This window comes from Dreissena polymorpha, chromosome 6, assembly GCF_020536995.1.
Source record: "Dreissena polymorpha isolate Duluth1 chromosome 6, UMN_Dpol_1.0, whole genome shotgun sequence".
Lineage (NCBI taxonomy): Eukaryota > Metazoa > Mollusca > Bivalvia > Myida > Dreissenidae > Dreissena > Dreissena polymorpha.
This window is the reverse complement of record NC_068360.1, coordinates 79,222,970-79,367,148: the sequence shown is the minus strand read 5'-3', so window position 1 is coordinate 79,367,148 and position 144,179 is coordinate 79,222,970. Positions and strand designations below refer to the sequence as shown.

Sequence of the window (144,179 nt, the reverse complement as noted above, 5' to 3'; positions counted from 1 at the left end):
ATAGTCCCTTCACGAGCACAAAGTTTATTGCATGGCGAAGTTAAATCTACTCACCACTTACATGACGTTAAGTAGTAGATAGGTTTGAGTAACTGGATTTATTTAGTAGCAGTAGATTTTGCCCAAGGGTTATAATAAGTATCAAGAGGTTTCAATGCGTAAATTTGTTAATTTGTCATACTTTACGTATGGTTGAATTGAAAACGCTTTGTGCGTATTTTTAAAGAGAAAACTCTCTTTATAAATACCGGAAAATAATTACTGTTTTTTTTCTAAAAATTGATAATGTTAAAATGTACATATACGATTTAAACTGCATTATGTAGTTTAATGCGTGTATGTGCGACTGGCGTCTTACCGGTAAATGCACGTGCGCGCGATATCGTAGCGCAAGAAGAACGCTATTTCGGCAGTGTGGTAAACACGCGATAGTAAACCAGTTGCGGGTTCGAATCGAAATAAAATCGAACTTAGTAAACACCTGGTACAAAATAAAAGAGCTTTGATTAGATATTTGTGATAGTCAGGCTGTTGGCTTAAAATAAGCCAAAAGGGAGGTAATACAGGTGTGTTGAGATAACTGTTTCGGTACGTTTATTGGAAAAAAAGGAAAACGGCGATGTGGGCATTAAAACCGTCCACCGGAATCATCTGCTGCCGTGTTCCTTCTTACCGATACAGGAAGTACAGCGTGTTTCGTCACCTGAAGTTTCCGACGAGTCCTCCACGGACGTGGATGAACGCACAGGGAAGACGAGTTCCGACAGCAATCAGTCGGAAGATGAAACAGATACACGACGCTCCAAACGGAAGAAAATACCACGGCGCCGCAGCCAACGTCAGACCCGTCGGCCGGCGTGGTTTACATCCGGGGAGTATAAATTGTGATAGGTGTTGTTATGTATTTGCAATAATGATTAAGTACAGTGACAGCATAAATTTAACATGTGTGGATTTGTATTGGAAAGATACACAGCTGTTAACATTCACGATTGAGTATTTAAATACAAATTAGTGTATTATGTTTTTATTTGTCAAATTGTCATTGTTTTCAAATTGAAAATAAACAGTTGCAAACGAAAACGTTAATATTGTGGTTGTCATTATTTTTTTAACAACGATGCTTTCATAAATATTTTGATCACGAGATAAATCAAACCTCGCTTTACAAGCGATGTTTGAATTTTAATAATGTCGAGGACGACATTTTCTTAGAGAGGGGAAATGTGTTGTAGACGTATTTCATTGTTGTAAATATATTTAGTTCATAAATATATTTATTCTGAATGATATTGAAGTAAATTATTTTTTAAAGGAAACATTGCTCTGATTGTTCAATGGTTGGACAGAGTAGATTTTAACTTTAAACAGAATTAGTAGCGTTCTTTTGTAGTAGTTGATTAGTTTTCAGTATGTAGAGACTGGGTAGAAAGGTGAACTGTTTTTACTAACATTTTAATACGTTAATTGGCTTGTCAAGCATGAGTTTATTCACTCAACCACATCCGTGTGCATGAATGACTATTTCGAATGTCATTCTTTGCATATCATTCATGCTGTCAACCTGTATGTTTATGATATTAAATCATAAATATAATATATTTAGGTAAATATGCATTTTATACATCTTTTATATTCATGTCGGTCGGTTGTATTATTGTAATTATTTTGTTTTAATAGTTGTATTTGTGTATTAATTCAGTTGGTATCTTACCGTCGGAACACATCATTTTATATATAATTGAAATGTATACTTATTATAAGAATGTCATTCTTTGCATATCATTCATGCTGTCAACCTGTATGTTTATGATATTAAATCATAAATATAATATATTTAGAAACCCAAACGTGTTGTTCGAAGAAAGAACCCTAAACGCCCATACGGCAACATAAGTAAACATCGTGTGATTAATAAGACCCCAAAAAAGATATGTAAAAAGTAGTATATCGGATTGCCGATACGATATTATATCACAGTAACGTGTATAAGAAATTTCTTGTATACATTACATCCTCGTTATTACATCCTCGTTAAATGATATAAAAAGACCACTGCGACAGCTTGTTCATGTATTTTTATAATGTAATCTAAATTTAAGACAAAAAATGTTGGACGGCTTCCAATAATACACATCAGTCGTGTTCTGAGAAAACTGGGCTTAATGCATGTGCGTTAGGTGTCCTCCCAGATTAGCCTGTACAGTCCGCACAGGCTAATCAGGGACGACACTTTCCGCTGAAAGTAGATTTTCGGTAAAAAGGGACTTCCTCTAAACGAAAAATACCATTAAAGCGGGAAGTGTCGTCCCTGATTAGCCTGTGCGGACTGCACAGGCTAATCTGGGATGACAATATTCGCACATGCATTAAGCCCAGTTTTCTCAGAACGACGCTCATATACAGCAGTATAAGACTAGTTTTAACTGACCGATATGTCTCACTGACCGATATGTCTCACTGACCGATATCTCTCATTGCTGATTGGCTATTTTGACATCCGTATACATAGAAACTGTTGGCAAAATAACCTAAAAATGATATTAGTATCGACTTGAAGGGACTAATTTGAGCATTTTGAGTTTGTAATCAGACCCCTTGAATTAAAAGATTGAAAAATTCAAATTAGATTACTCCTGTATAATACAAAATAAAGGAATTGTAAAAATAGAATAGCCCCCCGCCTACTTAATCAGAAGGCCTTGCGGTCATGGCGGTAAGACAATCTCGACACTTAACAAGCTAACACCAACGTGGCTTCTTTAACGCGATATTCCGGATGATTTTATGAAAATTAAATTTCCCTCTACACACGGTTAAAGGGCTTTGTGTCATTTATTAATTATGCCAAAGCAAAGTTTTTTTTAATTAACATTAGCCTTTATAACGGGTATTTCGGTAAGTCAAACACGCTCCTAGACGCTTCTACGGGTACCGAAATAACCGATGTATAGCAAATCGTATTATAACATCGATTTCGTTTAGATATACACACGTAAACGCTTTTCGCCGCCGTTATTACATATACCCATATATAATAAAAAATACAATACAATAAACGACAATTTAAATAAGTTCTTACCTTAGTGTTGTTGCCTTTCGCGTAATTGTTAGTAAGGCAATGCTTGGATACGCTATGTTTTGTACCTCAAGAAAAATAATGTCAAAATATAACGTTTCTATGGTTATGACATCTGACAATACACCGTGTATTGGTATACTTGCCATTAACAGAATCACGCTGGGTATGCGGATACTTTGATAACAGATGGCACTTCGATACCAGATAACAACAAAAGCCACGCGCGAGAGGTAAGTTCCTCATGTTTTTTTTTTAAGTTGTATCATAAAGATTAGTTTTTTACACAAGGCGGATGGTCGAGTTTATAACTGGTGTATCCTTTTTTATATTGGAAAGAAAAAAAATCACGGAAGAATGGTGGATTTTTCTCCCAAAAGTAGAAAATTCGGTTTAAAAACAGCATGAACTGGATGAACAGTAAACATTTCAACAAAATAAAACTACTTAGAAATATTTCAAGAAATTGTTTGATATTCCAGCATGTAGGGTAAGTAGAGGGAAAACTAGGCTTCTGGGACAGAACCGTTTCCCATCCGTTTCCCATCCGTTTCCCATCCGTGTCCCAGGAAATTCTATATATAAATGTATAATATCTTTTTCAAGATATTATATATCCCCCAGGAAATTCTATATATATATAAATGTATAATATCTTTTTCAAGATATTACATATTTCCGAAAAGTCAAGCTCGGGGCGGCATCCCATTCGCAAACGCGGCGGCTCGAGGACTTTTGACCACTACCATTATTCGTGATTTTTACAAAAAAAAAAAAAATGAAAAATGACTTAAGTATTTTTTTTACTATATAAAATGGATGACCAAACGGTACAAGAATTGATTCAACGGCGTATTCAGCAAATTGAAAATCCACCACCACCAAATGAGCATTTAAATAAAGTTTTACAAAAATTTCAACATGATCAAAAAAGAATGAATACTCGAAAAGCTATACGTTTAAAATCTAAGAAAAACAGTTGTCTCTATAAAAATCATCCTGTACTTGATTTTAAAAAGGATTAAGGTCCATTTCCAAACCCTCACTTGGGTATGAAAATGACTATTATAAATCTATTAGGCTTTTATTGTCAACCCATGAATTAAACGATTCGGGATATCCAAGCCACTTGACTAACGACTTGTCCCCGCGTTTTTGAATAACTTTTTCAATTCTATATACTTTTTGACTTGTTTTTTGTAGTTCTTGTTCATAAAACGTACCCTGTATTTCCTCATCATTATAATCAGTGATTTTATACGTTGGCGGATCTGTATATTGAACTTGTGACACTGTAAACACCTCCTCAGTCCATCTCGGTGTATATCCTTTTTCAAATATTCCCTTTTTCTTATTTATTCTTACCTTATCGCCGACTTCAAATATTGGCTTACCGTACTTGTGTGGGTGTTTGGAGTAAATATTATTTTGACGTGTTTTCTTGAGGTACATAACATAGCGTATCCAAGCATTGTCTTACTAACAATTACGCGAAAGGCAACAACACTAAGGTAAGAACTTATTTAAATTGTCGTTTATTGTATTGTATTTTTTATTATATATGGGTATATGTAATAACGGCGGCGAAAAGCGTTTACGTGTGTATATCTAAACGAAATCGATGTTATAATACGATTTGCTATACATCGGTTATTTCGGTACCCGTAGAAGCGTCTAGGAGCGTGTTTGACTTACCGAAATACCCGTTATAAAGGCTAATGTTAATTAAAAAAAACTTTGCTTTGGCATAATTAATAAATGACACAAAGCCCTTTAACCGTGTGTAGAGGGAAATTTAATTTTCATAAAATCATCCGGAATATCGCGTTAAAGAAGCCACGTTGGTGTTAGCTTGTTAAGTGTCGAGATTGTCTTACCGCCATGACCGCAAGGCCTTCTGATTAAGTAGGCGGGGGGCTATTCTATTTTTACAATTCCTTTATTTTGTATTATACAGGAGTAATCTAATTTGAATTTTTCAATCTTTTAATTCAAGGGGTCTGATTACAAACTCAAAATGCTCAAATTAGTCCCTTCAAGTCGATACTAATATCATTTTTAGGTTATTTTGCCAACAGTTTCTATGTATACGGATGTCAAAATAGCCAATCAGCAATGAGAGATATCGGTCAGTGAGACATATCGGTCAGTGAGACATATCGGTCAGTTAAAACTAGTCTTATACTGCTGTATATGAGCGTCGTTCTGAGAAAACTGGGCTTAATGCATGTGCGAATATTGTCATCCCAGATTAGCCTGTGCAGTCCGCACAGGCTAATCAGGGACGACACTTCCCGCTTTAATGGTATTTTTCGTTTAGAGGAAGTCCCTTTTTACCGAAAATCTACTTTCAGCGGAAAGTGTCGTCCCTGATTAGCCTGTGCGGACTGTACAGGCTAATCTGGGAGGACACCTAACGCACATGCATTAAGCCCAGTTTTCTCAGAACACGACTGATGTGTATTATTGGAAGCCGTCCAACATTTTTTGTCTTAAATTTAGATTACATTATAAAAATACATGAACAAGCTGTCGCAGTGGTCTTTTTATATCATTTAACGAGGATGTAATAACGAGGATGTAATGTATACAAGAAATTTCTTATACACGTTACTGTGATATAATATCGTATCGGCAATCCGATATACTACTTTTTACATATCCTTTTTGGGGTCTTATTAATCACACGATGTTTACTTATGACATGACTATGTCTTGCAGTACTGCGCGCACTTTTGTCAAGGATACTTGTTTTTCGCATTTGTCAATTATAGAGGCGTGAGTACTTATGTGATTGGCACCTTAAATGGGTTTACGCATTGATATCGGGAAAATAAGGTGTCCTCACATTTAAACTCGAATCAGTTTATAAAACTTGTAGAAAATATATTGAACAAAAATGACTTTTCGTGTGAATACTAACTGTTATCAACGAAAAAATACATTATGTACACTTTCAGTCAGTAGAATATAACGGTGTTGTAAATTCTTTTGCAACCAACGAAAAATGATCGCATACAGTGCTTATACAGTGCTTATACAGTGCTTATACAGTACGCGTAAAAAGGATACTCGTTGATATTTGTACATCCATAAGAAAAAACATCACCGTCGTTTAATTACCCATTTAAAAACTCATTTCGATTATGAACGTTAAATGAATTTCCCATCGCTGTAAAGCAATATGAAAACTCTCAAATCAATGTAAAAAATCTAATAACGTTCGCAATATCGTCGTTTACTAGCCTATTAACAACTCTTTCAAGTTATGATGCAAGGTTACTATTTCATGGTGATGTCATTTATGGTTATATTGTTTCACATATTTATGTATATTCGGTTCGGTTTTCTGTAGAAATGTTGCATCTCTCATTGAGCAACTTAAGTTAAGATTTCACTGGTCGTGAATAGCAATCCCGGAATAAAAACACACCATAAACTAGCCACGAATTGTTTGATAATTCCATGTATTTTAATGGGTACTATGACATCAGATCTTCTAGATTACTAGCAGGATCTTCCGGGTCTGATTACAACATATTCTTCATAGTACTTTCAGTCATTTGTGTTAAGTCGTTGAGGTGTATTTTAGATTAATACTTCAAGCTCATATTTCCATAATATTTTCCTTGAAGTATACAATAACACGTGCATCTTTTTTAAATTTTTAACCCATTTATGCCTAGTGGACTCTCCCATCCTTCAAATTGGATCAATTTATTTCCAAAATTAGGGATTGATAGTATATTTATTTCTATATGTAGAATATTTCTTACAAAAATTCCAATAAGCAAACAGCGCTGACCCTGATGAGACGCCGCATCGGCGTCTCATCTGGGTCTACGCTGTTTGCCAAGGCCTTTTTTCTAGACGCTAGGCATACATGGGTTAAGGGATGTTTCACAGTTTTGCAAAATAAACATTGTCAAAGATAAAAAAAGAAGCATTCAAATAAGCAAAATACCAAGTGACTTAGAAAAATGTTAAAACTTATTTTTCTTGTATTGATAACCATCAATTAAGATAATACAATGTATACAGCGTTTGTAACCCTTTTTATTGACAAATAAGCAAAAACGTGTATTACATTACGCTTCAACTGTGTTTCATATTCAAATGTATGAGCGATGTGGTGGTATTGCGTTACGTTTTGCTTGTGGGGGGCACGGAGTCGATCCCTGTGGTAGTCACATTTTTAGTTGATCTATTTTCTATTTTTCCTATAATCATATTGAAACAATTCCAAATATCACAGGTCTAATAATAAAATAATTAAATGATTTCTTTTTCAAAAACACTAAAATGTATACACGTTCCTCTGGTTGTGTTTAGATATCATTATTACGGAACAATGAATAAATTACGCACAATTTCCATTTTTTGCTGCAAAGTATCTCTAACTCGCCATTGGTTGCCTTAAAATTTTCCTTTTTTCCTTTCCTGTATCAATTCCTGTTTATATAATTCAAGTAGTACAATTCTGGAGTTATTATTTGTGTAATTTAAAATCAATATAGCCCATTCATGCGAGAATAAACGATATACAGGTTTAAGAAACAAAGTATGTTATTCAAACATTCAACCTGATGTACTCGCTACTTGATTCTTAATGAAATTATCTCAGTATTGTATACTTATTGATTCAAACATCGTTTTTCAAGTATTTGGTTTCAAACACGGCACGTCTAGCATTTCACTGCGTGCAATTATGAAAAGGATGTGCGTTATTAGACGTGTGTTTCATCCACATCCCGATACTATGTAAAACAATGCGCACGTGGTACATGATACCTGCCGTATATATAAGACCATGTTACCTAATAAAGCGCATTGGCTCGGCTGTCAGTTTTTACAATTGAACGCACGTTATACAACGTAGGAAGTAACATGATTTCAGATGTTAATTTCAAAACTTTTAGATACTGCGGAATAGCTGAAATGTAGTTTTCCAATTTGCCATTTCTTCATTTTTTTTAAATACGCAAAAATCTTGTTTTTACTTTTGACAAACTGAATTTTGTTACAGTGCAATAACCGCACTGATCACATCGAATAACGCTGGAAAGAAAAGACGTTAACGCTTACGCTGAGGAATATAGTGGCTGACGTAATGGGCGTTGAACAGTCGCACGAGACCCACCCGTCCTATACAAAGGACTATCTGGATGGATGCAGGTGCGTGATAGATTTCATTTGTAAAATATATTTATATTTAGCTTATAAACAACAATTTGGAGTTACAAGGGTGTGATGTTTCCTCTTTTAAGCTTTCCTTCATTTCTATGTCAAAATAATTTGACAAGTATTTCTTAACTTTGTTGGACCTATTTACAAATGTATAGTTGAGTTGAACATTGCACGGAAGGCAGGCACTTTCCTCCTATGAGATGGTTCTTGAATCACACCATTAAAATATGGTCGACATGGATAGTTTATTCAGTTCATTGTAGACATTGTGTCGTAGCCTGAATGAACACTAAAAATATATAGGTCAGTAATTTATATCCTAAGGGTCTAGGCACTGTATGGTAAGTTGGGTAACCTCAAGCGAACATTTTGTTCCGGCTTATGCATACTGACGGAAATTATTTCCCGCATTGGAGGTCATGTGACTATTAAATGGGCGCCTTCCACAGTTTCCCTTTTTTAATTATGTCTGGGTATTTTCGCTTGCGTACACAAATTTGGGTTTTAATTTGACCTAAGCGTCCACATTGATACGATATGTAGGTACGTGGTAATTACCTATCTACAACACGATCATCATTATTTCCAATTGCCAATATATTGCCAGAGGCCCTGATATAAATAAATTGACACTGATAGATTTCACTCGATTGACATGTATGTGTATTTAATAATAATATATTTAAATGTGGAGTGTGTATTTTTATCAAAGAGTTTGTGTCCTTATGCCATATTTATATCACAACGGTCTTAATTTATATTCGAAGTATCGAACGAAACCTCATTGTTTACATGCAGACAAAGAATGACATTTGAGGAAAAAATGACAATAACTGAATACGTGGTTTTTATTACAATTAGCGACACATGCTTGTTATTACAATTAGAACTATAACTTTCAGTTTGGAAATATTTCGGCTGTTTATTGGCAATAATAGCAACGTGCAAAATGTTAAACATTATATAAAAATATATAGCTACTGCTCATGTATTCGCTTAGAAGTAGACTTTAAACATTTGCTTAGGAGTACATTACCTTCACAACGATTTTTCTAGGTATCACAAACTTTTTTTTATCAGTTCAATCTTTTACTATTTATCATTATTAATAGTTATTAAAATACAAAGTATGTTTTATGTATATCAACCATATCAGCCGCAGTTAACCCCTTAGATAAGAATACTGCATTAATTTATATAATTATCAGTTAAAAGCAGAACCTCGGGAAATATTGTCAGGTGGAAATAATTATTAACATCGAGATCTGAGCACAAGATATGTAATTCTATCGTTAAAGATTACTTTAAAGGGATATGTTCACGGTGTCGAGCACACTCAGTTCGATACAACTGTCACATATAGCAGCTGTTCGCATGCGCTTGCGGGTGTCGATTCGCAGATGCTTGTAATATTCATCATGCACGGTTTAACCAATTTACGTCAGATATGTATTATCAGGTATGTGTATTATATAGCTTCAACTTCAATGTCACACTTAGCATTTAAAGGTACAATTTGAGAAGGATACAGCTTGTCCAATCGTTACTTATAATTTATTTTGCAATTAAAAGATCCTAAAATATTCATCATAAAGAGTCGGTGTGCTGCATATAAAGCCCGTGTCCTTGAATACAAGGCCATGATCACCCTTGTAGATCCACGGTCAAATGGGTATAAAACAAAGGACCGTATCTCTGGCTTAGAGGTCAAGGTCGGTCGCACAACGTTTTCGGACAGTTACATTGATCATTATTTCAATAATTAAAAAAACAACATGAATGCTTTTACAATGTGGAGACGTGTGTCTCATGAATCCGTGCGATTAAGACAAGTCTTTTATTCCGGATGCCCTTATTTAAATCTTTATTTCTTTTTTTTCAATTTACTGTTGTTGTTTTTTTAAAGCGGCATTTAACAGCACATACATGTGGACAAGTCTTTTTAGGAAATACTGTTGAGAATTGTCTCACACCTCACAAACTTGTAAAAGTTAAAGGCGAAGACATCATTGGTTAAACTGCCATTCGCATTATGAATTGTGAAACGTCCGTTGAGTTACACGTAATATTGTTGTAAAAAACTGCCAATGCAATTAGTCAACGAACTCTGCAAACTCTATAGAAAGTAAATATTAAATTAATGCGGTGGTACACATTATTCATACACAAACAAAGCGTTAGCAAACAATCCTGAGGCGAACGGTAAACCGGATGTTGACCCTAGCCTCTTTAACCTTTGTATTGATAATGCCCTTAACTACCTATCAAAATACAATCTCTTGCACGACGGTTACATTACATTCACTGCTAAAAAGAAACCCATCTCATACCATGATATCTTATATCAGTCATAATTCATTATTATAAAATTGATATGGTTTTCTTATGTTAAGAAACCAACATACATAAATACGTCGAAGCAATGCCTAACGTCACTCAATAAAAAATATGTACAATTGTTTACATTTGTGAAGTGCGTGGAATTATTCCATCTGTGTAAATGGGCAATAAAATAGTTCCAAAGAGTTGCATTAAAACTCACAAGTTATTGCACGATTTATCGTAATTTAAAAGTCATATTTCTTAATTTAATGCATGCGATCTTAATATCCACTCAAATATACATTGAATGCGTTTGTTCGGTTTTACCTATTTGGTAGACAAAATGGCATGCTGAGCCTTACGCAGAGGTGTTTGTGAGAGCAATGAACGACAACTGCGTGGAGATTGATCAAAATATGGTAAAAGGTCGATCACTGATTTATGAGTCGAGGTCGTTTTAAACCGAAAAGGCTATACAATGTAATATAATGATATAAGAGTTAAAATAACTCGACGATGTCATTTCCATTTTTGATAGAACACAACTTGAACAACGACTAAATATCACTTCATGTACCTCCGCTATCTCGAAAGTTTCAACTGTTTTTTTTTTATATTTTTTTATCACAACGCTCAAATGTGTCCCGCATATCTGTATGTCACTGGACCGTCCGTCTGTCTGTAAGATCACTGGGAACTTTGGTCAGACGAACGCCGTGTTTCATTCAGACTGACATATTCGCAGAACTAGCTTAAAGTACGTTAATAAACCGGAAAAATATGCAGCGTTTCATTAATATAAAATAGGTTTCAGAAGTTCTAAAAGGGTGGTGTAATGTATTTATTTACAACCGTCATGGTTTTGTGGATCATATGTCATTCTGGCTCACAATCAGACGACATATATACACGTATTTAGCCGATTATATAACTTTGCTTCGCCATAGTCCAAAAGTCGGTAGATTTTCTTTGATTATTCGCAATCTTTTCTGAAATAATCGTGAACGCGCATCTTTATTATCGTACAATATCACTTGAGGAAAGCTTAAAAATCCCTATTGACCATTCTTTATTTTATTAATTTGAGTTAATTTAGCAGATATGCTCGAATGTAACATAAAATGTCTCAAATAATTAATAGTCATTTTGGTTAATTTAATTGATATGATTGAAAACTCAATCTGGAAAACCTAACAAGTTTATGGTAGGCAATAACAATTAGAGTCGGTCGATGTAGTGGAGGCAAAAACTGTTCTACAACAAGACGCCACACGATTCATTTCCCAATATGTGGATATTTATGTGTTGCCTCCCTTTTCGACGCTAATCCGGAATTATTAGCTAACCTATCATTATTTAGTTTTTGAAACAAACTTGTTATGTCTTATTTGACTTATGGTTAAAATTAAGAGCTCACGGATAATGAACACAGCCGCGCGCGATTACATTCTTTGCGCGAGCAACATAACTTCCAGTTGTTGGAATTCGATGCGACATGCCCAGCAAACACCTTCCACTTTTATGACATTTTCAGTTTCTGGGAATTCTGAAATAAACATAAATGCTTTGTATGCGGAAAGTCCCCCCCCCCTCGGACAATACAATGATGATTGTACAGTCGGCTCCATGATAACAATATACGCCCGGGCATTAAGCTTCGGTTTCCGACGCCACGCCACACGTTTTTTTTTTGCATTTGCAGGTATTGGGCGGATTTCGAGAAGGAGTATTTCGCCAAGGGAACTTACCGCTACGCGTTCCGGGGAACAGTGCACGGGCATGGCCCACGTGACGGAAGTATCTGCGTTGCGAAGGTCTTAAAACGGAAGTACGCCAAATACTTCGACAGATGGCGTCCTGACTTCAACGCCAGCGTCAAGGCTCATTATTTCGCCACGATCTTCACGCGTAACGTGCTTCCACAACTACGAAAATTCGTTTCAACGACCGAAATTGAGTTCATCATTCCGTTGATCGCGAAAATGGATTCTATTTCTCATTTCAAAGTGCTCGGTTTGTTTTCCGTTAACGAGGACACTACGTACGTCACGCCGTACGAGTACGTCGCCATCGAGCCGTATCTGTACGGTCAGTTTGAGAAATTCAACTCCAACGGGGGCTTTGAGGACTTCAGTGCTTTTTGTACTTAACACGTTCAGTCACTGGACGTGGCAGGCGAGCGGACACAAGTTCCTCGTATGCGACCTCCAGGGAGTACAGAACGGCCGAAAGTACATTCTGACAGACCCTTGCATCCACTCTGTTGACGGGCGCTTCGGGATGACGGACCTCGGCGTGGTGGGGATGGAGAAGGTACTTTCGAATCATGTCTGTAACGCCATGTGCTATGCTCTGGCTCTGGAGAACCCCATGGCAGGGCTGCGCCTCGGCGCCCGGAAGTCCCAAGCCACCGCCTACGTGTTCGAGCTGTCGGAGAGTGACATCTACCGCGCTAACGAGGCTCGCACGCACTACTTCACACTAATTGAATCCGTTGTTCAATGACGACAAGAATAAGGAACGACGAATTAATAATATACGAAACTACTTTCGCCTAAACACAAAGTATTGTGTTTATTATCCTTCAGTTTGTGCAGACAGTCAATGTTTGTGATGTTGTTGTGCAATCTATAGGAATGCAAGAGGTGTGTGCAGGAATCAATTTTTTGAAAGTTTTAAGTTTAACTTGATGGAAGTATAGACAGGAAAAATCGATGGTCGTGTTCGTTTTTTTGGCATAATATTTCCAAAACGCACGCTGATTTTTCCACGTCAGGTGATAAATCCAAACCGCATAACGTTGGGCGGCTTTGTACTGCGAGCGAGTATTAATAACTCAGTGTTTATAATGACAGTATTTATAAAGGCAATTTGCTCTATTAAATGAGCGCTTGCAATCCGTCCTCAAGGCCCATTTTCTCATTTTCTTTGTCTGAACAAAACTTTTTCAGTGACTTGATGCTGAACCTTGAAGGCTGTGCTTTTTAAATTTATTCATTTGGGTTGAATTTTGTATTTCTCGGAATGCATGTTTGTTTATAGCGACCATTGCAATTCATTTCATATAATTTTAAGAAAGTGTATGACAATCTTATAATTATTTTAAAACATTATAGACAAGACAAGACCAGACACTTAATTGAGACTTGTACTTGTATTATAAAAGCAAATATTTGATAAATATTATTATGTCCATTTCAATAAAATGTGTGCTGATTTCAGGAACGTAGGTTGATGACAATACACGTTTATGTTCTACCCACAGTTCGTACAACCATGTCGTAATTACTGTAAAATCATTTGAGTCGCGTTCTGAGAAAACTGGACATAATACATGCGCGTAAAGTGTCGTCCCAGATTAGCCTGTGTAGTCCGCACAGGCTAATCAAGGAAGACACTTTCCGCCTAAATTGGATTTTGCTTAGAAGAGACTTCATTTAAACGAAAAATGTCATAAAAGCGGAAAGTGTAGTCCCTGATTAGCCTGTTCGGTCTGCACAGGCTAATCTGGGACGACACTTTTCGCACAAGCATTAACCCTAGTTTTCTCAGAACGCAGATCATTTGTATTCGTTGGCATGAACTTGTCTGAATTTTTTTTAACGACTTAATCGTGGGCAATGATTGGTTTCCGATTTGGAAAAAAAACGGAATTTGCGTCAATCATTTTTAAATGTGCTTGAAAAGTTGTCTTAAGTTCGTGGATTAACATATAAAATATAAAATAGACCACTGCTTATGTACTTAAAATATTTGTCACACTTCTTTTTTTTTAACGACCACATTTGACAAATAAAACAGTTGTGCTACATAATCACTATAATTATAATATGATTAAAAATAATAGAATATAAAAAAATGAGATTCGGTATCGCATCATGTTTTTTTTAAAATAGAAATTCTAATAAAATGCAACTTAGAGTAAAGTTTGATTCTTGAGCCAAGAATTTTTCAACGTTCAGGTGCACCTATTATATTTGTCGTTATCGGTGTTTTATTACAAAATGTTCCCCATACAAAAGTCGATAAAAAATACATATGATGTGTGCGGTTTTGTTATGTACTTAATGTGTTTTAATTGAAAAATGTGTGTTTTATGGAGGAGTGAGGAATATTTTAATATACATGCAATAGAAAATTTGAAGATGTATGTTATACTTGCCTGCGATAAATCTAATAATATGTAACGACTATGATTTTATTTATATGCTATTAAACGCAAGTATATGCTTTGAAGATTTTGTGTTGTTATTTTATAAATATTTGGTCGGGTTGGGCAGTAAAATGTTTTAAATATTTTTTTTCGTATTGGGCAGTAAAATATTTGTGTCTAAAATAACTGCATAGTTTCTACTACTACTACACAACTACTGCTACTACTACTTTAACTACTACGACTTCTACTACTACTACTACAAATACTACTACTACTACTACTAGTAGAAGTAGTAGTAAAAGTAGCAGTAGTAGAAGTAGCAGTAGTATTAGAAGTAGTAGAAGTAGTAGTAGTAGTAGTAGTAGTAATAGTAGTAGTAGTAGTAGTAGTAGTAGTAGTTGTAGTAGTAGTAGTAGAAGTAGTAGTAGTAGTAGTAGTAGTAGTAGTAGTAGTAGTAGTAGTAGTAGTAGTAGTAGTAGTAGTAGTAGAAGTAGTAGTAGTAGTAGTAGTAGTAGTAGAAGTAGTAGTAGTAGTAGTAGTAGTAGTAGTATTAGTAGTAGTAGTAGAAGTAGAATAGCAGCAGCAGGAAATTTTTTTAATTAACTTTGTTCAAAATGATAACACATTTTCTGTGCAATATTCATGCTCATGCGTCTGTAAAGCATTCTTTTACAGTAGTGGTGGCAGAAATGGCAGTAATAGTAGTAATAGTATTATTAGCAGCAGCAGCAGCAGCAGTAGTAGTAGTAAAAGTGGTGAGTGTAGAATTAGAAGTAGTAGTAGTAGTAGAAGTAGTAGTAGTAGTAGTAGTAGTAGTAGTAGTAGTAGTAGTAGTAGTAGTAGTAGTAGTAGCAGTAGTAGAAGTAGTAGTAGTAGTAGTAGTAGTAGTAGTAGTAGTAGTAGTAGTAGTAGTAGTAGTAGTAGTAGTAGTAGTAGTAGTAGTAGTAGTAGTAGTAGTAGTAGTAGTAGTAGTAGTAGTAGTAGTAGTAGTAGTAGTAGTAGTAGTAGTAGTAGTAGTAGTATTAGAAGTAGAAGTAGTAGTAGTAGTAGTAGTAGTAGTAGAAGTAGTAGTAGTAGTAGTAGTAGTAGTAGCAGTAGTAGTAGTAGTAGTAGTAGTAGTAGTAGTAGTAGTAGTAGTAGTAGTAGTAGTAGTAGTAGTAGTAGTTGTAGTAGTAGTAGAGTAGCAGCAGCAGCAGCAGCTGCAGCAGCAGCAGCAGCAGCAGCAGTCAGTAGTAGTAGTAGTAGTAGTAGTAGTAGTAGTAGTAGTAGTAGTAGTAGAAGTAGTAGTAGTAGTAGTAGTAGTAGTAGTAGTAGCAATAGTAGAAGTAGTAGAAGTACTAGTAGTTGTAGTAGTAGTAGTAGTAGTAATAGTAGTAGTAGTAGAAGTAGCCTGCTTTGACCAGATATATGTATATGCGTACAGAATATTTACACTTGTTACGCAAAATTTGTTTGGCTGACTAACTCGGGATCTCGAGATAACGACAATATTTGCTCTTTTTTAGAAAAAAGAGGATTGCTTTTTTCTATTTCGAGATCTAGAGATCCCGACTTAGCTATCTCGTAGCCACGAGATAGAAAAAAGAGGAGTGCTTTTTTGTCTATTTCGAGATCTCGAGATCCAGACTTAGCTAACTCGTGGCCACGAGAAAGAAAAAAGAGGAGTGAATGTCACCTTTATGCCACCGTAGGTTTGTTTTATCCCCCACACTGTATAAAACAATGCGAAATGTGGTACATGATACCTGTCGTGTATATAAAGTCTGTGACTTAATTAGCCGCGTTCTTAGAAAACTGGGCTTCAAGTGTCATTCCGGATTAGCCTGTGCAGTCCACAAAGGCTAATCAGGGACGACACTTTCAGCTTTTATGGTATTTTAAGTTTCAAGGAAGTCCCTCCTTACCGAAAATCAAGTTTAGGCGGAAAGTGTCGTCCCTGATAAGCCTGTTCGGACAGCACAGGCTAATCTGGGATGACACTTTACGCACATGCGTTAAGCCCAGTTTTCTCAGAACAAGGCTAAAATAAAGCGCATTTGCTCGGCTGTCAGTTTGCACAATTGACCGCATGTTATAGGAAGTTAAAACAAATGTCGATATAAATTGCAAAACTGTTCGATAGTGCGGGATCATTACAATTTAATTTGAATATTCAGCAATTAATTGTTCTTTTAATTAATAAAAAATCAAATAATTGTATTTATGTGCTATGACCGCATTGACCACACCAAAGAACGCTGAAAATTAAACAACTTACGTCACGGAACATTGTTGCTGACGTCATGGGCGTTGAAAAGTCGCACGAGATCCACCCATCCTATACAAAGGACTATCTGGATGGATGCAGGTGCATGCTATATTCTATTTGAAAATATATACATAATTGTTTATCAGCTAATAAGCAACAATTTGTAGTTAAAGTGTTTTGATTTTTCCTCTTTTTAGCTGATTTTCTTACTTTTTATGTCAAAATACTTTTACAAATAGATCTGATATTTGCTAGATCTTATATCTATGTGAAGAGTTAAGTTGAACTTTGTTAAAGGGATCTTTTCACGTTTTGGTAAATTGACAAAATTTAAAAAGTTGTTTCAGATTCGCAAATTTTCGTTTCAGTTATGATATTTGTGAGTAAACAGTAATACTGAACATTTATCATGGTCTAATATAGCGTTATAATTCATCTTTTGACCATTTAAAAACCTGAAAATTATAAAGCGTTGCAAAGCGAAACGATTGAATAATTTGGAGAGTTTTGTTGTTGTCGTTTAATTTTGTGAAACTACGAAGATTGCTTATATGAAGTATAAAATACGTCTTTTATTCATATCTGGCAGGATGGCCGAGCGGTCTGATTGGTTTTTACTCCAGGACTCCGGGTGTCACTGGTTCGAGCCATGCGGCGGGCTGCTTTTTTCCTTTCTAAATTTTATTCTAGATTTTTTACTGGAGCTTTTTAGATCCAATGTTTACATTTATCAATATAAAGCATTTAATGACAAACTTCAAAACATACTAAAATCTGTGAAAAGGCCCCTTTTAGGGGTGGGGGTGGGGTGGGGGTGGGGTGGGGGGGGTGGGGGTTGCGGCCTTTTCCTCTATTAATGTTTTTCTTGAATCACACCCCTGAATTATGGGGCTGGGAAATATAACAACGAGGGAGTTTTTTTATTAGGATAAAACGATGACCTTAATTATTTCGATTCTTACACGATATTACTGTGTTTGCGCGTGAAAGGAGAGGTATATATCATTGTGTAATGCTTAGAGTCAGGGATCCTTTTTGATTCTATAGTGGATTGTATAAGGAAAGTTATTGTGTGCGTCCAAAGTTAAAGAAATATCGACAAGTATTACAAAAACCCATACTTACAGAAATATCAGCAAGCATTACGATACCATATTATGGAAATGGTAAAGGTTTCTCATATCCGCTTTCAGTTACCGTTTTGAACAAGCTCTTTACTTTTTGTTCAGTGTAAACGTAACCTGCATTTAGTTGCAATTACGTGAAAATAACATGGACCATTTTTATATAAATATGTATAATCATATGAACCTGATTTAAATATATTTCGGATTTATATCCTGTTATTTTTTCATTTATCTATTAAATCAAGTTTGCATTCGCCTGATTATTGCAACAAACCCATTATGAGTTGAAGTGTCATATAAATTATATTAAACAGAAAAGACGGATGTCAATAAAGACTTAATTGAAAATGAAAAATGAGTCAGTCATATGTACCGTAATGCCCGTTCGTGTGTATCATCTCCATACCATTGCTTGTTTCAAGCCCTGTCTGATTTTCTCCATCAGAAAAAGCAACATAGTTTGAAATGTTGAGTTTATTCAGGCACACATTTCCTTTAATTGAAATAGCCTTTAAATAGAAAGTTTGAAGTCTCCAGATCAAACATTATTTTTGGTGCGTATTATTATTTTTTAATGTTGAGTTTGCGATTACTTTTTGTAAAATTCGATTAAATATAAAAAATAATTTAACATATGAAGAAAGACAGATTGAAAATTGAGTTTGAATTTTTCTGTAATTGGTATTTATTTTGTTTAGATGTAAGCGGAAATATTATTTTGTTGGCCACGGAATATGATGTTGTTTTTTGAACCGCCATTGTTTTATTGTTGTAAAAATATGAATTAAAAAGGCAGGAAGGTAGTTCTCCTTTTATATTGGTAGACATTGGATTTTCACATGTTTACAAAATTGTCACCATATTTCTTGACGTTTTTTTGTGCACAACTCTCGAACTCCATCACAAATAAGGTAGACCTGGATAATTTATTTAGTGAATTGTAAACATGAAGTTTCCGAATCGGAGTTATTACTCAAAATAAATTAGTAATTTATATCCTAAGGGTCTAGGCACTGTATATATAGGTCAGTAATTAATATCCTAAGGGTCTAGGCACTGTATATATAGGTCAGTAATTTATATCCTTATGGTCTAGGCACTGTATATATAGGTCAGTAATTAATATCCTAAGGGTCTAGGCACTGTAAATATAGGTCAGTAATTTATATCCTAAGGGTCTAGGCACTGTATATATATAGGTCAGTAATTAATATCCTAAGGGTCTAGGCACTGTATATATAGGTCAGTAATTAATATCCTAAGGGTCTATGCACTGTATATATAGGTCAGTTATTAATATCCTTAGGGTCTAGGCACTGTATATATATATATAGGTCAGTAATTAATATCCTAAGGGTCTAGGCACTGTATATATAGGTCAGTAGTTAATATCCTAAGGGTCTAGGCACTGTATATATAGGTCAGTAATTAATATCCTAAGGGTCTAGGTACTGTATGGTAAGTAGGCTAACCTCAAGCGAACATTTTTTACGTCTTATGAATAATGACGGAAACTACTTTCCAAATTAGGTCACGTGACTATTTAATGTGCACCTTACCACTCGCCATACACAGTGAAGTTTTAAATTGTTGTAAATTATGTTTTAGAAATTTCGTTCGCGTACACAATGTTCGGTTTTAATTTAACTCTAGCGTAATGACCAGGGGCGTAGCTAGCATTTTTTTAGCTGTAGGCCCGGAAAAATATACATAACAACGGGGGTGGGGGAGGGGGTTCCTCACACGTAATATTTGTTAATCCTATAACACCTGTTGTGAGATTCAAAGCATATCTAGACAAATAATAAAATAAGAAAATATAAGACTTTGGCCTGTTTTTATTTGATATTTTACTGTTTTATCTCATATTCAGAGAACTAAATGTTACTGTATTATCTTTATACCAGAGAACGAAATTTTAAAACAATATGTAACAGAGAACATTAAAAAGTGTAACACCCTTACTTATTCACAAGTTAAACCATGGGAATTCTTTACAATATACTGTCTGCATGTCTATAACGGCACCGTAACGTGTTGAGTGTAAAACTTACTTATAGTCGATCTTACACTAATGGAGTGTATCTAACAAGTGCATCAATTACATGAAATCAATCTTTCTACACTTAACCGAGGCAAATGTGTTGAAAGGGAGAGAAGTAAATCTACATATAGATCAATGTAATCTTTTAACAGCAAGTCAGGTAAAAAGAAACGAGCTAGAATCTATGCACATAGAAAGAAGTAGAGTTGATAATTGGAAGATATGTCCTTTGAACACGACCAGAATCCATTGTCTCAGGATTATGTCAATATGAAATGCACATTTTTAACACCTCACTAAACTTAGGGTCAACATTTTAATGCGTTTTTCGAAGTTGAAGCATTTTTATTTTTTTCATGTTTAAAGATATATTATAGGCCCAGGCCTTCTGTGCCTGATAGCAGCTACGCCCCTGATGATCCATTTTGATGCGATAGGTTGGCACGTATCTACAAAAGATCATCACGATTTCCTATTGCCAGTACCGGCATATCGCCAGAGGCTCTGATAGAAATTGACACTCACTAGGTTCACATTTATATGAATTAATTAATAATAGTAAATTTATATGTGAAGTGGTGTTGTTTTTTTCAAAAGACTGTGTGTCCTTATGCTCTATATTTAATTCATGATGGTCTTAATTAAGTATCGTAGATATGTACTGTACATTTCCAGAATACATTCGTATCTGTATATTTTTACATTTTATCTATATATAAGACAGTTATATCTTAATGTATTAATGTTTTATCTGTATATATTCAAATTATGTATTTATATATTGTGATTATGCATATATATAATGGTTACAGGCATTCATGCACAGTCAGATTGGCGTAATATCACAAGTTTTGGTATTATAAGACAGTCAAAGCGTTCCACATGTGTCTTATCCCGTTTTCTTACGATAATATTGTCAGATTTTTAACTTTGCAAGTAAACTGAACGCTAACGATTTGTGAACATTCATTTCCGTGACATACATCCACTGAGTAGATTACTAATAAATATGTTGTTGGTATCTAAAAGTTTTGTGCATCGTTAATTATCACAAGCATTTCATTAATCCCTTCTAAATCTATGATCTAAATCGTTAGTTCGCTCGTTATTTGCCATTTTTGCCGATAGTCACAATTTATTTTCTGTATAGTCCGCTATCTTGTTAAAATGATGTAAGTGACAGGTGCGCATATCAACGTAAAATCGTATATGTCCGCCTTATTCTCGATTCGCTTTTTGTTTAGGTTGAATACGTTACAGTAATTGTTTCAATAATGAATTATATTAAAGGGATCTTTTCACGCTTTGGTAAATTGACAAAATTGAAAAAAGTTGTTTCAGATTCGCAAATTTTCGTTTTAGTTATGATATTTGTGAGGAAACAGTAATACTGAACATTTACCATGGTCTAATATAGCCATTATATGCATCTTTTGACGATTTTAAAACCTAAAAAATATAAAGCGTTGCAACGCGAAACGATTGAATAATTTGGAGAGTTCTGTTTTTGTCGTTAAATTTTGTGAAACTACGAAGATTGCTTATATAAGGTATAAAATACGACAAATATGTGTACTTGGCGGAATAGCTCAGTAGGCTAAAGCGTTTTTACTTCAGGACTCTGGCAGGACTCCAGGGGTCACTGGTTCGAAACCTGCTCCGGGCAATGTTCTTTTCCTTTTTTTAATTTTATTCTTGATTTTTTACTGGAGCTTTAACGATCCAATGTTTACATTTATCAATATAAAGCATTTTAAGTTAAGAATAAGTTAAAAAATGCCAAAATCTGTGAAAAGGCCCCTTTAAAGACGATAACGATCAAGATACAACTTTTTTTTCAAAAATTTAATTACGCGTAAAAATAAATGTTTTGATGTTACTGCATGAAATGCACAAATTCCAAGAGGATAACATCGAAGTTTTCATCAAGTCTCCGGATTAACTGTCCACGATTTTATTGTGGAGGACTACACATTACGGGCCGATTAGTGTGCTTGTTACAACAAAACCAATGACATTATCGGTAGATATTGACACGGGGTTATTCACGCATGACTAATTCACAACCGCGGGAATCATCGCTGTATTAAAACAAGAAGCGAAACTTTAAATTGACATTCTGAGGCTAGTCTGGATTACCTGCCCCTGACACTTTGTGTTGGGTCAGGCCAATCTCCACGCAGAGTTGTCGTTCCTTGCACTCACATACAATTCAGCTTTGCTGGTTCCCGTCAAATCTCTGCCCGGAGGTTGGGGCAGGCACACGTGATTAATGACGGTAGCCAGTGTGTTCTGAGGCATTTTGAGTCATGCTTTGAAAGAGTTTGGAGGGCGGGTCTGTTGAAAAAGCTCAAGAAAACAACATTAGAGGAAGACTGTGGATTTTTTTTAAAGAGTTTGTAACAGATAGAAAATTTTACCTAAAAATCAATGATTTAAAATCACAAGTTATTACATCACAAATAGGCACCCCACAAGGTTCTGTTCTTAGTCCCACTCTCTGCAACCTATATACAAGTGACAGTATGACAAATGTGCTTTGCCAGCACATATAATTTGCAGACGATGCTTGTCTCTACAACAGTGATACATATATCAACAAGGTCATACAAACTACAAATACAGATTTGGAGAAAATCAACCAATGGTGCAAAAAATGGAACATGATCATAGCCCCAGATAAAACAACTGTTACATTCTTATTGGTAGGAAAGGAGCTTCGAGCCACATACAAACTTACTTTCAACTCAAATGAATTGACAATAGTAAAACAAACCAAAAACAAGGGACAAAATTATCACAAAACCAGGTTTTCATTGTGAAAAAAAAAATCTGATAAAGGGATACAACTCAAACTAAACTTTTGAAATGAACAAACAAAATGAACCTCTTTTGTAAGTTTGTTTCAAAATAAATATATTTTTAGTCGCGGCGACCTTGACATTGGAGATATTGACGTGATTCTTTCGTGCGACACACCGTCCCATGATGGTGAACAAATGTGCCAAATGATTTTAAAATCTCACAATGAATGACATAGTTATGGCCCGGAAAAGCTCATTCATGGCCATTTTTGACCTTTGAACTCAAAGTGTGACCTTGACATTTGAGATATTGACGTTATTCTTTCGCGCGACACACCGTCCTATGATGGTAATCAAATGTGCCAAATGATTTTACAATCTCACAATGAATGACATAGTTATGGCCCGAACAAGCTCATTTATGGCCATTTTTTTACAAAGGAGTGCAATGCTTAAAGCCAGTGTATGTTTAAGCAGTACTAGCACAGAAACATCGGAAATCCTAACTAACACCATTCCAATAAATAAACATTTAAAGTTAAGACAGGCAGAAGGGTTGGTTAGAGTTGCAGCAGAAAGAGAAAAGGACACTTTGAAACAAGATTTTAATATATGGCTTTCAAATCCAACACAATACAGTAACAAACCTACCCTTTATTCCATACTGATGAGCAGATTCACATAACACTAAGTAAATGTTCAATTCGAATGTATTGGAAAAGAGTTTGAAAACAAGAAAGAATACATGGGACTTTCGAAAACAAATGAAAAAGTGAACACTGAGGACTTCAAATTAAACGAAGATCATCAAATGGAAAATATAAATAAAATCTTAAATAGGTGCTCAAATAATGAAATCTCAACATTCACATATGGATCTACAATTGGCAATCCAGGACCGACAGGAGCTGGAGCAGTAATTTATTTAAATGGGTATATGTGTAGCCCAATACTTTTAAAGCAAGGTGTTTCAAAATGTTCTAACAACTAAACAGGTGAATTAGTTGGAATTAAAATAGGATTAAACATTTTGTATGAATTACAGGACATTACAAACAGGAAAAAACACATCTTCACAGATTGCCAAGCAGCAATAATTTATTACGGCTTTTTCATGTGAAATTTCAATAATAAACATTGAAATTATACCCAATATCAAGTTTAAACTAAAAACATTGAAGCACGAGGAAATACTGTTGAAATACACTGGCAGGCCATAACAATATTCAAGGCAATGAATTAGCAGATCAACAGGCTAAACTAGCAGCAACAGAAATTATGACTTCAAAAACAGACAATCAAAATTATGAAAAGAAAGATGCAAAAGAAGTAATAAATTTAATGAAAGCAAAATCAATACGAAAATGGGAATTCCAATATCTGAATTCAGAAAAATCTACAAAAATCCAAGAATACATTCAAAAGCCAGGATGCTGAGCTTGCGTTGGAGAAAAAAATAGAAAAATATTCAATGTAGTGAACCTTAGTGGACATACTCGCTTAAAGGCTCACTGGTCGAAAATAACAAACAATGATGATGTGGAGTGTGCAGTATGTCGGAAACAAGAAACTATAAAATACTTCATATTTGACTATTCAAAATACTCACAAGAAAGAACAAGGCTTCAACGCAGAACTGAAGAAATATTACATAGAAATAATATATTATGTACTGATATTGCACTGGCAACTTTAGTTGAAGAAATACCGGACATCACATTACATGCAAAAGAAGAACTGTTCAATTTATTTGGCAAATTTATCATGGAAACAAACATACTTTAGATATTAATTAAATACAAAAAGTACCATGCGAAAATGCAACAAAAGAAATTATTACCTGATGCCTTATATAAATGATAATTAATTATGTTTTGCTATTTCCTCGCAGAAAAAGAAATTTGCAATGTTTTAAATTGCTACCGGTGAATTTCGAACTGTTGACCGGTCAACAGTTTGAACTGTTGCCCGCTGGAATAATGACGTCATTTCGTCGAAAAAATGACGTCAGTTTACAGTTAAAAAGTCAAAATTATTTATTTTATCGATTACTGTTGTGTGTAAATAAAAATTTAGTTTGCTGTTACTTCTATGTTGGTAATTTGATCAGGTAATACAGCACTTATTTCATGGATGCTTGGTGAACAGTCAAAACTGTTGTCCCTCGGTATCAGGGCTGACATTTGGAACTGTTGCTCTCGGCCTATCGGCCTCGGGCAACAGTACCAAAGTCATCCCTGATACCTTGGGAAACAGTTTTGACTGTTCACCGCGCATCCATGAAATAAGTGTATAATAAAAGATGGAAACGACTAAAACAGTCGTCTCAGCACTTTGAGACCACAGGCGACAACGACGCAAAAATTAGATACAACAGTAACACCAGAAAGGACCACATTAGAGATTTAACTATTATTTCTAACACATTAGTTGACAAGATCAAAAATTGGAAAGTTCAAGAAGAGGTCTACCTTAACTCAGACCATAAACTTATAGTGTTTGAATTGGGGGAGAAGGAAAGCTGGGAAGCAGAGACAAGATGGGACCTTAAGAACACTGAATGGTTAAAATGGAAACATTGGAGCAATGAAAATATTCAACAGTGGATTGAAAAACACACAACAGAAAAAGATGTGAACATCATTTACAACTCTTTAGTGGAAACCATAACAAATGGTGCAGAAGAAATATTGAAAAAAAAATGATTTGCAAACATAGCAAAGGGTACTTGACAAAGGAACTGACACAGTTAAGAAAGAAATTCAAAAAGCGCAAAAGGAACTTTGAGAAAAGATCAGATCCCAGTAATCAAATGAAACTTAATCAATGTATAGAACAGTTTGTACAGACTGTTGAAAAATCGAGACAGATGTACTTTATCAAAAGAATTAGATCCAAAAAAGCCTAACAAATTTTGGTCTCTTATAAACAAAACAAGAAATAATTACAATAAACCAGTGATTCAACCAATACTAAGAAATGATAATTCTTTGGCAGTAGATGATGAAGATATCTACAAAGAGATGAAAATTCTCTATGGTCAAGAAAAGTTGGCAGTTATAGATCATTTACCAGAATGGTATGAAAAAGTGAAACAAGATGTCGTACAAATAGAAGAAACAGAAAGGCAAAAATTAACACAAACACCAACAGAAGTTGAGGAAAGTGATATAACAATAAAAGAAGTAGAAGAGGTAATCAAGGGTATGAATAAACTAAGTGCTCCAAGTCCAGAAGAACAAATTTTGGGTACAATGATAACTAAGGGAGGAGAACAGATGTGCTTGGGACTTCAGTTTCTATTTTAGAGATGTTGGGAACAAGGTAAACTGCCAGACGGTTTTAAATTAGACCCCAAAGTTATGCTGCCCAAACCAAACAAGGACAACTACAATGAAGCCAAATCATATAGACCTATTACCTTAGGTAGTGTGGTTGGAAAGCTCATGGAAAAAATCATCAAACTAAGGCTCACATGGAAGCTAGAATCTGAAAATGTGTTTTCAAATACTCAATATGCATACAGAACAAAAATAGGTCATGTACACAGGCAGTTCTCAAAATGGTGAACAACATACAAGAAAACATGGGAAAATCTTAAAATACCGTATTAGTGACAATGGATTATGAGTCATGCTTTGAAAGAGTTTGGAGGGAGGGTCTGTTGAAAAAAGTTGAAGAAAACAACATAAGAGGAAGACTGTGGATTTATTTAAAAGAGTTTATGTCAGATAGAAAATTTTACTTAAAGATCAATGATTTTAAATCACCAGTAATGACATCAAAAATAGGCATCCCACAAGGGTTTGTTCTTAGTCCCACTCTCTGCAACCTGTATACAAGCGACTGTATGACAAATGTGCTGTGCCAGCACATATAATGTGCAGACGATGCTTGTCTCTACAACAGCGATACAGACATCAACAAGGCCATACAATCTACAAATACAGAGTTGGAAAAAATTAACCAATGGTGCACAAAATGGAATATGAGCATAGCCCCAGAAAAAACAACAGTTTTATTGGTAGGAAAGGAGCTTCAATCAATGGACAAACCTAAGTTCAACTCAAATGAACTAAAAATAGTAAAAAACAAAAGAATTCTAGGAATTACATTGGATAGTTTACTAAACTTTGAAACCCATATTGAAGAAAAAACTACTTAAGGATTTAATGCCTTACACAGTTTGGATAAATTTGTAGACTACAACCATGGATGCTGTCAATCAACCTACATGAAGCTGTATAAATCCTTAGTTCTTCCATGGTTGGATTATGGTGCTTCAGTTTTAGCCACAGCTACAGACAAAGCAACACAACAATTTGGTACAGTACAAAGAAATGCAATGCTTAAAGCCAGTGGATGTATAAGTAGTACCAGCACAGAAACAATGGAGATACTTACTAATACCATTCCAATAAATATACATTTAAAGTTAAGACAGGCCGAAGAGATGGTCAGAATTGCAGCAAAAAGAGAAGAAAATGACACTCTGAAACAAGATTTTAATGAAGGCTTGCAAATCCAAAACAACACTGTAACAAACCTACCCTTTATTCCATACTAATGAGTAGATTCATAGAACACAAAGTAAAGGTGCAATTCGAATGTATTGAAAAAGAGTTTGAATACAAAAAAGAATACATGGGACTTTCAAGAACAAACCAAAAAGTGTACACTGAGAACTTCAAACTAAACAAAGATCATCAAATGGAAAATGTAAATGAAATCTTGAATAGGTGCTCAAATAATGAAATCTTAATATTCACGGATGGATCTACAATAGGAAATCCAGGACCGACAGGAGCCGGGGCAGTTATATATTTAAATGGGTATATGTGTAGCCCAATACTTTTAAAGCAAGGTGTTGCAAAAATATCAAACAACTACACGGGGGAATTAGTGGGAATTGAAATAGGATTAAACTTTGTGGATGATTTACAGGACATTACAAACAGGAAAATAATTATCTTCACAGATTGCCAGGCAGCAATAACAACGGCTTTTGCATGTGAAATTCCAACAAGAAACATTGAAATTATACTAAATATCAAACTAAAACTAAAAAACATTGAAGCACGAGGTAATACTGTTGAAGTACACTTGATACCAGGCCATAAAAATATTCAAGGCAATGAATTAGCAGATCAACAAGCTAAACTAGCAGCAACAGAAATTTTGACTTCAAAAACAGACAATCAGTGTTATGAAAAGAAAGATGCAAAAGAAGTAATAAATTTAATGAAAATAAAATCAATACAAAAATGGGAAGTTCAATATCTGAATTCAGAAAAAACAACAAAAATCCAAGAGTGCATCCCAAAGCCGGGTTCCAGAGCTTGCGTTGGAGAAAAAAATAGAAAAATATTCAATGTAGTGAACCAATTACTAAGTGGACATACTCGCTTAAAGGCTCACTGGTCCAAGATTACAAACAGCGAAGATGTGGAGTGTGAAGCATGTAGAACACCAGAAACTATAAAACACTCCATATTTGACTGTTCAAAATACTCACAAGAAAGATCAAGTCTTCAATACAGAACTGAAGAAATATTACATAGAAATAATATATCATGTTCTGATATTACACTGGCAACTTTAGTTGGAGAGATACCGGACATTACTTTACATGCAAAAGAAGAACTGTTCAATTCATTTGGCAAATTCATCATGGAAACAAACAGACTTTAGATGTAAATGACATAAAATGTAAAAAAGTATCAAGTGAAAATGCAACAAGAGAAATTTTTGTACATAGATGAAAACGACTTCAACAGTCGTCAAAGCACAACGAGACCATAGGCGACAACGACGCCATAATTAGATTCAACAACAACAACAACAGTGTTCTTTAAAATAGACAATTACTTTTTTTCGGAGCAAGAAGTTCACATTGTGATAATCAGTACGTTTTATTATAATTAATATATTGGCGATATTATTTTTTCTTGCTTTTTACTCATAAATTTAATGCATAGACAAATGAAATAAGGCTATATTTCGGATAGAACGGATTTCGGATATACTTTTATATGACACAATGTTTAAGCAAAGCCGGATTCAAGTTTTACATTATGTTTGACATTAATTTGTTAATGTGAGTATTTAAATAAACATTTTCATGTGTTAAAAATATGTTCACACTTCCGGGCTCTATATAGTTTAACATTTAGTTGTTAATGTATATGACAAAACATTTTCATGTGTTAAAAACTCGTCTTTCGCATGAGACGTTAAACCAATGTGCAGTGTACTAGGGGCTATACACCTGCACTAAAAGACCCAGGGTCACCTCTGCAATGGGGTGTCTCCTATCCCCCAGGGCCCTCACACTACTTTGGGGGAAGGGGTCCGCAGCCCTTAGGAGGGGGAATTTTCGCGGCGTGTCCCTTTTTGGGGGATTTTTTTCTAACTCTCTCATTATTTCATTTGTACATGTTTGCACTATATTCATTGCATTTTTCATAATTTAGTATGTTTTAAAAGATAAAATTGAAATAGAATTGAGATATAAAAATCATGAGACACATCTTTATATTAAAAAAAAAAAAATATATATATTTTTTTTTTTAGGGGGAATTTTTCCCCCAAAAAGGGGAAAAAAGTATACTTTTCAGGTGGGGGACTGCAGCCGAAATTCGGCGGCAGATTTGATAGATTGAGGGCCCTGTCCCCTGTAACCAACTTTCACGTCTTTCTTGTGGCGATGGCTATATGGGAGACACTCCCGGTGCACTCGATAAAAATAAAGACACACCGTAGATTGAGATGTATGATCTGTGTTATGTTTTTTTTTGTAGCCTGTAGTGGGTCAGAGGCTGTGTACATGACATGCATTGGTAGATAAAGGCAATGTGATATAAATCCATCACCTATACTTGTAAACATTTCAGAGAATGGATCATTCTTACATATAGCAAGGCAATAGACTGAGTAAGAGAAGTGAGAGGATGCCAATCATGTTCGGCTTAGACCACATGTATGTGAAGAGATGTGATACACTGTCATTCACACCAGCACACACTCCACCACAATCTCCAAAGACTCTGAGGAGAAAAAGAAGAAGCAGTCCGACTGGAAGTACACCTCATCAGCCATCAAAAATAGTAATTGCATTTGAAATAATTATTGCCTTTTCTGTACAGAGCAAAAAAACTGATTAAAATATCTTCATATTTCTACTTCTATAACAATTATATTCCTTTAGAGAAATCAAAACCTCTAGTCTACCCATTATACAGGGCCAGAAGCAGAATATCCTTTGGACAGAGGCTGAAAAAGAGTTCGTTAAACAGTATGTTGAACACAACCCGCAGGGGAGAGAAACCCTCAGAGAATATTGGGAGACATGTTCAAAGGCCATGAATAAACAATTTACGTCTTTAACACGCAATGGTACTTTTCTATTTCTCTAAAATATTCCTAGTAACAAAAATCTTAGATGATAATTTTACCGTATTTCCTTCATCACAAAGTCACACTTATAGAAAATTGTTATATTTATAGAAAATTGTCTATTCGTTCAAGTATTCTATACAATTCAAAAAGAATCACTCGCAATGCCAATCTTATATAAATTAATTTTAATGTAAATATCATATGTACCACTGCGATTCTCCAGTGGTAGAGCTTGGCTTAGAGCATATAAAGTAAAGATCCTGAAATCTCCTATCAAACCTCGATTGATTGGTCCAGAGTGAATGATATAGTTACAATAACATGTCTTGACAGAACATAAATTAGTAATCAAATTTATATTTCGAGGTTGTTTTCATCATTTATTGGTGTAAATTTAACATTGATATAATTTTGGACTTCTGGAATTAATATTGAAATAATTTTCACCAATAAGGTATATCATGCAAAGCACAAGCACGAAGGTTGCTTGTTACTCCACCAACACGTCATCCTACGAGTAATTCCTCCATGGTTAGTTTGGATGCCATGGATATAGCAGAGGGATTCCAGATACTGTCTGCAGATGTAAAGACACGGACCACTCGAGATGTGGAGACACAGACTACCTTGTCTCTCCCAGTCAAAAGTGAAAGGTATGACAATTATTTGTGAATCAAATTCAGTCAATTCAATCAACGGCAGTATATATTCACAGTATTAGATTCCTTTGCTGTGATATTTTGCAAGATAATTAAAGACTGCCTCTAAACTATGATTGTTATTGTTCCATTGTTGTTTTTTGCTTCCTAAACATTGCCATAATTTGTATGCTTTTTTTAAGGGGTGATGTTAAAGATGATGACTGGGTGTTTATGGAACCAACAAAAGAACTGAAGGTAATCTTTACAAAAAACAACAGTCCAATATGGGTGTTTATATATAAAGGCTTTAATGATGATGATTTCTTTACACCTTACGGTCATAAATAACCCACAAAAGTGCAAGCACTTATTTTCATTAGGTTCCTGTTAATACAAGATACAAGGGAGTCCGAGTGTTATAACTTAGTTCTTTTGAATAGACCACCTTGGTGGTTTTTTATTGTGCCCAGTGTATTGCACCAGAACACTGGAAACCGGTTTCTGAGTACACCAGTATTAAGATATCCAATTTTTCGAGAACTACACTTTTAATGCTGGGCGCCAGGCAAGGAAGCTTCGGGTAGCAGTTTTATACATCTTGTATGACACGGTCACTGATGCATGTGCTTCTCCTGGGGCTTGAACCAATGACCTTCACATGTCAAAGTGAATGCTCTACCACTGAGCTATTCCTATGAAGGCCTATGTAAAGAAAAGGCTGCTTTGCAGTTGCAAGAATTTCCTAAACTTATTTTATCAATAGACTGCATGATTAAAAAAAGTTGAGCTTAACCGAACCTCTCTTTACTTCAATTTTCATTAATATAGGTGACTCTTGTAAACTATTCTTGACCTACCTACTCAACATCATGAGCTAACATTCTTTTAAGTATTACTTTATGATTTGATTATATACCAATCAAAATCAGTTGTTTGTTAATACAGATTCTGTGTAGTAACACATCATCTCTACATTCTAGCCATTCAAATTCATCATCATGAAATATTTTGATTAGATTTTTATACTGCAGATTTAAACTTATGGTTAATGTATCTGTATGGCAATAGCAGAAATTGTCTTTACGACAGTTTTCACTAACTTTTGTTTAACCATTACAGCCTGATTCCAGTATTGGGGCACAGTGCCTTCATCAATCTGCATTGAAGCGGTTACGGCGTTATCCATGTATATCAGATGCAGAAAAGGCCAGCCTTATCGATGTTCTAAGTAAGCCTCTATATTCTAGCTTGAATTCACCTTAGAGGTAATTTGTAATCATTCAAACTATTTCCAACACTACACACATGTAGGTAATATTATTACAGTCATACCACGTAGCCAGTGTTCATGGATTTACAGTTACTAGCAACTATTCTCTTATTCTCTGAAAGCTCCTGACTGCCCTTCTATGAACCAGCATTGAGGGACAAATGAGTGGTACTCAAAACCAATGTAAAGAATTGATCATAACAGGAAGTTTTGCACTGATGGGGCTCTAACCAGTGGTCCTTAGATTTTTAACAGGAAAGCTCTACTGTAAACAGTGGATAGCGTGGGTAATATTCTCTAGATACTAATATAAACAGTAGATAGCATGGATTATTTATTACACACACTTATCATTGTGTCTTGACGGATAATATGAAATGTATTTGTAAAATTTGATTAATATTTGTAAACTTTTATTTAAATTTTGTTTTATAATACATTTTCAGGCATTGGTACACCTCGACAATTTGTAAGAGCTATCATGTCATCATCACTAGCAGAAGAAATGAAGGCCTTCTGGAAACTATCAGAGTAATGTCCTCCTTGGCTGGGCTAGCACACACAGATCAAATGAAGGCCTTCTGGAAACTATCAGAGTAATGTTCTCCTTGGCTGGGCTAGCACACACAGATGAAAAGTCTGTCATCAACAGGTTATCACTGATCCCCCAAAGGAGGGCATATAGTGATTGCACTGTTCGTCCGTCTGTCTTTCCGTCACACTTTGCATTGAGTTTTTGAGAATTTCTCATAACTTCTATGTCGCTTCAGATGTAACCTTCATATTTGGTATGCATGTGTATATGGACAAGGCCTTTCCATACACACAAAAATTTTGACCCCTGTGATCTTGACCTTAAACTTAGAGTCCTCGTTTAGGTTTCAAAATCTGCGTTTAGGTTTCGAAAAATGCTCATAACTTCTATCAAGCGTTTATAAGGGGCATAAGTCATCCTATGGTGACAGCTCTTGTTCTACATAAATCATAAGTGATTCGAAAAATGCAATAGACGGATCGTTACCTATAACTAAGACTTTACAAAAGCTTGAAGGTTTTTCGCTTACTCCAAACTCAGGGATCAAGCTAGACTCCAATTTTTGGGAGAAGTCACTTCTCCCTCAGCTCTGGAGAGGAAGAAGTGAGGCAGTTTTAGGGAGTAGTGGATCTTGTGCGATCACCAATGGACCATTGTGAACCATGACCCAGGGGTTTCACTAGCCCAAAAAAAGTTGTTGCCACTTTTTCGCAGTGTGAAAACTGTCTGTTATTCCAACCTTATTAATATGAACAATCATTTAGGACAATTATTAAAATAAACCTTACTAAATTACATTAATGTCATTGACTGTATTATCACTTGAAAAAGTATGGTAATACATAAAAAACTATAAGTTCTTTCATAAGTCATACCTTCATAAGTCTTAATAAGCTTTACTAGTATTTGTATTAAAATAACTTTTTTTCATCTTGATAAAAAGATTGGTTTTATTGATATCTCGGACGAGATCGAAAATGGTCCAGATCGGTGAAAAAACATGGCCACCAGTGGGCGGGTTTTTTTCTCTATATGTATATAGAAAACTCTAGAAGTCACATTTTTGGCCAAGTTTTCATGAATTTCGGAAAGAACATTTGTTTCCTTGATATGAGAGTTGAGTTTGAAAATGGTTCCAGTCAGTGGAATAACATGGCTGCCGGGGGGGTGCAGTTTTCTTATATTCATATAGTAAAAAAAGCTTGTAAACACTCTAGAAGTCACATTATTTGCCCAATCATCATGAAACTTAGTGAAAAGATTGGTTTTATATATATCTCAGATGAGTTTGCAAATGGTCCCGATCGGTAAAAAATCATGGCTGCCAGGGGGGTGGGGCAGTTTTCCTTATCTGAAAAGCGAGAAACCTTGTGATAGAACTCTATAGAAGTCACATTTTTTTGCCTAATCATCATGAAACTTAGTCAATACATTGGTTTTATTGATATCTTAGACAAGTTGGAAAATGGCTCAGGTCGATGAAACACACTGTTTAGCTCACCTGATTGCTCAGGTTAGGTTTTAGGATTGGTCTTTGTCCACCGTCCGTCCACATTTGGTTTGTAAACACTCTAGCATTCACATTTCTCAAGCATTCTTTATCAAAGTTGCTGAAAGATCTCAGTCAAGTTTGATAATGAGCAAAATCACATAATTAATGCCATAATTATTGCCGTTAGATTGTCCAAATGTTCATTATATTATACAAAATCCCTGTAAACACTCTAGAGGTCACAATTTTGTTTCAGATTTTATGAATCTTGGTCAAAATATTTATTTTTGTAAGCAAAGTTTGATGTTTGCAAAGGGAGGTCAACTCAAAATATAGGTCACCAGGTCAAATCTTACAAAAACAAAAACACTCCATACGCCAGAGTTTTGGTTCAATAATGATGAAACTTGACCAGGATGTTTGTCTGGACAAAATCTAGGTCAAGTTTGACGCTTGGTAAAGATTGAATGAACCGACTCCTCTCAGGTGAGCGAACTAAGGCCATTTTGGCCCTCTTGGCCCTCTTGTTCAAATATGCGATTGCAATCCGTCCTCATTGCCCTCTTTATGTCTGAACACAAGTTTGACTCAATGCCGAGCCTTAAAGGCTGCGCCTTTTATAATTCATCCATTGGGATTGAATCTCTAGTTTGAATGATTGTTTTGAGCGAGCATCGAAATCCATGTAATTAATTGTTGAATTATAATCGTATTATAAATTTAAAAAAACTCGTTGAAAATACTTGTTCACGCGTTTACGCACCACCAAGTTGTGATGACTGTAAAATCATATACATTCGTCTGCATGAAATTTCGTGTCATTTTTAAACGGCTTTTCGTGGACACGTAACTTAGTTGATTTCTGATTTTGGACAAAAATACGAATTTGCGTCGCTCATTTTACGATTTGTTCTTTTCGTGGATCAGTCAACCTGTGGAATAAAAAAATTACTGTCAAACGAATAATAATGATTTTACCGTATGAGGGCGGGCATTGCGCTTATCAATATGTACTAATGATATTTGTAAAACTTCTTTAGAAACTACATTTTGTAATATTTAAGTATAACGACCGCATCTGTAAAAAAGTTGTGCTACAGAACCACAAAATAATGTGATTAAAAATAATCGAATATCGATATACTTGTTCATATAACATGTACATTGCGCTAATGTAATTTTACTTTAAAGTTTACTTTGGTTCTTAAGCCAAGAATGGTCAACGTTTAGGTACACTGCCTATATTTGTCTGTATACGTGTTTCATAAAAATGTGTTTTTTTTCCTTGTACAAATGTGTTTCAATAATACACGTCGAGTGTGTGGTTTTAGAATGTGCTATTATTTTCCTTTATTTCATAATGTTTGTCTTATGTTATTTGACCATGAGAAATGAGACTTGTTGAAATGTAATAATAAATGCTGAACGGTAAATGCAAATATTTAATGTTTGAGTAATGGGTCGATCGCGATCTGCCGAAATCAATTCACATACTTATTGATTACGTGATTTTTATTAAATAGGACTAAAACCCGTCAAGCACCTCTCACCTGTATATTGCAATGTATTATGCATAAAGATGAATCTATTGGCCTTTGTAGGTTTATTCGATCGAAGAAATATTAAAAGTTAGATTTCACAAAAAGCACGAATACATAAACTATTTATAGAAGTAAATACAATCAAAGCGTGTCAAACCTAAACTTGTTTACTGCTCAGCCGTTGTGTCGGTTAATAGCTATTCATAGCTAATGTTTCTTTGTTACACATGTACCGACTTAAAATAAAATTTGATTTGATTTGATTTGATTTGTTTCAAACGTATATGTTTGTAAGGAAAATCACATTTGTGATATCAATTGAATCATACAGCGATTGAACGAGGATGCAATAAACATTTTTGAGGTAAGCATTGATTAAAAAGTTCTTCTATAATAAAGTTTGATAAGCAACGACGTATTTATTTTTAACAAATAATACGCCTTTTGAATGTCTCGTCAAATCGAAAGTAGGTTCAAGATTTTATAGTCGGTCTCAGTTATTCAGATATCATTTTATCAACTAAAATCAGTACTTGTAATGATGAAAATATAAATATCTTTGTCGCAAAGAAACTTAAAAGATTTTTGTAATTTAACTTAGATATTAAATTGGGAAATGAAAAATGGTAAATGAAAAAAGATTGACTTAAATTACTTTCTGGCCTATTTATTTCAGATTTAAGTGGGAACAAATTACTGTTTTGGTCGAAATAAAAAGTACTGTCAAATTTGGTAAAACTGTCGTTGTATGCAGCTGTGTAAGCAACATCTATAATCTTGTGTTAAGAAAACACATAAGAGATATTGATAAACTCCGAAGTTTGCAATTTAATTAATATAAAATACATACATATAATAAAAAAGCAACAATATTAATGGACAATTGAACCGTGTAGTTCCTGGTCAATGTTTCATTTTCCCTTGTTTTTGCGCTTATCGATCATCTTCGCCGCAATATAACACTAAATACAAAAAGAAAGATAATAATTTTGTAAAGAGATTTGGACGATTTGCATAATTGAACTTCCTTAACCCATTTATGCCTAGTGGACTCTCTCATCCTTCTAAATTGGATACATTTATTTCCAAAATAAGGGATGACTAGAATATTTATTTCTATATTTAGAATATTTCTTACAGAAATTCATTGAAGCAAACAGCGCAGACCCTGATGAGACGCCGCATTATGCGGCGTCTCATCTTGGTCTACGCTGTTTGCCAAGGCCTTTTCTAGACGCAAGGCATAAATGGGTTAATTGGGAAGTGGGAAGTAACTTGTGTAAAGTAAAAACAGTTATGGAAATGAAAGTTGTGCCTACCTAGCTACTATTTATTTTGATTTTAGTGGAAACAAAAACTATTAAAACAAATCGTGCACCTAGATTGTATAATATAATTTGTTTAATAACTCGACAACTATCTACTAGTATATGACATTATAATTGTTATATGTCTGGTCAAGTTTATTAATAGAGTATAGCTATGCTGAATCAAATCATAATTATAAAGATGTTGCTGTTGATATCGGAGGATAGTACCTTGAATAGTTACATTGACAGTGGCTTGATAAAAATGACTGTGGCTTTATTTTAGTGCATGTGGCTTGATACACGTGACTTTGGCTTGATACACGTGACTGGTTTGATACTGGGTTTTGATACAAGGGACTGTGGCTTGGTACACGTTACTGTGGCTTGATACACTTGACAGTAGCTTGATACAAACGACTGTGGCTTGATACACGTGAAAGTAGCTTGATACAAACGACTGTGGCTTGATACAAGTGACTGTGGCTTGATACACATGACTGTGACTTGATTCGAGTTACTGTGTCTTGGTACAAGTGACTGTGGCTTGATACACATGTCAATGGCTTGATACACGTAATTTTGACTTGATACAAGTAACTGTGACTTGAAACACATGACTTTGGCTTGATACAAGTGACTGTGGCTCGATACACGTGAATTTGGCTTTACACACGTGACTGTCTCGATACACGTGACTGTTGATTGAAACACATTAATGTGGCTTGGTACACGTGACTGTGGCTTGATTCAGGGGACTTTGGCTTTATACACATGCTCGTGGCTTGATACACGTTTCTGTTACTTGATATAAGTGACTGTGACTTGATACACGTGCATGTGACTTAAAAGAAGTAACTATGGCTTGATACACATGCCCGTGGCTTGATACATGGGACTATGGCTTGAAACAAGGGACTGAGGTTTGATACACGTGCCTGTGTCTCGATACACATGACTGTTGCTTGAAACACATTAATGTGGCTTGATACAAGTGACTGTGGCTAGATACGAAGGACTTTGGCTTGGTACACGTGACTGTGGATTGATACAAGGGACTTTGGCTTTATACACATGCCCTGTGCTTGATACACGTTACTGTTACTTGATATAAGTGACTCTGACTTGATACACGTGTCTGTGACTTGATACACGTGTCAGTGACTTGATATACATACCCATGGCTTGATACAAGTGACTGTGGCTTGAAACACATGTCCAAGGCTTAATACACGTACCGTAACTGTGGCTTGATACACAGGCCAGTGGCTTGATGCATGGGACTATGGCTTGAAACAAGGGACTGAGGATCGATACAAGTTATCGCGGCTTGATACACATGCCCATGGCTTGATACACGTGACTGTGGCTTGATACACGTGACTGTGGCTTGATTCACGTGACTGTACGGTTTTATAAGTACTTGCAAGGGCCACAGGCCACATAGCAATAAACATCGAATCTTGAATATTGACTGTGGCTTGATACAGTCAACTGAGACCTGATACGAGTCACTGTGGCTTGATACACGTCACTGTGGCTTGATACATTTTACTGTGGCTTGTAACATGTGACTTCCCCTTGACGGTTGCTGGCCTGCAGTTGTGCTAAATGAACCAAGTTTGTAGTATATACAGAATCATCAATACAGTCAAAACTGACATAACGGTCACTTAATATGTATGTATAATAATAATAATAATAATAATAATAATAATAATAATAAAATAAAAGCTTTATTTTTAGAAGGTTACACATAAAGACAATGACACATTTTACATATTATGCAGATGAATCAAAACTTTTGTACAATGTGGCCTTCTTAAAATAACATACACAAATAGGTCTATAACAAGTAAAACATTCAAAAAATATTTTCTTACATCAATACATAACACACATTTTGCCTTTTAGACAGACACACAGGAAATATCATTGGTTAGAAAAAACAACACATGACATATCATTGATTAGAAAATAAATGTGCTTTATAATGCCTTTTAAAAGCAGAGATAGAGTATGCCATTCTTATTCCAATTGGTATACTGTTCCAAATATCTATACTATGGAATGAAAAGGCTCGTTTCTTATAACCTGCATTTGCTTTGGTATTAACAATATCGTTATGGGTGGCAGATCTTAAGTTTTATTTGTGATTTCGAGAAAAAGTTATAATTTTATTTAAATATTCTGGAGTCTGATTGTAGACACATTTAAATATCAAGATTGTCGTTTGGTATTTACATTTATTATTAAACGAGAGCCAATTAAGCTGTAAAACAATTATTTGGATGGTGCTTTATTTGTTTTTTTGTAGAATGACTTTCGCTGCGCGTTTTTGTAAAATATTCACTTTTGTTAAATTGGTTTTATTAGCGTTGCCCCAGATCGTACAACAGGTTAGAATATATAAATTATGAAATAATTCCTTCATATCAAAAGTGAGATCAGTTGATATCTTTTTAGCAGAGTGAGTGTACTGCTTATGTTATAGCATGTTTTATCAATGTGTACTTTCCATTGCAGATGTTTGTCAATATAAAGTCCTAAAATGTTATAGCGAGTGACATTTTCAATAGCATAATTATCTATTTTCAGATCAAGGCTGATATTTTTAATTTTTTGCTTTGAGCCAATAAGCATGCATTTTCATTTATTAGGGTTTATCATCATGTTATTGAGGGAGCACCATTTTTGTAAGGAATAAAAAACACTTTGTAAGTTAGTCTGAATTTTTGAAGGATTGGCCCCTGTAGCATATAGTGTCGAGTCATCAGCATACAAGTCTATGTCTGATTGGTTTAGAAATAACCCAATATTATTTATATACATAAGAAACAAGTGAGGGCCCAAAATAGAACCTTGAGGGACACCACTCTTAATAGTTAAAAGGGTAGGGTAGAAAAACTAGTCCCTAGTTAAACGAATTGTTGTCTTTGACTCAGAAAAGAATGAAAAAGGGATCCGAAAAGTGATGGAGTTTTAGTTTGTACAACATAATTTCCTGATCTACTAAATCGAAAGCTTTTTTTAATGTCAATAAAAACAAAACCAATACAATTACTATTATCTTCATCTTTTAGCCACTAATCAATGAGTCGAATCAGTGCTGTTTCGGTAAGAATAATTTTCTCTAAACCCTGACTGGTGTTTAGTTGAAACACATTTGTTATACGAAAGAAGTCTTTTAATTCATTTGAAAGACGTCTTTCGAATATTATGGATATAGTTGGCAAAATTGAAATCGGACGATAGTTAGTACAGCCCTCTCCGTCTGAGCCTTTATATATTTGTAGAACATACGCTTATTTAAACAAATCGGGGAAAATTCCTGTACGAATACTATTAATACTATTATTAATTATCGAGGTAATTGGTACAACAATATGCTCTCCACAGTATTTTATAAAATATGGTTATACATTTGTTGTTGTGATGGTTTATTTCGTTTTTAATTCACTCGTGACTACATGTAGCTGCCCAGTGTGATTCTCGCACGAAACTTTTGGTTGCACATAGAGGGTGTGCTCGCACGCGTTGAGGAACCGGAGCGGGAGATGGGTTCTGAACAGTCGCATGAGACGCGCGCGTCCTTCACAAAGGACCACAAAGACGGATACAGGTATCGCGATAAACATATGCGTTTCAAAAATATATACTGGTAATATATACAATTATATTTTGAACCGTAAACTATTGTTTACAAGTATTGTAAATTTATGTTGGTATCATGTTGTTAAAATATCTCGAAATATTCAAATTAGACAAAATCGGTATCAGATTTAAAATATTCCAGTTTCCTAAAATAGGTATAACCAATCACGTGACTCTCATTCATATTCAGATACTGGGCGGATTTCGACAGCGAGCCGTTCGCCCGTGGCAGCTTCCGGTTGGCGTTCCGCGGCAACGTGCATGGGGAGGGCCCACGTGACGGCAGCTTTTGCGTCACCAAGGTGTTCATGAAGGGTACGGAATACACGACTTACTTCGCGGACTGGATCCCGGATTTTAAAGCGAGCGTTAAGGTATGGTTCTTTTTTATTTTATGCAACGAAGTGGGACAATAAAAGTATCAGGCAAATACAATTGGTTTGCCACTTTTTTTATTACATCATGTACTTCGCAAAATGGATGCCAGGCTTTGAAATGAGTACCTAAAAGCCACACACATTGAAATGAAATACACGGCATAGTAAATTTAAGTATAAATAAGAAAACATATTTTATCTACCGGTATGCCAATTAAAATATATCTGGTGGTTACAAGGTAGAAATCCGTCTCGGGTGCGCTTAAAAACTTAAAAATAATCGGATTTGTCAAAATGGACATATACGTCTAGAAATCCTACTTTCGGTTTTAAAAGCGGTACCGTTTGAAAATAATAAATTACTTGCTAACTAGGCTATAGATTTAATTTTATCTATCTCATTTAGAATATATCTGGTGGATACAAGGTAGAAATTCGTCTTTTTGCGTTGTAAAACTGAAAAATAATCGTGTTTGTCGAAATGGAGGTATAAGCATTGAAATCCTACTATCGGTTTTAAAATTAAAGAAAAAAAAACTTGCTAACTAGGCTATAGATTTAATAACAATTTTGCATACTTACTAGAGTTGCGACACCTTAAGGGTTTCGCGGGATGGAATGAGTGGAGAGTTCAAATCAAATTGAAAATCGATTATTTCAAAATAAAAAATTGGTACGAAAAAATATGTGGGCAGTGGGTACGAAAAAAAAAAATTTGGGTAAGAAAACAAATTTGAGTACGAAAAAAAAAGGGTACGAACAAAATAAAGGTACGAAAAACTATTTGGGTACGAAAAAAATGGGTACAAATAAAAAATTAGGTACGAACAAATTTGTGTACGAAAAAAATTTGAGTACGAACAAATGGGTACGAAAAAATTTGGGTACGAACAAATTTGTGTACGAAGAAATAATGGTTACGAACATAATATGGGCAGGAAAAAAAACTAATTTGGTTACGAAAACAAATTAGAGTACGAAAAAATAAAGAAACAAAAAAAATTAGGGTACGAAAACTATTTGGGTACGAAAAAAATGGGTATGAAAAAAAAATTGGGTACGAACAAATTTGGGTACGAATAAGATTGGTACGAAAAAATAAATGGGTACGAACAAATTTGGGTACGAAAAACATTTGGGTACGAAAAAAATGGGTACAAAAAAAAAAATTGCGTACGAAAACAATTGGGAACAAAAAACATTTGGGTACGAAAAAAATGGGTACGAAAAAAAAAATTGTTACGATTAAAATTTTGGTACGAACAAAAATTTAGGTACGAAAAAAATGGGTACGAAAAAAATTGGGCACGAAAAAAAAGGGGTACGAAAAAAATTGGGTACCAAAAAATTGGGTACGAAAATAATGGGTACGAATTTTTTTTTAGGTACGAACAAATTTGGGTACGAAAAACATTTGGGTACGACAAAAATAATTACGAAAATCGAAAAATTGGGGTATGAAAAATCTAATTTGAATTGTCTAGCCCGTGAATTGTCTCCTGGGGGTGAATTGTCTTGGGGTTGCTATTAAGGCTACATGTACTTCCGGCCAAGCCACGTGTTTATAGCGATTGCGCAATAAAAAACACCACTTTTTCCTGATTTAATCAAAAACTAGATTTTTCACAGTAATAACGAATACGCCAACAGGTAGATCGCGTTATATGTACAGTTAATGGAAAATTTCATAGGGCCATACATTGTAACTCTGTGAAAAATCATCTGACCAGAACCGGCTGATAATAAGCATGTCTCCTCTTGGTAGTGAAGCTTCCCATTAAGTTTAATTGAATTCCAGTCATTAGTTGCTGAGAAATAGCCCGGACAAAAATTGTGCACGGACGGACAGACGAAGCGGCGACTATATGCTCCCCCCTTAAAAAATTTGGGGAGAGCATAATAAAAAAGTTGTGGCAATTTAAAGGTGGTACGCAAACTTTAAAATAGATTTATCAATTATATGCTTATTCTTAGTGAAAAAAAGGCCATTATTGTTACAAAATGCTTGATACAGTTATCTGCTTTTGTTTATACATTGGGGTCATGTTGGTTAAGAAGCAAAATACATGTATGAAAGCAATATGTCAATGGACATAGGAAATATATTCGAGGTAGTACGCAAACATTCCAATGCGCGCACCTACGCCGGGGTGAGTAGGATAGGTCCACTATATATATTTCATATATAATAGTCGAGCTAAAAAGTAAATATACTATAAACAACAAGCTTACCTCAATCACAATTTTAATGCAATACAGTTAAACAACAAGGGACAAAATTGTCACAAAACCAGGTTTTCATTGTGAAAAAAAAATCTGATAAAGGGAGAAAACTCAAACTGAACTTTTGAAATGACCAAAAAACATTAACCCCCTTTGTAAGTTTTTTGTTTTTTTCTAAATCTATTTTTAGTCATGGCGACCTTGACATTGGAGATATTGACGTGATTCTTTCGTGGGACACACCGTCCCATGATGGTGAACAAATGTGCCAAATGATTTTAAAATCTCACAATGAATGACATAGTTATGGCCCGGACAAGCTCATTTATGGCCATTTTTGACCTTTGAACTCAAAGTGTGACCTTGACCTTGGAGATATCGACGTAATTATTTCGCGCGACACACCGTCCAATGATGGTGAACAAATGTGCCAAATGATTTTAAAATCTGACAATGAACGACATAGTTATGGCCCGGACAAGCTTATTCCGCCAGCCCGCCAGCCAGCCAGCCAGCCCGCCCGCATTCGCCAATCTAATAACCAGTTTTTTCCTTCGGAAAACCTGGTTAATAAAGTTACAATGATATGCCAGGGATTGAAACTAACTTTTTGCTATTGTGGGCAACCATCTTTAGTATTTTGGTTGCCCAGATAAAGAATAACGAGCCCAGAAATATGAACATGTGAATATTATTATACATTTTTTTAATAAAATAATAGATAATTATATACATTTGCTGACAATACACATGTTCAATGCATGATGTATTATTATGAGCCTGAATTGAGTCATGTCCTATTCCTAAATAATGAATGTTATTTAACTAGTATTGATCCATGGTGATCAATTGTTTTTCAATTTTTATTGCACTGAATTGTTTTAAGATTAAAAAAAAAGAAGTTTACCAACTTTTGAAATTGAGTTGCCCAGGCCAAAATCTACTTGCCCCGGGCTCACGGGAAACCACATATTTCCATCCCTGTATGCTCTTCATTTTCTGATCTTCCATCCCATTCTCAAAATTAATTTTAAAGCACAATATTTTTTAATAACATTTGTATGAATTACTAACCATTATCACCCAAAACACAATTTTACAACGCTGTAATCGTGTCGTAGAGATTTAGTTTACTATTATCAGTGTTCTCTTTAAATACCGTCAGCCAGCGATTCTGCCGGTTACATTTACTCTTACATTAACATGACGGCTTCTTTTCCCAAATATATCAAGTAAATGTCATAAATGCTTTTGTTTTACTGCATAGTTGCCGGCCATATAACTGGTACTCAATTTTCTGGAAAACACTGAATTATGCATGACAAACACACAATACTTAAAATCTTAGATTCGTTTTTAAAATAAATTGACACTTCCAGCTTGTCGCCATTAAAATCCAAAGATTCAAATAATTTTCCACGAGGTACGTCAACAATTGCGTAATCAAATGAATGAAAAATAAAAGTAAAGAAAGCCAGTGTTTACATAAATTCCAGGTTGATAAACACAACAAGGTAAATGTACCTTGTAGTCGGTGAGATATAATAATAATACAGTTAGTAAGGCTCGTACCCTGGGTACGGTAAATATACTAAAACGTACCCAGAAATTTTAACACTAAATCGGTTGTTGTCGGGTATTTTGTAAAAATTAATTATGTTTACATTTATGTCAATTTTCTGTTCAATGGCATTTATATTATCAAAACTCATTGTTAAAATCAATGATGTGATTTAATTTTAAATCTTAAATTGTTTAAAGTCGCGTCATTGTATGACGTCGTCAAGTATAATATTTTCCGCGACATCGCACGCTCACTTTTTACCGTCATAGATTTTTTTAAAGAAACATTATTTGGTTTGCAAGGTCCGTTAAATGGGGAACACCATATTCGGTATTTATATTATGTTTTAACAATTAATTCATGCTGTGTAATAAATATTGTATAAGATATTTCGATATTGATTGAAAATGTTTCAAATTGTTATTTATGAAACCTCTTATTCTAATGAGTGTATGCTATTATATTATACTTTGAAAAGCATATCTGTTGTACTATAATCTTATTATTCATTTTTTATTGTTAATTTCATTTATTGTAGAGAATCGTCAATGTTACATCTAGGCGCCAATGCTTGTCGTCAGTGTTAGTCGTAAATGCTTGTGATCATTGTCCTCAATGTTAGTCGTCAATCCTTATCGTCATTATACATGAAGGAAATAAAAGCAGAAACAGAGACATATTCTTGATTACTTGCTTATTCCTACGGCGTCCTCTCAACACTCAAACTAAAAAGCATGTTGATGCAGATTTTTTAAAAGAGAAGGTTGTTTAAGGTAAACAAAATTGTTTTACGTTATCGGTAGCATGTTTAACGACATCAGATTTTTGGCGGATATACAACTCGGATACAATCTAATATTTGCGGGTATGTTTAAGTTTATTTACCGTACCCGGGGAACATGTAAGTAAAGTTAAGAGTACCCAGGGTACATGTACCGGTAAGTAGTACCCGAGCCGAGAATGACCAATCGAGCCTTAGTTAGTGATTGATGGTGTATGGGATAACATGCACTGAGGGTGTATATTTTTCATGGACAAGTCAATTGAAGGTGTTAGAGATGCATTGATCCATAACATTAAAAAGGGTTATTAACCAAGGGCTTATTAAAATTAAAACGATGATATTACATTGTACCAGCTGTTTATTGTTGAGTACTGTAAGCTTGCAATATTTTAAATAATGTAAACAACTTACCTTGTATTAAGTTGGCACATTGTTGTCAGGTGTAGAAACTTTTTATACTTATTTCTGTTAAGTTGCACTGGCTGAACCAAAAGAATTATGTAGTCGTTTCTAAATAATCACGAAACAACCTACTAATGCATATATGCTTGCCAGTTGCTGAGTTTGTGCATTTCCATTCATTATACTATCGGCCTTGGCAAACAGCGTAGACTCAGATTAGACGCCGCATGATGTCTGCTATTTGGTACGCAGAAGATTTGCATATCCACGGGTGTTTTATGTCAAATGTTATGGTTTTTCAATAGATCGTATACTTATCTACAAAACAGCGAATTAGCGTTCACTTGACATCATTTTTAATTATGTTATTTTGTTAATACTTTCTCGCGTTCTCTTCGCCTTTGGTCGACGCCGTCTGCTATTTCGAACGATGAAGATTTCCATATCCACTGGTGTTTTTTTATGTCAAATGTTAGTGTTTTCCAATGGATCGTATACTTATCTACAAAACAGATAAGTAGCGTTCACTTTACATTGTTTGAGATGATTTTTTTTTGTAAATACTTTCAAAGCGTTCATTCTGACGAAGTCGACCATTTTGACGGGTGTGAAGAAATACCGAATTTCCCGTAATTACCAAAATCCCCAGAAATCCACGAGATCCCACGAAATCCCCATTAATATTGATTATTTATCGAAAAACTGCGTATTTTAATATAGACTGTTGCGAAATACACGGAAATCACTAATGAAACATTGTTTTTATCAAAGTTTGATTTCGGGGATTTCGGTAGGGAATTCGGTATATCCACACCGCATTTTGTAATTCCGGTTTTGTCAAACTTGCGAAACGTTTTCGTGATTTAATCAAAAACTATATTTTTCCCAGGTATAACGCCTACGCCAACAGGTAGATCGCATTCTTCTCCATATACATGTCAAATTTCAGCAAACGTGTTCGGCCAGTTTTCAAGCGCCTCAAATCGCGGCTATATGCACCAACTTAACGAAACTTAGCCCCCTTTATCATTCGTTCGATTGAACGTCATCAATGATGACGTCCAATACATCACTCATTCCATACAAATTGCATCTTTATGTACCAGAGTTGCGACACCTTAAGGGTTTCGCGGGATGGAATGAGTGGGGAGATCAAATCAAATTGAAAACCTATTATTTCGACCAAAAAATTGGGTACGAAAAACATTTGGGTACGAAAAAAATAAATGGGTAAGAATATACAAATGTGGGTACGAAAACGTTTGGATACGAAAAAAAATTGGGTACGAAAAAAATGGGAACCAAAAAATAATTGGGTATGAAAAAATTTGGGTACGAAAAATTTGGGTAGTAAAAAAATGGGAACGAAAAAAATTTGGGTACGAAAAAATTGGGTACGAAAAATTTTGGGTTAAAAAAAAAGAGTGGGTACGAAAAAGAGTGGGTACGAAAAAGTTTGGGTACAAAAAAAAGGGTATGAAAAAAAATTTGGGTACGAAAACATGTGGGTACGAAAAAAAATTGGGTACGAAAAAAATTTGGGTATGAAATAAATGGGTACGAAAAAAAAATTGGGTACGAACAAATTTGGGTACGAAAAAAATGGGTACGAAAAAAAAATTTGGTAGGAAAAAAATGGGTACAAAAAAAATTTGGGTACGAAAAACATTTGATTACGAAAAATATTTGGGTACGAAAAAAATGGGTACGAAAAAATATGTGGGTACAATGGGTTCATGTTAAGGTTTTAGCATGGCGGACGCCGGATGGCGAAAAGACACTTCATGACACAATGAGCTTGCTATGACAAAACCTCAGGTTTTGTTCGAAAACAGCCAAGCTCATATGCATAAATCAGTGAGTAATAGTACTTATACTCAATAAAAGCTAGGCACAGCGTATAAAATCAGAACCACTGGGCTGAATCTGCTGAAACTTGGTCGCATTATACATTATGGTCCAAACATGCTACAGAATGAGCGCTTCTGGACCTGACAGCGTAAAACATTAACCGATAATGGACAGCACAAAATGGGTTATTTTGTACAAAAAAAAAGTAAACTTCAAGTGGCATTTGATGACTTTTAGACATCAGAAAGTAACAAATGTTTAATATTCTGCACACTTCGACTTGTTTTTTGTTTTTTTTACAAATTTAGAAGCATTTATCCTTGGGGTGTATATAAACCCTGTTATTCAATGTCAAAAATAGCTAAGCAGCAATTCCCCTTTAACATTATTCCTTATATTTAATTGTATTGTTTAAAAAGATAACTGTGTATATTTAATCATAATGGCTCCGTATTTCACACTTGATAGGCCACTGCTGGGGCTTGAACCCAGAACTCATCTCACATTGTAAGATGCATTTTTCAATTAAACTACAATGACTGTATCGTGTGAAGTGGAGCCAACATACACCCACATAAGTGAAAAAATCATTACGTCGATATATTTGTCCTGGGCGTTTCCCGACATGTCGCATAACTGTTTACAACAAAAGATGTATACATAGATAAATATACATACATGTAAATGGGAAAAAATGAACCATCTATTTTTAATTTTTGCTTCATATATACACATTTCCTAGCCATGATTTATAATTATATCATGTTGAAATCATTTTTAGACAGAATATTACTGAAACTGCAATAAACAATAAGATGGATAGATATAATGTTTACTTTTATCTAGTACAATGAACAAATGTTCTTCCGATGCCATTTTCACTAAGGTATAGGTATTGAATCCTGTTATATATACGACTAAAAATGAACATCTAAACACCAGTATTTTACATGAAGAGTACTCACAAAACCACAACAATAATACTCAATGAATGGGCTGTCCGAAATCCGAAAAATATGTACACTACAATAACAAGAGGTTAATACAAAATATGCACGTTAACATTATTCAAGATATGAAAGCAATATATCAAGGGATATAGGAAATATTTGGGGTGGTACGCACACTTTAACAAAGAGTCAGTGTGCGAATTTCACATTTGAAACCACTAGCCCGTTCGGGCTACCAGATGGAATTTTTCACTAGCCCGAACCAAAGTTTACTAACCCGAACTGTTTATCACAAGTTTTTAAAATAAGTTTATATTTTTGCGGTTCTGGGTAGATTTTATTGCAGGTAGGGTGTAATTGATGAGGATTGCAACTAACAGTTGATCCCAATTAACTGGAAATGTTATTATAATATTTCATTTTCAATGACACAATACGATTATAATATTTATGTATGACGATATTCGTCAATCAATACCTTACATGCAGTCAAGATGCAAAGGTTTATATCCAGTCTGTAAATAATTTTAGATGTCAATTGTCCCAAATTTGAAATCCGAAACATTTAGCCGAAAGTCTTAGGCCGTATGATAAAGCGAATAGAGGGCAGTGTCTCCTCCCCCTAGCTTACTGTTTTTTTTTATAGTCTTTCTAGGTCCAATTCTGGTGAGTACAATGTGAAAAATTATCAACCAGACCATCCGTAACATCGCATGTGTATTCATCATTCTAGATATTTTTTTATCAAGAATGTCGAAAATAAATTAAAATCGACAGATAATACCGTATCCGGAAACAACTGTCCAAAAACAATCAATGTAAGTCCTTGCACGTGAAATAAAATATGCATAACGTTTGACTGCCAAAACTGAAAACCAGTAAAAAGTAACCAAGCAACTACGCTATCAATATATAATTTGGTTGACATATTCTATTAAAATATGATATTGCAATGCGTTAATTCGTCAATAGATCATTACAAATCCAAGATGGCGGACATTTAAAACATTTGTAGACTTGTATGGTTTTCTGAAAGTACAGCAAATTGAACAACCTGGGTAGATCCGCATTTTATTTGCACGGTATCAAAAAAAAATTGTCATTCAAACTCTCGTCATGTCAACATAATCGGAAGGGTGAGGAAACGCGATACGAAGCTAAATAAACCCTCTAAGGTATGGTTCAAACGATGGATGAAAATAATATTTTTGAGCATTTTTAATTTCAAAAGTTCGAAAAATCAATAGCCCAATCGGGCTAGTACCCATTGAAATTCAGTAGCCCGAAACAAGATCAACTAGCTCCGGGCTAGTGCGAATTTCGAACATTGTAGAGTTATCAATAATATGCATATTCTACATGGAAAAAGTGTCATAATTCTTATAAAATGCAAGTGATACAGTTGTCTGCTCTTGTATTTAGGTTGGGGTCATGTTGGTTAAGAAATATGCAAAATATGGAAGCAATATGTCAAGGGACATAGGAAATATTTGGGGTGGTACGCAAACTATAACATTTGCACGCTAACGCCAATGCCGGGGTGAGTAGGATAGCTCCACTTTATATATTTCATATATAATAGTCGAGCTAAAAAGTAAATATACTATATTATTAACAACAAGCTTACCTCAATCACAACTTTAATGCAATGCTTATAACAATAAAGTTACAATGATATTTCATTGATTAAAACTAACTTATTACTATTGGTTGCCTGCACTGGCAACCATCTTTAGTATTTTGGTTGCCCAGATAAAGAATAACGAGCCCAGAAATATGTACATGTGTATATTATACTTTCTTTTAATAAAATAATAGATAATTAAATAAATTTGCTGACATTGCACTACTCAATGTTTGATGTTTTATTATGAGCCTGAATTTAATTATTTCCTATTCCTAAATAATGAATGTTATTTAACTAGTATTGATCCATGGTGGTCAATTGTTATTCAATTTTTATTGCACTGAATTGTTTTAAGCTTTAAAAAAAAAACAAGTTGCCCGGCCGGACTATCAACTTTGGAAATTGAGTTGCCCAGGCCAAAACTACTTGTCCTGGGCTCACGGGAAACCACTAATTTTCATCCCTGTATACCCTTTCATTTTCTGTTCTTCCATCCTATTCTCAAAATGAATTTTAAACCACAATACTTTATAATAACATTTGTATTGAATGCTAACCATATTATGACCCAAAAAACAATTTTACAAACCCGTAATCCAGTCGCAGCGAGTTTTTTTTATTTAGTTTACCATTATCAGTGTTCTCTGTAAGACCGGCAGCGGGCCATTTCGCCGGTTACATTTACTCTAGACGCCAACTACTTTCCCCAAGTATATCAAGTAAAATGTCACAAATGCTTTAGTTTTACTGCATTGTTGCTGGCCATATAACTGGCTACTCAATTTTTTTTGGAAAACACTGAATTATGCATGACAAACACACAAAACTTAAAATCTTAGATTTGTTTTTAAAATAAATTGACACTTACAGCTTGTCGCCATTAAAATCCCAAGATTCAAATAATGTTCCACGAGATACGTCAACAATTGCTTAATCAAATGAATGAAAAATAAAAGTAAAGAAAGCCGGATTTTACATAAATTCCAGGTTGATAAACGCAACAAGGTAAAGGTACCTTGTAGTCGGTGAGATATAATAATAATACAGTTAGTAAGGCTCGTACCCTGGGTACGGTAAATATACTAAAATGTACCCGGGAATTTTAACACTTAATCGGTTGTTGTCGGCTATTTTGTACAAATATTAATATATGGTCACATTTATGTCAATTTTCTGTTCAATGGCATTTATATTATCAAAACTCATTGTTAAATCATTAATGTGATTTAATTTTAAATCTTAAATTGTTAAGTCGCATCATTGTATGACGTCGTCAAGTATAATATTTTCCGCGACGTTGCACATTAACTTTTTACCGCCATAGATTTTTTTAAAGAAACATTATTTGGTTTGCGAGGTCAGGGGTCAGATCAAAATTCCAAATAGTGCAGGGTCGCACATAATGCTCATAGCTACCATGTGTTTAAGTTTCATGGTTCTAGTGCTTATGGTGTAAGAGATAGTGGCTAGGACAGATGGACAGACTGATGGTGGAGATAACAACAATGAACCTGTTAACAGCCAACTAACGCTGCCAACAAAGCACAAGCTTTACGTGTCAGGATGTGGCACTATCTATACAAACTGCATAAGAAATAACAAGACGCTTAGGGTTTGAGGGACACCAAACCTGATTATGAGTCTTCCACACCTTAAGCATCTTAACCCTTTGCATGCTGGGAAATTTGTCGTCTGCTAAAATGTCGTCTGCTGAATTTCTAAAATTAGCATTTTCTTCGATTTTTTATCAAAGAATACTATCAGAATAGCAAACAGTTTGGATCCTGATGAGACGCCACGTTGTGTGGCGTCTCATCTGGATCCAAACTGTTTTCAAAGGCCTTTAAAATTCGGTTACCGCACTGAAAGGGTTAAATATACTTATTTGCTTGTGTACATGTACCTGATAATAAATTATTATTATTACCTGTTTTGGCATCAACAAGCTTTATCAATTGGCCCTTAAATTTTGCACATAAACGCTACACGATCAACCAATATGCCTTTTCATTTCAAGTTGGAAAGCAATTTAGCCCTTATTCGGCCATAATAGGGTGGAGGATCGATTTAAAATACAACTATTCCAGATACAAAAACATTAATTCATTTATTTAATGCACTTATTTTCTTCATTTTTGCTACGAAATGACCAGTCATATTTTGCACTAGCAGATAATATTTTTTTTTTTACATATGAAAGGTAAAAAGAAATTCAAGCAGCATTTTATAATATAAATTTAAAAATGCACTAAATCATGCACTTAAAAACAATATTATTGTGATTCTGTTATTTATAATCATATTAATAATGCCTCATTTTTCTCCATTTTATGGTTTACTATCTATTTTTCCCAATTTTATGGTTTATCTTGCTTATTTTCTGAATTGAAAAGGCACTGGCTTAAAAAAACTGTCTATGCATGTAACTGTATATTGAAATCTCATTATGAGTGATTATAAATGCATGATAAAATTCTAACATGTTATGTTATAGATAAATCTATATTGTTTGTAATTTTTCCTAAACATTATTAGCCACCGTTGTGGTCAAACATATTTTTTTGTTTTATTAATGACGTTGTTTCACAGATTACTGTAACAGAGCTACAAATTAGGTGCGCATTTGTGTAAATACCCAATGTAAAATTGCCGATTACGCATAGAAAAATAAAACCATGCGTTCCGAAACCCAATTGAAATTGTCGATTAGGCATATCATATTTTTCCTTTGCATATTGAGTAAATCTGTCCCGGAAATACCCTGGTCCGAAATACCCGGATTCTTTCCGCTTTGTCCAAGCGCTTTCAGTATACGTGTTATTGTTGTGAAAATGTAGATGTTAATGTTATACTTGTTATGTACAAACTGACTTAAAATAAAATTTGTATTTGTATATTTGTATACCATGTGCTCAAGTGTTTTCAAATTCAGAATGACATTTCCCGGTATTTTAGAATATTCTGGCTTGTGTTGTTAACAAATTGTAGTGTAAATACAAACTCAAAGTAAATATTTAAAACTACCTGATTCACACTGAAATCAGTTTTATAATCCACCAGACGTATGTTGTTAATCACAAATAATAGATTTCAGAAAACAAAGGTAATGTTTACAATATCAGCAAAAGATGTCAAGGATGATCCAACAGTATCCAAATGAAAACTAGTCTTGGACAAAGCGACAATGGCTTCAAAATTGTGAATTTCAGACTGATGAGAGTTATTTTCATCTATTGTTAAATGCATTTGAAACATTTAAACCTTAAAATATTCCTTGATGCAGTAATTTATATTCATTCACCAATATATGTAGAAATGTATCCAAGAAAATGAGTATTCTTTGATTTATAGCGTGACATAAATATGTTACGACTCTGGTTGACTTTCGATACAGAGTTGGCTTCAGAGTACAGGTATGTCAATACCATATAAATTGTACGCTTAAGTTTCTTTAGCTAATATTTTTCTAATGTTGACAGACCATTGACATTGCTGGGGTTTGTTGATTTAAAGACTTATTATCATCACGGGCAGAACAACATTATAGACATTAAACAGCGCGTCATTAAGTAGACAACAGCTGCACAACTGTATGGTAAAAGGTAAATATGTATCTTAATAATTATGTTGACAACTAGCTTACGTAGCAACGTCCGAAAATATGAAATATCCGACATGTATTTCAATATTTAAAATTCAAGATATAATGACGACTGAACTGTTTTACTTTTAGGAAAAAACGGTAAAACTATGTTGAAAATGAAACACAACAAACTAAATACTTATCTGTTACGGCTAAACGACTAATTATCCCAATATAACACTGTCATTGAATCGCACATTTCAATTATAATTATTCCCCTTGAAAGTTAATGCATATTGATATAACGAATTCATCAAACGTTATCAAACATTAGTAATTTGAATTGCATCGGATTCGCACAATATTATGTGGATGTAAATCCGATCCGGTTGTTGTTTATGTGTCAAGCTCATTTTGTCAGTGACTGAGCAAGATATAATAAATTTCTTCCGTAGTAAAATCTACTGTAAAGTACACAATGATACTTACGTAATTCTGTCGTATCCGTCTGAATAAACATCCGCTGCACAAAATATAGACATTTGTATTAATGTCAATAATGATAATTAAACACAATCATATTTTCTGTGTTTATTGAATTAATAACACTGAGTTTCTTTGTCGCGTTACAAGATGGCGGATGTCTAACGCTGTTTGTGAAGTGACGTCACAATGTTTATCTGTGCGCGTGCCCTTTCCCATAAAAGTATTTAAACACAAAATACTCGAAAACTTGATTTTTGCCAGGTATAACGCCTATGCCAACAGGTAGATCGCATTCTTGTCCATATACATGTCAAATTTCAGCAAACGTGTTCGGCCAGTTTTCAAGGCGCTCAAATCGCGGCTATATGCCTCAACTTAACGAAACTTAGCCCCCTTTATCATTCGTTCGAATGAACGTCATCAATGATGACGTCCAATACATCACTCATTCCATACCAGAGTTGCGACACCTTAAGGGTTTCGCGGGATGGAATGAGTGGGGAGATCAAATCAAATTGAAAACCTATTATTTCGACCAAAAAATTGGGTACGAAAAACATTTGGGTACGAAAAAAATAAATGGGTAAGAATATACAAATGTGGGTACGAAAACGTTTGGATACGAAAAAAAATTGGGTACGAAAAAAATGGGAACCAAAAAATAATTGGGTATGAAAAAATTTGGGTACGAAAAATTTGGGTAGTAAAAAAATGGGAACGAAAAAAATTTGGGTACGAAAAAAATTGGGTACGAAAAATTTTGGGTTAAAAAAAAAGAGTGGGTACGAAAAAGAGTGGGTACGAAAAAGTTTGGGTACAAAAAAAAGGGTATGAAAAAAAATTTGGGTACGAAAACATGTGGGTACGAAAAAAAATTGGGTACGAAAAAAATTTGGGTATGAAATAAATGGGTACGAAAAAAAAAATTGGGTACGAACAAATTTGGGTACGAAAAAAATGGGTACGAAAAAAAAATTTGGTAGGAAAAAAATGGGTACAAAAAAAATTTGGGTACGAAAAACATTTGATTACGAAAAATATTTGGGTACGAAAAAAATGGGTACGAAAAAATATGTGGGTACAATGGGTTCATGTTAAGGTTTTAGCATGGCGGACGCCGGATGGCGAAAAGACACTTCATGACACAATGAGCTTGCTATGACAAAACCTCAGGTTTTGTTCGAAAACAGCCAAGCTCATATGCATAAATCAGTGAGTAATAGTACTTATACTCAATAAAAGCTAGGCACAGCGTATAAAATCAGAACCACTGGGCTGAATCTGCTGAAACTTGGTCGCATTATACATTATGGTCCAAACATGCTACAGAATGAGCGCTTCTGGACCTGACAGCGTAAAACATTAACCGATAATGGACAGCACAAAATGGGTTATTTTGTACAAAAAAAAAGTAAACTTCAAGTGGCATTTGATGACTTTTAGACATCAGAAAGTAACAAATGTTTAATATTCTGCACACTTCGACTTGTTTTTTGTTTTTTTTACAAATTTAGAAGCATTTATCCTTGGGGTGTATATAAACCCTGTTATTCAATGTCAAAAATAGCTAAGCAGCAATTCCCCTTTAACATTATTCCTTATATTTAATTGTATTGTTTAAAAAGATAACTGTGTATATTTAATCATAATGGCTCCGTATTTCACACTTGATAGGCCACTGCTGGGGCTTGAACCCAGAACTCATCTCACATTGTAAGATGCATTTTTCAATTAAACTACAATGACTGTATCGTGTGAAGTGGAGCCAACATACACCCACATAAGTGAAAAAATCATTACGTCGATATATTTGTCCTGGGCGTTTCCCGACATGTCGCATAACTGTTTACAACAAAAGATGTATACATAGATAAATATACATACATGTAAATGGGAAAAAATGAACCATCTATTTTTAATTTTTGCTTCATATATACACATTTCCTAGCCATGATTTATAATTATATCATGTTGAAATCATTTTTAGACAGAATATTACTGAAACTGCAATAAACAATAAGATGGATAGATATAATGTTTACTTTTATCTAGTACAATGAACAAATGTTCTTCCGATGCCATTTTCACTAAGGTATAGGTATTGAATCCTGTTATATATACGACTAAAAATGAACATCTAAACACCAGTATTTTACATGAAGAGTACTCACAAAACCACAACAATAATACTCAATGAATGGGCTGTCCGAAATCCGAAAAATATGTACACTACAATAACAAGAGGTTAATACAAAATATGCACGTTAACATTATTCAAGATATGAAAGCAATATATCAAGGGATATAGGAAATATTTGGGGTGGTACGCACACTTTAACAAAGAGTCAGTGTGCGAATTTCACATTTGAAACCACTAGCCCGTTCGGGCTACCAGATGGAATTTTTCACTAGCCCGAACCAAAGTTTACTAACCCGAACTGTTTATCACAAGTTTTTAAAATAAGTTTATATTTTTGCGGTTCTGGGTAGATTTTATTGCAGGTAGGGTGTAATTGATGAGGATTGCAACTAACAGTTGATCCCAATTAACTGGAAATGTTATTATAATATTTCATTTTCAATGACACAATACGATTATAATATTTATGTATGACGATATTCGTCAATCAATACCTTACATGCAGTCAAGATGCAAAGGTTTATATCCAGTCTGTAAATAATTTTAGATGTCAATTGTCCCAAATTTGAAATCCGAAACATTTAGCCGAAAGTCTTAGGCCGTATGATAAAGCGAATAGAGGGCAGTGTCTCCTCCCCCTAGCTTACTGTTTTTTTTTATAGTCTTTCTAGGTCCAATTCTGGTGAGTACAATGTGAAAAATTATCAACCAGACCATCCGTAACATCGCATGTGTATTCATCATTCTAGATATTTTTTTATCAAGAATGTCGAAAATAAATTAAAATCGACAGATAATACCGTATCCGGAAACAACTGTCCAAAAACAATCAATGTAAGTCCTTGCACGTGAAATAAAATATGCATAACGTTTGACTGCCAAAACTGAAAACCAGTAAAAAGTAACCAAGCAACTACGCTATCAATATATAATTTGGTTGACATATTCTATTAAAATATGATATTGCAATGCGTTAATTCGTCAATAGATCATTACAAATCCAAGATGGCGGACATTTAAAACATTTGTAGACTTGTATGGTTTTCTGAAAGTACAGCAAATTGAACAACCTGGGTAGATCCGCATTTTATTTGCACGGTATCAAAAAAAAATTGTCATTCAAACTCTCGTCATGTCAACATAATCGGAAGGGTGAGGAAACGCGATACGAAGCTAAATAAACCCTCTAAGGTATGGTTCAAACGATGGATGAAAATAATATTTTTGAGCATTTTTAATTTCAAAAGTTCGAAAAATCAATAGCCCAATCGGGCTAGTACCCATTGAAATTCAGTAGCCCGAAACAAGATCAACTAGCTCCGGGCTAGTGCGAATTTCGAACATTGTAGAGTTATCAATAATATGCATATTCTACATGGAAAAAGTGTCATAATTCTTATAAAATGCAAGTGATACAGTTGTCTGCTCTTGTATTTAGGTTGGGGTCATGTTGGTTAAGAAATATGCAAAATATGGAAGCAATATGTCAAGGGACATAGGAAATATTTGGGGTGGTACGCAAACTATAACATTTGCACGCTAACGCCAATGCCGGGGTGAGTAGGATAGCTCCACTTTATATATTTCATATATAATAGTCGAGCTAAAAAGTAAATATACTATATTATTAACAACAAGCTTACCTCAATCACAACTTTAATGCAATGCTTATAACAATAAAGTTACAATGATATTTCATTGATTAAAACTAACTTATTACTATTGGTTGCCTGCACTGGCAACCATCTTTAGTATTTTGGTTGCCCAGATAAAGAATAACGAGCCCAGAAATATGTACATGTGTATATTATACTTTCTTTTAATAAAATAATAGATAATTAAATAAATTTGCTGACATTGCACTACTCAATGTTTGATGTTTTATTATGAGCCTGAATTTAATTATTTCCTATTCCTAAATAATGAATGTTATTTAACTAGTATTGATCCATGGTGGTCAATTGTTATTCAATTTTTATTGCACTGAATTGTTTTAAGCTTTAAAAAAAAAACAAGTTGCCCGGCCGGACTATCAACTTTGGAAATTGAGTTGCCCAGGCCAAAACTACTTGTCCTGGGCTCACGGGAAACCACTAATTTTCATCCCTGTATACCCTTTCATTTTCTGTTCTTCCATCCTATTCTCAAAATGAATTTTAAACCACAATACTTTATAATAACATTTGTATTGAATGCTAACCATATTATGACCCAAAAAACAATTTTACAAACCCGTAATCCAGTCGCAGCGAGTTTTTTTTATTTAGTTTACCATTATCAGTGTTCTCTGTAAGACCGGCAGCGGGCCATTTCGCCGGTTACATTTACTCTAGACGCCAACTACTTTCCCCAAGTATATCAAGTAAAATGTCACAAATGCTTTAGTTTTACTGCATTGTTGCTGGCCATATAACTGGCTACTCAATTTTTTTTGGAAAACACTGAATTATGCATGACAAACACACAAAACTTAAAATCTTAGATTTGTTTTTAAAATAAATTGACACTAACAGCTTGTCGCCATTAAAATCCCAAGATTCAAATAATGTTCCACGAGATACGTCAACAATTGCTTAATCAAATGAATGAAAAATAAAAGTAAAGAAAGCCGGATTTTACATAAATTCCAGGTTGATAAACGCAACAAGGTAAAGGTACCTTGTAGTCGGTGAGATATAATAATAATACAGTTAGTAAGGCTCGTACCCTGGGTACGGTAAATATACTAAAATGTACCCGGGAATTTTAACACTTAATCGGTTGTTGTCGGCTATTTTGTACAAATATTAATATATGGTCACATTTATGTCAATTTTCTGTTCAATGGCATTTATATTATCAAAACTCATTGTTAAATCATTAATGTGATTTAATTTTAAATCTTAAATTGTTAAGTCGCATCATTGTATGACGTCGTCAAGTATAATATTTTCCGCGACGTTGCACATTAACTTTTTACCGCCATAGATTTTTTTAAAGAAACATTATTTGGTTTGCGAGGTCAGGGGTCAGATCAAAATTCCAAATAGTGCAGGGTCGCACATAATGCTCATAGCTACCATGTGTTTAAGTTTCATGGTTCTAGTGCTTATGGTGTAAGAGATAGTGGCTAGGACAGACGGACAGACTGATGGTGGAGATAACAACAATGAACCTGTTAACAGCCAACTAACGCTGCCAACAAAGCACAAGCTTTACGTGTCAGGATGTGGCACTATCTATACAAACTGCATAAGAAATAACAAGACGCTTAGGGTTTGAGGGACACCAAACCTGATTATGAGTCTTCCACACCTTAAGCATCTTAACCCTTTGCATGCTGGGAAATTTGTCGTCTGCTAAAATGTCGTCTGCTGAATTTCTAAAATTAGCATTTTCTTCGATTTTTTATCAAAGAATACTATCAGAATAGCAAACAGTTTGGATCCTGATGAGACGCCACGTTGTGTGGCGTCTCATCTGGATCCAAACTGTTTTCAAAGGCCTTTAAAATTCGGTTACCGCACTGAAAGGGTTAAATATACTTATTTGCTTGTGTACATGTACCTGATAATAAATTATTATTATTACCTGTTTTGGCATCAACAAGCTTTATCAATTGGCCCTTAAATTTTGCACATAAACGCTACACGATCAACCAATATGCCTTTTCATTTCAAGTTGGAAAGCAATTTAGCCCTTATTCGGCCATAATAGGGTGGAGGATCGATTTAAAATACAACTATTCCAGATACAAAAACATTAATTCATTTATTTAATGCACTTATTTTCTTCATTTTTGCTACGAAATGACCAGTCATATTTTGCACTAGCAGATAATATTTTTTTTTTTACATATGAAAGGTAAAAAGAAATTCAAGCAGCATTTTATAATATAAATTTAAAAATGCACTAAATCATGCACTTAAAAACAATATTATTGTGATTCTGTTATTTATAATCATATTAATAATGCCTCATTTTTCTCCATTTTATGGTTTACTATCTATTTTTCCCAATTTTATGGTTTATCTTGCTTATTTTCTGAATTGAAAAGGCACTGGCTTAAAAAAACTGTCTATGCATGTAACTGTATATTGAAATCTCATTATGAGTGATTATAAATGCATGATAAAATTCTAACATGTTATGTTATAGATAAATCTATATTGTTTGTAATTTTTCCTAAACATTATTAGCCACCGTTGTGGTCAAACATATTTTTTTGTTTTATTAATGACGTTGTTTCACAGATTACTGTAACAGAGCTACAAATTAGGTGCGCATTTGTGTAAATACCCAATGTAAAATTGCCGATTACGCATAGAAAAATAAAACCATGCGTTCCGAAACCCAATTGAAATTGTCGATTAGGCATATCATATTTTTCCTTTGCATATTGAGTAAATCTGTCCCGGAAATACCCTGGTCCGAAATACCCGGATTCTTTCCGCTTTGTCCAAGCGCTTTCAGTATACGTGTTATTGTTGTGAAAATGTAGATGTTAATGTTATACTTGTTATGTACAAACTGACTTAAAATAAAATTTGTATTTGTATATTTGTATACCATGTGCTCAAGTGTTTTCAAATTCAGAATGACATTTCCCGGTATTTTAGAATATTCTGGCTTGTGTTGTTAACAAATTGTAGTGTAAATACAAACTCAAAGTAAATATTTAAAACTACCTGATTCACACTGAAATCAGTTTTATAATCCACCAGACGTATGTTGTTAATCACAAATAATAGATTTCAGAAAACAAAGGTAATGTTTACAATATCAGCAAAAGATGTCAAGGATGATCCAACAGTATCCAAATGAAAACTAGTCTTGGACAAAGCGACAATGGCTTCAAAATTGTGAATTTCAGACTGATGAGAGTTATTTTCATCTATTGTTAAATGCATTTGAAACATTTAAACCTTAAAATATTCCTTGATGCAGTAATTTATATTCATTCACCAATATATGTAGAAATGTATCCAAGAAAATGAGTATTCTTTGATTTATAGCGTGACATAAATATGTTACGACTCTGGTTGACTTTCGATACAGAGTTGGCTTCAGAGTACAGGTATGTCAATACCATATAAATTGTACGCTTAAGTTTCTTTAGCTAATATTTTTCTAATGTTGACAGACCATTGACATTGCTGGGGTTTGTTGATTTAAAGACTTATTATCATCACGGGCAGAACAACATTATAGACATTAAACAGCGCGTCATTAAGTAGACAACAGCTGCACAACTGTATGGTAAAAGGTAAATATGTATCTTAATAATTATGTTGACAACTAGCTTACGTAGCAACGTCCGAAAATATGAAATATCCGACATGTATTTCAATATTTAAAATTCAAGATATAATGACGACTGAACTGTTTTACTTTTAGGAAAAAACGGTAAAACTATGTTGAAAATGAAACACAACAAACTAAATACTTATCTGTTACGGCTAAACGACTAATTATCCCAATATAACACTGTCATTGAATCGCACATTTCAATTATAATTATTCCCCTTGAAAGTTAATGCATATTGATATAACGAATTCATCAAACGTTATCAAACATTAGTAATTTGAATTGCATCGGATTCGCACAATATTATGTGGATGTAAATCCGATCCGGTTGTTGTTTATGTGTCAAGCTCATTTTGTCAGTGACTGAGCAAGATATAATAAATTTCTTCCGTAGTAAAATCTACTGTAAAGTACACAATGATACTTACGTAATTCTGTCGTATCCGTCTGAATAAACATCCGCTGCACAAAATATAGACATTTGTATTAATGTCAATAATGATAATTAAACACAATCATATTTTCTGTGTTTATTGAATTAATAACACTGAGTTTCTTTGTCGCGTTACAAGATGGCGGATGTCTAACGCTGTTTGTGAAGTGACGTCACAATGTTTATCTGTGCGCGTGCCCTTTCCCATAAAAGTATTTAAACACAAAATACTCGAAAACTTGATTTTTGCCAGGTATAACGCCTATGCCAACAGGTAGATCGCATTCTTGTCCATATACATGTCAAATTTCAGCAAACGTGTTCGGCCAGTTTTCAAGGCGCTCAAATCGCGGCTATATGCCTCAACTTAACGAAACTTAGCCCCCTTTATCATTCGTTCGAATGAACGTCATCAATGATGACGTCCAATACATCACTCATTCCATACTAGAGTTGCGACACCTTAAGGGTTTCGCGGGATGGAATGAGTGGGAACTAAAAAAATGTGGGTTCGAAAATTTTGGGTAAGAAAATGTGGGAACACAAATTTTGGGTACTAAACAAATGTGGGTACGAACATTTTGGTTACGAAAAAAAATGTGGGTTCGAAAATTGTGGGTACAATGGGTCAATGTTAAGGTTTTAGCATGGCGGACGCCGGACGGCGAAAAGACACGATACGACACGATGAGCTGGCTATGACAATACCTCAGGTATTCTCCGAAAACAGCCGAGCGCATATGCATAAGTCAGTGAGTAATACTCAACAAGACTATTGTCAAGCAAATTTGTCCCCTACCGGCTCCACCATTGTCAGAATTTATTTTATTTTTTTATTTATTGCCATAGAAACCAGAATTTTTGACGTAGGAACAAAATGAAATCACGTGCATAATGTCCTTATTGCCATCTATCCATGTTTCAAGTTTCATGAAAAAATATTAAGAACTTTTAAAGTTATCGCAGGATTCAGAAAAGTGTGACAGACTGACTGACTGACTGACGGACACACAGAGCACAAACCATAAATCCCCTCCGGTGAAACCGGTAGTGGACTAATAAAAGCTAGGCACGGCGTATAAAATCAGAACCACTGGGTCGAATCTGCTGAAACTTGGCCACATTATAGATTATAGTCCAAACAAGCTACAGAATGAGCGTTTTTGGACCTGACAGCGTAAAACATTAATTAATAATGGACAGCACAAAATGGGTCATTTTGTACAAAAAATGTAAACTTTGAGTGGCATTTAATGACCTTTAGACATCAGAAAGTTGCAAATTTTTAATATTCTGCACACTTCGACTTGTTTTTTTTACAAATTTAGAAGCATTTATGCTTGGGATGTATATAAACCCTGTTATTCAGTGTCAAATTTGGCAAAAAATCACAATACAATCCCAAAAATGGCTAAGCAGCAATGCCCCTTTAACATTATTCCTTATATTTAATTGTATTGTTTAAAAAGATAACTGTGTATATTTAATCATAATGGCTCTGTATATCACACATGATAGGGCACTGCTGGGGCTTGAACCCAGAACTCATCTCACATTGTAAGATGCGTTTTTCAATTAAACTACAATGTCTGTATCTTGTGAAGTGGAGCCAACATACACCCACATACCGGTAAGTGAAAAAATCATTCTGTCCATATATTTGTACTGGGCGTTAGTGAAAGTCTTTTTCCAGGTTTTCCCTGATTTCCAGGTTGGCTGGAAACCATGTTTAACTATGATAAAATGTTCTTTAGATGCCATGTGTATTAATATATAGGTCTATTTTTCTGAGATATTAATGAAAATGCCTTTGGGTATGTGGCGAATATTAAAAAAATCTGCAACTTGATATATGGTGCTAACACGGTAAAATTGTATGAGCCCAAATTATAATAGATGAATGCGTATTATGCTTCTCTGCTTATACTATGACGACATGTTCATACAATGTCATTTTTATTAATATACATGTATATGCCAAATTTAATGAAAAAGACTTGAAAATGTGTGTCGCAAGATCAGGGTTGGCATATTGACCGGTCAATTGAGTATTGACCGGGTCGGCGGTCAATACCCGGTTAAAACCGGTCATTACTGGTCAATACCGGTCATTACTGGTCGATTGAAAATTGTAGCATGTAAACATCACTAAGGAGCTATTTTATATTAAATAAATAATTATTCTGTAATTGATAAACTTTGTTTGAGTCATTTATTGTAAAAAAAATCTTTAAAGTTGTAAAAAATTAAATCTTTATCATTTATGGAAATGGCCTCAAATATATAAGGACTCAGGCAATATCTTTATCATGGTGTATCACATCTGTTACTAAAGTATTATTACTATTGTAGTTACCATAGTATTTCACTTATCTATTGATATATCTATTTGATAAGCAGATGGACAAACAGAACTCTAGTGTTTTCTAGGGTCATAAATCTGGCCCCTAAGCCTTAATTGGTAATAAAATCTATGCAGTTTTATGTCTCTGATATTGACAATGAAGCAAATCTGCCCTTAGGCTATTTCAGATCACTCACACAAAAGAAGATTACTTGCTATTAATTTAATAGTAACTTCTAAGTTGTCTACTTTCTGTATTATGAGCGTTTTTTTTCCTTTCATATTTAAAAGTTCAATTGGTATTCAAATGATTAAGCAATCAAAGTTCTTGATTTTGACAACGAAAATGTTTTCCAATTGTGGGTCTACTCTAGACTCTACTTTTCAATTATTGTTTTCTTTTATTAATTATTTCTTATTATGTTTTTTATTTTTATATCAATGGAAAATATAAGAATTTTTCACTATTTTGTTTAAAAATTATTTAAAGAAATCTAGGCAAGAAAACATGATAAGTAAGGGTCGTGTCAAAAAGGTGCCATTTAAGGCCCTATTATCAGTTTTGGGTGCCCCATCCTAGGTGTCACTGAGAAGACTGTGGGGACAGTGGTGCATGAGGAACAACTCATACACAGTAATTGACAGGTTCTTGTTGAATCAAGCACAGAATTATCTGAGCATTCATAATTCATTAGAATTGAAAAAAAGTTCAATCAACCAGAAAAATCCAATGGACCAACTTGGACTAATTTTCAAAATTTCGAGAGATTGGCCAACAAATTGCATGAACAGGTATAAAATAGTGGGTATTAATAGCTTTAGACATTATTGGCAACATGTCTGTTTAATTTATATTATCAATATAGTTTAATTAGGCATGGATAATTAATTAAAATTGGGGGAAAAAGTTCAATCGACCAGTATTGACCAGTAATGACCACTTCAGGAGTATTGACCGGGGCGGTTTTAACCGGTAAAAACCGCTGGTTAAAACCGGGGGTGGTCGATTGGTGCCAACCCTGCGCAAGATACCAAGTACGAAAAAAATCAGCATTTTTATGTAGGGTCATCACACGGTAAAATTATTTGTGCCCAAAATAATAATAGATGAATGCATATTAGGCTTCAATGTTGCTTATACTATGACTACTGGTTCATACGATGCCATTTTTATAAATATCTATGCCAAATTTAATGAAATAGACATGAAAATGTGTGTCGCCAGGTACCAAGTAAGAAAAAAATCAGCATTTTTATCTAGGGTCTTCACACGGTTAAATTATTTGTGCACAAATAATAATAGATGAATGCATATTAGGCTTCAATGTTGCTTATACTATGACTACTGGTTCATACGATGCCATTTTTATAAATATCTATGCCAAATTTAATGAAATAGACTTGAAAATGTGTGTCGCCAGGTTCCAAATAAGAAAAAAATCAGCATTTTTATATAGGGTCTTCACACAGTAAAATTATTTGTGCCCAAGTAATAATAGATGAATGCATATTAGGCTTCAATGTTGCTTATACTATGACTACTGGTTCATACGATGCCAATTTTATAAATATCTATGCCAAATTTAATGCAATAGAATTGAAAATGTGATTCGCCAGGTACCAAGTAAGAAAAAAATCCGCATTTTTATGTAGGGTCTTCACACAGTAAAATTATTTGTGCCCAAATAAGAATAGATGAATGCATATTAGGCTTCAATGTTGCTTATACTATGACTAATGGTTCATACGATACCATTTTTATAAATATCTATGCCAAATTTAATGAAATAGACTTGAAAATGTGATTCGCCAGGTACCAAGTAAGAAAAAAATCCGCATTTTTATGTAGGGTCTTCACACGGTAAAATTATTTGTTCCCAAATAATAATAGATGAATACATATTAGGCTTCAATGTTGCTTATACTATGACGATATGTTCATACAATGCCATTTTTAAAAATATCTATGCCAAATTTAATGAAATAGAATTAAAAATGTGTGTCGCCAGGTACCAAGTAAGAAAAAAATCAGCATTTTTATGTAGGGTCTTCACATGGTAAAATTATTTGTGCCAAAAATAATAACAGATGAATGCATATTAGGCTTCAATGTTGCTTATACTATGACTACTGGTTCATACAATGCCATTTTTAAAAATATCTATGCCAAATTTAATGAAATAGACTTGAAAATGTGTGTCGCCAGGTACCAAGTAAGAAAAAATCAGCATTTTTATGTAGGGTCTTCACACGGTAAAATTATTTGTGCCCAAATAATAATAGATGAATGCATATTAGGCTTCAATGTTGCTTATACTATGACTACTGGTTCATACGATGCCATTTTTATAAATATCTATGCCAAATTTAATGAAATAGACATGAAAATGTGTGTCGCCAGGTACCAAGTAAGAAAAAAATCAGCATTTTTATCTAGGGTCTTCACACGGTTAAATTATTTGTGCACAAATAATAATAGATGAATGCATATTAGGCTTCAATGTTGCTTTACTATGACTACTGGTTCATACGATGCCATTTTTATAAATATCTATGCCAAATTTAATGAAATAGACTTGAAAATGTGTGTCGCCAGGTACCAAATAAGAAAAAAATCAGCATTTTTATGTAGGATCTTCACACGGTAAAATTGTTTGTGCCCAAATAATAATACATGTAGATGAATGCATATTAGGCTTCAATGTTGCTTATACTATGACTACTGGTTCATACGATGCCATTTTTTAAAATATCTATGCCAAATTTAATGAAAAAGACTTGAAAATGTGTGTCGCCAGGTACCAGGTGAGAAAAAAATCAGCATTTTTATGTAGGGTCTTCACACAGTAAAATTATTTGTGCCCAATTAATAATAGATGAATGCATATTAGGCTTCAATGTTGCTTATACTATGACTACTGGTTCATACGATGCCAATTTTATAAATATCTATGCCAAATTTAATGAAATAGACTTGAAAATGTGTGTCGCCAGGTACCAAGTAAGAAAAAAATCAGCATTTTTATGTAGGGTCTTCACACAGTAAAATTATTTGTGCCCAAATAATAATAGATAAATGCATATAAGGCTTCAATGCAGGGTTGGCATATTGACCGGTCAATTGAGTATTGACCGGGCCGGCGGTCAATACCTGGTTAAAACCGGTCAATACTGGTCATTACTGGTCGATTGAAAATTGTAGCATTTAAACATTACAAAGGAGCCATTTTATATAAAATCAATAATTATTCTGTAATTGATAAACTTTTTTCTGAGTTATTTATTTTTAAAAAATCTTTAAAGCTGTAAAAAGTTACTTCTTAATTATTTATGGAAACAGCCTCAAATACATAAGGACTAAGGCAATATCTTTATCTCAGTGTATCACATCTGTTACTAATTAGCCGGATTTTACATAAATTCCAGGTTGATAAACACAACAAGGTAAAGGTACTTTGTAGTCGGTGAGATATAATAATAATACAGTTAGTAAGGCTCGTACCCTGGGTACGGTTAATATACTAAAACGTACGCGGGAATTTTAACACTAAATCGGTTGTTGTCGGCTATTTTGTAAAAATTAATTATGTTTACATTTATGTAAATTTTCTGTTGAATGGCATTTATATTATCAAAACTCATTGTTAAAATCAATAATGTGATTTAATTTTAAATCTTAAATTGTTTAAAGTCGCGTCATTGTATGACGTCGTCAAGTATAATATTTTCCGCGACATCGCACGTTCACTTTTTACCGTCATAGATTTTTTTAAAGAAACATTATTTGGTTACCAAGGTCCGTTAAATGGGGAACACCATATTCGGTATTTATATTATGTTTTAACAATTAATTAATGCTGTGTAATAAATATTGTTTAAGATATTTCGATATTTATTGAAAATGTTTCAAATTGTTATTTATGAAACCTCTTATTCTAATGAGTGTATGCTATTATATTATACTTTGAAAAGCATATCTGTTGTACTATAATCTTATTATTCATTTATTACTGTTAATTTCATTTATTGTAGAGAATCTTCAATGTTACATCTAGTCGCCAATGCTTGTTGTCAGTGTTAGTCGTAAATGCTTGTGATCATCGTCGTCGATGTTAGTCGTCAATCCTTATCGTCATTATACATGAAGGAAATAAAAGCAGAAACAGAGACGTATTCTTGATTACTTGCTTATTCCTACGGCGTCCTCTCAACACTCATACTAAAAAGCATGTTGATGCAGATTTTTTAAAAGAGAAGTTTGTTTAAGGTAAACAATATTGTTTTACGTTAATCGGTAGCATGTTTAACGACATCGGATTTTTGGCGGATATACAACTCGGATATAATCTAATATTTGCGGGTATGTTTAAGTTTATTTACCGTACCCAGGGTACATGTAAGTAAAATTAAGAGTACTTACCGGTACATGTACCGGTAAGTAGTACCCGAGCCGAGAATGATCAATCGAGCCTTAGTAAGTGAGTGATGGTGTATGGGATAACATGCACTGAGGGTGTATATTTTTCACGAACAAGTCAATTGAAGGTGTTAGAGATGCATTGATCCATAAGATTTAAAAGGGTAATTAACCACGGGCTTATTTAAATTAAAATGATGACATTACATTGTACCGGCTGTTTATTGTTGTATACTGTAAGCTTGCAATATTTTAAATAATGTAAACAACTTACCTTGTATTAAGTTGGCACATTGTTGTCAGGTGTAGAAACTTTTTATACTTATTTCTGTTAAGTTGCACTGGCTGAACCAAAAGAATTATGTAGTCGTTTCTAAATAATCACGAAACAACCTACTAATGCATATATGCTTGCCAGTTACTGAGTTTGTGCATTTCCATTCATTATCGGCCTTGGCAAACAGCGTAGAATCAGAGACGCCGTGTGATGTCTGCTATTTCGTTACACTGAAGATTTTCATATCCGCGGGTGTTTTTATGTCAAATGTTATGGTTTTTCAATAGATCGTATACTTATCTACAAAACAGCGAATGAGCATTCACTTTACATCATTTCTGATGATCTTATTTTGTAAATAATTTCTGAGTGTTACTTCCTACGTTGCTATGTCGTCAGCCATTTTGACAATTGGTTGGTTTACTTTCGGTTTCCACTACAAACGAAATTGATTTGCTGCTCGCGTTTATTTTTTGATTAAATAATAAATTATTAAACCCTAATAATGTAATTGTCTCAATATCATTTATATTCAAGATATTATCGGATAAATAGAATACCATTCTAATACCAGTGTGTACTTACATTTATCTCGGAAAGCCTAGCCGTGTAAACCTTTCTTTAACTCGTCGCACTCAATACGTTGAATAACACATAGATTTATGTCATGTTCATTAAAAAACCACAATGTGCACAAAAGACATGCATGTGTACTACCGATTGATATTCAAACACAATTATTACGCCTTTGTTTATCGATTAAACGCCTAACTGAATTAATAACGCGTAACGCCAGTTTCTTTGTTTCGTAGCAAGATGGAAGCTAGCCTAAGCGCTTTTCATGACGTAACGCGCGCGTGCCCTTTCCCATAAAAATATTTAGACGCAAAATACTCGAAAACTTGATTTTTCCCAGGTATAACGCCTACGCCAACAGGTAGATCGCATTCTGGTCCATATACATGTCAAATTTTAGCAAACGTGTTCGGCCAGTTTTCAAGAAACTCAAATCGCGGCTATATGCACCAACTTAACGAAACTTAGCCCCCTTTATCATTCGTTCGAATGAACGTCATCAATGATGACGTCCAATACATCACTCATTCCATATTGATTAACATGTACTTCATTTCAAGGTGTGTGGCTTTAATCTTGTAACATTGAAACATAGAAAAACAAGATAGCATTGGTATGTCCGATGCTTAGTGGTATGTCACTTTTTGGGTTTACATCAAATGCTAAGTGTCCTGGACTTTGAAGCGATCGTAAATATTCGAATTCTGTTACTTATCTGAAAACAAACAATGTTGTTTGAATGCATATGTAAATCATTTTCATTTTTTACTCATGTAAATCTTTAAGTTCCTTTTATATGAAACTTTAGTAAATAATAGGCTGCCTCAATTTCAGACGCATGTGCCCACCAATTACCATCCATCATACCAGTTTTGTATATATCTAATGACATGGCATGTACCTTATTCTGCCAATAGTCCCACGAATTGACAATTCTTTGGCAGATCAGATTTCGAAACATTTGAGAATTATCAAAATTTATTACCACTGCATGACTTAGACAATGAAAGAAACAGTTGCCATTTGGTGGTACATCTTGTACCAAATAGAGAACAATGTCTATTCTCTCAAATTTAGTAAGTGACATTTTTGTCAAATGAAATGTTGTCTTTTTGTTGACTGTCAAAATATTTTAAAAAGTTCAACGATCTGATATGTTTATTGAATAAAACGCAGATTTTATTAGTTTAAAAGAGACATTCAATTGCAGTGCAAAATTGTTGTTATACAAAATTGATCTAATTTCTTTTTCCTGAAAGAATTGAGAATGACACAACACTTTTGGTAGTGACAGACAGACGACAGAATGACGTCGCAGCCTGACAAACATAGCCTCGAAACACTCCGCCCACCAGTTCATTTACTTTTTTTTCTTGAGTTAATAAAATAAATTGGCAAACTTTTTTTATCAAATAGAAAAACAACATGAAATTATAATTTCAAAAACGAAAAAAATCTTTTTTGTTAAAAACAAGGGTATTCCAGTCCTAAATTTGTTCGAACAAGGAAGTCCCGGAATGAAGACAACTGTTTTACACGAAAAATGCCGATGCGTTATTCGAAATATAGTTACAATAAATACAGAGACGAATTTAAGGATATTTTAAAGCCGTAAATTTCATCATTTGTATCTATTTTATCATTATGATCAACCACGAGACGCCGTTATTTTCTTCGAAAATTTCCGGTTCCGCTTTTCGGTTCGGATATTGCGCGCGCAGGTACCACACTTTTCAATAGAACAACATGCACAGTCAAATACTCGTATTAACTTATGGCTCGCCTCGAGCACGTCTGCGGCGTGCTCTTCGAGCTCGCTATTAAGATTACAATAGACAAACATATTTTCCTTTTATCTCTATAGTCTCTTACTTAATCATACGGGCAAAAGCCCGTGAAGCGGGCGTTGACCGTTCATACATATGGAAATTTAGACCTTAAAATTACATAAGAAAACCATATAGGGATGCGTCTCAAAAAAAATTGCCACGCGACATATATTTTCGCGATGCTATTTATGACCTTGAACAAATCAAAAACAATTTGACATATGCTAAATCACATGTAAATACATACCTCAGGAAAAATTATATCAATTACATCATAATTGTGTAGCAAATTGCACTAAATATCCTCGCATTATTTGTTTTTCTTCGCAACCGTTCCCGAATTAAGTCATTACTCAATTATCTCCCCTGAATACTCATCTTCAGTGGGTATAAGCAGAAGACTGGTTCACTACATATAGTGACAGTATTTACCAAACACAATTTAGGTGAACATAACCCGTCTTTAATATACATGTATTGCCGAATCTCAGATTTCTGTCGAATTTATTTGCTTTGATCTTTTCGATATCTTATTGTTATTATTATCCTGACAAATCACAAACGCTTGTTAAAAAATTATTTGTTTTAAACATTATAGTTGGCATCTCTATTCTTCCAGTATTCTCGCGGTATTTCAATAACGACACCCTACTGTTTATTTGTCAGAATTTGTGACGCATTTTCCATTCGCTCTCAGAAAGAAGTTTTACGTGGTGTCATGAGCAATATTCTGGTAAGTTGTCGTTGTTATCCACCAGAAACACATTTATTCACAAAATTTAAAGATATTCCGATCTAACTTTCTAGTCTTAAGCTTAACTTTTTAACGTATTTACACCTCGTCTGCTCGCACTTTACCGATATCCCGAAAGGTTACATATCACTATAATTAGTTAATGCCTAAAACCACAAAATCCGATACAGTTGGATTTTCGTACCACAATCTTACGTAAAAAATCTTCCAGATTCGAAATCAACAAAAAACAAGACATTTATAAATTGTCTGCATTATTGATCAAATTTTAAGATATTTGTTGGTTTTCCGTTTTTAGAAGCTGTTCTGCCAAGGCAAGAGCTGGGCATCATACAAGCCATTCTATCCATCAAAACTGACAGTTTTGGTTTACAGAAATCAACAAAGGAGGGATTCCTGAACTATCAAAATTTCCAAGCTATACACACAGTTATTATCTGTGGTGATCTTTATTGGTTCTGTTGGTTTACTTGGATGGAACATGTGTGAACTTTTATAGAACTTTGAAAAGTCTATATATGTCTATCTATAAACAAAAATCAGCTATGGTATAATAAGATCAGATGTGCAAACAATGTCAACGCACAAAGGGTTGTTAAATTAACAATTTGAAGGCAATTATGCTGAAAAAATATGAAAGTTCCCATGCAATTTTGTCAATATATCGACAAGTGTCTGCCAATAAATATCAAACTAGTAATACAAAACTTACCACAAGGATGTAAAAGCACTAAATACCTGTTGTGATCATTTTTAGTAAGGTAGTGTAATTCTAAACAGTAGCTAATAGCTTGTTTAGTAAATGCATAATGCAATTAATATGATTTCTATTCTATTGTGTAATTAATAAATTGGTTGTCACTTGTTAATCCATGATAAACGTTTTATGGCAAGTACAAAACCAGCAATGTTAATTTTGTAAAAGGTAATACAATAACACCACTTTGTAATTTCATATACGTAAATATTCTTGTACTGTAGTTTGATGACAGTGTTTTAGTATTACTTATTTTGTAACTATTATTGTATGTGCAAATAAATGATTGAAATGTTTTGTATCTCCACACAATACCACATACCTTTTTATATATGTACTGTGTTATGTGTTATTTGAATGTTTTAATAAAAAAATATGGATGGTAATACCTGATGCATTCTAATATTTGCATTCAAATTGTAACTATAGAGCTAAGTGTATGCAGTTTAGACTGTGATTTTAGAATTGCTACAAAATGGCTAGTTTTTTAGTGGCGACAAAATTTAAACTATTCAACAATAGTTTGCGAAAGAAAATTAGAAACCTGCAAGATACCTGTATTTATTAAATATTTTCATTGCGAAACAAGTATGTTGTTATGCTGTTACACATAATTATACATTGATAATAAATAAGAAGACAATTAGTGGTGTTAACGTTTCCCAACAGTAGAAATCATGATGAAGTCAGTGATATACAGACGAAAGCTCCAGGTATGGCTTTCAATATGTAGTGTGTGTTATTTGACAGTCTAAAATCTGACACATCACATGATTTTGATTATGTTAAATCAGTGTACTGTATGATAAATGCAACGGCTTAAGCAAGCTGTCAAGTTGAACTGAGACATTTGATGAAATAAACTGTTTCCTGGGTAGGACCAGTACTTAGTGTCTATATGACGTCGAAAGTCTGCAAGACCTACTAGGTAGAACGAGAAATGTACTTCGACGTACAATTTTCACCGATCCTTGAGTGTTAGCCAATCAGAAGACACCTTACATCTGTCGCTTTTAGAGATATTTGACATTGAACATTATTATTATAATTATTTATACCAAATTATGCGACTATCGACCGCTTACTCATAGATATTGTGCATATTTATTAAACATTATTATTATTATAATTTATACCAAATTATGCGAATATCGACCGCTAACTCGTAGATATTGTGCGTATTTATTGACCTGGCGTGGCGGAATTAACCTCTGACTTATGCAAGTTATGGTTATCACAAAAAACGACCAACGGGGAGGTTATTATACATTATTTATCCCGTTAATGCTTGGTAACTGTTTGGTTACCGTTGGGATTTTCCTACACAGTATTGCGCTGGACGGTCGTGATACTCCGCCCCGCATGATCAATAAATACTCACAATATGCTGAATAATTTTAATTTTAAAAAGGTATCAATTGAATCTTCTTCAAATTTGTACATATAATCTATTTCAATGCATTAAATACTTGAAACTTCTATGGTTTTTTTTGCCATTCTGATATTTTTATTCATTTTGTCCTCAATTAAAAGAGATTTTAAACATTTATTCTGAATAAATCTGAAGGAAAAGCGGCTCAAGAGACTAGTGTTTTGATTGGCTGTTCAGAAAATGTGTACGTCGAAGTACAAAAATGTATGTCGAAGTACAAATTTTACTTTGACGTACAAATATATACTTCGAAGTGTATTTTATATTTATGTCGACATACAATTATTGTACTTCGACGTACACTTCTCTTTTTACCTTGTAGGTCTTCTTGACTTTCAACCCAAATGGTACGCCATAGTATGTCTTTAGGGTTATCTAAAGAATGCTCCCACTTAAAGGATCAATACAGAGACCTCCCAGTGACTAAGCCAGTTACCAGACACCCCATCCACTATACGCCAGACACCGAACCAGCTATAAATTCCTGTGGCTAGAAAACAAAAAAATTATAAGATGCTAGATCTTTAAGCTTGGAACATGTAACTCGTTTTAAGATTGATTTTTTTGGATGCATTACTAAATTATTGCAACAATTATAATATTTTGAACACAATCATGTCCATATATTTATTAAAAATACATGGTTATCAAAAAAACTTAAAAAGCTTTTGCCCGTAAATTAGGTAGCACCTATAATCATATTATTTCCGCGATTTTATAGTGAACACACATGTTTACCCTATTAATATCTCCAAAAGATAAATCATAAACTACCGTCTAAAGTGTAAAACATTCCTTTGAGTAAAACATTTTGATTGACACGTGTATGTAGATAGTACAGCTCTACATGTCTCAATTATTTAGTATAATAACATATTCACGCTGGTATCATGTAGTCACTATAGTCACATTTGCTTTTAAGGCTGCGAGATTTGCCGAGATTTTCACACACAACGTGCTGCCGTCCCTTCAAAGTGTGATTTCCACCGCGGAGATAGAGTTCGTCATCCCTCTAATTGCCAAGATGGAGTCACTTTCACATTTCAAGGTATGAAACTACAAACATAAAAACAGCAAAATTGGTATGACTAAAAAAACGCCCTTTTCAGGCGCCCGAATTAAGATGCATTCCTTGCAAAACAGGCCTTTTAAGGTGCCAGAATACCGGTAATTTCCGCATTTTAGCAGTTGCCGAGAACCGCTTACTTTTGTTTGTGTTTTGATTTAATGAAATATACGAGTGCCCTACCGTTTAAAGCGAAGACATAGGAAACAGCTTGTCTGTAAAATTGATTTTTTTTCTCATTTTTCCATAGAATCCTCATTACAAATACGACCGGTTGTCGAAGTAAATACGCGGGAAAAAATATGCGAATATCAATTGATAATATGAATCCTGACATACTATTTTCAATCAGTCATGACGCTCTCAGAATATTCCTTTTTAAGCGAAAGGTAGGCCCCGTTTAAGAACAATTAAATTTAGGCCCGGCTCTGTGAAAAGGGGGTTTAATGCATGTGCGTAAAGTGTCATGCGAGGTTAGCCTGTGCAGTCCGCACAGGCTTATCAGGGACGACACTTTCCGCTTTTATGATATTTTTCGTTTATTATCAAGAAAGTCTCTTCTTAGCAAATATTCAGTTTAGACGGAAAGTGTTGTCCTTGAATAGCCTGAGCGGACTGCACAGGCTAATCTAGGACGACACTTTACGCACATGCTTTTAACCCTTTTTCACAGAGCACGGCACATTTCTATGTGTTTAAATTCTTCCAGTGCGTGCTTTGCATATTTACCCTACACAATTTGCATGCTTCTTTGTGATTTTGCTTTCTGATACAACATGCAAGCTCCGCCTATATGACCTTTACAATTCACGTGTTTCAAGGTGCTTGGATTGTTTCCTTTAAATATACATGCCCGCATATTTTTCCCATGCAGTTCACATGTTTTTAATTCACATGTTACTTGGATTTCTCCTTTCACAATTCACTCATGTCTAGGTGCTTGGATTATTCCCCATAAACAAGGATACCAGTTACATATACCCGAAGGAGTGTGTCGCTATAGAGCCTTACCTTGATGGAAAGTTCGAAAAGTTCAACTCAAATTGCGGCTATGAGGACAAGACGGCTGCCATTTTGAATACGTTCAGTCACTGGACGTGGCACATCAGTGGCCACAGGTACCTGGTCTGCGATCTGCAAGGAGTCAGGTGAAATTATTTCCGAATTAAGGTAGAAAAAAATATATGTATACATATAGTGTTTTTCGAATATTATCCGACCATTAATAGCTCGAATGGATCGGGTGATAAGATGCCCTTCTTAACTCCAGGTATGCTTCCCTCTAAGGCAGCCTTCTCATGATTGTCCACTGACCTTAAATATTGGTTCTTTTTGTGAAAAGCATCAAGAATCTCTATGAATGTAAGGACGTATGCGGCAGTTTGGTTGCACGCAAATTTATTTTTACTGTAACACCGGTTGCATAATAAGTGTATAGTTTTTCGGATATATGATTTAAAACAAGATGGATATCAAATAAGAAAAACACACACCAAGAAATCGACTATTATGAAGCGAAGAAAAAATGATTAAACAATATTCGTCTTCTTAACTCACCCCCTGTACGTCGATAATCCAAACTGAGTTGGATAATTCAAACTGAAGAAAAAAATGTTGGTCGAAAGTGAAAGTGAAACTATCATTTCTGCTAATTTAGTAACTATAAAGACGTAATTGTTCTACACATGTGATAATGAATGTCTGACACACACATGCGTTTTAAGTTTTGCAATGATTCAATAGTTTTCTAGTAAAAAACGATAAATATGTCTTCGGAAAATGCTAATGTTCATGAAATGCGACCTTTTTGTTGAAATATTAACACGTTAATTGACAAAAGCGCGAATGAAACTGTAACAGATACATGCCAAATTATATAATAAATGTCCTTTAACATATTACTTTTAACACCTAGTGTGTTTCTGTGTTAAAATCATGTGTTTGCAGGACGGGTATAAAAGTTTATGTATAAATCCAAACTGATATGAAAATTTCTGTGGATAATAACCAATCTTAAAATGGATAATGCAAAAACTTCGATGTATTGAACATGTTTTTCAAAGACAGGTTGGATATTATTCTTTGAAAACAACTATTTATAACCAAAAACTCACACGATGTGTATACTGGAATATAAAAAATACTTTCAACGAACATCAACATTCATTTATTTGTTATTAGTGAAATCAATTTCAACGGAACTTGCATATATATATATATACAATTGAGATTAGAAGCAAAATAAGCATGCGAAATTTGCATTCCACGTACATAGAGATGCAATAACACGTGTTCCATGTCATTTTGGATAGTATGAAAAGCATACAATTCAAAAATGCCCCTACTCATAATTTAATCACTTGATTAAAAGGGATTCGAGTCGAAGCTGCAGGTTTAGGTGGAACTTGCCCAGCTGATTAATTTATTTGTCACTATATTAGAGGTTTCGAATATTATTTGATGCATTACTGATATGATTCATCATACATTATATCAGAAAGATTGCATCGAATGGTACACAAATATATAAGGGGCATATCGACGGTTAGAATAGCATTTTACTTTCCGAAATATATTTACACATTGAAAAGGACATATTAAATGATTTCTCAATACACATACATAGATATTAGAAATCTTCTGTAAATTATAGATTTTAATAATAATATAAAGTTTTCGCCGTGACCCTTTTCGCCGGCGCGGGAAAATTGAAGTAGTAGTAAACTTTTTACGAGTGAATTGTACAGTATCCCGCTATGCGCATGCTCATTGACGATACACGACTTTTAACGGTATATTAGCATAGAAAGCTTGCGAGTTCTATATGGAATGACTTTGCACCCTATCGAAACCTTGGTGGGAATATTATTTGTGGACTTTTAACTATTTTTCTTTCTGATGTCATCAATTACGTATTATTCCTTCCGATTTTTTTGTCAGCAATTAAATAAATATCGAAATATTTTACAAGAAAGTTCATTTTATATTGCTCTTTACATAGAGACATCTTGCAGTTTGGTCATTATCCATCGACTTTCTAATGTTAGTTTGGAATTATCCATACACTAGTTAGGTCATTATCCAATTTAGTATACTCTTCTCCCAAACAAATACGAATATATTGCGTTTTTGAGCATTTACGTCAATCAATTTTTTTACATACATATATGAAAGGTTGATACGTAAGTCCAAGCATTAAAACATTAACAACATTCGATTATAACTGTTTTTGGCCTAAAACTTTCGACAATTTTATTTAGTTTTTACAGATTTGAAAACATATTCATTTTATTTCGACGTAATTGGTTTAAATTGTTATGGGTTTATCCGGCAAATAACATTTTATAAAAAAAAAACGTTTATTTTGTCACAACTTACCTTAAGTAAACGTGTTCTTAGAAATAAATACTGGTGTCTTTATTTCTTTCACCATTTTTTCTTCAGTTTGAATTAACCTACTCAGTTTGGATTATCGACGTACAGGGGATGTAACTGCACAATAAGAATCAACCATGATCGTAACGGACACCGTTAGTCTTAATATGGGAAACAGCAGATACATCATTATAATTGAAGATGTTTGTGTCGCAACTTAGACGTATCAAAAGGAAAACTTTCATGCACATTAAGGACAGGATTTCTAATCATCATGTGTTTTAAACATGTAACAAATACACATTATACTGCATTAATTACACTTAAAATGGCAGGTACATCGTATTAAAGATACTGAAGTTCATGTATGAATGTAGTTAATGATTGTTTATTGTCTCAATTGTCTATCTGTATTCACATGCACAGATTTATGTAGTAAGTACACGTTTTCATTAACATCAATTACTTAAAAAAAATAAGTTTGTATCGTATTCGTACTTGACCCGTGTGTATATAATTGTTGTGCGTATACATTTTCTTACCAATTATATGTTAGTTTACTGCTAATAGATAAATTTGTACATAACAATGGAATGCCGTAAATTGGTCAGGTCAAGTAAACAATTACCATGAATACCGTTGATATGCCTCTTGAAGTGTATTATGTACATCTTGGTTTTAGTAACCACCTACTTTTACTGATCTCTATACACATTATAAATTATTTGTGTTTTCATTTAAATTTACACAAAAAATAACAAAATTCGTGACCATGTTGTTTATTCTATCACAACAGAATGAACAGATGGTTCTAGCTTATTACCAAAATTTATCAAATTCTAGGTATAACACAAACCATTTAAACTGCAGCATACTTTCATAACGCTTTCCACAAAATAGATATGGGCCGTGCTCGGTGAAAAAGGGTGTTAATGCATGTGCGTTAAGTTTTGTCCCAGATTTGCCAGTGCAGTGCGCACAGGCTAATCAGGGACAACACTTTCCGCTTTCATGATATTTTTCGTTTAAAGAAAGTTGAGGCAGAAAATGTCCTCCCTGATTAGCCTGTGCGGACTGCACAGGCTAATCTGGTACGACATTTTCGCACATCCACAAACGACCTTTTCACAGAGCACATAGTACATTCTTAAGACACAATAAACGCCAAGAAAATGCAATATACCTAAAATTCTGCCAAATACAAATTCTATTACATTGTTTGTCGTTGATGCGGTCACACATTAATTGGATATCTTGTTCATTCTTGTGTTGTCGGCCTCTTCGTCGTCGCTGGATTAATCTTTAATCTGCGTCCGCTGATCGCTGACCGATTAAGTCGCAGACGACAAAGGTGTAATTATCGGTTTTTGACGTGCAAAGCGCAGACGACAAAGGTGTGAAATTACGCTCAGTGTTTTGAAGTTTTGACTTCGGATTAAAGATTGATAATTAGGTGCGAACTATAGTGTTGGGACCGACAGAATCACTTCGAATTAACGATTTCTTCGGTTTAACGAAGTTCGGTTTAACAATGTAATTTTACATTAAACAAAGAAGAACCAAAATCGGGACCCGGAAAATACTTCGAAATAATGGTGACTTCGGATTATCGGTGTTCGAAATAACGGTGTTGAAGTGTATATCATTTCATGTGACATTTTCAAAATAAGAATGTCACATTTTTGACACAAATTTTTAGCACACGCCACACATGAACATTTTTATGATTTTGCATATATTTTTGTCGTTTTGTCCAACCCACAGGAACGGGGCAAAATACATCCTAACGGACCCCAGCATTCACTCTCGAGACGGGCGGTTCGGAATGACTGATCTAGGCGTGGTGGGAATGGAACAGTTTCTCATCAGTCACAAATGCAACACCCTCTGTGCGAGACTCGGCCTTGATAACCCTTTAGAGGACGGGACATCCGGCTCCCGGCGTGGGTCACACACCGTCTACAATTTTCAGCTGGCGGACCGCGACATCGTGCGGGCGAACGAGGGTCGCACTGCGCACTTTACGTTCTTGGATCCGATTGTGGAGTGACCATGTTAAATTTGATAGTGATTATGTTTCACCAGGAAAGAGCTTTTTCGTTGTTTCTTGATAGCATGCCATTAAGGAAGTCAACGTCAACGTGACATTGCGAGATTTGTTCACACATACTCAAATGCTTGATGCATACGATTCTTCATTTTACTTTTAACTCAAATTCGTAATCATACTACTATAAATGCAGATGCATAATACTTGCAATTCTTCACATTACTGTAAATTCAGAGGCGTTATGCTTAAAATTCGTAATAACACTACAAACACACATGCGTAATTCTTAAAATTATTCGTAAGACTATTAACTTTACGGGCGTATTTCTTATGTCTATCAACTGACAATCATAATTTGTACAACCCTTCGTGTGACTATAAACTCACACGTTATACTTACAAAATTTCATATAAATACGAACTCACAGGGGTATTACTTGCATTTATTAATATGCATTTGAACTCACGCAACTTATATTAACAAAAGTTCATATTACTACAAACTCACTGTCATGTAATACTTAACTTGTTCATATTAATATAAACTCAACAGCGTACTACTTCTTTTCTCCGAGGTACATAGAAACATGTGAATATAAAAACCACGCTTACGCTACTGTAACATTATTGATCTATATTTTGGAAGTGCGTTGCACGTACATTTATTGGTAAATTCAATGAGTAAATTTATACTTATTTCAACAAACACTAAGCAATTCCTCGCAGCGGTTAAGTCCCATTCAATACATTACGCAAATCCGTATGTATTTAGATTTTCGTATCAGTCAAAGAACAGTGGTTCTATCGCGTATAAAGTAAATTACCAGGGCGTTATCCCGAAATGTTTTGATAGACCGACTGAACAACGAAAAAGAGTGATGATTTGTCCGATAAAAAAAAGTTCGATTCGCTCATATTCTGATGAATATTTGTGCAATTAAAATGAGAATGATATGTGTCTTGTTCTGAGAAAACTGGGCTTAATTCATGTGCGTCAAGTGTCGTCCCAGATTAGCCTGTGCAGTCCGCACAGGCTAATCAGGGACGACACTTTCCGCCTTTATGGTATTTTTAATTTAAAGGAAGTCCCTTCTTACCGAAAATCAAGTTTAAGCGGAAAGTGTCGTCCCTGATTAGCCTGTGCGAACTGCACAGGCTAATCTGGGACGACACTTGACGCACATGAATTAAGCCCAGTTTTCTCAGAACAAGACACATATTTTGATTCGATGTGTTCATGCTTCGGCCCCATTATATACTAGTTGATGGAAAACGATCGCAGCGTCCGTTAACTAAGTTCATTTTGTTTTTACTACGTAAACAGCCATGGCATCATAACCGTCCTGTTTGTTCAGCATACAATCTTCTTCTCCGTCTGTTACTGTATATAACCAACCACATCATCTGAAAAAAGCACTACAATCAAGCCTTTTGCAAAACTTTTTCTGCGTGTTGTTTACAGATATTAAACGATACTTTTAATAAAAAATAAATTACCCGGTATATTGATTCACAAAAAAAAGAATAATTGGAATATTTAAAGGTTTTGCAATAGCAAGGAAAACGAAATACCTTCCCCGAGTTACCAATCTGGGACCTCAGGAAGCAAAAGCTTATACCCTTACGCCGCACCATAAAGGCTTTTACTGGTATGGCGAATTTTAATAGCTATATATATTTATATATATATATATAAGTATACACATATTTCCTTTTCTCGATGAAAAGTGAACCCTTTATTGCTGTTTTTATCAGATTTCGATTGATATTTTTTAGGAAACGACTCGCTATTTTAATAATTCTTCAGTCAGAGTTGTTATATTACTTGTCTGAATAAAATGCATTCGATAGTTTTTTTTATTTATTACAAAAGGCGTTTTGATTATCAATGCACGGTCTCGCTAAGATGTCATTCCGCAGCGCAATACCGGTATTGTACACGTCGGATCGTTTTAATTCAAACTGACGGTGCGTATTGGAATCCAAACGAGGTTCATATATTGTTGACATAAATTTGGATGACTCGTTTATTTATAAGAGGTAAACAATGTACGCATTACTCGAGATGTGTACAAACAACCTGAAGTGATCAAGTGGTCTGCTATAATGCGAGGCTGTAAATTCATCATCCAACATGGTTTAGTTTTCAAAGTAAATACTCCTTTTACTAAATACATGTAAAAGGGAAGATACGGAAGGCTATGGCAAGCGGTTCGACGCATAATCCCAAGAAACTAGGTTTTAACTGATAAACTAGGTTCTCATTTTGAGAACCTAGGTTCTTAACAGAAATTATAATCCCAAATAAAATATTGTGTTCTCATGAAAACTAAGGATATCCGAGAGAACGACGCAAAAAGCTGCCGAGAACCTAGGTTCTTGTGAAAACCTTGGATATCGAACGAGAAAATTGGTTCTCGTAAATAGTTTTGGCTTTATTATCTGATAACTTAAGGTTTTCATGAAAATGTGTGTTTTTATAAATATTCGTTAAATGTCTGACTGAAAACCGGGGTTCTGAAATGATAGCTTAGGTTCTCATGAGAACCTAAGTTCTATGTGTCTATGTGCGTCGTCTGGCCGAGAACATGGGTTAACTGAGGTTTTCAAATGAGATCACAGGTTTCTGAATGAATATTTAGTGTGGCAATCGGTTCATCCCAAGAAAATATGTTTTTACTGAAAACGTAGGTTCCCATTCTGAGAACCTAGGTTCTTACCACAAATTATGATATCAAATGAAATCTTGTTACGACGCGTAATTCTGGGAACCTAGGTTCTCATGAGAACTACGGTTCCTTAATAAAAACCACGGATATAGAATCAAAGACGATAACTTAAGTTCTCGTCATAAGAAGTATGGTTTTCACAGATTATTTAACGTCTGTCGATACCTTTGTTTTCAAATAAGAACATAGGCTATCATCGTTTGATGCACATTTTATGGTAACTTGGGTTCTTGTTAAAACCTATGATATCGAATATCAACTTGGGTTCTGGAAGTCATGTGCAATCTTCAAGCGAGAACCTAGTTTCTCAGTAAAAACCTAGTTTCTTGGGATTAAGCGTCGAACCGCTTGCCATAGAAGGCATTTACATTCTGAATCATTCGCTCTTGCCGTGCGTTCGAATCCCAGCGAACAACATTGGACACTACAAAATTCCGCCTACTTACTTATGTTTTTTATTTAGAAATTTCAAAAATGTGGAATTGTTAACCATATAAATCTACATGTTTCACAAATAATATTTCCTGTTGAAATGGAAAAGTGTCGCTTTGGTATTGCATTATATTTTCTCTTCTTCTAAGAAAGCAATTTATGGATTCATAAAAAGCATATTAAAGCTTATATTAGCACATGCAGTTCTTTTCTATCAGTCAACGATATTAAGTCCACGCTAAGACTTTTTCAAGCAAATAAATATGTTCTCGATGCTACTACATTTATTCGATGCGCACGCACAACCATTGTTTCGATATTCACTTAAAGGGGTTTAGAAAGGATATGTGTGACTTTACTAGCGGTGTTACTTTTGGTAAGCTGGACATTGTTTATTTACTCTTACTATGAAAAACTGCGAAAATAAACATGTTATAATACTTAAAATCGATTCTCTAAGTATTCTTGAACGCGTACTAAATTATCCACCAGTCTCAGTGATTGCCCGTAAGTGGCCACTCGAGATTACGTTCGTTTTCATCACGCCTACAACAGACGTCAGGAGCCGAAGCTGCTACTACTACTACTACTACTACTACTACTACTACTACCACTACCAATACTACTACCACTACTATTACTACTACTACTACAACTTCCACTAACTACTACAACTTCTACTCCTACTACTATAAAAATAATTATACTTCCGTACGACCATGCACCGTTCATGTTTGACTGGTACGATAGGTAAATTTGCATAAAGCTAATTGCGAAATCCTATTTAGCATGAACATTTTAATCAGGAGAATGGGTATATGCAAACAAAAATGCGTACCTCGGTTAATCTTGTAACTGGTTTGTTTAAACTTAAATTTTTACCGCATTTTAACAGCACGTTTATTATGTATAAATGCCAGGAATAAAAATACAGTTAAGAACCGTAATAAATCAGCGGCAAAGTCAAGTATTTGAAGAAATCGCATCGCGTACAAGACGAGAGCTTAGTGAGACTCGACTGCAGCGCACAGTCGCACGATCGGACGCGGTACATGCCAATGTTAGTAAGTTTAACTCATTTTAATCAAAAACAGAAAATGTGCTAAAATGTTTTATGTACGTTGAACTGATTGGCACATTTATTTATTTATGTATTTATATATTGTTGTGTGTGTATTTGTGTGCTTATTTAGATATTTTATGTCGCATATATAATGTATTAAAATTTGTTTATCTGTTTGTTTTGTTAATAGTTGTAGCATTATCTAACTATTTGTATATGTATAATCACTCATTTGTAAATAACGACCCTTTGTAAACAGAGCTTAAAGGTCCTTCAGCATTTCCAATTGGAAGAATTACATTTTATTGCGATTTTATGTTATATAGATCTGTACTAAATGGTTACATCGCTGTCATTTTAGAGACACGAACATGAATGTAATAACACATTTTAAGGAATACTTCTGGTAAAAATCACGAAAATATATACAAAAATAATTGATTAAAAAGAACAAATTATACTAAAAACTGAAATGGCACAAATAATAATTAAATGCACTTAAACAGATTTGGGAAAGAAACAACAACTCGCATTTGTTTGTTTTTTAATGTTACATGCGTATGTTTCTACTTGCGTATGTTTTAAAAAATGAAACAATTTCTTTACTCAGGAGCAATATCAAATCATCGTCAGAAGGACAAGTGAACACAACAGAATCTGTTTGGTGATCAGGACGCCAATTTAGCAATCTCGTCGTCGTCATCGTCGTGGAATTTATTCTCATTTTCCTTTTTACAAACGTTAAAATTCGTCGTCGGCGTCATCTTGAATTATATTAAACATTTTCACGATACCCAGCCATGACTGTTACAACAGGCTTTCATTGGGCAGACTACGTCATCTTTGTCCTCGTTCTCGTCATTTCCACCGCCATCGGCATTTGGTTCGCGTGGAAAGACCGGAAGAACCAGAATGCAGACGACTTCCTTCTCGGTGGGCGAAAGATGGGCATACTTCCAGTCTCCCTATCGCTCATGGCGACGCTGCTGTCCGCGGTGATGGTTCTCGGAGTTCCGGCGGAAGTCTACTACAACGGCGCCATCTATTGGCTTATCCTGTTTTCCAACGTTCTCGTATACCCAGTGGCTGCGCACGCGTTCCTCCCGGTGTTCCACAATCTGGGCATCACGAGTGCGTACGAGGTAAGTGTATATGTATCACTGACCTTTTTATTTGTAACAAAAAGGGTTTCTTAATAACAAACCGAAAGCTTTCTTATTTTGTTATTATAATGCATTGATACAGAATGGCAACAATAAACTAAGCTTCGGAAAAATTAATATACCCCCCTTTTAACTGGCGTCGTCGGTTGAACAAAATATCCATGCCATAAGTGTATCCCCATTACAAGTGGCGTCGATACGTCATAGAAAACTTTTATACAATGAATGCAACCCTTGACAACGATATCACCAGTTCTGCAAAGCCTCTTTATAATCAATGCATCTCTTTACGGATTTCAATACGTCCAGAAAGCATATTTACAGTGCATTTGTCACTTAAAAAATGATGTCGTAAGTTTCTATAAAGCCATAATACACTTCAAAAGCTCTTTAACCCATTTATGTCCAGCGTCTAGAAAAAAGGCCTTTGCAAACAGCGTAGACCCAGATGAGACACTGCATGATGTGGCGTCTCATCTGGGTCTGCCCTGTTTGCTTAAAGGAATTTCTGTAAGAAACATGATAAATATAGAAATAAATACATGTAAACTAGGCGTCCCTTATTTTGGAAATAAATTGATCCAATAAATTGATTCAATTTAGAAGGATGGAAGAGTTAACAAGCCATAAATGGGTTAAACATACGTTCTTTTTTTATAGAAACCAGCTGTATAATAAATGAAAGCCTTTGAACGAACGAAGTGAATTCTAAACAGCCTGTGAACAGTTAATAACGTATCCATTTGAAATAATGTCGTCATTTCTAGAGATCCTTTGTTACCCCTTAAAACTTATATTGTCTAGTTGTAGAAAGACTATAATAATATTGCACGATGCCCTTTGAAATTACGTCGTCAGTTCTACAATCCGCCTAAACTAAAATTTTGCGTTATAAAGAATTACTCTAAACGAAAAATACTATACATGCGGAAAGTGTCGTCCCTGATTAGCCTGTGCGGACTGCGCAGGCTGTGACGACACTTTACGCATATGCATTGAACTCCCTTTCAAGGCCCATATTCTTTTTCGTTTAACATGCGTATAAGACTTGCCGTTGTGTGTCATGTCACCAAGTCAGGAGAGTTTATAGAGAGATAGCTGTATATTAAGAAGATTTATTTTAGTACATATATGCCTGTGGGTGTACCAACTCATTCCGTGACATAAGTAAACGCGGCATAGATCTGTAAATCTAATTGACTAGATCTGTTCCCAGTTATTGTAAATTATGTAGCAGTAAATATTGACACTCAAAGAGTGACCTCGTTCGTGTTGGTCCCAAGGTTTAAATTTAAATACTCAAATCATTTTGCACCTGTCCGAACGTGCTCAAGCAACTTGTATTATTTAGTAATGATACAATTATTGATAATACCATTAATAATGAGGTTAAGTGCTATTCAAGTGCTCACACTCTCTTAATTAATATTGGCAATCAGCGCCTGTTGTGCCCCACAATCAAATGGCTAAGTCTTATCTTGAAATTCGAATGATTTGAAAATGTAATATTTTATTCCCTTTGTAAATATTGACGAATGAGATTGCATTAATGGTGCAAAAACAATGATGCTTTGCAATACCTATTTACGGCAACGTTCCAAATAATGGCATGTCTACACTTTAAGACATAAAAAATGGTTCAGTAAATTATAACGTCCTTAAGTATATCTTCGTGTCATAAATAATCAGAGATATATATTTTATTGGCTGTAGACCATCATAAATTATACTAGAACTGGACGAACTTGATGGCCTTTTTATTTGACATGTAAGATGGAGGTTATGTTTTTGGTTTAAGCCTGGTGATGCGTTATTTAATCATTGCCAAGAGGGGCGATTAAACAAGTGTTTACCTAAGCTTTAGAGAACAGTTAAAAAAGGCGGGGCGAAAAGTTTTTGTTACTTTGCCAGTTTTTAGTACAACGGTCAATTAAGCGTTAATACATGTTTACGTCACCATATCTTGAATAATACGTATCAATGACCATAACTTACCTAACAAATTTCACTTTTGACGAACAACAGTTCGTCCAGACTCTTGCAATTTGTATAAGACTAAATGTTCATGTGCCGTGCTATATGAAAAGGGGGTTTAATGCATGTACTTAAAGAGTCGTCCCAGATTAGCCTGACGCTAATCAGGGACGACACTTTCCGCCTAAGCTGGCTTTTTGCTAAGAAGAGACTTTCTTTTAACAGAAAATTTTATAAATGCGGAAAGTGTCGTCCCTGATTAGCCTGTGCGGACTGCACGGGCTAATCTGGGATGACACTTTACGCACATGCATTAAACCCCTTTTTCACAGAGCACGGCTCATATATTATTTGATATAGTTAATAATTTATATACCGTAATGTTAAAGACAGTTTACAAAATATGTTAAACACAATTTAAGTCAAAAACATTTACCCTTGCACTCAGAACAAGGCGGGTAAAATACACTTATCAACACATAAATTTGTTTAAACAACAAAACCGTGTGATACATAAAATAAAATCGGTGTACACAACAATCAATAATTTGTAAAAAAAATATTAGGTTTGAACGTACACAACGTTTTTGGAAATTCTTATTGCATGAATTTAGAGCTCATTTTGACTACTTAGCCCGTGAATTCAGTATTTCGTGCGATGCGTTAATGACAATGTCGGGGTAATCTTTAGTCCCTTAATGACACCCATTTCTAAATACATTTCTTTCTGTTTCAATAAATTCTCTGCTAATTCTTATACAACTGCACAATTTAATAACCCGTTGTTCAATTGTTCGCTTGATACAAACACGTGTCATGCGAAGTGCCTATTTTTTGGCCAAAAATACCGTTCACAGCTGAAAACTAAGATCATTTTTACATCACTGCTAACATCTTCAAACGACAATAAAATATGTTATTGCCTTAGTGAGGAGCGCGTACACCAACCAATCCGCTAGCTGGACAGACATTTAATATGCGAAGAGTATGATCGAAAGTATGCTCGAAAATGTCTTCGATATTCATGATAAAGTATAAAGAAGTGAAACTCCACCTGCTGCAACAGTATTGCAGTCGTATTATACATAATTTCGTGGTATTTTATTTAAGGCAAGTGACCAATTGCCAAAACAGTACGAAACAGCACAATACGAAACAACATATACAATCATCGTAGAATAAAGCTGGGGTCACCGCCTTGGAACAGTTAATACAAAGCATTGAGGGTTTAAACCGGTTCTAGGCGCTCAACCTCACACTTAGTCTAGCAAGACTCATGATGCATTTAAGTGTAAATAAAATTTAAGATCATAGAATTGCAACTCAAATTAAACAATAATAAAAGGGAATCAAAACGCATTCACAATCACAATTGTACTTCTGGGCCAAACATGTGCAGGCGGTCCTATGGGTATCGCATTAGTTTTACTTGTCACGTGATACATGCGCTCCTGCTCGTCACATGTGTCTGGAATATATGTTAGGAAACACCATTTATGGAACATACGCGTAAGGCATGACGTTTTTATCTTCTGTTTTCAGTACCTCGAGATGCGCTTCAACACGCTCATGCGTATCCTCGGCTGTATCTCTTTCCAGATCCAAATGGTACGTAAGAAATGCATAGTAAGATAAAATATATGAGCCGTGGTCTGTAAAAAGATGTTTAAAGCATGTGCGTAAAGTGTCGTCCCAGATTAGCATGTGCAGTCCGCACAGGCTAATAAGGGACCACACTGTTCGCCTAAACTGGATGTTTGCTTAGAAGAGACTTTCTTTAAACGAAAAATACAATAAAAAGCGGAAAGTGTCTTTTTCACACATCTAGGCCTATATATATGACGAAATATATCTTCGTTTAGCGGTCTATAGACAACACCTTTGAATCATTACGGATAAATCCTCGAGAACGAATCAGAACGTCAAAGAGTTGCCAAATGACCGATAACTAACGAGATTATCAACAATTAAACATTATTTCGGTTTTAATATGACTTGTTCAAAAAGTCGTGCAATTTAGATGAGAACCTTTTTATCCTTTACACCCGTTAGAAACTTCTACCTGCATGGTTAAGAAATTATTTTTAAATTCGGAGTTTGGGATTCTAAAATAATTGGGCTTTTTGGTTTTATCTTTATAAAGATCTTCAAGCGCACGCGTGAATGCCATAGTACCATTTATTGTTTACTATTATGCTTCAAACATGTTCAAATAATCACTTGTGTTTAAACAAGGCTACCGGTATGTATTTTATATCTCCATCATGTCAAACACCGTATGCTTATGGGATTAAACTTGCGAGACCATTTTATTGGAAGGATCAGCGCTTTCCACCATTACATAAAGATATAATAAAGTGCTGAGAAAGGAAATAAATAAGAACCCGCAAATTTTATTCATATATAATCCATCTGAATGTACAGGTATAACAATACAGGAAGTTGCATATTCCAGGAATCAAATTGTATAAACATACGAATTTCGGATATTTTTTATATGAATTGTCCCTTGATACATTTTTCTGTATGTATAACTTTATGTATGACTTTGTTTATAATTGTACGTATACTGCATTGTGTATAATAATAAAATGGTATGTAATCTGCACCAAACTGTACTTATGACTTTGTGTATGGTTGTATGTATTATGTACCTTTGACTTTACGTTATGTGCCATTGTGACTTTTCGCAGATTCTCAGTATGGCCTTGGGTCTCTTCGCGCCGGCGATTGCTCTTAATCAAGGTAAAATGGCATGTGTGTTCATTTACACAGACCACTGGTTTCCTTTTTTGAAGTTTTAAAAAGCAAATGTTTTACTCCTTTAAGGCTCAACGATGTTCCAAAATAAGTGATCTCTTCTATTAAGATATAATAGTCTACGACAAATTTCACATGATTTTAAGTCCTTTCGTTGATATCCAAGCGCAGCGATATAGTGACATATTCATTTGTTAGAATACATATACAAAAATCGTTTTTAGATGTCAATATTTACATGCATACTATCAAGAGATTTACGGCAGTCGCTCACACGTCCTTTTTCATTTCGAGAAGTGTATATTTAACGACCTTAAATGAAATCAAAGCAATGACATCACATCTACTTCTGTGATTATGATGTACTTCTTTTTCCCATGTTTTTTCAGCCATGAATGTGAGCATGCTGGTGTCTATCCTGGTGATCGGAGTAATCTGTACATTCTACACCGCTATCGTAAGTCACAATACCTTCTAAACCTCTATTGTAAGTCACAATACCTTCTTCACCGCCATCGTAAGTCACAATACCTTCTACACCGCCATCGTAAGTCACAATACCTTCTACAGCTCCATCGTAAATCACAATACCTTCTTCTACGACATCGTAAGTCACAATACCTTCTTCATCGCCATCGTAAGTCACAATACCTCTTTCACCGCCATCGTAAGTCACAATACCTTCTACATCGCTATCGTAAGTTACAATACCTTCTACATCGCCATCGTAAGCCACAATACCTTCTACACCGCTATCGTAAGTTACAATTACTTCTACACCGACATCGTAAGTCACAATACCTTCTACACCGCTATCGTAAGTTACAATACCTCTTACACCGCCATCGTAAGTCACAATACCTTCTACACCGCTATCGTAAGTTTCAATACCTTCCACACCGCCATCGTAAGTCACAATACCTTCTACATCGCTATCGTAAGTTACAATACCTTCTTCATCGCCATCGTAAGCCACAATACCTTCTACACCGCTATCGTAAGTTACAATAACTTCTACACCGACATCGTAAGTCACAATACCTTCTACACCGCTATCGTCAGTCAAAATATCTTTTACACCTCTATCGTAAGTCCCAATACCTTCTACACCGCCATCGCAAGTCACAATACCTTCTATACCACCATCGTAAGTCACAATACCTTCTACACCGCCATCGTAAGGCACAATACCTTCTACACTTCCATCGTAAGTCACAATATCTTCTGCACCGCTATCGTAAGTCGCAATACCTTCTTTCTACACCGACATCGTAAGTCACAATACCGTCTACACCGCTATCGTAAGTTACAATGCCTCCTACACCGCCATCGTAAGTCACAATAACTTCTACACGCTATCGTAAGTCACAATACCTTCTTTACCGCTATCATAAAGCACAATACCTTCTACACCGTCATCGTAAGACACAATACCTTCTACACCGCCATTGTAAGTCAAAATACCTTCTACACCTCCATCGTCAGTCACCATATCTTCTACACCTCCATCGTAAGTCCCAATACCTTCTACACCGGCATCGTAAGTCCGCCATCATAAGCCACATACCTTCTACACCTCCATCGTAAATCACAATACCTTCTACACCTATATCGTAAGTCACAATACCTTCTACAACGCCATCGTAAGTCGCAATACCTTCGTCATCGCCATCGAAAGTCAGAATACCTCTTACACCGCCAGCGTAAGTCACAATACCTTCTACACCGCTATCGTAAGTTACAATACCTTCTACACCGCCATCGTAAGTCACAATACCTTCTACATCGCTATCGTAAGTTACAATACCTTCTACATCGCCATCGTAAGCCACAATACCTTCTACACCGCTATCGTAAGTTACAATAACTTCTACACCGACATCGTAAGTCACAATACCTTCTACACCGCTATCGTTAGTTACAATATCTCCTACACCGCCATCGTAAGTCACAATACCGTCAACACCGCTATCGTAAGTTACAATACCTTCTATACCGCCATCGTAAGTCACAATACCTTCTACATCGCTATCGTAAGTTACAATATCTTCTACATCGCCATCGTAAGCCACAATACCTTCTACACCGCTATCGTAAGTTACAATAACTTCTACACCGCCATCGTAATTCACAATACCTTCTACACCGCTATCGTAAGTTACAATACCTCCTACACCGCCTCATAAGTCACAATAACTTTTACACCGCCATTGTAAGACACAATACCTTCTACACCGCCATCGTAAGTCGTAATACCTTCTACACCTCCATCGTCAGTCACAATATCTTCTTCACCTCCATCGTAAGTCCCAATACCTTCTACACCGCCATCTCAAGTCACAATAACTTCTTAACCACCATCGTAAGTCACAATACCTTCTACACCGCCATCGTAAGTCACAATACCTTCTACAACTTCATCGTCAGTCTCAATACCTTCTACACCTCCATCGTAAGTCACAATATCTTCTGCACCGCTATCGTAAGTCACAATACCTTCTTTCTACACCGCAATCGTAAGTCACAATACCTTCTACACCGCCATCGTAGGTCACAATACCTTCTACACCGCCATCGTTAGTCACAATACCTTCTACGCCGCCATCGTAAGTCACAATACTTTCTACACCGCCATCGTAAGTTACAATACCTTCTACACCGCCATCTTAAGTCACAATACCTTCTACGCCTCCATCGTTAGTCACAATACCTTCTACACCGCTATAGTAAGTTACAATACCCTCTACACCGCTATCATAAGTCACAATACATTCTACAGCGCCATGGTAAGTCACAATACCTTCTACACCGCTATCGTAAGTCACAATACCTTCTACACTGCTATCGTAAACCACAATACCTATCGTAAGTCAAAATATTTTCTACACTACCATCCGAAGTCATTAAACCTTCTACAGCGCCATCGAAAGTCACATTACTTTCTTCATCGCCATCGAAAGTCACAATGCCTTCTACATCTCCATCGTTAGTCACAATACCTTCTACACCGCCATCGTTAGTCACAATACCTTCTACACCGCTATCGTGTGTTACAATACCTTCTACACTGCTATCGTAAATCACACTACCTTTGTGACCAACATCGTAAGTCACCATACCTTTTACACTGTCATCCGAAGTCATTATACCTTCTACACCGCCATCGAAAGTCACATTACTTTCTTCATCGCCAGCGTAAGTTACAATACCTTCCACACCTCCATCGTTAGTCACAATACCATCTACACCGCTATCGTAAGTCACAATACCTTCTACACCGCCATCGTAAGTCACAATACCTTCTACACCGCTATCTTAAGTCACAATACCTTCTCCACCGCCATCGTAAGTCACAATACTATCTACACCGCCATTGTAAGTCAAAATACTGTCTACACGGACATTGTAAGTCGCAATACTTTCTACACCGCAATCGTAAGTCACAATACTTTCTATGCCACCATCGTAAGTCACAATACCTTCTACACCGCCATTGGAAGTCACAATACCGTCTACACCGCCAACGTGAGTCACAACACCAATCAGCGCCAGATTCGTTTGCAATGTCTACTCGCATCACTTTAAATGAATAGGAAAAAAATGCATACATAGCCATACAATCGTTTTGAAAAATTAAGTATTACAGTACATCTCAGAAGGATATGCAATCCTTCGGTATATTAACATTGCGCGTTAAAGCTCTCATTACTGAAGGCTAAAATGTTGTGCATAAACACATTTTCCCTTCTTTTCGTTCTTTTTGACGTTTAAACAAATGATTTTGTCACAAAAATGCATCAAATTCTGATTATTGTCCTGCTGGCTCTAAAATGGCCATCGCCTCAAATATCACCTAACGGTCTAAAGAAGTAACTTGAACTACTTTTTGTAGATTTCCTTCTTTTACGCTATCAGCGTTTTGATTTGTATTTTTTTCGCGCCAGAAGGCTGCATTGTTGACTAACATAGTCATGATGGTATAAGGTTTGGCGATTTTAATCGGTTGATACGGCATTTTACGGTGCATCTTATTAAATCATTATAAATCATGTCACTCTTTGTCTAGTGAAATCAAACTGGATCATTTCACTGTCGTTCTAGTGAACATATTGTCATATATTCGATTTTAACTCAAATCGTCTTGTATGCTGTCAGCGTTTTGAGTTTTCACATTTCCCAAAATAACATTGGGAACTGAAGGCAGTGCTATAGACGCACTCCTTCGAGATACTGGTCACAACCGTAAGCCTTTGCACGGAACAACCAATGTTATTTAGTTGATTATTCGTAAATAGTTTTTCTATGCTATCATCGCTTTGACTTTTCATAATTTACCGCGAACAACAGGGCGGTCTGAAGGCAGTGCTGTGGACAGACACGTTCCAGATGGTGGTGATCATGGTGGGCTTCATCGCCGTGCTCTGGCAGGGCTCAGACGAGGTGGGAGGCTTCGGCGCCATTTGGGACTTAGCTAAAGAGGACGGAAAACTTTCGCTCGGCAAGTAAGTTATCACTCCGACAATGCTTACTGTCATTTATATATCTATTGCCCTAATGTATATATATTGTGTTTGAATATAGATTTGTTTCCGTCAATCACTTCAATTGCTGACATACAGTCCGAATAAGTACAGTTACTTTAACCTTAACAGCAAGATAAAGATCCGTATAAGTAAAATAAAATGTGCATTTCACTTTTGTGTTCATGATTTCATATGGTAAAGGAAACGGATTGCGAACGATGAGTTTAAAACGTTAACCCATTTATGCCTTGTGGACTGTCCCATCCTTCTAAATTGGATCAATTTATTTCCAAAATTAGGGATGTCTAGTTTAGTTATTTCAATATATTTAGTGTTTTTTTTACAGAATTTCCTTTAAGCAAACAGCATAGACCCTGATGAGACGCCGCATCATGCAACTTTCGGCGTCTCATCTGGGTCTACGCTGTTTGCCAAGGCCTTTTTTCTAGACGCTAGGCATAAATGGGTTAAATTACGTCACTAATTAAACGTCATGACGTTAACATGATTCCAGCTGTCCATCTTTGTTTTTGTATTCATACAAATACACGTATGATAGACTTCATTTCATAAACATGGTTACAATAAGCAAAATAATATGGCAGCCTATTGAATTTATATGACCACTTCAATTAAAATATCGCATAATAATGTATCACTGTATGCCAGTTTCGACACATCAATTACTGCGCGGCACACGTTCTGGACCCTGATTGTTGGTGCCGGAATCAATACCCTCACCGTGTATGCCGGGAATCAGGCAATGATTCAGCGATATTTGGCAATGCCAACCGTCAGAAAGGCGCAAATGTAAGAATCCGATCTTTTACTGAAAAATTGTCATTTGAAAGCCATATTTGGCATGGGAAATTAATAAGGGCATACAAGCCCTGTTAAATGTGTTCGGTCCGTAGCGAAATTCCTTTGTCTTCCATATAAGTATTACAACTTTTAAAGCACATCGATGGGCAAACATGACAAAAAATGGATTTTTTGTTTACGTTTAAAAACGTTCAAACATATATAAGAAAATATGTCAACCCCACGATTTTTGTAGTTTAGAACGTATATACATATGCATGAAAAAAACGCTTACACTAACTTCTTTAAAAGCCCGAACATGCGATCAGGTAGTTTTAACACTAGTAAAATAAAGTGGAATACACGATTTACCTGAACGCGGATTTCGACTTTAGAATGATGTTTTAACGTTTATGAAAGTTTATTTTGACGAACGCTTTTTGAATCCCAGAATAATTATCATACTTTCACTAAAATAGGTTATGCGTTTTAATTGAAATAAATGTTGATGGATATTTAGCATCAGACGATGGTATAATGTATAGTGGCAAAATTTTGAACCGACAAGTGTAACAACTGACACCTCTTCTTTTCAGTGCGTTATACCTGCAGTTACCGGCAGGTGTAGTTGTGACGTCACTCTTCGTGTACGGCGGTCTCGTTCTGAACGCCAAATACCGCGTAGACCCCATCTCGGACTGCACCCTACAGTATCCTGATCAGGTGCGCATAGTTCACTTATTCGCGGGGAATACGATTTATGTGTGTTCTTAACCATATAGTTAAAACAAGAATCTGAATGGAGAATTTAAAACAACGTATACTTAAAGCTTAAGTGTCGTATCAGCATGTGCGCATCAATATATGATAATCTATGTTGGCCTTAATTTTACGAAATAATACATGGAGTGATACAATTGATAATATTTCTAACAGGGGAAAGAAAAGTATTAACGGTAAGCCTGTTAAACCACTCGTATTGTTTTCGTGCTAGATGTTACTTTTGCTAAAATATTAAGAACAGGTTATTTTTATGCAAACGAACAATGTGTTTGTGAAACATTAGTATTTTGTTACGTAATTCAAACGCAAGAAAGCCGTTAAAACGAATGTTTATGAAACGTTTATCTTTTATATTTTTTTCTTCTGTTCACAGCTGTTCCCGTATTTGGTAATGGACGTTCTGGGCAACTTCAACGGACTTCCGGGCCTCCTGTTGGCCTGCATTTTCAGCGCCTCCCTGAGGTAGGGCCTCTCAATAAACTTATCGCCGTCTTTAACTTGTTTTAAAATGTACATGGGGCCCAAGTCTGCGACCACTCTCATGCTTCTTTATTTACATTCGCTATTAATCCAAAAGAAATTGAAGCACACATTTTACATGGAATATCACTGGTTACTTTTTAATTTAATATTTATTTCGAGATTTATAACAATGTATTAGATTATTTCGGCACTAGATATAAGTTAACGTAACCGGTGGTTACATATGCAGTCCGTGTAGGCTGAAATGATGACCCTGCTTTGATTCTATGTATAAGTGTTAATCAAACATATTTAATGAAAAGAGAGCTTTTTGGCTTCAGAACATAAACCAAAAAAGACTAATAAGGATCAAGAGACGCCGTGTTTGTTGTATTTCAGCACGATATCTTCGGGTATCAACGCCATAGCGCTAGTGTTCATGGCAGACATCGTGCAGCCCGCGTACATGGCGGTAAAGGGGGAGATAATGGGGGAGCCGCAAGCCACTATTTGGTCTAAGGTCATAGGTATGACGTCATCCTACTCGTCATCGTAATCACCATTTGTACCATCATTATAATAAAAGCAATTGTCATCATCGTTATCATATTCATCTCCATCAATAACATAATCATCAGCATCGTCATTATTATCGTCATCATCATCAGCAGCAGAAGTATTATCAGCTTCATCATCATCATCATCATCGTCATCATCATCATCATCATCATCATCATCATCATCATCATCATCATCATCATCATCATCATCATCATCATCAGAAGAAGAAGAAGAAGAAGAAGAAGAAGCAACAACAACATCATCATCAACAACAACAACAAAAAAACAACAACATAATCATCGTCATCATTATTATCATCAACATAATCATCAACGCCTTATAAGCAGCAACAGAATAACCATCAAACAACTGCATTAAGAAATCATCATCAGGCATCCAAATAATAATCATCATCATCATCATTATCAGCAACACGAATGTCAACGCGACCACCAACCAGCACCACAACTACAACTACCACTACAACCTATACCTCTTATGCATTTACCAGTAGTACTCACAATTATTACAGCGATGTTATGCGGCGCGGTTACTATCGGGATCGCGTTCCTGGCAGACCTCTTTGGGGACCTGATCCTGCAGGTGGCGCTAAGCATCTACGGCATGATCGGCGGGCCGCTACTGGGCGTCTTCCTGTGTGCCATGTTTGCTCCATCCATCAACGAATGGGTAAGAAATTAGTATCTTACAGGGACGTGTCAATCGGGATTGGAGCCAAATACCTTTAAAACATTATTTTGCATATTTTAGTTGATGATCATTCTTAAAGGAATCGCTAAATGATGTTTGACAATATTCGTAACCAGAAATGTTATTTAGCTTTTTAGTCCCCTACCAGTGGAACAAGAAGGAGCTATTGATTTTCCCCCGGTCCGTCCGTGTGTTCGTCTGAAAAAGATCCTGCAAAATTTTATCTCTTTTTTTTTGTCGGGCAAACTTAGTGTGTGTTTTTCGGCAGACAGACAATTGTGGTTAATTTGGTAAATAGTTACAAATGATTTGGTAACAACAATAATTCAATAATTGAAAACTTAACCCTTTAAGCGCTGGAACCGAATTTTAAAGGCCTTTGCAAACAGTTTGGATCCAGATGAGACGCCACAGAACGTGGCGTCTCATCAGGATCCAAACTGTTTGCTATTCTGATGGTATTCTTTGAAAAAATTCTAGGAAAATGCTAATTTTACAAATTCAGCAGACGACATTTTAGCAGACGACAAATTTCCCAGCATGCAAAGGGTTAAACTGGATCCTGCGATAACACAAAAATATGTAAGCTCGGTTAATGAGAAATGTGGATAGGTTGCCATATGGGGAATACGCATGTTATATTAGTTTTGTCTCGAATCATGCGCTTACTCATAAGCTAGGTTGATGAAACTAGGTACGGCGATAGAAGTCAAATGGGGAATTTGCATGTTATTTTAGTTGTTAAAGCCTACTGAAAGGGAGGTGCTAAGCTTTCTTAATGTCTAGAATATTGTACAGCATGGACATTTGGCGACAAGTTTTACCAGATTTATGTCTTTTTGTTCTCTGTATGAAATATAGAGGATTTATCTGCGTCAAAAGACGTGTTGTTGAGGTTTCAGTGTCTGTTATGCATTCCGAGTTTTGTCAGAAAAACTTTTGGGTCGCTACGGTTTCAGAAATAAGTAAACTCTAATTATGTATCCTGCGACAACTCAAAAAGTCATTTTGATTGAATCGGTATGTGGATCAAGGGCCATATGGGGAATATGCACTTTATCCTTTTTTGTTGTCTGTCCGTCTGTGCGTCAGAACATCCAACAAAATCTTAAGCTGGGTTGGTGCAATTCAGTATGCGGATACGTTATATATTGCAGATTTTTTTAATCAAAACATTTGGTCGCAATGGTTACAGAAGTAAGTGAGAACTAAAATCTGATACTGAGATATCTCAAAAACTTGCTAGGTTAATGAAACTCGTTAGGGGATATAGAGGCATTTTGAACATATGCACATTTTTCACAAGACCCAAACTGTGGTCGCTTTGGTAAAAGAAATATTTAAAAACTTAAATCTGCATCCTGTCATACACTACGTTAGGTCCATGAAACTTTAACGATGATGACTTACTCCGACAACATTAACTCGGTATGGGGCTGCTTTTTTGTGTCAGACAAAGCTCATATTTGAATATTAATTGTACATTCATGTTTTTTATTTTCATTATTTGAAAAATAGTGTTTAGCAAAACTTTAAACAAGTCCCTTTTACAAGATTGACAGTTGTGTACGTTATTCTTTGTTGAAGAAGAGTTATGATTGAATGTTTACCTTTGACTGTCTGGTTTATATCTTTTGGATTATGACACCACCTGAAATATCTCCAGCTTTGCATTGATCAAGTAACAACGTTTTAACTCTAAATATGATCATTCACATACCACCTATTTTAACTGTGTGTGTGCTACAATCGATGATTATGATGATAGAATATAATTCGCCCCCTTGGTGCAAAAAGGTACCATGTGACATTGAAATAAGAAGGTACATGTTACCTTTTTGCACCAATAGGGCGAATAAATGCTAAACATATCTCGTTGTTACAAGCGGAAAAACGCGATCTAAATACGCATAATCACGAGATTAGAACGCGAGATTTCGCTGCGAGGTGACGAAAATTTCTTAGAAGATGGCGAAATTTATAACGCGATCTATCATTGTGATTTCGCTTCTTCGAAACATCGTACTATATCTGCTCCCCAGGGAGCTCTGGCCGGGCTGATAGTGAGCACCATCATGTCATGTTGGATCAGCATCGGCGCCATCATCATGGCTAACAACAACCGTCCACCGCCGCCCGTCTGCTTCAACAACGCCACCATCTACAACATGACGACGACGACGATGACGTCAGTGATGACGTCGACAGTGATGAGTAACGTGACAGACGCCCCGAAAGAAATGTCGTATGTGACTGAGAACTATGATGTGTTTTTGTTTTACATATAACTATGATATTTACAACACACACTATTCAACAAAATGCAAGAGGTTACAAAAATAACACGTGTAATTTGAAATACTTGATGTGTTTCTAAATTTTGACAGATTCATATCGTTATCACAGCTTTATTTAAATTAAGTTTTGTTGGACTTTAAAACCTGACTTTAAATTATTTATTAATATAATTATTTTGTTTTATAAATAAGTACATGTAATTGATTTTATAAATTATGTCATATACTTTTTGTTACTCCATGCATATAAAAAATTTCCTGCCGATAATAAACCCATCGAACTTAAATACATAAGGCAATACATACATTTAATATCTACATACCGGTATCGTCCAATGGAAACCAAAAGGGAGTATAAGCCTTTTTCATATATTCTTTGTTCAACTTATGGCAAACAATAGATGAATAGTTCCATTTTTCTTGCGAGTATCTACCTATTTTATTTAACCTGTACATTCCCGTCCACGTCTATTGACAGCGGCCTGGACACGTTCTACAGCGTCTCCTATCTCTGGTACAGCGCCTTCGCCGTTATCGTCTTCATCTTGGTGGCTTTTCCGGTCAGCTGGCTTACAGGTACATCTGTCAACGTGTAACACGCGTCTTATGCCCCACTCTGAGACGCTTATGATCAACGTGACATCACAGTTTGAAACGTGTATGGTGTCAGCCTATGCATATTCTCGAGTATACACGGCCATAATGCGATCTCGAGTATACACGGTTATAATTCGATTTCGAGTATACACGGTCATAATGCGATCTCGAGTATACACGGTCATAATGCGATCTCGAGTATACACGGTCATAATGCGATCTCGAGTATACACGGTCATAATGCGATCTTGAGTATACACGGTCATAATGCGATCTCGAGTATACACGGTCCTAATGCGATCTCGAGTTTACACGATATAATGCGATCTCGAGTATACACGGTCATAATGCGACCTCGAGTATACACGGCCATAATGCAATCTCGAGTATACACGGTCATTATGCAATCTTGAGTATACACGGTCATAATGCGATCTCGAGTATACACGGTCATAATGCGATCACACAGTTATTAAAGAAACAGGTTTTTGTTACGGCGTGCTATTCATAATAAGTTATAAAATAATTTTGAATGTCAATAAATGAACGAAAGAAATGACGGCGTGCGCACAGCTTGAGTTTATATGAGCCTCGTTCTGAAAAAATTGGGCTTAATACAAGTGGGATGAAGTCCGCACACGCTAATCAGAGACGACCCTCTTTGCTTCTATGGTATTTTATATTAACCGAAAGTCTCTTCTTAGCAATAATCTAGCTTAGGCGGAATGAGTCGTACCTGATAAGCCTGTGCGGACTGCACCGGCTAATCTGTGATGACACTTGACTTACATGCATTAAGTCCAGTTTTATCATAGCGAGACTCATATTTGTGTATTTAAGGTGGCACAAAGCACAAGCCGGTGGATGCCCGCCTTCTGTCGCCAGTTTACCACGCCATAGTCGGCATGAGCACCATCAACTATGGAAAAGACAAACTTGAGGTAAAGAACTGCTTATTACCTATAATAAGGAACTTCATTTACCAGCCCACATGCACGCACGCACGCCCGCACCCAATGCATTCTCACCACAGTTTTTTCTATATTTTGGGTTCGAGTTTCTTATAGAGAAACGTCAAGTCCGATTTCATATAAGAGCAATATATTAAAGGGGCTTTTTCACACTTTGGCAAAATGCCAATTTCCAAAAAAGGTAATGTATTAAAATAAATCGATGCATTGTATTCAAACAAGCAAAATCAAAACACAACTCCTGTTTCTAAACATCAAATTTCATTTACCGATATTAACCATTTGAAACCTATATTACCCATGGGAGGTCGCCGTGGTGTTATGAATATGGTGTCCGCCTAGCGACCGGGAGTCATGGAGTCATGGGTTCGAACCCCACCGTAGGAGCGTTCTTGAGCGTGTCTCCCCTAAAGACACCAAGTACTGGTTCTAGGTCCAGGAAACGGACTCGAGAGCGTTTCAATAAGCTTGAGGCTTTCGATGCAATCGAGCTAAAAAATAGGTTTACCGATATAAACCATTTGAAATCGCAAAATAATAAATTGTTATAACGCTTTTTATCAATAATTTAGCAGCAAACAACTTGTACTACTGACATTTACTTTTGATTACAATGTCGAGCCTCAAGCCCTCGTTTCGTAGTGTCGGTGGGTCAGCTTTTAGAGGTCACGGGTTCAATTTCCAGGTCATTTTTTCTAAATTGTAGTGTTTTTATCGTTGTTTCAAAAATTTAAAACTATTCCAAATATTGAAGTTCTGTTATTTATTAATTTTATGATATTTTTATTAAATACGAAAATCTGTTAACACGTCCGCTTTATGTCCTTTGAAAGCCAGTGAGATCAGTTTCTGAGAAGTATTCGCACACCTACCAACGATCGAGCAGCGTTCAAACTTGAAATCACTTTTCTTTTTATAAGAAGATGAAAATGCATGTGTATGTTTAATATTTTACGTTAAACATTACAAACCTTTTGCCCACGTATAACTTTTTCATAAATATAACTTGCAATTGAATGATGCATCAATGGGGAGGGGGTATTCTTCATTCCTGTATAGAACTCTAATTCGTGCATGAAGTTGGTAATCTGTGTTTCATGCATGAAGTTGGTAATCTGTGTTTAAACCATCAGTGTTGCGTTAATATTCATTTTTTAAACTTGCAGATGGACTACAAACCAACAGATCACCAGAACGGTAAACATGACTTGTACACGGTGGATGACAAACTGCGAAAGAACGGTAAACACGACTTCTACGTGGTTGACGACAGCCTTCACGATTATCTGAATCCCGCCTTCGATACGAAAATGTGATCAACTAATGTTGCATCTGGACTGAGTCAGTTTACTAAACAATGTTTAAATGTTGTTGAACAATATATACAGACGAACAATTTCAACAAATATTTCTCATGATCTTATTAACCCATGTATGCCTAGCGTCTACAAAAAAGCCATGGCAAACAGCGTACACTCAAATGAGACGTCGTCTCATCATAGTCTGCGCTGTTTGCTTAAAAGAATTTCTGTTATAAATATACAAAATAGAAATAAATATAAAACACATCCCTAATTTTGGAAATAAATTGATCTAATTTAGAAGGATGGGAGAGTCCATTATGCATAAATAGGTTAAAAGTGAAAGCAAATCTATTACGGTTAACTCAATTTATTTAATTGGTTTTAGTAATATAGAAATGCACTCGTATTTTATCAATTGCCTAGCATAAGGGAACATTTATGTCTCCCCATCTAGTGTATGTAGAACTTTTTATTTTGCTGGAAATATCACTGTGGAGTATGAGTGCCTGGATGAATGTCTATCCTGGTTAAAAATGTTTATTGTGTGCGTGTTCGTAACCTTAGTGCAGTTTTTTTCTCAAACTTCAAAGAATTGAGCAATACCGAGTCAAGTTGTACATGTCGTACATGTCGTCACCAAATCATGGTCTGTTTAATTGTGGACCCGTGAGTTTTGGGCCTTTAAAAGTTTGTAACATAAGAGAACTAAGTGAATCGTGTTTTCGATAACCACTGGATGGATTTTTACGTAACTTTATGTTTGCAAAAGTGATGAGAGCTACATGGAATGACGTTCCGCACACCATCTGAGCTATCGGTACCTGTACGTTATTTGTTAGTTGAAGAACGAAATTTTGTTCTTTGTTTGCAAACAAATCACTTCGTGTCACGAATGATGTTTGGAATGTGTGACTGGAAAATGTACAATAATATACATCTGTGATAATGCAACCGACATTGCGTATACAAATAAATTGATTTTATTTTTCTACATTGTAACATTGATGTATATATTCTTTATTTTTTTGTATCTCTTTCTTGTTTTTAATAAATCGTTATTATATATAAAAAGGCTTTTCTTTTCATCCTTAGAAACTGCAATACGTCCGACACGTATTTATTTATTACTACGAGTATATGTTGTGAACATGTTATGTGCCATTTATTGATATACTGGTACCCGATATATGAATGAAAAAACGAGTCCCAGGGTCCGTAGTTAACAAACCACTCATAATGAATGGACTCAGAAATAAGCATTGTGCTGTCAAAAATATGCTTGTTTATCAAAATGGCTTTCAATAGAGCACGCTATACGTGTCAAATTATCAGCAAATAAAAATTAAAGGCTATTGCGATATAATAATTTACTCCCCGTTCACACATAGACGCCGCTTCTACTGCGATCAAAGAATGGCCGAAAACGTGGCCGATCGTGACAACTCGCAGGAGAAACGTAGTGGAGTCTTCATAAGCGTAGTATGATCGCGGTAGAGTCTTCATGATCGGAGATCTCTACGCTCTCGCCACGCTTATTTTGAACATGCGTAAAACAAGCGTAGCGGGATCGTGGCCAACAAGAATCGGTGTAAAGTCTAAAAAGAGCGTAGTAGAAGCGCCGTAATCGTACAGGCAGCGCGGAAGCATCGTACGTGGAGAGATCTTCATGATCGTAGTAAAAGCGCAGTAAAAGCTCTGCGTAGCGTCGTAGTATGATCTTGAATGTCGCGGCAGTAAACGCAATAAGCGTTTGACGTAGGGGCATCGTAGAACGGTCGAAATGAAGTCCATAATTTTCCAAATTGCTCGATTTAGACTCCGATCGGCATCGATCCTTTTTCATATCGTGGCTTGATCGGGATGATCGTCGTAAAGTCGCAGCTATGTGAGAACGGGGGGTAAAAGAGCAAATTTCGACGATATGTCCACATTAATACAAACACGAATTTAAACAACGAATATAATCATCATACGCACATACATTGTATATTGATTAAGAAGCGATACTGTATTGATGCTATCGTCAATAAATCACACATTATTAAAATGACGACAGCTAATTCACGATATTAATTGTACTAGTGAAATTTGTTCTCACGCTTATATAAATCGCGCACTCTTTACAAGAACTGACTTTCAGTGCCAGACGACAACTGGCTCTCCGTCTCAAAATGTGTACACAGAGTCTATTTGGGAGGCATATGGCTATGAATGGCAAACACCTGTAATTTAAATCCCGCATAAACTGTCTTGAAACTGCCAGACAACTAACTCATGTTGCAAAACAGCAGACTGGCATTGCCTGAGAGTGGAGAACATACTGGCAGTGACTGACAGTGGGGAACAAACTGGCATTGCCTGACAGTGTACAACATAATGGCAGTGACTGACAGTGGAGAACATACTGGCAGTGCCTGACAGTGGAGAACATACTCGCAGTGCCTGACAGTGGAGTACATACTGGCAATGTCTGACAGTGGATACCATACTGACAATACCTGACACTGAAGAAAATACTGACCGTGCCTGACAGTGGAGAACAAACTGGCAGTGCCCGACAGTGGAGAACATACTGGCATTGCCTGACAGTGTAGAACATACTGGCAGTGATTGACAGTGGAGCACATACTCGCAGTGCCCGACCATGGAGTTCACACTGGCAGTGACTGACAGTGTAGAACATACTTGCAGTGCCTGACAGTGGAGAACATACTGGCATAGCCTGACGGTGGAGAACATACTGGCAGTGCCTGCCAGTAGAGAACATACTGGCAGTGCCTGACAGTGGAAACATATACTGGCAATGCCTGACAATGGAGAACAATCTGAGAGTGTCTGACAGTGGAGAACATACTGGCAGTGCCTGACAGTGGAGAAAATACTGGTAGTGCCTGACAGTGGAGAACATACTGGCAGTGCCTGACAGTGGAGAATATACTGACAATAACTGACACTGAAGAAAATACTGACCGTGCCTGGCAGTGGAGAACAAACTGGCAGTGCCTGACAGTGGAGAACATACTGGCATTGCCTGACAGTGTAGAACATACTGGCAGTGATTGACAGTGGAGCACATACTCGCAGTGCCCGACAATGGAGTTCACAATGTAGAACATACTTGCAGTGCCTGACAGTGGAGAACATACTGGCATAGCCTGACGGTGGAGAACATACTGGCAGTGCCTGACAGTGGAGAACATACTGGCAGTGCCTGACAGTGGAGAACATATACTGGCAATGCCTGACAGTGGAGAACAATCTGAGAGTGTCTGACAGTGGAGAACATACTTGCAGTGCCTGACAGTGGAGAACATACTGGCAGTGCCTGACAGTAAAGAACATATTGGCAGTGCCTGACAGTGGAGAACATACTGGCAGTGCCTGACAGTTGAGAACATACTGGCAGTGTCTGACAGTGGAGTACATACTGGCAGTGCCTGACAATGGATAACATACTGGCAGTGCCTGACAGTGTAAAACATACTGGCAGTGCCTGACAGTGGAGAACATACTGGCAGTGCCTGACAGTGGAGAACATACTGGCAGTGCCTGACAGTGGATAAAATACTGGCAGTGCCTGACAGTGGAGTACACACTGGCAGTTTCTTACAGAGGAGAATATACTGGCAGTGCCTGACAGCGGAGAACATACTGGTAGTGCCTGACAGTGTAGAACATACTGGCAGTGCCCGACAGTGGAGTACATACTGGCAGTGCCTGACAGTGGAGAACATACTGGCAGTGCCTGACAATGGAGAACATACTGGCAGTGCCTGTCAGTGGAGTACATACCCACGGTGTCTGACAGTGGAGAACAAACCCACGGTGTCTGAAAATGGAGAACATACAAGTACTGCCTTACAGTGGAGAACATACTGGCAGTGCCTAACATTGGAGAACATACTGGCAGTGACTGACAGTGGAGAACGTACTTGCAGTGACTGACAGTGAAGTACCTGCTGGCAGTGCCTGACAGTGAAATCACAGTGGTAATATCTGTCATTAAAGAACATACTGACAGTGCCTGACAGTGGAGAACATACTGGCAGTGCCTGACAGCTGAGTACATACTGGCAGTGCTTGACAGTAGAGAACATTAGGACAGTACCTGACAGTGGAAAACATACTGTCAGTTCCTGACAGTGGAGAACATAATGGTTTTGTCTGACAGTGGAGAACATTCTGGCAGTGCCTGACAGTGGAAACCATTCTGGCAGTGCCTGACAGTGGAATACATACTGGCAGTGTCTGACAGTGGATAACATACTGGCAGTGCCTGGCAGTGGAGAACATAATGGTTTAGTCTGACAGTTTGAGAACATTCTGGCAGTGCCTGACAGTGGAAACCATTCTGGCAGTGCCTGACAGTGGAATACATACTGGCAGTGCCTAACAGTGGATAACATATTGTCAGTGTCTGTCAGTGGAGAAAGTATTTGCAGTGCCTGACAGTGGAGAACAATCTTACAATGTCTGACAGTGGAGAACATACTGGCAGTGCCTGACAGCGGAGTACATTCTTGCAGTGCCTAAGAGTGGAGAACATACTGGCAGTGTCTGTCAGTGGAAAACAAACCCAAGGTGCCTTACAGTGGAGAATATATTGGCACTGCCTAACAGTGGAGAACATACTGACAGTGACTGACAGTGGAGAACATACTGGTAGTGACTGACAGTGAGGAACATACTTGCAGTGACTGACAGTGGAGTACCTGCTGGCAGTGCCTGACAATGAAAACATGATGGTAATATCTGACATTGGAGAACATACTGGCAGTGCCTGACAATGGAAAACATACTGGCAGTGCCTGACAGTGGAGAACATATTGGCAGTGCCTTACAGCTGAGAACACACTCGTAATGTCTGACAGTTTAGTACATACTGGCAGTGCTTGACAGCATAGAACATAAGGACAGTACCTGACAGTGGAAAACATACTCTCAGTTCATGACAGTTTAGAACATACTGGCAGTGTCTGACATTGTATATCATACTGGCAGTGCCTGGCAGTGGAAACATACTGGCAGTGTTTGACAGTGGACAACATACTGGCAGTGCCTGACAGTTGAGAACATACTGGCAGTGCCTGACAGCGGAGAACATAATGGTTATGTCTGACAGTGGAGAACATACTGGCAGTGCCTGACAGTGGAAAACATACTGACAGTGCCTGATAGTGGAGAACATACTGGCAGTGCCTGACAGTGGAGAACAATCTGACAGTGTCTGACAGTTGAGAACATACTGGCAGTGCCTGACAGCGGAGTAGATACTGGCAGTGCCTGACAGTGGCGAACATACTGGCAGTGCCTGACAGCGGAGAACATACTGGTAATGTCTGACAGTGGAGAACAAACTGGCAGTGCCTGACAGTGGAGAACATACTGGCAGTGTCTGACAGTGTAGTACATACTGGCATTGCCTTACAGTGGAGAACATACTGCAGTGTCTGTCAGTGGAGAACATCGCACGGTGTCTGACAGTAGAGTACATACTAGTAGTGACTTACAGTGGAGAACATACTGGCAGTGCCTAACAGTGGAGAACATACTGGCAGTGACAGACAGTGGAGGACATACTTGCAGTGACTGGCAGTGAAGAACCTGCTGGCAGTGCCTGACAGTGAAAACATTATGGTCATATTTGACATTGGAGAACAAACTGGCAGTGCCTGACAGTGGAGAACATACTGGCAGTGCCTGACAGTGGACAACATACTGGCAGTGCCTGATAGTGTAGAACGTACTGACAGTGCCTGACAGTGGAGAACATACTGGCAGTGACTGTCAGTGGAGAACAATCTGACAGTGTCTGACAGTGGAGAACTTACTGGCAGTGCCTGACAGTGGAATACATACTGGCAGTGCCTGATAGTGGAGACCCTTCTGGCAGTGCCTGACAGTGGAATACATACTGGCAGTGTCTGTCAGTGGAGAACGTACTGGCAGTGCCTGACAGTGGAGAACATAATGGCAGTGCATGACAACGGAGTACATACTGGCAGTGCCTGACAGTGGAGACCACACTGGCAATGCCTGACAGCGGAGTACATTCTGGCAGTGCCTAAGAGTGGAGATCATACTGGCAGTGTCTGTCAGTGGAAAACATACCCACGGTGCCTTACAGTGGAGAACATACTGGCAGTGCCTAACAGTGGTGAACATACTGACAGTGACTGACAGTGGAGAACATACTGGCAGTGATTGACAGTGAGGAACATACTTGCAGTGACTGACAGTGGAGTACCTGCTGGCAGTGCCAGACAGTGAAAACGTTATGGTAATATCTGACATTGGAGAACATACTGGCGGTGCCTGACAGTGGAGAACATATTGGCAGTGTCTGACAGCTGAGAACAAAATGGTTATGTCTGACAGTGGAGTACATACTGGCAGTGCTTGACAGTAGAGAACATAAGGACAGTACCTGACAGGGGAAAACATACTGTCAGTTCCTGACAGTGTAGAACATACTGACAGTGTCTGACAGTGTATATCATACTGACAGTGCCTGGAAGTGGAGAACATACTGGCAGTGCTTGACAGTGGACAACATACTGACAGTGCCTGACAGTGGAGAACATACTGACAGTGCCTGACAGTTGATAACATACTGGCAGTGCCTGACAGCGGAGAACATAATAGTTATGTCTTACAGTGGAGAACATACTGGCAGTGCCTGACAGTGGAGAACATACTGGCAGTGCCTGATAGTGGAGTGCATACTATAGTGGAGAACATACTGACAGTATCTCTCAGTAGAGAACATACTGCCAGTGCCTGACAGTGGAGAATAATCTGACAGTGTCTGACAGTGGAGAACATACTGGCAGTGCCTGACAGTGGAGTTCATACTGGCAGTGCCTGACAGTGGCGAACATACTGGCACTGCTTGACAGTGGAAAACATACTGGCAGTGCCTGGCAGTGGAGTACATACTGGCATTGTCTAACAGTGGAGAACATACTGGCAGTGTCTGTCAGTGGAGAACATCTTACGGTGTCTGACAATGAAGAACAAACCCACTGTCTGACAGTGGAGTACATACTAGTAGTGACTTACAGTGGAGAACATACTGACATTGCCTAACAGTGGAGAACATACTGGCAGTGACTGACAGTGGAGGACAAACTTGCAGTGACTGACAGTGGAGTACCTGCTGGCAGTGCCTGACAGTGAAAACATAATGGTAATATCTGACATTAAAGAGAATACTGGCAGTGCCTGACAGTGGAGAACATACTGACAGTGCCTGACAGTGAAGAACATATTGGCAGTGCCTGACAGCTGAGAACATGCTGGTAATGTCAGACAGTGCAGTAAATACTGGCAGTGCTTGACAGTAGAGAACATAAGGTCAGTACCTGACAGTGGAGAACATACTGTCAGTTCCTGACAGTGTAGAACATACTGACAGTGTCTGACAGTGGAGAACATACTGACAGTTTAGTATATACTGGCAGTGCCTGACAGTGGAGAATATGCTAAGTGGAGAACATACTGGCAGTGCCTGACAGTGGATAACATACTGGCAGTGCCTGACAGTGGAGAACATACCGGCAGTGCCTTACAGTGGAGAACATACTGTTAATGTCTGACAGTGGAGAACATACTGGCAGTGCCTGGCAGTGTAGAACATACTGGCAGTGCCTGACAGTGGAGAACATACTGGCAATTCCTGACAGTAGAGAAAATACTGGCAGTAGAGTATAATTGAGACACACTGGGATACATGTTTTCAAACGACAAAAGTTAGCTGCTTTTAAGTTTATTTATGTTAATTTTATGTTTGCATTACACAATTACAATTAAATATGCACAATTCATAAATATTAATAAATATAGAGGTATCTGATCGTGCAGAAAACTATATTGTATTAGGTTAATTGCTGCTATCTGTCAGAGGCTGCATATATAAGCACAGGAGAGTATACCCTGAAATATACAACCAACGTATGAAAGAATACAAAGACAAAGACATTGCATCAAACATCTGGCAAAGCATAGCCAAACAAATGTCAATTGATGGCGTTTCAGGTAAGTGAGAATAGTAATATGCGATTATATCGTCTGCATATTGTACACTCTATAATCGCTTTTCAAAAGACACAGTATATATTTCAAACAAGATACAACGCTAAAAGAAGTCAATATTTATGTTCTTTTTTGTCTATGCGAGTTCACATATAAGTTTTGAAGTCTGTCTAATACCAATAAATCAGTTTTCTTTATCAATATAATTATAAAGTTTTTAGAATCTAAATAAATACATTAGTTTGACGGTGTCTTATAATGGCACGTGTCCAGTATCTATGTCTGCGTTCCCGTCTCCTAACATGCAGTACTGCCGCAGCAGTCATCATAAAAATGTGTGCTCTTCTAATAACGACATCCTAATCCAAGTACCACCACGTTTGGAATGAGGTTTTTACACGGAAAGGCTAATATAATAAGCGGATGCATGGAATAGATACTCCGTGTCCGTATACGAAACGCGGGCACAGAACGCGGACGCGGAGCGCGGACACGGATGCACGGAAACCCGGCCTTAAGCATAATTATAGGCATAATTAGAACACTTGAGTTCTCTGTGTAGAACCACTATTTGGTGTTATTTGGAGTGGGTGGACATCATCGTCATCGTCATCATCGTCATCATCATCATCATCATCATCATCGTCATCATCATCATCATCATCATCATCATCATCATCATCATCATCATCATCATCATCATCATCATCATCATCATCATCATTTGATCAAATAATAATTATATCTAAAATATTTTTTTTATTACTATTATTATTATTATTATTAAAAGCAGTAGCAGTAGTAGTATCAGTATTGCTACAATCATCACAATTACAAGATACAATATACAAAATTTTATTTAAAGTCGGTTTACAATAATGACAGTTTAACACTAGCTTTGTATAGCTATTTACCGACACATTCAAATGTATAATTGTTCTGTACAGGGCATATATAAATACAAATCATTTTTCTTGTTATAGCACCAAAGGCATAATTAGTTTTAGTAACAAGCCTTATGATAATAACTTTATATAACTATATAAAAAATATATACACATATAAAATACTACATAATTCTAGTAAAAACAAGAAGCTGGCATACAATAGTAAAAACTGACATGCGAAAGCTTATTATGCATTTTTAAAAGTAAGCCGTGAGTGTTATAGTAAAAAAAAGTAAGATATAGAAGGAAAAACACAATTACTAATTTAAGTAATACAATTTAAAAGATTAATTCTACCATATATTTCATACATTAAAAATTATGATGAACGTATATTTTGCTTAATAATGATATAACTTACATATTTAATAATCAGTTTCCTTACATGACAAAAAGAGAATATATCACAGTTTGCATGAAACATAAAAACAAGCAAGCACAAAAAGCATGAATCATAAAACAAGCAAGCAACAACAAGCCAATTTAGCAACTTACCTATTTAATAATCAGTTTAGTTGCATGAAAAAGCATATATCACAATAAGCATTAAAACATATGATGAAGGTAAATTTAACTTAATAATGATTTAACTTACATGTTTAATAATCAGTTTCCTTACCTGGAAAAACAAGCATATATCACAGTGTGCATGGAACATAAAACAAGCGAGCACAAAAAGCATGTATCATAAAAACAAGCAAGCAACACATAGCCAATTTTAGTTACTTACATATATAATTTTATAACGCCATCATCGTCATATTGTATATTATTCAAAAAAATATTTTATAAGCCCGTTATTTTAAAATAAAACAATATATACTGTATACATAGTATATTAACATATATAAAATTATCCTTTTAACAAAAACAATACGTAATAGTAATCGGTGAAATGCGTTATATCTGTAAACGATGTTAGCAATCTACAGAGAATTAATTGTTCTGCGACCTCAACTAGTAAACAACGGGAAAATAAATGACCGACAAATAGACAAATTTACCTGGCCGGTAGGTGGCGCGAGCTTTGTTATTATTGTTCATTTCCGGGTAATACAGGTGATAATAATATTTCACTTTCAGGTGAGACAATAAAAACATTCGTAACATTTATTAATGCGACTTTGTTCCTATGAATTATTATGAAAGTCGTGTCATTAAAATAATGAATAGTTAAATATGAGTGTATATGATTTTAGACATAATGAAAACTGTTGTATTCGAAACATATTTATTGAGAAAGTGTCAATTGAAGGGGCCTTTTCACAGATTTTGGCATGTTTTGAAGTTTGTCATTAAATGCTTTATATTGATGACTGTTAACATTAAATTTTAAAAGCTACAGTAAAAAATCAAAAATAAAATTTTAAAAAAGGAAAAAAAAGAAGCCCTCAGCACGGCTCGAACCAGTGACCCCCGGAATCCTGAAGTAAAAATGCATTAGCCAACTGAGCTATCCTGCCAAGCATACAAAGCAGGCGTATTTTATACCTTATATAAACAGTCTTCGTAGTTTCACAAATTAAACGACAACAACAGAACTCTCCAAATTATTCAATCGTTGCAATGCTTTATAATTTTAAGGTTTTTAAATCGTCAAAAGATGCATATAATGGCTATATTAGAACATGGCAAATGTTCAGAAATACTGTTTCCTCACAAATATCATAATTTACTAGACCGAAAATTTGCGATTCTGGAACAACTTTTTTCAATTTTGTCAATTTACCAAACCGTGAAAAGATCCCTTTAATGATCATACATTTTTAATTATTTACCTCCCACTCTATTAATGGGATTAGTGCATTTTTACAGGCAGCGGTATCATACATTTTGCCCGACCCAACCACTGTCCCTTGCCAATCATGTACATCTTTTTTTCAAATATTGTCAATATATCACGTACAGAACTAGCGAATTAAAAAAACAACAGCATTTTTTGGATAACCCATTGATGTTATACATAATTTGAAGGGAATTACATAAGAAAAACAAAACTGGAAAAAAAAATCCATTGAACGTATGTTGAGTTACCGTCCTTGGAATTTGTTTTTAACTTGATTTTTCTGTTAAAACCACAAGTTGAGTTTTTAAATTAGTCCTATGGTGATAACGTATTGATGTTACTTATAATTTTTCAGAGCATTAGTACAAACATGTTTAGCACATTCCAATAATGCAAGCAACCTGTGAGTCATTGGGTAGGGAGAATATTGCCATAGCCAGCTTGTCGTCCCCCGTCAGCAATGTGTTAAAACCTAAGCATTTTGTTAAGGTTTTTAACATTTGCTCTAAAATCAAAGTGCTTCAACCTACAACTTTGAAACTTCATATGTAGCTGCACCTTGATGAGTTCTACATGCCAAACCCATTTTTGGATCACTAGGTCAAAGGTCAAGGTCACTGTGACCTCTAAAAAAAAATCTGACAAGCTTTCGTTTATTCAAAACTGCACCCGCAGCTGAGCTTGGCACCCGTTATGCGGTGCTCTTGTTTCATATTGCAGCCTTTGAGACTCAAATGATGAACAAAAAATAACTTGGTTCATAGCTAAGGTTAAACATTGGGGTGGCAAAATGTAACATGCTTGAAAAGCTATTATTCCAAATACAATTTATTGTAAAATATAAATTCATACATATGTATAATTTAATAATAACATTATCATGAATATTACTATTATCAAAAATATGCATAGACCAGTTGATGAGTGACCTCACAGGCACCCGCAAAGTTTAGACCCATACACTGGTTGGCAAAAACACAAAATCCAAGACCACCTTTACTCTGAGACTTTTTAATAACTTTTTATCTATATTAAGATGCACTTAAATGTATCAATATACAATATTGGTACAAAAGATGATACCTTATGAATATTATTTAGGTTTTAGGATGTTCATTTCATTTTTTCTTATTGATTCCTTTACAAAACACATACCTGTATCTATATGCTTTACGTTACTGTAACCAGTACGTTTCCCAACCAGACATTGCGCATGCGTGGGAAATCCTGACTGTAAAAAAATAACAATTAAATGGCCTATAAAAAACCCCATAATTTTGAATATCACTAATCACTTCATAATCAAGTTATGAAACGCATGCAACAACTTGGCTTGGAATAAAAATTGTTCTGGTTTCTACTTTGTGCATGCTCTTTTTGAATACATACAATTCTGGTTTGATTAGAAATATTCATTGTTATAAATGAGAAATTCACTCATTTATAATTCTTTGCATATTGCCAATAAAATAATCTATAACTGTACGAATTTCAGTTAATATAATCTATAATTATAAATCACACCAATTTCGAGAAAAAAATATTTTTAAAAGACAACTTATCTGTTTTTAAGACAAGCATTGGGTTTAAAAGAATCATACAATTTATTAAAAAACAGTGCCATCACAACATTTGGATATAACTGGATGTATCCCCTGTTTATGACACAAACCATGTGAGTCAAAGCATTAACATTAGCATTCACAGACACATAGATTTTATGGCAAAACATATTGCGACTTATGTATCAATGACTAGGCGAAATATTCAGGGGGCAGCCGCAACCCCTTCCACCTCATTTGCTACGCACTTGAATGTTGAAGTTCTTTAAGTAATATAGGGCTTTGTTAAGAGATTTTGTTTATTTTCAAAAGTGTAATTTAATGAATTTACTAAATGTCCTTTAATACTTGGACTAGTTTTTAATGATTATAATTACATGGCCAAAGATAAAATAAAACAATGTTTTTGCCCCTGGTGTTTGAACCTTGAATCTCTAAAAGCAAAAGCTTATGCACTCCACAGCCTTTTGAATTTGATAGTTTCATCTCTATATCTGTTATACATGCTTTGTCTAAATGTTTTATGAAAAGCATTAAAAAGGTTTTAATATTTTTCATAAATTTGTTTGATGAATACCAATAAAACAGTTTGCTTTAGTGTTTTTCCTAGTGTTGTTTTGCTTGTTTTAATTTTATGCATACATAATTTTTAATCTGTGACAATGAACTTATAGTACAAATGTATTCAAGAATGTAAACAAGTCCCTTTAAAGCAGAAACTCAAGAGATATGTTGTTGGAAATACCATGATAATATTTATTTGTCTCATGTTTGTTTCAGAAGTACGAATTTAATTGAAATGCAGACAACCATTTCAAAACTGCTTGACAGCAAACAGTGAAAAGAAGACTTGATCAAGAACTATGTCACACATTACCAAGTCAAAGAAGGATTGATCAGACATCATTGTCTCCTTCCACTATGGTTTTAGAGGACATTGGCAGTAATGTGGGGATCCCAGTGCCATCTACGCTCACGCCTGCAGCCAATGTCACTAACTCTGGACAGGACAACAATTATAACCCTCACGATGAAGATTTCAAGAGTTACCCATCTGACACAGTGGCTGCTGTGACAATAGCTGTTCTTGCTGTTGTGATAATTATTACAATGATAATAGTGTTCAGAGCATTACGTAAGAGACAAAGAGCTCGTCGTGGTGAACAGTTTGGGGAGAGCATCATTCCAACTGTGACCACAGGTGTCATGGGAACAGGTGAACCCATTACCGCTTGCATACTCATTTTAACGCATTTGTAGTCGCTGATTAAATTAAATCAAAGACATTTTCTTCAAGATTCATGTTTGAAAGGTTGATTTCCAACCCTCAGGTACTAATGAGTAGTTAAAAGCATCAAACCTGAACAGACTCAGAGTTGCTCATTATTAAGGCTGTTCTGTTTTTGTGCTGTTTTCACATAGCCATTTTCACTTAGCTTTTGAGTTGGAAAGATCATAACAAGGGCTGCAGCTGTATACTCATTGTTAAAGCGAACCAGTGACCACCTGGTTGCTAGGCGGACACCAAATCCACTACTCCATGGATACTTTTAATATCGTCACATACTAAGTTCTGATTAAGTCGTATACAAATAACCATAATTCAAATACATTATGAAAACCACTTGAAAAATGTAACTTTAAAAATAGTTCATATGACCCTGGCTTATGTCACATTTTCAACAAAAAAGTTATAAAATAGACTTATTCATTTTGACCCCCTTGGTTCATTTCAGGTGGTGCTGCTTACGCCAATGCACTTAACAACCGTGTACCAGTTGAGAGTCCAGTGCGATGGGAATCAGTCAACCCATCCACACAGTCCTCCACACAGTCTGAACACACAGACACGTCATACATGGAACGAACCAGATGACACCTCCACGGCCATTTCTATAGACCTAATCTGGGTCCATATTAAGTTCGTTGATCTGATTCTTAGATTTGAGTCTTAAGAATAATGAATATTATTAAAATTGTAATGTTCTATAATTGCTTAAAGGATTTGTCTTGGCATTTACTGCCTCTTGTTACATCAATCTACATATTGAAAATAATGCTTTACAATCCTATGCATCAATGATGGCATGAACATGTTTACATTTTATGGAAATATAAAACTCCAGGAACATTATCATAAAATAAATGTATGTTATACTCACGAAACCCTAGTCTTGTATTTCAGGCAAGTGGCCAATTGCGTATACAAAGCCATAGAGGTTGTTTTTCTCAAGTCTGAGTCTATCCATGGTCCTTATTCTTAAGTTAAGCATGGGTTGTTGAAAATAAGAACTGATTAAAACACCATTACAAGTCAACATTTTAGCGTCATATTTGAATATAACAGTTATATAATTCTTTGCTCAAACCTCATTATATACATGATACTCACTTTAAAACATGTTTGTTAAGTTATTTCTCTAAATATCTGTTATCAATTTTTTGAGTACTATTTTGTTATACATCATTTTATTTTGAAGGTTTCCTTTGCTATATGGATCTTGCTTCATTACATTCATTTATTAATGATGGCATTGTTTGCCAACTGTTTGATTTGAAGATGTTTTGTGTTAATAAGGCTAATTGTATGCATGTCCTATACGATTAACCATTGAAATGATTTTAATTTATAATATTTACAATACAAATTAAATGTGGAGTTAACTGTCTGATTGATATCAATTGCATAATTCTTTCTTTTTGTATGTTAGTATATTTATGCTGTTACGTTTGAACATATTATTTTTTCAAACATACCATTTCAAAAACTCCAAAAATAAGTTCTGTGTGTTTTTATCTTTCCTATAGAAGCTTAATTTAGCACACACCCAAATGTCCACATACTGATTTGTAAAATAAATATTGTATTATTGTAAATTGTGATTTATTACACCAATTTATTCCAATCTGTTTGTGTTTTTGTGTGACATGATGCATCTGTCAGTGCTGTATATATATACTTTGTATTGTACTTGCACTTATAATTACTCATTGATGAATGTGTTGTACAAAAAACCTAAAACTGCGATCAGTATTGCAAGAGTGGTTTACCAATTATTTTGAATGTATGTGTTTGGCACTCCTGGAAAACAGGGCTAAATGCTTGTTGTCCCAGATTAGCCATGCAGTAGGCACAGACTAGTCAGTGATGACACTTTCCGATTTTATGGAATTTTTCATGTAAAGGAAATCTCCTCTTAACAAATTCAAGTCTTTACAGAAAGTGTTGTCCCTTATTAGCATATGTAGACAGCACAGGCTTATCATGTTCAACTCTACACACATGCATAAGGCCCCGTTTTTCCAGAGCCGGCCTTATGTACAATATTCCATAGCACGATTGACCAGGATCTGAAAAATACTTCATTGGAATCTTTTGGAAAATCTTGTCTCCAGTTATGCCTCAAAAATAAGTAGTAGTATTTTTTCTATTTTTACTTTTAAGAATTGTGTTTCTGTTATTATTGTTATTATTTTTTTGTAAATGGGTGTAATGTTTTGTATGTTAACATTCTCATTTCTACATTCCACGGTTATTGATAATGCTGTAAGAGAAAAACAACTTGTCTAAGTGTGTGTTCCTTTCTTCCATAGTTTTGTTTTACAGTGTACAATATTTTAATGCGAAACATTTGTGGTATAAAATTTATTTAGTGTAAACATTTTGTAATTTTAGAATAAATGCATGATCTTTTATTCATATGTATTATCATGTGTTTAATTGTCTTTTTTTCCCATTGATAATTAATAAAGCAGGGAAAATTATACAAATACTTGGTAATACTTATAAAATATATATATATATATATATATATATATATATATATATATATATATATATATATATATATATATATACTACCTTTGGTTTATTATGAGGTATTAATGCCCAAAATTGGATATATCGGCAATATACCAACCGAAAAGCACTTCATATAGAGACCGAAAAGCACTCAATTTCTCGCTATATATATATGAAAAAAAAATCGTTTCTAGTGTGTGTTAACGGGTTTAATTAGTTATAAATGTTTATATTTTCATGCATATGTATAATACCTTTTGTTTATTATGAGCTATTAATGCCCAAAATTGGATATATCGGTAATATACCAACCGAAAAGCACTTCATATGAAGACCGAAAAGCACTCAATTTCTCGCTCTATATATATATATGAAAATAAATTCGTCTATAGTGTGTTTAAACGGGTTTAATTAGTTATAAATGGTTACATTTCATGCATATGTATACTACCTTTTGTTTATTATCAGGTATGAATGCCCAAAAGTGGATATATCGGCAATATACCAACCGAAAAGCACTTCATATAAAGACCGAAAAGCACTCACTTTCTCTATATATGAAAAAATCGTTTCTAGTGTGTGTAAACGGGTTCAATTAATTATAAATGGCAATATTTCATGCATATGTATACTACCTTTTGTTTACCATGAGGTATTAATGCCCAAAATTGGATATATCGGCAATATACCAACCGAAAAGCACTTCATATGAAGACCGAAAAGCACTCACTTTCTCTATATATATGAAAAAATCGTGTCTATTGTTTGTAAACGGGTTTAATTAGTTATAAATGGCAATATTTCATGCATATGTATACTATCTTTTGTTTAACATGAGGTATTAATGCCCAAAATTGGATATATCGGCAATATACCAACCGAAAAGCACTTCATGTGAAACCGAAAAGCACTCAATTTCTCTATATATAACTGGCAAATTCCTTTTCTTATATGTGTAAACGGGTTTCATTAGTTATAAATGGTTATATTTCATGCATATGTATACTACCTTTTGTTTATCATCATGTATGAATCACCAAAGTTGGATATATCGGCAATATACCAACCGAAAAGCACTTCATATGAAGACCGAAGAGCACTCAATTTATCTCTCTAGATATACAAAAAAATCGTTTCTTTTGAGTGAAAACGTGTTTAAATAGTTAAAAATGGTTGTATTCATGCATATGTATACTACATTTTGTTGACTATGAGGTATTAATGCCCAAAATTGGATATATCGGCAATATACCAACCGAAAAGCACTTCATGTGAAGACCGAAAAGCACTCAATTTCTCTATATATAACTGGCAAATTCCCTTATGTGTGTAAACGGGTTTCATTAGTTATAAATGGTTATATTTCATGCATATGTTACTACCTTTTGTTTATCATGATGTATGAATCACCAAAGTTGGATATATCGGCAATATACCAACCGAAAAGCACTTCATATGAAGACCGAAAAGCACTCACTTTCTCTATATATATGAAAAAATCGTGTCTATTGTTTGTAAACGGGTTTAATTAGTTATAAATGGCAATATTTCATGCATATGTATACTATCTTTTGTTTAACATGAGGTATTAATGCCCAAAATTGGATATATCGGCAATATACCAACCGAAAAGCACTTCATGTGAAACCGAAAAGCACTCAATTTCTCTATATATAACTGGCAAATTCCTTTTCTTATATGTGTAAACGGGTTTCATTAGTTATAAATGGTTATATTTCATGCATACGTATACTACCTTTTGTTTATCATCATGTATGAATCACCAAAGTTGGATATATCGGCAATATACCAACCGAAAAGCACTTCATATGAAGACCGAAGAGCACTCAATTTATCTCTCTAGATATACAAAAAAATCGTTTCTTTTGAGTGAAAACGTGTTTAAATAGTTAAAAATGGTTGTATTCATGCATATGTATACTACATTTTGTTGACTATGAGGTATTAATGCCCAAAATTGGATATATCGGCAATATACCAACCGAAAAGCACTTCATGTGAAGACCGAAAAGCACTCAATTTCTCTATATATAACTGGCAAATTCCCTTATGTGTGTAAACGGGTTTCATTAGTTATAAATGGTTATATTTCATGCATATGTTACTACCTTTTGTTTATCATGATGTATGAATCACCAAAGTTGGATATATCGGCAATATACCAACCGAAAAGCACTTCATATGAAGACCGAAAAGCACTCATTTTCTCTATCCATGTATATATCTGAAAAATTCCTTTCTTATATCTGTAAACGGGTTTAATTAGTTATAAATGTTTATATTTCATGCATACGTATACTTCTTTTTGTTTATCATGATGTATTAATGACCAAAGTTGGATATATCGGCAATATATCAACCGGAAAGCACTTCATATGAAGACCGAAAAGCACTTAATTTATCTCTATATATTTGAAAAAATCGGGTCTAGTGTGTGTAAACGGGTTTAATTAGTTATATATGGTTATATTTCATGCATATGTATACTACTTTTGTTTATTATGAGGTATGAATGCCCAAAATTGGATATATCGGCAATATACCTACCGAAAAGCACTTCATATGAAGACCGAAAAGCACTCAATTTCTTTAAATCTATATATGAAAAGAATCGTTTCTATTGTGTGTAAACGGGTTTAATTTGTTATAAATGGTAATATTTGATGCATATGTATACTATCTTTTGTTTAACATGAGGTATTAATGCCCAAAATTGGATATATCGGCAATATACCAACCGAAAAGCACTTCATGTGAAGACCGAAACGCACTCAATTTCTCTATTTATAACTGAAAAATTCCTTTTATAATATGTGTAAACGGGTTAAATTAGTTATACATGTTTTTATTTCATGCATTTGTATAATACCTTTTGTTTATCATGAGGTATTAATGCCCAAAATTGGATATATCGGCAATATACCAACCGAAAAGCACTTCATATGAAGACCGAAAAACACTCAATTTCTCTCTATATTGATATGATAAAAAATCGTTTCTAGTGTGTGTAAACGGGTTTAACTAGTTGTAAATGGTTATATTTCATGCATATGTATACTACCTTTTGTTTACTATTACGTATTAATGCCCAAAAGTGGATATATCGTCAATATACCAACCGAACAGCACTTCATATGAAGACCGAAAAGCACTCAATTTCTCTCTCTAAAGATATGAAAAAATCGTGTCTATTGTGTGTGAACGCGTTTAATTAGTTATAAATGGCAATATTTCATGCATATGTATACTACCGTTTGTTTATAATGAATTTTTAATGCCCAAATCGGCAATATACCAACCGAAAAGCACTTCATGTGAAGACCGAAAAGCACGCAAGTTCTTTATACAAATATATAACTGAACAATTCCTTTTCGAATATGTGTAAACGGGTTTAATTAGTTATAAATGTTTATATTTTATGCATATATATGCGACGAAAACATGTATGCCAGCTTGATTTTTACATGAGCAAAGAAAGAAAACAGAATGGGGATGTATAGTAAATACATTATTTTTAATCATTGATTAATGAATATTATTGTACGAAATCAGTGTCAACTTTGACTTTGCTATGGGAAATATCCAGTGCTTTTCCGGATTTCAGAGTATATGTAGCACTGTTTATTAGTATCGCTACCAGGAACCTCTGAAGAACGCTTTGGGCTTATCGAAGATTAAGTCCACAACGTGCCTTCATATAATTTAACGCATTTATCAATACATTTCAAAGAGTAAATGAATTATACATCATCACAACGTGACTCCGCCTTTGCTATTAATGTTTTAGAAGCCACTGGACTAAAAAGGCATGGGCTAGACATATAAAAATGCATAGCAAGTAATACATGGATAAAGCATTGTGGCAGCATTGTTTTATTTACTAATCTTGTGTTTATAATATTTAATATCTACCAGTCATGTAATCAGAAAATGAAGCTTTCTCTTCGGAAATAATTTGTGTCTGTTTTGTATTTCTAATTAAAAACTGTTCTCAGAATCCTCGAGAAATCGCTCAAGAAGATAATGAAAAATGTTCCCGCCATCATGCAAATGGCGACAGTTCCGCTGACCTTAGCAACGGTCCTCTTGTCTTCAGCAGACGTCAGTTTCCTCGCTGCCATTGACGTCGAGTTTTTTACTACTGTCATCTCTCGAATCATCTGAACAAACGCTGGTCGCTCCAGAACCTGTGAAGTATATTCAATCCCTAAATGAAACCAGTTTGATATCGGATTCTCTTAATGAAATCTTTGAGTGAAATTCACAGATATTTGCCTGGTTTTCTTTGTCATACCAGAATGTTTTCCTTGAGATTGATCTCCAACTATAGGGAAAATAACTAAGTAGTAATTATTATTAGATTCTTTGTTTCTTCGTTTTTTCTTTACTTAGTAATGATAAGAAAATAAACTTAAGTAAAGTAAGGAAAGTAAGTCATTGTTGTTTTGTGTAAGAATGGGAGGAGAAAGCAGAGCAAAGCAAGCCCCTTCTTTGCCGATAACATTTTTCTTTTATCTTTATTAAACAATTATCTACATTTCGATTGATCAGGCATATGAACTTGCATACATGTTTCTGTTTGATATATTTGTCCATGCGCAATGGGTATAATAGCTAAATGTAATGACCCTATAAATTTAATAAGCATACATTCACACATTAATTTTGACCAATATTCGTATCTGCTTTTTTAACACGAAACGAGAACCAATATTTAATAGGATAATTCTTTGTCTATTGCACCCGATGTCCATACAGACACGTATTCATTCATCGTGACGGTATTAACAATCATACATTAAGGTCCGTGTAAGCATAATGTTGGCGAGTTACATGAGTACATGTATATACGAAATAAAAATTGAAGGATATATGTTATGTTGTATGCTACAAACTGTATAGTTTTGCAGCATTTGTGTACCTGTGAAATGTTGTATTGGAATGCAAATCTGTTACAGATACTGTATGCCAGTTCACTGCAGTCACGTGACTGTAGAATGCCTTTAAAGGTGTTCAACTTCAGACACGTAGAGTTGTTAACAGGCATGGCGTCTGAAATACATGCCGGAACATTGGGGTAAAAACATAATACTTTAAGCTGAATTAATGAAATATGTAAGGTATATTTGGATGATTTGAATATAGCTTTTCATTATTTACCGCTCATGAACTTTATTAACATAATTTAAGCGTTTTCAGTGTGTCCTATAACGGTATTCAGTTTCCTCCATAGCTCGACTCAAATAAGTGCTTTCATAGTATTGATATGTTATTAACATCATTTAAAAAGGTCAGTATCCGATTAGTTTTTGCGACCTTTACGAAACCTCTGAACCACTTTACAGTTTTAGGGATATATACAAATAATTACATGGTTATTGTTTTCTTATTTTCCTTTCTTTGTTATATTGTTGCGTAACTGTTAACAAACTCAAGTCAACGACTTCGCGGTTTAATTCATATGAATTAGAACTCCAAATCAGTGTTTAATAACCGATAAACAATAATAACTCGAAACACATTCTTATTCCCTTCATTTCACATATCTATATACCATCGACCCAATATTCAGCCGCATGGAGTTGGATTCTGCCGCTTAGCTTCAAGTACTGAGCAACATCTCTAAAAGCCACGAGTGTCGCGTTCAACGTCTTGCAGAATGCACGTGCTTGGAAGAGTGTGGACTTGTAGTAGCTGACGAAATACTCGTTGAGATTGTCCAGAATCCATGTGCTCTGATTCAAGTCGGGCAGTGTTGATCCTGGCAGTGACTCTGTATTAAGGGTCGACGAAACAGTTTGAATAGTCTTAGTAGTTTGAGAAATGTTTCTTGGGGTATTGTGAGTCACAATACAAGGTGACTGGACAATGTTGAAAACTGTTTTTAGTATTTTATACGAATTATGAACCTTTTTTGGAACTCATTTATTGTTAAGTTTATGTTAACATATACCGTAACTACACAAATATTTTGATTGAACACGTTAAGTACTAGTAGGTCATTATGTAAAGTCCTGAACAAAAAATGTACATTATACTATCAAAGTGGTAGAATTGTAAAAGCCACTTTCAAACTACCTCAGAAAAGACTGATGTAGTAAATTACTAATGTTTTATGCACTCTGAACATATTTTACCATTACAAACCACATAATTTCATCTAATAAGAGTTATGGTTCCTTTTTCAACTTGGTTTTCGGACAATATTATATCAATTAAGGGTTCACATATGTGAATAATATCAGGACCACAATTAAATAATAAAATAAAGAATATCTTTGATATATTTTTCAAATGGATGCCAAAGATGTGTTGCTTTACCGTATTGTGTGGTAAACTTGTCAATCGTGTTACCTGAGTTACCTGGTGGTGGGATCAATTTTTCACAGAGGCAGTTTGCCGAAAGCGAGCAGCTGAACTTCATGGCAAGTATTAAGTCATATGGTGTTAACTGGATGCCATATTTGCTTGACAAAAGAATATTGTTGGGTATATCTGTCAATCAAGTTACCTGTGCTTGTTATTAATTGTTCGCAAAGGCAGTTTGCCGGTGAGGAGCAGCTAGCATTCCTAAACGCCCATACGTTAGTTGGTATTGCGATAATCATTCCACATGTTTCTTCGGCTTCTGTCCACGCGAAAAAATGCATGCGAGTTGCCAACAGAGCGGTTTTCAAGTTTGGTAAAAAATTGTCTCTTTGCTTAGCAAGAGATCCGTTGTATTTACTGATGCATGTCTTTTTGCACTCTTCATATGTCCCATTTGCTTTGGTTACTATGAACTGGTATTCTTGGAACTTGGGTACCGAGAACCACTTTTCCAACTCTGAAAATATATACTCATACTTCAATCATATTTTAGCTTACCTGAGCATCAAGTGACCTAACAGTTGGCGTTCTGTGTCCATAACCTTCATTATTGAGGGACCATTATCGCGATAAAGACTTCATTTTAATCCCATCTATATCAAGGGGGCCAGTTTGTGCTAGACGTTAATGAGTTTTTGCCCCTCGTTTTCAAAAAAATAATATAAAAAATGAACGTTATTCGGGGGAAAAAACTTCGTTTTTCACCCTATCTACACCGTTCTTCTACAGTTTCAATTTGATAAAAAGATAATATTTTAAGTCAAATATAGAGACTTATATAGTAATGTATTATGAATCTGAACATGGCTGGCAATTAAAAACATTATTTCATCTCATAAGATGGCTCCTTTTTTTTACAAAAAATTACCTTAATTAAGGCTTCGCATATTTAAATTATATTGAGAACGTAGGTTTAATAAATAAATAAATAAATAAATAAATAAATAAATAAGTAAATAAATAAATAAATAAATAAATAAATAAATAAATATATATATATATATATATATATATATATATATATATATATATATATATATATATATATACCAATACATAGTGCCAGTTACGCGGTCTCTGTAGTTTTCAGACTGTACTTACGAGGTCAATATAAAAAACGGGGTCTATATACAACCCCGCAATCTAGGCTCCTTTAATTACTATGAGGGGGGTGTAGGGGAGGTAATGCAATCAAATCTCACAATAAGGTCTTAAATCGAAAACCACAATCAGGTCTGAAATTGAAATTGTATATACCTCGCAAATAAGTTCGCTATATATTTCCTTGTATAAGACGTTAAATAAATGACGTATTTATATACAATAATAATAGTAGGTACCCCTATATACCTTAATTCGTGTTTATATCGGATAAAAAAGGGTATGGAGATACATGTATTTAAAGTGGGAACCCCATAACCTATTTCTAAATCAGAGACCCCGTAACTGGCCATATGTGTGAATATATATATATATATATATATATATATATATATATATATATATATATATATATATATATATATATATTTATATCTATATATATATATATATATATATATATATATATATATATATATATATATATATATATATATATATATATATATATATATATATATGAGTTATCGTTGATTTCTTTTAAATGGATGCCAAAGTTGTGTTAAAGCATGTTGTGGGGTAATTTCGTTAATCGTGTTACCTGTATTTGGAAACAATTGTTCACAGAGGCAGTGTGCCGGACTCGAGCAGTTTTCAGTTGGTAATAAGGATACCTCAGTTTGTGTTACTGTAATGTGTCCACATGTTTGGTTAGCTTCTGTCCACGCAACATATACTTCATGTTTCATCAGATGGAACATCTTGAAAGCCGTTTTTAAATTTTGCACAAAATCGGCTTGTTGATTAGCAAGAGATCCGTTGTATTTATCAAAGCAGTTCTTCTTGCATTCTTCATATGTCTCATTCTCATTGGTTACAGTGTACTGGTATCCTTGGAACTCAGGAATCGAAAACCACTTGCCCAACTCTGCAAATATTAAATCATAAAATTAATATTTAAGCTTACCTGAGCATTACTGAACCTAACCGGCGACGTTGTGCCAAAAACGTCCACACTATGAGACCATAAGAGACTTCACTTTAATCCAATCTTAACAAAACGTGCGCAGTTTGCTTAGAAAATAAGATATTCGGTTGAGAGTCTCACCAGAGCAAATATATGTATTGCCTATTTGATGCAAAAATGTAATGTATTCCCTTTTTAAGAACATACAGACTTCATTTTCATCGACCCTTTGCCAAACTTGTACAGTTTTTGCATTACCATATGATCTTACATAACGTCTTCGCAGAAGCCAACAAATGGGCTAATAGACACCATAGACACCATGGAAACGGACTCGAAAGCGTTTCGTATAAGCTTAGGCTTGTTATGCAACCGAGCTTAAATAAATAGGTTTAAAAAAATGGGCTAAATAATGGTACACTTTCTTGAGTGTTCGTCCTAATAATACTACTACTAAAATTTAAATTATTGTGCATACAAAGTTAAAGTCGAATCAAATTAGCATTTAGCGAAACATACCACAGCCACCCAAAGCGGTAACCACTGTCCGTCCTAGCGGTTATCACTGCCCGTCCCAGCAGTGACCACTGCTCAATACAGAAGTAACAACTGCCCCACAAAGCAGTAACCACTGCATGGCACAGCAGTAACCCTTACCCGCTCCAGCGGCAACCACTGTCCGCCCCATCGGTAATCATTAATCGCGTATGCGGTTATAACTTCCGCATCAGCGGTAACCACTTCCCGACCTAGCGGTAACCACTACCCGCTTAAGCGATAACCACTACCCACCCCAGCGATAACCAATATCCGCCCCAGCGGTAATTATGTCCAGAGCAGCGTTAACCAATCCCCGTCCCAGCGGTAACAACTGTCTGCCCATGTGGTAACCACCGTCCGCCTCAGCGGTAACCACTGCCATGCCCAGCGGTTACAACTGCCCACCCCAGCTGTAACAATTGCCCACCCAAGCTGTAACCACAGCTGTAACCACAGCCCGCCCCAGCTCTAACGACTGCCCGTCTAAGTGGTAATCACTGACCAGAGCAGCGTTAACCATTCCCCGGACCAGCGTTAACCACTCTCCGGACCAGCAATAACCATTCCCCGAACCAGCGGTAACCACTGCCCGACCCAGCGGTAACCAATATCAGCCCCAGTTGTAACCACTGCTCGACCCAGCGTTAACCACTCCCTGGACCAGCGTTAACCACTCCCCAGACAAGCGGTTACCACTATCCGTCCCAACGGTAGCCACTCCCCGGACCAGCGGTAACCACTGCCCGACCCAGCTGTGACCACGGCCCGACCCAGCGGTAACCACTGCCCGACCCATCGGTGACCAAAGCCCGCCCCCTCTATCACAAACTAAAATCCTTTCAGATCTAGAAGAGTTGTTGTAACATTTTTAACAGATTGAATGAAAATCTGTGCACATTTCTACATAAATGGTCAGTTTATATTTGTATATAGTCAATTAAGAAAAAATGCAATATCTTAATAAAACCATATGCAATAATAATCACGTTTCATTTAATCATCACATGGTTTGTAATGTTGGCAAGGCATATTTAAGCTTTGCTTGGAACCAGTAAAATCTCATTGCAGGGTTAAACAGTCTCTTCAATGCTTATATAATGTAAATGTTCTTACCAAAGCACTGCATCACTGACTGATGGCTGCTAATCCAGATGAAAAACAACAACCGCCGAGTGTTAAATATATTCATTGCAATCGCTGTAATTTTCAGTTAAAAAAGCAAAGGTGTGATACAATTTATCGAATAAAAAGAAATTGTGTTATCCACAATAATATCTGTTTTCATGCAATTGCAATAAAAGCGCATACCAAATTATTCTTCAATGAGCAATTCAACTTTCCTAGTGAAGTGATATGCATATCTTTAGCCATGTTTGCCCAATGCAACTGATTCGTCGGTGCAGCCAGATTACACAAAATAAGAGCAAACATAATGCACCTGAATGCCACATGTTAAAGAATAAGCAAATTTTAATTAAATTTAAATAGAATGCTCATCAGTATCACCGGACTACTTAAGTGTTGTTATTTCAAAGATATAATTACAGACTGTTTTGGCCTCTTTATAAGTGAGTACGAAAGAGCATAAGTTTTTGCTTGAGTGGTAGTAGTTTATCAACATGTCAGTACTTAATTCTAGTTTTAGGTAATTTAAACCATAGTTCAGTTGCTTGAAAAACATCTACCTGTCCGCATTTTATATGCATGTGGCGGGAGAATCAATTAAAATAGTCATCGGCCCCGGTCGAGCCGGCCATGTGGCGGGAGACTTAATCAGTGCAGTAATCGGCCTCGGTCTAGCGGGCCATGTGGCAGGAGACTCAAAAAGTGCAGTCATTGGCCCCGGTCTAGCGGGCCATGTGGCGGGAGTCTCAATAAGTGCAGTCATTGGCCCCGGTCTAGCCAGCCAGTGCATTCATCTCGTCGGCTCAAAACATCAAAGCGGAGCAAACAGCTGCCTTGTTAAAAAAACTGAAAACCCGGTTACCCCCAAGTGTTATCATTTTATCGCAGGTTTTAAGCACCAACATGGTTAAAGAATCTAGTATATCAGTGCACGTACTATAGGTGGCGTAACTAGCGAAAAATGTGCGAAACGCACACATTGTTTTAGTAATAATAAGTTGACCAACATAATTGTTTTGCAGGATACCAAAGTTCTCTGATACATAATTAATCCCTGGTTTTAGACCAGAATTCAAGAGCAATACAAGCTAATATTATTTTCTAGTGTGGATTTGGTTATGAGGTTGTGCTGATGGTGAACCCTTTTAAAGATGATGGCAGTACGGCCATTGATGTGAAGGCGATCAAAGTTCAGTCTAATATGAACCGTCCATTTATACCATTATTTAATAAGTTTGTGTCCCCTACTGGTTTCACGGTGGGTTCAAATCAGTAATTAATATGAATAAGTAAACACAACACAAACTCAACATAAGTAGGATGAAAATACCGCTGTTGATAATGACCAATCGTTTATGATAAAATGGAAATACACATACTTAATATTGGAATACAAAACATGTATACATCTGTGTTGATGTTCTTTACATGTTTTATCATGTTTTTAGAAAAGTTTCTGTCTTTTAATTAAGTATTTTTTAATTAAGTATTGATGAAAAATTTACCTTGAACTAATGCCGGTAATCTAATAAAGACAAATTAAAATTGTTAAATTTTTATACATTTTTTTATTTTTAATATGAACTTTTTCAGTTATGTCAGTTTATATGACATGGTAAAATTTTCACACGGTAGAGTTTGCTTATAATTTGTAAATAACTAATCACAAAAGCTTAGTGTTGTGTAACATGAAATCCATATACAAACAACTGACATGTGGGGAATATTTTTAAGTTAGCCTGCTAGTTTGCAAAGGAATTTGTTCATATTTCTAGGTCTAGAAAAGGAAAAGTTTACATATGCTAATTTGATTAATATTTTATATAATTTCGGAAAGGTTGTAGAGAATTGATAAAATCGTAGTAATTAAACGCCAACTCTCCACATAATGTCCGATAAAAATCGACATCAAAATATATGAGCCTTGCTCTGGAAAAACGGGACTAAAGAAATCCTCCCAGAGTATCCTGAGCAGTCTGCAAAGCGGGGCTTAAGAAATCCTCCCAGAGTATCATGAGCAGTCTGCAAAGCGGGGCTTAAGAAATCCTCCCAGAGTATCCTGAGCAGTCTGCAAAGCGGGGCTTAAGAAATCCTCCCAGAGTATCCTGAGCAGTCTCCAAAGCGGGACTTAAGGAATCCTCCCAGAGTATCCTGAGCACTCTGCAAAGCGGGACTTAAGAAATCCTCCCAGAGTATCCTGAGCAGTCTGCAAAGCGGGACTTAAGAAATCCTCCCAGAGTATCCTGAGCAGTCTGCAAAGCGGGGCTTAAGAAATCCTCCCAGAGTATCCTGAGCAGTCTGAAAAGCGGGGCTTAAGAAATCCTCCCAGAGTATCCTGTGCAGTCTGCAAAGCGGGGCTTAAGAATTCCTCCCATAGTTTCCTGTGCAGTCTGCAAAGCGGGGCTGAAGAAATCCTCCCAGAGTATCATGAGCAGTCTGCAAAGCGGGGATTAAGAAATCCTCCCATAGTATCCTGTGCAGTCTGCAAAGCGGGGCTTAAAAATCCTCCCAGAGTAACATGAGCAGTCTGCAAAGCGGGGCTTAAGAAATCCTCCCATAGTAACATGTGTAGTCTGCAAAGCGGGGCTTAAGAAATCATCCAAGAGTATCCTGAGCAGTCTGCAAAGCGGGGCTTAAAAAATCCTCCCCAAGTATCCTGAGCAGTCTGTAAAGCGGGGCTTAAGAAATCCTCCCAGAGTATCCTGTGCAGTCTGCAAAGCGGGGCTTAAGAAATCCTCCCAGAGTAACATGAGCAGCCTGCAAAGCGGGGCTTAAGAAATCCTCCCATAGTAACATGTGTAGTCTGCAAAGCGGGGCTTAAGAAATCCTCACAGAGTATCCTGTGCAGTCTGCAAAGCGGGGCTTAAAAAATCCTCCCCAAGTATCCTGAGTAGTCTGTAAAGCGGGGCTTAAGAAATCCTCCCAGAGTATCCTGTGCAGTCTGCAAAGCGGGGCTTAAAAAATCCTCCCCAAGTATCCTGAGCAGTCTGTAAAGCGGGGCTTAAGAAATCCTCCCAGAGTATCCTGTGCAGTCTGCAAAGCGGGGCTCAAGAAATCCTCCCAGGGTATCCTGAGCAGTCTGCAAAGCGGGGCTTAAGAAATCCTCCCCAAGTATCCTGAGCAGTCTGCAAAGCGGGGCTTAAGAAATCCTCCCAGAGTAACGTGAGCAGTCTGCAAAGCGAGGCTTAAGAAATCCTCCCAGAGTATATTGAGCAGTCTGCAAAGCGGGGCTTAAGAAATCCTCCCAGAGTATCCTGAGCAGCCTACAAAGCGGGGCTTAAGAAATCCTCCCAGAGTATCCTGAGCAGTCTCCAAAGCGGGGCTTAAGAAATCCTCCCGTAGTATCCTGAGCAGTCTGCAAGGCGGGGCTTAACAAATCCTCCCAGAGTATCCTGTGCAGTCTGCAAAAGGGGCTTAAGAAATCCTCCCAGAGTATCCTGTCCAGTCTGCAAGGCGGGGCTTAACAAATCCTCCCAGAGTATCCTGTGCAGTCTGCAAAACGGGGCTTAAGAAATCCTCCCAGAGTATCCTGAGCTGTCTGCAAAGCGGGGCTCAAGAAATCCTCTCAGAGTATCCTGAGCAGTCTGCAAAGCGGGACTTAAGAAATCCTCCCAGAGTATCCTGAGCAGTCTGCAAAGCTAGACTTAAGAAATCCTCCCAGAGTATCCTGAGCAGTCTGCAAAGCGGGGCTTAAGAGATCCTCCCAGAGTATCCTGTGCAGTCTGCAAAGCGGGGCTTAAGAAATCCTCCCCAAGTATCCTGAGCAGTCTGCAAAGCGGGGCTTAAGAAATCCTCCCAGAGTATCCTGTGAAGTCTGCAAAGCGGGGCTCAAGAAATCTTCCCCAAGTATCCTGAGCAGTCTCTAAAGCGGGGCTTAAGAACTCCTCCCAGAGTATCATGAGCAGTCTGCAAAGCGGGGCTTAAGAAATCCTCACAGAGTATCCTGAGCAGTCTGCAAAGCGGGGCTTAAGAAATCCTCCCAGAGTATCCTGAGCAGTCTGCAAAGCGGGGCTTAAGAAATCCTCCCAGAGTATCCTGTGCAGTCTGCAAAGCGGGGCTTAAGAAATCCTCCCAGAGTATCCTGAGCAGTCTGCAAAGCGGGACTTAAGAAATCCTCCCAGAGTATCCTGAGCAGTCTGCAAAGCGGGGCTTAAGAAATCCTCCCAGTGTATATTGAGCAGTCTGCAAAGCGGGGCTTAAAAACAAATCCTTCCAGAGTATCCTGAGCAGTCTGCAAAGCGGGGCTTAAGAAATCCTCCCAGACTAACCTGAGCAGTCTGCAAAGCGGGGCTTAAGAAATTCTCCCAGAGTATCCTGAGCAGCCTGACAGAGTATCCTGAGCAGTCTGCAAAGCGGGGCTTAAGAAATCCTCCCAGAGCGGGACTTAAGAAATCCTCCCAGAGTATCCTGAGCAGTCTGCAAAGCGGGGCTTAAGAAATCCTCCAGGGTATCATGAGCAGTATGCAAAGCGGGGCTTAAGAAATCCTCCCATAGTATTTTGAGCAGAATTTAATGCGGGGCTTATGAAATTCACCCAGAGTATCCTGAGCAGTCTGAAACGCGGGGCTTAAGAAATCCTCCCAGAGTATCCTGAGCAGTCTGCAAAGCGTGGCTTAAGAAATCCTCCCAGAGTATCCTGAGCAGTCTGCAAAGCGGGGCTTAAGAAATCCTCCAGGGTATCCTGAGCAGTCTGCAAAGCGAGGCTTAAGAAATCCTCCGAGAGTAACCTGAGCAGTCTGCAAAGCGGGGCTTAAGAAATCCTCCCAGAGTATATTGAGCAGTATGCAAAGCGGGGCTTAAAAACAAATCCTCCCAGAGTATCCTGAGCAGTCTGCAAAGCGGGGCTTAACAAATCCTCCCAGAGTAGCCTGAGCAGTCTGCAAAGCGGGGCTTAAGAAATCCTCCCAGAGTATCCTGAGCAGTCTGACAGAGTATCCTGAGCAGTCTGCAAAGCGGGGCTTAAGAAATCCTCCCAGAGTATCCTGAGCAGTCTGCAAAGCGTGGCTTAAGAAATCCTCCCAGAGTATCCTGAGCAGTCTGCAAAGCGGGGCTTAAGAAATCCTCCCAGAGCGGGACTTAAGAAATCCTCCCAGAGTATCCTGAGCAGTCTGCAAAGCGGGGCTTAAGAAATCCTCCCAGAGTATCCTGAGCAGTCTGCAAAGCGGGGCTTAAGATATCCTCCCAGAGTAACCTGAGCAGTCTGCAAAGCGGGGCTTAAGAAATCCTCCCAGAGTATCCTGAGCAGTCTGACAGAGTATCCTGAGCAGTCTGCAAAGCGGGGCTTAAGAAATTCTCCCCGAGCGGGACTTAAGAAATCCTCCCAGAGTATCCTGAGCAGTCTGCAAAGCGGTGCTTAAGAAATCCTCCATGGTATCCTGAGCAGTATGCAAAGCGGGGCTTAAGAAATCCTCCCAGAGTATTCTGAGCAGTCTTTAAAGCGGGGCTTAAGAAATTCTCCCAGAGTATCCTGAGCAGTCTGCAAAGCGGGGCTTAAGAAATCCTCCCAGAGTATCCTGAGCAGTCTGCAAAGCGTGGCTTAAGAAATCCTCCCAGAGTATCCTGAGCAGTCTGCAAAGCGTGGCTTAAGAAATCCTCCCAGAGTATCCTGAGCAGTCTGCAAAGCGGGGCTTAAGAAATCCTCCAGAGTATCCTGAGCAGTATGCAAAGCGGGGCTTAAGAAATTCTCCCAGAGCATTCTGAGCAGTCTTTAAAGCGGGGCTTAAGAAATTCACCCAGAGTATCCCGAGCAGTCTGCAAAGCGGGGCTTAAAAATTCCTCCCAGAGTATCCTGTGCAGTCTGCAAAGCGGGGCTTAAGAAATCCTCCCATAGTAACCTGAGCAGTCTGCAAAGCGGGGCTTAAGAAATCCTCCCATAGTAACCTGTGCAGTCTGCAAAGCGGGGCTTTAGAAATCCTCCCAGAGTATCCTGAGCAGTCTGCAAAACGGGACTTAAGAAATCCTCCCAGAGTATCCTGTGCAGTCTGCAAAGCGGGGCTTAAGAAATCCTCCCATAGTAACCAGTGCAGTCTGCAAAGCGGGACTTAACAAATCCTCCCGGAGTATCCTGAGCAGTCTGCAAAGCGGGGCTTAAAAAATCCTCCCAGAGTATCCTGAGCAGTCTGCAAAGCGGGGCTTAAGAAATCCTTCCATAGTAACCTGTGCAGTCTGCAAAGCGGGACTTAACAAATCCTCCCATAGTATCCTGTGCAGTCTGCAAAGCGGGGCTTAAGAAATCCTCCAAGAGTATCCTGAGCGGTCTGCAAAGCGGGGCTTAAGAAATCCTCCCAGGGTATCCTGAGCAGTCTCCAAAGCGGGACTTAAGAAATCCTCCAAGAGTATCCTGAGCAGTCTGCAAAGCGGGGCTTAAGAAATCCCCCCATAGTAACCTGTGCAGTCTGCAAAGCGGGGCTTAAGAAATCCTTCCAGAGTATCCTGAGCAGTCTGCAAAGCGGTACTTAACAAATCGTCCCATAGTATCCTGTGCAGTCTGCAAAGCGGGGCTTAAGAAATCCTCCAAGAGTATCCTGAGCGGTCTGCAAAGCGGGGCTTAAGAAATCCTCCCAGGGTATCCTGAGCAGTCTCCAAAGCGGGACTTAAGAAATCCTCCAAGAGTATCCTGAGCAGTCTGCAAAGCGGGGCTTAAGAAATCCTCCCATAGTAACCTGTGCAGTCTGCAAAGCGGGGCTTAAGAAATCCTTCCAGAGTATCCTGAGCAGTCTGCAAAGCTGGGCTTAAGAAATCGTCCCCAAGTATCCTGTGCAGTCTGCAAAGCGGGGCTTAAGAAATCCTCCCATAGTATCCTGTGCAGTCTACAAAGCGGGGCTTAAGAAATCCTCCAAGAGTATCCTGAGCTGTCTGCAAAGCGGGGCTTAAGAAATCCTCCCATAGTAACCAGTGCAGTCTGCAAAGCGGGATTTAAGAAATCCTCCCGGAGTATCCTGAGCAGTCTGCAAAGCGGGGCTTAAAAAATCCTCCCAGAGTATCCTGAGCAGTCTGCAAAGCGGGGCTTAAGAAATCCTCCCATAGTAACCTGTGCACTCTGCAAAGCGGGGCTTAAGAAATCCTCCCATAGTAACCTGTGCAGTCTGCAAAGCGGGGCTTAAGAAATCCTCCCAGAGTATCCTGAGCAGTCTGCAAAGCGGGGCTTAAGAAATCCTCCCATAGTATCCTTAGCAGTCTACAAAGCGGTGCTTAAGAAATCCTCCCATAGTATACTGTGCAGTCTGCAAAGCGGGGCTTAAGAAATCCTCTCAGGGTATCCTGAGCAGTCTGCAAAGCGGGGCTTAAGAAATCCTCCCAGAGTAACCTGTGCAGTCTGCAAAGCGGGGCTTAAGAAATCCTCCCAGGGTATCCTGAGCAGTCTGCAAAGCGGGGCTTAAGAAATCCTCCCATAGTATCCTGTGCAGTCTGCAAAGCGGGTTTTAAGAAATCCTCCCAGAGTATCCTGTGCAGTCTGCAAAGCGGGGCTTAAGAAATCCTCCCAGAGTTTCCTGAGCAGTCTGCAAAGCGGGGCTTAAGAAATCCTCCCATAGTATCCTGTGCAGTCTGCAAAGCGGGGCTTAAGAAATCCTCCCATAGTATCCTGTGCAGTCTGCAAAGCGGGGCTTAAGAAATCCTCCCAGAGTATCCTGAGCAGTCTCCAAAGCGGGGCTTAAGAAATCCATCCTTAGTATCCTGTGCAGTCTGCAAAGCGGGGCTTAAGAAATCCTCCCAGAGTATCCTGAGCAGTCTCCAAAGCGGGGCTTAAGAAATCCTCTCATAGTATCCTGTGCAGTCTGCAAAGCGGGGCTTAAGAAATCCTCCCAGAGTATCCTGAGCAGTTTGAAAAGGCCTATCAGGGACGACCTTTTCCGCTGTTAATGGATTCTGTCGTTAAAGAGAAGTCTCTTCCTAATTAAAATCCAGTGTAACCAGAAAGTTTCGTCAGTGATTAGCCTAAGAAGACTGCACATGCTAATCTGGGACGCGACACTTTACATACATGCATTTAGCTATTGGTTCTACAGTGGCAGATCTTTAGTTATATTAGTGAATTCGAGAAAACGCTATAATATCATTTAAATATTCTGGAGTCTGATTGTTGACATATTTATATATGAAGAGTGCCGTGTGGTATTTACATATTTTATTAAACGAGAGCCAATTAAGCCGTTAAAACAATTCTTTGGGTGGTGTTCCATTTTAAGTACCATTTTTAACAGCATTGTTGTATATTTTTTCTTGCTTTTCAGAATTAATGAAGTAGTTGTATTTCGTAACAGTTTATAATTGTCCCAGTCTTTAATTTTGCGGAAGTTATCTCTAACTCGCATACTTTTAATAACGTTTATGTTTATCCATTTTGGCATATGTGTGCTTTTTATTCTCTTTCGCTTGTACGGGACGTACTTTTCTAAAACGCTATTCAAAATTCTATATAATGATTGAGGGGACATATTTGGATCGTGAACAGTTTCAATATAATTTAGTTGCGAAACCGATAGATCCAATTGGAAATCAGATATCACAAACTTTTTAAAGCATCTATATTTAATATTCGAGTGAGTGCCTTGTTTTGAGATTTTATAGTTAATTTTCCTTGTCATGCATACCGGATAGCGGTCGCTTATTGATATTTGTTTGAAATAAGCAGTACGTACTCTGTATATTCGATTAGTACATATATGATCAGTTATTGAAGACGATTTATCTGTGACACTGGTTGGTGTGTTTATTAGTTGGACGAGACCATGCTTTGATACAGTTTTTGACCACATTTTGCATTCATAGGACTTGCTGTCAGCAATGTATTTAAAATTGAAATCACCTAATATGTGATACTCAATGTTTAAACCCTAAAACTTATTAAGTAATGCATCAAATTGTTCTTTCCATTTTTGCGTCTCATTAGGTGGACGATAGATAACATTTAACAGAAAATATTGTGTGTTTTTAAAGCATATTTCAATACAGACAAATTCAATTTCATCAGGCTCTAAGCCTGGCCTATGTTTAAATGGTACATGGTTACCTATATAAAGCAAGATTCCGCCACCCTTTTTCTGACTTCTGTCTTTACAAATGTATGTAAAATTCGAAATATTTAAATAATCATCAGACACATTTTCGTTCAAATATGTTTCACAAAAAGCAATAACATCCATATTACATTTTTCAGACAGCTTATCTACAGTGCTTTTCAGGATTACATGTAGAACTGTGTCAATATCGCCAACATGAACATTCAAATGGCGCATTTCGGATATTAAAGTTAAGTTCACAATGTGACTCCATGGAAATCAGTGTTTAAGACACAACGGTGATAACAAGGCAAGCTCTTTACATGTACATATACTGGAAACACTCTGCATAGCAAGTTATACATTGATATAACATTGTGAAAACTATTTAACATTAATTAATCATCCGCTATATCAATAAAATATCTACCTGTCATGTACTCAGACAAAGAAGCTTTCTAGTTGGTAATAAGATGTGTCTGTTTTCTTACAGTAATTTAAGAAATTTTAATTAAAAAAATGTTCTCAGAATCCGCGAAAAATCGTTCAAGAATACAATCAAGAAGATTCCCGCCATCATGCAAATGGCGACAGTTCCGCTGACTTTAGCTAGGGTCCTCTTGTCTTCAGCAGACGTCAGTTTCCTCAAAGCATTTGACGTCATGTTTTTCACTATTGTCATCTCTCGAATCATTTCAACAAACTCTTGTCGCTCCAGAACCTGTGAAATATATTCAGTATTGACATGGAACCAGTTCGATAACAGATTCCCTTAAAGCCACACACCTTAAAATGAAAATAAATTTAAGTACAAATAAGAAACATATTGTATCTATGCCAATAAGAATATATCTGGTGGTTACAAGGTAGAAATCCGTCTTTTTTTGCGCTTTAAAACTTAAATATAATCGTGTTTGTTGAAATGGACGTTTACGTCTAGAAATCCTACTTTCGGTTTTAAAAGCGGTACCGTTTGAAAAATAATAAATGACTTGCTAACTAGCCTATTTAATTATATCTATGCTAATTAAAATATATCTAGTGTTAACAAGGTAGAAATCTGTATTTTTTGCGCTTTAAAACTTCAAAATAATCGCGTTTATCGAAATGGATGTATACGTATAGAAATCTTACTTTCGGTTTTAAAATTTAAAAAATGAATAAATTTCTTGCTAACTACCGTTAGGCTATAGATTTAGTGACAATTTTGCACACTTTCAAATTGCATCTATATGTATTGATTAACATATATTTCATTTCAAGATGTGTGGCTTTAATGCAAGTTGTAGGTGAAATTCATAGATATTTCCCCCTTGTCCTCTCAGACAAAACTGTGTTTGCATGCGTTTATTTTATAATTATTGAGAAAATAACTAACTAATATCAGTCCTTTTCCAATGTTTCTATACAAAGTAATATTAAATACAAAATAAATTAATACAATATTGTTTAAAAAGGGGGAAGAAAAGCGCAGCAAAGCAATACCCTTGTTAGCCAAAACGAGTTGTTTAATAGTGTTCTTGAAATACTATCTCCATTTCGATTGGTTGGGCACATGAACTTGCATGAAGTGTTCTTTTCTGAATAATTTGTCAATGCACCATAGTGAAACGCATTATTAACCAATTATTCATAAATATATTTAGCATACATTTCATACTTTAATTGCGACCAAAGACGTATTTAGTTTTGGTTGAGAAACCAGTTTCACGCATTAAATGACCGTATATTTTACCGTCGATGCAGAGACGTAGCCACTCATCGTAACGGTATTAACAATCATGTTAAAAGGTCAGTGTAAACTTAATGCTTGCGAGCTATATACAACACAAAAATATTGGTAACGTAATGCACCATATTCAGGATAGAATTTCTATGACATGATTTTTAAAAATTTCTGTATATCGCAGTATTGATGGCTATTTGTCTCAACTGTTATAAACAATATAGATATGAAGCATTCTTAACCTGTGAAATGTTGTTTTGGAATGCAAATCAGTTACGTATGCTGTAGGCCAGTTCACTGCACTCACGTGACTGAAGACTTCCTTCAGCGGTGTTCAACTTCAGACACGTAGAGTCGTTAGCAGGCATGGCGTCTGAAATATGTAACGGACATTTGGGTAAAGAACAATTTATTTTTAGCTCATGAATTGACATGTTCATATAATATTTTGTCGTTTTTATGATGCTTTTCAATAGTTATCTGCTACTCGTTAACTATATTAAAGGGGCCGTCCAACAGATCTTGGCATGTATTGAAGCATGTCATTAAATGCTTTATATTGATAAATTTAAACATTTGACCTAAAAATCTCGAGTAAAAAAAATACAATAATACAATTTTTAAAAAAAGTAAAAAGAGCAACCCTCAACAGAACTCGAACCACTGACCCCTGGAGTCCTGGAGTAAAAGAAGTCTCCCGCAGAGACCACTCGACCATCCATGCTCATGCTAAGAGCGGATGTATTTTTACCTATATAAGCAATCCTCGTAGTTTCCCAAAATATAAATACAACAACGGAACTTTCCAAATTATTCAATCGTTTCGCGTCGCACGACGCTTTATAATTTTCAGGTTTTCAAATCGTCAAAAGATGCATATAATGGATATTTAAGAGCATGGCAAATGGTCTGTATTTTTATTTCCTAAAAAATATCACAAATACGAAAATTTGCGAATCTGAAACAACTTGTTTTTAATTTTGTCGATTTTACCAATATGTTAGATGGCCCCTTTAATTTAAATAAGGTGTCATAAGTGTTTCCTATATATGTATTCAGTTTTGTCCATGCATGTGTTTTTCTATAGCAGTGCATATTTTTAGGTATTCTTTTATTTATATTAAAACATTTTTATATTTGTATAAAAGTAATTTTATTAGAATCGTTTTTAAATATCAGTATCGGGTTAGTGTATGCGAGATATACACACTCTATTTCCAATTTACATATATATTGAAACAATAATATTATTATTTTATTTCCTATTTCCATCTATTTGTAATTTTCATGCGTGGCTAGTGACTAAATCAGAATAAAGACTTCGTGGTTTAATTCCAATTCACCACGTTGCCATTTTAACAAACCGATTAAAATTTAGCTCGAAAATCATTTCTTAAGCCACTTCATACCGTCGACCCAATATCCAGCCGCATCACGTTGAAGTCTGCCGCTTAGCTTAAAGTACTGATAAGTGTCCATAAACGCAACCAGCGTCGCGTTTGACATCTTGCAGACTGCCCGTGCGTCGGTGATGGTTAAGTTATTGTAGTTGACAAAACACTCATTGAGATTGTCCCGAATCCATCGGATTTGCGTTGAGTGTCGTTCAGTGTTGGTTGTGGTTCTGGTATGTGGGATTGACGTGGGTGTGTTTTGTGTTGCGTTGGTTGTGAGATTTCTAGGCAGGCTTGAGTTGTCCAACTTTATATCTGAAACCCAGCCCTAAGTCTAATTACATTTCAAAGTGTGCATTAGATCTGAAAAAATATGACATGACTAAAGTAAAATAATAGCTTTACTTAAAAAGTAGTTATCTATCATGTGGAAGGTGGTTATGTATATGTATTCATGGAATAGTGTCAAAAAGGTATTAAATGTAAGCCATATATAAAGCTATTAAATAAAAATAAATTATTGTAACGCCACACAAAATATTTCCGTTTTAATAATTTATTTTAAATGTAATTTGTACATACATTGATATATTTAGGGGTCATTAGGTAATGTCATTTTTTGCATTCAGGCTTATTACCAGTCTTAAAGTATTATCATAAAACAAAAACAGAATCTGCATATATTTGTTCAAATGGATGCTTACGGTTTGCTTTAAAACCAGGTATATGTGTCAATCATGTTACCTTTTTGCATTACAGGTTGTTCGCAAAGGCAGTGCGCAATCTTCAAGCAGTTCCAATTTCCAAACGTTTTAAGATGATCCGTCGCCATTAGCATTGCACAGGTTTGCTTAGCTTCTGTCTAATAATTGACCGTTATGTATTGTGTAGATATTAATGAGTTTGAGATCACGAAATCAGTTCGACACAGGCGTACGTTGGTTTCCCTTATCTTTGCAATTGAAGAAGGAAGTTTATTTTAAAAAGATAACTTATAAAAATATTTTATTATGTTAAATGTTTTAATGTTTTATCATGTTTACTTCTATTTTTTAATTAGGAAAACAAAAAATAAGTCGTCTTGAAAGATTTTGTAATAATTATTAAAGTATGGATGTAAAAATTTATTTTAAAATAATACCGGATATCCACAGTTTACCAACTGAACTTGTTATCAATGCCTGATTTTTAATATGAAAATTTCAGTCATGTCAATTTATATGAAATGCTACAGTTCTCACAGAGCAGTGTTTTTATGTAATCAATAACGAAAGCTTAGTGATG

At 35.9% G+C, this 144,179-nt stretch overlaps 6 protein-coding genes and 1 long non-coding RNA gene across 12 annotated transcripts in view; 4 read left to right on the top strand and 3 right to left on the bottom strand.

Moving 5' to 3' along the window:
- The window catches only part of LOC127835053 (uncharacterized), a 443,836-nt gene extending 429,071 nt beyond the window's left edge, over window positions 1-14,765 (top strand). The window contains exon 3 of the transcript XR_008028323.1: window positions 12,291-14,765. The gene's annotated coding sequence lies outside the window, so the exon portion shown is untranslated. The remainder of the gene's footprint in view (window positions 1-12,290) is intronic.
- Window positions 14,766-28,502: 13,737 nt separating this feature from the next.
- Window positions 28,503-81,946, top strand: LOC127834470 (alpha-protein kinase vwkA-like). 5 transcript variants are annotated; one of them, XM_052360331.1, is made up of 13 exons: window positions 28,503-28,872; window positions 29,861-30,073; window positions 30,209-30,362; window positions 30,820-31,018; window positions 31,207-31,261; window positions 32,126-32,234; window positions 32,399-32,563; window positions 32,723-32,872; window positions 40,628-40,773; window positions 40,996-41,179; window positions 75,821-75,946; window positions 76,901-77,112; window positions 81,104-81,946. In XM_052360331.1, exons 9-13 carry the CDS (start codon window positions 40,709-40,711, stop codon window positions 81,387-81,389), a joined length of 873 nt encoding a protein of 290 aa, XP_052216291.1. In that variant the 5' UTR covers window positions 28,503-28,872; window positions 29,861-30,073; window positions 30,209-30,362; window positions 30,820-31,018; window positions 31,207-31,261; window positions 32,126-32,234; window positions 32,399-32,563; window positions 32,723-32,872; window positions 40,628-40,708; the 3' UTR covers window positions 81,390-81,946. The 5 variants fall into 5 exon arrangements, with proteins under 5 accessions (XP_052216291.1, XP_052216288.1, XP_052216290.1 ...); XM_052360328.1 differs by having other exon boundaries at window positions 32,723-32,928; XM_052360330.1 differs by lacking the exon at window positions 32,399-32,563 and having other exon boundaries at window positions 32,723-32,928.
- Window positions 81,947-83,093: 1,147 nt separating this feature from the next.
- On the top strand, window positions 83,094-105,586 carry LOC127835089 (sodium-dependent multivitamin transporter-like). Of its 2 annotated transcripts, none has more exons than XM_052361335.1 (15): window positions 83,094-85,610; window positions 86,224-86,755; window positions 90,293-90,358; window positions 91,444-91,495; window positions 91,900-91,967; window positions 95,858-96,012; window positions 96,703-96,843; window positions 97,431-97,557; window positions 97,991-98,079; window positions 98,479-98,606; window positions 99,174-99,331; window positions 101,395-101,597; window positions 102,128-102,225; window positions 103,087-103,187; window positions 104,384-105,586. In XM_052361335.1, the coding sequence occupies exons 2-15, from the start codon at window positions 86,414-86,416 to the stop codon at window positions 104,531-104,533; spliced, it is 1,878 nt and encodes a 625-aa protein (XP_052217295.1). In that variant the 5' UTR covers window positions 83,094-85,610; window positions 86,224-86,413; the 3' UTR covers window positions 104,534-105,586. The 2 variants fall into 2 exon arrangements, with proteins under 2 accessions (XP_052217295.1, XP_052217296.1); XM_052361336.1 differs by having other exon boundaries at window positions 83,094-85,614.
- A 1,586-nt stretch (window positions 105,587-107,172) lies between these two features.
- Window positions 107,173-114,546, bottom strand: LOC127835842 (uncharacterized). The gene is made up of 14 exons (XM_052362270.1): window positions 114,507-114,546; window positions 112,051-112,199; window positions 111,886-111,941; window positions 111,626-111,773; window positions 111,265-111,497; window positions 111,024-111,144; window positions 110,381-110,585; window positions 110,032-110,277; window positions 109,461-109,888; window positions 109,154-109,246; window positions 108,649-108,882; window positions 108,478-108,600; window positions 108,006-108,350; window positions 107,173-107,958 (listed from the first exon to the last, which is right to left on the bottom strand). The coding sequence occupies exons 1-14, from the start codon at window positions 114,544-114,546 to the stop codon at window positions 107,173-107,175; spliced, it is 3,207 nt and encodes a 1,068-aa protein (XP_052218230.1).
- LOC127835330 (uncharacterized) lies at window positions 114,501-120,557 on the top strand. Its single transcript, XM_052361700.1, has 3 exons — window positions 114,501-114,585; window positions 117,631-118,066; window positions 118,587-120,557. The coding sequence occupies exons 2-3, from the start codon at window positions 117,772-117,774 to the stop codon at window positions 118,724-118,726; spliced, it is 435 nt and encodes a 144-aa protein (XP_052217660.1). The 5' UTR covers window positions 114,501-114,585; window positions 117,631-117,771; the 3' UTR covers window positions 118,727-120,557.
- A 3,512-nt stretch (window positions 120,558-124,069) lies between these two features.
- LOC127836406 (uncharacterized) lies at window positions 124,070-130,973 on the bottom strand. The gene is made up of 6 exons (XM_052363025.1): window positions 130,765-130,973; window positions 128,746-129,072; window positions 127,186-127,500; window positions 126,229-126,447; window positions 125,596-125,726; window positions 124,070-124,861 (listed from the first exon to the last, which is right to left on the bottom strand). The coding sequence occupies exons 1-6, from the start codon at window positions 130,838-130,840 to the stop codon at window positions 124,649-124,651; spliced, it is 1,281 nt and encodes a 426-aa protein (XP_052218985.1). The 5' UTR covers window positions 130,841-130,973; the 3' UTR covers window positions 124,070-124,648.
- A 9,118-nt stretch (window positions 130,974-140,091) lies between these two features.
- On the bottom strand, window positions 140,092-143,762 carry LOC127833688 (uncharacterized). The gene is made up of 4 exons (XR_008027544.1): window positions 143,640-143,762; window positions 142,911-143,210; window positions 141,744-141,874; window positions 140,092-140,496 (listed from the first exon to the last, which is right to left on the bottom strand). It is a non-coding gene; the product is annotated as an uncharacterized LOC127833688 (long non-coding RNA).
- Between the last annotated feature and the right edge of the window lie 417 nt (window positions 143,763-144,179).

What these genes read in the sequence shown, in the direction of transcription:
- LOC127834470 (XM_052360330.1), top strand. Translation starts at nt 40,709, where the DNA reads ATGGGTTCTGAACAGTCGCATGAGACGCGCGCGTCCTTCACAAAGGAC. An exon ending in ATTTTAAAGCGAGCGTTAAG is followed by an intron (nt 41,180 to 75,820) that starts GTATGGTTCTTT and finishes TTTGCTTTTAAG; the next exon opens with GCTGCGAGATTTGCCGAGAT. An exon ending in TGCGATCTGCAAGGAGTCAG is followed by an intron (nt 77,113 to 81,103) that starts GTGAAATTATTT and finishes TCCAACCCACAG; the next exon opens with GAACGGGGCAAAATACATCC.
- LOC127835842 (XM_052362270.1), bottom strand. Translation starts at nt 114,546, where the DNA reads ATGAACAATAATAACAAAGCTCGCGCCACCTACCGGCCAG. An exon ending in TCCACTTCCAGGCACTGTCA is followed by an intron (nt 110,586 to 111,023) that starts GTATGATATACA and finishes CTCCACTCTTAG; the next exon opens with GCACTGCCAGAATGTACTCC. An exon ending in CTGCCAGTATGTTCTCCACT is followed by an intron (nt 109,889 to 110,031) that starts GTAAGTCACTAC and finishes CTCCACTGTCAG; the next exon opens with GCACTGCCAGTTTGTTCTCC.
- LOC127836406 (XM_052363025.1), bottom strand. Translation starts at nt 130,840, where the DNA reads ATGAATATATTTAACACTCGGCGGTTGTTGTTTTTCATCTGGATTAGC. An exon ending in GTCAGTGATGCAGTGCTTTG is followed by an intron (nt 129,073 to 130,764) that starts GTAAGAACATTT and finishes TAATATTTGCAG; the next exon opens with AGTTGGGCAAGTGGTTTTCG. An exon ending in GGCTGAATATTGGGTCGATG is followed by an intron (nt 125,727 to 126,228) that starts GTATATAGATAT and finishes CATGTATTTCAG; the next exon opens with ACGCCATGCCTGTTAACAAC.
- LOC127835089 (XM_052361335.1), top strand. Translation starts at nt 86,414, where the DNA reads ATGACTGTTACAACAGGCTTTCATTGGGCAGACTACGTCATCTTTGTC. An exon ending in GGAAAACTTTCGCTCGGCAA is followed by an intron (nt 96,013 to 96,702) that starts GTAAGTTATCAC and finishes ACTGTATGCCAG; the next exon opens with TTTCGACACATCAATTACTG. An exon ending in ACCGTCAGAAAGGCGCAAAT is followed by an intron (nt 96,844 to 97,430) that starts GTAAGAATCCGA and finishes TCTTCTTTTCAG; the next exon opens with TGCGTTATACCTGCAGTTAC.
- LOC127835330 (XM_052361700.1), top strand. Translation starts at nt 117,772, where the DNA reads ATGGTTTTAGAGGACATTGGCAGTAATGTGGGGATCCCAGTGCCATCT. An exon ending in CACAGGTGTCATGGGAACAG is followed by an intron (nt 118,067 to 118,586) that starts GTGAACCCATTA and finishes GGTTCATTTCAG; the next exon opens with GTGGTGCTGCTTACGCCAAT.